The following is a 114,079-nucleotide window of genomic DNA, read 5'->3' as shown; positions in this document are numbered from 1 at the left end:
TTTCCTCAAGTGGGAGTGCAGAAATCCTAGTCCCCCATCAAGAACTTGAACTCTATGGTGTAAAGAGAAGCATGGAAAGGTTTCCTCCAAGCCGGAAACTGATCTAATGGGTTTTCCCAGAGCAATGAGCAATAAGACACATGGTACAAGCTCATCTCCCATATATCCAAATTCCTTTCCCCAATTGCCTGGCCCAGACTTACTTAATTTTGGCATTAACATAACACTTGGGTCACTGTCTCGTTAAGTGTCCTCCTCTCTGCCGATCCACAGAGGATATGAGTGTGTTACAACCCCTGCAAGAGCCTTTTGAGTCTCAAAATCAACCTTCAGCACCTCGTACTTTTAGCTCTGGAGGTTGTGCTTCAACCTCTGGTGTATTGAGGAGGTGGACGCTGTCATGTGAGACCAGGCTTGTCCTGAATTTCAATTGCTGTGCCCGACGATGCTTGGGATCAGCTTTTTTGACCAGAAGAAGTAGGTAACCCACTGCTGAGAGTGTGTTACAGGTCTCCCTGTGTGCCCAATCCACTGAGGGTATGAATCTATCCGCTACATTAGCACTCACAATTTCTCCATTTGGGTTTGTAGTTTTGAATATATCTTGTTCTTCATTCACGCTCCTTCGGTGATTATCTTCTAGTTTGTGAATGTCTCTTGTCTTTCATTCTTGCAATTGTACGTCATAAAAAGTATTCAAATGTCCACCTAATAAAGATGGCTTTTAATCATCTTGAATCATTTTTAAGACTGTCCTTATCTTTTTCCATTGCCAGCTCCATCACCTCCAACAAACGGGCCCCCTCCAAGTGGTAAGCCTTTTCTCAGCTGTCCTTTCAATAATGGTCTTCTTCTTATCTTCTCCCTCCTGAGTTAAAGAGGCGCCCATAATTTCTCAGTGCAGTTACTGGGCTCCTCTCTCCAGCATATACACCCGAATTGCCGTGAAATGGCAGAAACCCGCAGAGGTAAATGTTGTTGCCAAAACTATAATACTTATGTGCAAATAATATACAATTTTAGGAAAAGGAAAATATCCGCTTTGTAACTTTCATAAAACCACAGGAGCCAACTTCATAACTAGAAAAGAACCCCAAATTTCAAGAGCTGGGTGAAAATTAATTTCCCTCTGTTTTTCCAAGGACCATTAGTGAGACTGGTGAACGGACAGAACGGGTGTTCCGGTCGCGTTGAAGTCCGTTACAATGGAAGATGGGGAACAGTCTGTGATGATGCCTGGGACATGTCTGATGCAGAGGTTGTGTGCAGACAGCTTGGGTGTGGCCAGGCCATTGAGGCCCCCACGAATGCCCGGTTTGGTGAAGGCTCTGGAAGTGTTCTCTTGGATGACGTGCAGTGCAGAGGGAACGAATCCTCTCTGTGGCAGTGCTCGCACCAGGGTTGGGGCACACATAACTGTGCTCACCATGAGGATGCCAGTGTCATCTGCTCAGGTACTCGCATTTGTATTATTTTTACCTGAAATGTATTTTAGAGGAATAACATCCAAACCTCCAAGTGGGAAACTCACCATCAGAAATTGGTCCTGAGCCATCTGAGGGCAAGAGTGTGTGTGTGTGTGTGTGTGTGTTTGTGGCTTCACTGAAGTCATGTTGCCAAGTAGGCAGATGGAGCTCAGTTGCCCAGTGATCCATACAAAGACCTGGGAGGATGGTGTGTACTCCGTTAACATCGCATGACTTCAACGGTCTTTGGGATTTCTCCTTTACTTTCCTCAAGTGGGAGTGCAGAAATCCTAGTCCCCCATCAAGAACTTGAACTCTGTGGTGTAAAGAGAAGCATGGAAAGGTTTCCTCCAAGCCGGAAACTGATCTAATGGGTTTTCCCAGAGCAATGAGCAATAAGACACATGGTACAAGCTCATCTCCCATATATCCAAATTCCTTTCCCCAATTGCCTGGCCCAGACTTACTTAATTTTGGCATTAACATAACACTTGGGTCACTGTCTCGTTAAGTGTCCTCCTCTCTGCCGATCCACAGAGGATATGAGTGTGTTACAACCCCTGCAAGAGCCTTTTGAGTCTCAAAATCAACCTTCAGCACCTCGTACTTTTAGCTCTGGAGGTTGTGCTTCAACCTCTGGTGTATTGAGGAGGTGGACGCTGTCATGTGAGACCAGGCTTGTCCTGAATTTCAATTGCTGTGCCCGACGATGCTTGGGATCAGCTTTTTTGACCAGAAGAAGTAGGTAACCCACTGCTGAGAGTGTGTTACAGGTCTCCCTGTGTGCCCAATCCACTGAGGGTATGAATCTATCCGCTACATTAGCACTCACACGTTCTCCATTTGGGTTTGTAGTTTTGAATATATCTTGTTCTTCATTCACGCTCCTTCGGTGATTATCTTCTAGTTTGTGAATGTCTCTTGTCTTTCATTCTTGCAACTGTACGTCATAAAAAGTATTCAAATGTCCACCTAATAAAGATGGCTTTTAATCATCTTGAATCATTTTTAAGACTGTCCTTATCTTTTTCCATTGCCAGCTCCATCACCTCCAACAAACGGGCCCCCTCCAAGTGGTAAGCCTTTTCTCAGCTGTCCTTTCAATAATGGTCTTCTTCTTATCTTCTCCCTCCTGAGTTAAAGAGGCGCCCATAATTTCTCAGTGCAGTTACTGGGCTCCTCTCTCCAGCATACACACCCGAATTGCCGTGAAATGGCAGAAACCCGCAGAGGTAAATGTTGTTGCCAAAACTATAATACTTATGTGCAAATAATATACAATTTTAGGAAAAGGAAAATATCCGCTTTGTAACTTCCATAAAACCACAGGAGCCAACTTCATAACTAGAAAAGAACCCCGAATTTCAAGAGCTGGGTGAAAATTAATTTCCCTCTGTTTTTCCAAGGACCATTAGTGAGACTGGTGAACGGACAGAACGGGTGTTCCGGTCGCGTTGAAGTCCGTTACAATGGAAGATGGGGAACAGTCTGTGATGATGCCTGGGACATGTCTGATGCAGAGGTTGTGTGCAGACAGCTTGGGTGTGGCCAGGCCATTGAGGCCCCCACGAATGCCCGGTTTGGTGAAGGCTCTGGAAGTGTTCTCTTGGATGACGTGCAGTGCAGAGGGAACGAATCCTCTCTGTGGCAGTGCTCGCACCAGGGTTGGGGCACACATAACTGTGCTCACCATGAGGATGCCAGTGTCATCTGCTCAGGTACTCGCATTTGTATTATTTTTACCTGAAATGTATTTTAGAGGAATAACATCCAAACCTCCAAGTGGGAAACTCACCATCAGAAATTGGTCCTGAGCCATCTGAGGGCAAGAGTGTGTGTGTGTGTTTGTGGCTTCACTGAAGTCATGTTGCCAAGTAGGCAGATGGAGCTCAGTTGCCCAGTGATCCATACAAAGACCTGGGAGGATGGCGTGTACTCCGTTAACATTGCATGACTTCAACGGTCTTTGGGATTTCTCCTTTACTTTCCTCAAGTGGGAGTGCAGAAATCCTAGTCCCCCATCAAGAACTTGAACTCTATGGTGTAAAGAGAAGCATGGAAAGGTTTCCTCCAAGCCGGAAACTGATCTAATGGGTTTTCCCAGAGCAATGAGCAATAAGACACATGGTACAAGCTCATCTCCCATATATCCAAATTCCTTTCCCCAATTGCCTGGCCCAGACTTACTTAATTTTGGCATTAACATAACACTTGGGTCACTGTCTCGTTAAGTGTCCTCCTCTCTGCCGATCCACAGAGGATATGAGTGTGTTACAACCCCTGCAAGAGCCTTTTGAGTCTCAAAATCAACCTTCAGCACCTCGTACTTTTAGCTCTGGAGGTTGTGCTTCAACCTCTGGTGTATTGAGGAGGTGGACGCTGTCATGTGAGACCAGGCTTGTCCTGAATTTCAATTGCTGTGCCCGACGATGCTTGGGATCAGCTTTTTTGACCAGAAGAAGTAGGTAACCCACTGCTGAGAGTGTGTTACAGGTCTCCCTGTGTGCCCAATCCACTGAGGGTATGAATCTATCCGCTACATTAGCACTCACACGTTCTCCATTTGGGTTTGTAGTTTTGAATATATCTTGTTCTTCATTCACGCTCCTTCGGTGATTATCTTCTAGTTTGTGAATGTCTCTTGTCTTTCATTCTTGCAATTGTACGTCATAAAAAGTATTCAAATGTCCACCTAATAAAGATGGCTTTTAATCATCTTGAATCATTTTTAAGACTGTCCTTATCTTTTTGCATTGCCAGCTCCATCACCTCCAACAAACGGGCCCCCTCCAAGTGGTAAGCCTTTTCTCAGCTGTCCTTTCAATAATGGTCTTCTTCTTATCTTCTCCCTCCTGAGTTAAAGAGGCGCCCATAATTTCTCAGTGCAGTTACTGGGCTCCTCTCTCCAGCATACACACCCGAATTGCCGTGAAATGGCAGAAACCCGCAGAGGTAAATGTTGTTGCCAAAACTATAATACTTATGTGCAAATAATATACAATTTTAGGAAAAGGAAAATATCCGCTTTGTAACTTTCATAAAACCACAGGAGCCAACTTCATAACTAGAAAAGAACCCCAAATTTCAAGAGCTGGGTGAAAATTAATTTCCCTCTGTTTTTCCAAGGACCATTAGTGAGACTGGTGAACGGACAGAACGGGTGTTCCGGTCGCGTTGAAGTCCGTTACAATGGAAGATGGGGAACAGTCTGTGATGATGCCTGGGACATGTCTGATGCAGAGGTTGTGTGCAGACAGCTTGGGTGTGGCCAGGCCATTGAGGCCCCCACGAATGCCCGGTTTGGTGAAGGCTCTGGAAGTGTTCTCTTGGATGACGTGCAGTGCAGAGGGAACGAATCCTCTCTGTGGCAGTGCTCGCACCAGGGTTGGGGCACACATAACTGTGCTCACCATGAGGATGCCAGTGTCATCTGCTCAGGTACTCGCATTTGTATTATTTTTACCTGAAATGTATTTTAGAGGAATAACATCCAAACCTCCAAGTGGGAAACTCACCATCAGAAATTGGTCCTGAGCCATCTGAGGGCAAGAGTGTGTGTGTGTGTGTGTGTGTGTTTGTGGCTTCACTGAAGTCATGTTGCCAAGTAGGCAGATGGAGCTCAGTTGCCCAGTGATCCATACAAAGACCTGGGAGGATGGCGTGTACTCCGTTAACATCGCATGACTTCAACGGTCTTTGGGATTTCTCCTTTACTTTCCTCAAGTGGGAGTGCAGAAATCCTAGTCCCCCATCAAGAACTTGAACTCTATGGTGTAAAGAGAAGCATGGAAAGGTTTCCTCCAAGCCGGAAACTGATCTAATGGGTTTTCCCAGAGCAATGAGCAATAAGACACATGGTACAAGCTCATCTCCCATATATCCAAATTCCTTTCCCCAATTGCCTGGCCCAGACTTACTTAATTTTGGCATTAACATAACACTTGGGTCACTGTCTCGTTAAGTGTCCTCCTCTCTGCCGATCCACAGAGGATATGAGTGTGTTACAACCCCTGCAAGAGCCTTTTGAGTCTCAAAATCAACCTTCAGCACCTCGTACTTTTAGCTCTGGAGGTTGTGCTTCAACCTCTGGTGTATTGAGGAGGTGGACGCTGTCATGTGAGACCAGGCTTGTCCTGAATTTCAATTGCTGTGCCCGACGATGCTTGGGATCAGCTTTTTTGACCAGAAGAAGTAGGTAACCCACTGCTGAGAGTGTGTTACAGGTCTCCCTGTGTGCCCAATCCACTGAGGGTATGAATCTATCCGCTACATTAGCACTCACACGTTCTCCATTTGGGTTTGTAGTTTTGAATATATCTTGTTCTTCATTCACGCTCCTTCGGTGATTATCTTCTAGTTTGTGAATGTCTCTTGTCTTTCATTCTTGCAATTGTACGTCATAAAAAGTATTCAAATGTCCACCTAATAAAGATGGCTCTTAATCATCTTGAATCATTTTTAAGACTGTCCTTATCTTTTTCCATTGCCAGCTCCATCACCTCCAACAAACGGGCCCCCTCCAAGTGGTAAGCCTTTTCTCAGCTGTCCTTTCAATAATGGTCTTCTTCTTATCTTCTCCCTCCTGAGTTAAAGAGGCGCCCATAATTTCTCAGTGCAGTTACTGGGCTCCTCTCTCCAGCATACACACCCGAATTGCCGTGAAATGGCAGAAACCCGCAGAGGTAAATGTTGTTGCCAAAACTATAATACTTATGTGCAAATAATATACAATTTTAGGAAAAGGAAAATATCCGCTTTGTAACTTTCATAAAACCACAGGAGCCAACTTCATAACTAGAAAAGAACCCCAAATTTCAAGAGCTGGGTGAAAATTAATTTCCCTCTGTTTTTCCAAGGACCATTAGTGAGACTGGTGAACGGACAGAACGGGTGTTCCGGTCGCGTTGAAGTCCGTTACAATGGAAGATGGGGAACAGTCTGTGATGATGCCTGGGACATGTCTGATGCAGAGGTTGTGTGCAGACAGCTTGGGTGTGGCCAGGCCATTGAGGCCCCCACGAATGCCCGGTTTGGTGAAGGCTCTGGAAGTGTTCTCTTGGATGACGTGCAGTGCAGAGGGAACGAATCCTCTCTGTGGCAGTGCTCGCACCAGGGTTGGGGCACACATAACTGTGCTCACCATGAGGATGCCAGTGTCATCTGCTCAGGTACTCGCATTTGTATTATTTTTACCTGAAATGTATTTTAGAGGAATAACATCCAAACCTCCAAGTGGGAAACTCATCCTTATAGGCGATTCCAGGGGCAACTACAGGGAAGGAAGTACATTGCAACGTGACTGCAATGAGCCCTGGGTACCATGTTGCCGCATATTCCATACAGAGGCCTGTGAGCTCCAGTAATCTCTGTTTCCCTAAAATCCTGTGTGCTCTGAAGGGTTTGGAGTTGAACCGTTGGTTCTTCTGCAAGGGGGAATTAAACTGCAAGAAACAAAGAAGAACCTTTTGGTTCTTTTCTTCTTCTAGGCCCCCATCACATTGTTCTCCCCACAGCAGCAAATGATTTAGCTCATTGTAATAGAATACCTGAGATGTAATTTTACTTTATTTTTTCTAGTAGCTCAATGTTTATTGAAATGTCTCTTTTGTAAAATATTTAATTTTGCCTTTTGTTTTCTTTCTTTGTTTACCAGCTTCTTCACCTACCACACAGGAGTCCATTACTACATGTAAGTTTGTATTCCAATTTAAAGAGTTACCTATTATTTCAGAGGGCACGTACTGGATTCCTGTCTCCACTGCTTTAGAAACATACCTGCATTCCAATGGAAAGAGCAGATATCTGCAGAAGTAAAGCCATTTTCTTCTTCTCTGGCTTTCATACTATTTTGACAGTAGAGAATTATTCCACAGTTGGCTCCTTTTTTTGTTCTCCTTAGCCCTTTTCTACAACTTTAGGGTGTTTTGCACTGGTGTGCCACTACATAAATTACTACTGGCGAAAATTCCTAGTTTAGATGAGCTGCACCAATGCAACATGTGCTTTGTACCAAATGGTCTCATCCCAGGTTTGAAACTATTCCAGTGTTGTTTTCCCAGCATTATGTGAACAGGCAGTGGTGGATTTAGAGGTAGTGGGGTCCTGTGCTCAGCTTTATTTTTGGGGCCCCCGCAACACAACCCAGCCAAGAAAAAGAACATTCTCTCTTATCTCCTCTGCCCCTCCGTTTTTCATTCTTTTTTTCTTCCTCCTCCTTCTCTATTATAAGTAATAGACAACAAAAACAATCAAGGTACCTTACTTTATTTTCATTTTCTTCCTAACTTTATTTTCACAGACCACTTGAAAAGTGTTGAGGGTCTCAGCGAACCACTTAATGATCTTTCCAAATATTGTTTGTACCATTATTTACTATTGTAAAGTGCTTTGGAGAAGACCGCTTTATAAAAAAAAACATCATAACCTTTCCTCAGTCCACCTGAATGGAGTTCTCGGACCATAGTTTGAGAACTTCGGGTCTAGATGAAATTTGCATTATCCTAACGTGAAAAATGTGTAAATATAAAAAGTATAGAAGATGCATGAATGGAAAAATAAAAGTTAACTTCCTCTGAAGAAATCTATTCAATTTGAAAAAAAATATTTATTCAGATAGCTTTTTTTCCACACTTTTTCTTTACAAAATCATCAATTAAGTCATCATAAGTAATATTTTGTAAAGAGGCACTTTCAGTTGTCAATATTGCTGAACTTGTCAAATGTTCCCGACTCATCGTATTTCGCAAATAATTTTTAACTCAGTTTAATACAGAAAAAGAACGTTCACCAGAAGCATTTGTGATAGTTATTGTTTTAAATATTTTCAGAATGGATTCTACATTTGGAAAGATTGCCTGCAAACCATCACGTACAAGTCTGCACAAATCAACTGGTGATCTTGAAGCATAGACCTCATCATAAAATGAATGAAATGTTTCAGTTCATCTTCAGGAAGATTTATGTCTATGTCCTCCCGGTAGAATTCACTTAATTTCTTACCGTAGTGGCTTTTAGCATTTTTGTCCATACTTCTGTTAAAAAACACGCAAAATAAGTCAACAGTTTTCTTTAGAGATTCACTTCTACTCTGCAATTGCACTATTATTGTGTCACAAATAACATTGACTGTCTCAACGATTATCTTCTCTTTCCCTTTTAAATGGATTTCATTGTCTCTAAGTTCATCAAAAAATAACTTCCTGGGTTTTTTACGTTTCTCCTCAGATATATCAGAGGAACCTATATTTTCTGTTAACGTTAGTGCCTCTGCTTCCACCGAGCTATAGTCATTTTGAACTTCTATGACAAAACTTGTAACTGAGGCTAACAATTGTGAAGCATTCAATAAATTTGTATCAACCTTTTGCAGCGATTTACTGATGTCATTAATTCTTTGAAGTAAACAGTTCCACAAAAGAGTGAAAACAGCAATATCGTACTTTTCAAACTTTTCTGCAAAGGATTTTGCTTCAGTTTTCGCAGATGGTTTTTCAGAATTTGATGTGGCCCCACACTGGCTGGCCCAGAGAAGCAGGCAGAGACCCGCGTGCACTGAACACCCACCTGAAGGTGTGTGTGTGGGGGGGTGGGCACAGTTCCATCGGCGGCCACCTGAGCGCCCTACTGCCTCCACGCGCTCATCTCTGCTCACCTTCCCCGGCCGGCCCCCCTGCCTGCGGGCGCTGCACCGGCTCCTGCCGCCAGCACCATGCCCCGGCCATGCCCCCCCCGCCATCATTGGGGGGGTTGGGAGAATGCCAGGGTATGGTATGTTTTGCGGTAAATCCACCCCTGTCAACAGGCACATGCATGTCGCTGGGAATTGTCATGTTAAGTAATGGCTGAGGCAGAACCAGTGAGGAAAGGGCAGAGAAACAGAGCACAGACCTTGCATGGAACCCATCAGACACAGGCTAGGGTTGTGTTTTATTAACTCCTGACAAGCAAATTGTGGGTTAGGAAAAGATCTTCCCTGTTCCTTCCCTGCCAGACTGAAATCAGTCATTTGGGTGTGTATATTGGTGATAAGACTGAAATGCTGTACCTGTCTTTTTTATTTATCTGTGACTGTTATGTGCACCTAAGGCCAGATACACTCCTATGGCCACAGTAGCATCTGCATGCACCTTTCTGGGCACATGGAGGGGAGGCTGCCACAGAGAGTAAATCAGCGCATCACACGTCTAGCTTGGTTCAGCCCTCACTTGGGCTGTCACTTCTAATTTTGAGGCTGCATCAGCTGGCTCCAGGTTCCTCGCAGAGAGGGGTTTGCATGACTTTGCCCACACACCAGACAGATTGACCATGACTCGAGAGTGAAAAGAGCATAATTCATGTTGCACAAAATGTAAAATAATGGGATTTCCCAAACTATTGTGATTTAATAATTAATAATAATGTAAATAAAGGCATGATTTGGATGCAGATGCAAAGTTCTGATAAGCTAGTGTAACCCACAGACCTCCTTGGTGTGATTCTCTGTTCTCTCTAGTAGCACCAAGACCACTTGGAGATGATTGAGTTTGCTCTACAACCTTAGCTAAGGGCTGTGTGGCTTTTAGCTCATGCAGTGGAGGTTCATGCTCTAGAGGTCCCAGGTTCAATCCCGCCCACCGATGACTGGGGTCTGTCAGTGTTGCAAGTAGGGGCTCGTCTGGGATTTCAACTGGAAAGACGCCGAAGCTCAGGATGCACTTCCTCAGCTAGGGAAAGTATGTAACCCACACACCACCTGGCTGTGGTTCTCTGTCCCCTCTAGTGGCACTGAGACCACTTAGAGATTTATGAGTCTGTTCTACAGCCTTAGCTAAGGGTCATGTGGCTTTTAGCTCATGCACTTAGCTCTAGAGGTCCCAGGTTCGATCCCACCTGCTGGTAACGAGGGTCTCTTGGTCTTACATTAGCACTCCAACCTAATGTGATGCCTTTCTTCAGATGTGAAAAACTTTTACCCAGTTTGTACAATAGTGTGACAGCTACTAAAGTGGAGCTTTTATTTTCTTTCATGTATCTGGCCAGTTCCTGCATCAACAGGTATTTCTTAGTTGGGTTCAGTATAATTATCAGAATCTTTCAACTCTCATTTGACAGTGAGGGGCTGCTTCTTCAGCCCTTAACCAAGCTGAAAAGGATTTGTCCTTCATTGGTCCTATTAAAGATAATCCCCTCCTCATACAAATATACCTGCTTGAGAGAATCGACTTTAGTCTACTCACCTAAGTGAGTGCTGCTCAACATGAGTAAGGGTTTCAGAGGCAGATAACTGTTAAACTGGCATAACACTGCTTGTGTTTATCAAATCAGTGGCAAATCCCCATTGCTTTCAATATCTGTGTGTGGGTTAGTAGTAATGTTGAAGCTCTGTGTTAGTATAGTTTAGTAGAAAATAATTCAATTAAATAAAAAATCAGCCTTGCAATCTTAATAATATCACAATATCCACCTACAATCAATGAAGTCATGCTTTTAAAGAGGCTCAACCGTGACCAATAATGCAAAATTTAAGAAATAATATTATTTATAAGATTATTGAAATAGAACATTACTGCCCACACAAATTACATGCAACAGTTATATTTTGAGGAGTCTATTCATACCAGCTTGCAAATCACTTCAGGCATCAATTCTCCAGGAAAAAGGAATCACTCGCCTACATTTGCCTGGTATTTCAAATCATCCAGGGCCTTTTTTAAAAGTGTGCAAGTAATTTTGCACCTAATTTGGCATCCTGTTACCAAAATTGTATGTGCATACTGTGTTGTTTTGATTACAGTTGTCCTCCTTGTGGACTTCTGGCTGGATGTGATGTGTAAGTGTGGTCATTTTTCCTGGTACAGAAGGGAGTACACAAATTAGACCGCACATAAAGTAGTTCCATATTTTTATCGAGCTACGGGCTTCAGATGTTTTCAGATGCAACCTTAGTTTGTCCTCCTTTAGTGAGAAGAACAAGGAAGTAAAAGAAGTCTCTAAACCTACATACTCTAGAATACTATAATTCAAATCAATGAAAGAAGAAAGATTCCTTGGGTCCGATGTATCAAAACTAATGGATTTTGAATCCTCACAACAAAACTATTTCTGAAAAACCTAGTGATCAACATTTATTTTCAGAAGTTATTCACTGAAATATTTCATTACATTTCATTTTGAACACGAGACACTCCCTCTCATTCTAGATCTCCCACCCTCATATCCAAGATGGAGTTTAACCAGCTACACATGCAACAGTGAGATAGCAGGGCTCACTCAGCACCTCCTACTATTTTAGGACAAACACATATTAAGTGTGCCGGTCCACAGAGCAAGAGCACCACCCTGTTACAAGGGGTTCTTAGTTATAGGTGGAGAACTGGTAGTGGAATTAATATAACTTAGTGAAGAGTGAAGCCTTGGGGGAAAACAAAAACAGAGTAAACTCTACTCAGAATAGAAACATGAAATCTAAATCTTTTAACCAACACCCCACTCTATTCATTCTTTTCCTCAACTTTCTGACAGCCGCTGCAGATTACACGACACCAGAAACAGATAGCTCCTCTTCATCCACTTTCACGCCAGAGACCACTGGGGCAATATCTACCCCACAACCACTGACTACAGCTAATGAAGGTAAGGGAAATTCGAGTGTGAACATAATCTAAGAAAAATGCTAGAATAAGTTATACTGTTAAATAAATAGGCAGGACCAGATGCCATTCAGTCAAGCTTTCTAAAGTAGCTCAGCTGTGACCAAAAATGCAAAATTTTAGAAATTATTCTCTCCAAGTATAATTTTTACTTTTCTTTAATTGCTTTTTAATTAGTGACTGTTTATAGAATTCTTTATTTTTTTATTGTTCCGCATTAATACATACTGGCTACAGAACCCCAGGACAATCTGGCAAAACATTTAAATAATTTCTGGTATGTACTTTAAAATATCTAGAAATGTCTTTCTGCTAGATTTTTTTTTTTTTTTTTGCAGCCTTCTTTCTTAACTTCTGCAGTCTTTTGGGTTTCTGCCACTTCCCAAATGACTACTGTGTCACCAGTCCTCCAGAAATGGAGCCAAGTGTCTTCTCATTCTATCTCTTTTCTATCACTCCCTACCTAAATTTTGAATGTTCCTCTTTGAACTCACTAAATCAAGTGATATTACCAGAGGACTAAACAAAGGAAGATACACAACTGATCTTCAAAAGATCTATATATATAATGTGAGAAACAACATTCTAACCTCGGTATAAGGTGCATTTTTTTTTTATTATTTTTTGGTAAATTAAACATGAGACAATCATCCACCAAGGAGACAATGCATGAGCAGGACAGAAATATTAAACATAAATGGGAGTTTTCCCAATATCTCTAGCAGTAAGAGACTCAGCCAAATAAAATGCAGATAGTTATTGTTTATGCTTTTACATTTTCTAATGGAGCCACATCACTACCTGTTGTTTAAGTTACAGGGCCCTTTTGAAAAGAGAATAAAATGTTTGCAGTGTTTTGCAGTGTTTTGAAATGATAGGTGGTAAAGAAGATGAGCATAAACTTACAATATTAACTTCTAGGTTTGCCCCTTAAAAATCCAGTCCTGAACTAATGCTGTCAATGACAAAAGTCCCCCAATTGCAAATCAAATAATAATTTGTAATTAACATTGAAATATAACTTTGACCCACATCTCCACAAGCAAAAGGTTTTTTTCCCCACAAAACATGAAATCTAAATCTTTTAAACAACACTCCAATTCTAGGTGCTATTACTAGATGCTAGTTCTATCTATTAATTTCTTTCCTCGTCTTTCTGACAGCTGCTGTGGGTTACACAACACTGGAAACAGTTAACTCCTTTTCATCCACCTCCGCACCAGAGAGCACTGGGGCAATATCTACCCCAGAATCACTGACTACAGCTAATGAAGGTAAGGGACAATCAGAGTGTGAACATAATGTAAGAAAAAGGCTGGAATAAGTTATACAGTTAAATAAATAAGTAGGACCAGATGCCATTCAGTCATGCTTTCTAAACAGGCTCAGCCATGACCAAAAATATAAAATTTAAGAAATGATATTAGTAATAATATTTGCATGAAAAATAAAAGACATAGAATTAGGACATTACTGCCCACAAAAATTACATGCAAGAATTATACTTCAAAGAGTTTATTAATATATCCCTACAAACCAGATTATCGAATTGTTTCAGGCATTTGGTAAGTACATATGGTGCCACATAGAGATCTCAGGCATGACCGCTTTAATATGTAGAAGAAAGGAAATAATTTGGCATTATGACATCACAATTCAGAAAGGGAAGTTTTCCGCTGGATGTGGAAATGGGCATCTTGTCTCTTTTCCTCAACTTTCTGACAGCCGCTGCAGATTACACGACACCAGAAACAGATAGCTCCTCTTCATCCACTTTTGAGCCAGAGACCACTTGTCTCTGAAACTTACAGAACATTGACTATTGTTGCTCTCACTATCACAAATGCTTAGGCAAAGTTGAATATTGACATGGCTAGCCATGCTGTGTATTGCCTACATGGGTTTCTCTGCTGGTGGAGGTATGATTGTCCGTGCTTCCTTCCATGCAGAATTTTTACTTGCTTTAATTAATTTCTTTTAACTCACTTCCACCTTTGCTCCTTAAGAACCCAGTCCTGAACCAACAATGTCAATGACAAAAGCTCCCTAATTTCAATTCTATAGGACTTTATTATTAACTTTACAATACAATTTTGACCCACATCTGCACAAGCGGAAGGCTACTGCGTTAACTCATTTTTCCACAAAACATTAAATTTAAATCTTTTAACCAATACCCCCAGTTCTCAGAGCCATGACTAGTTCTTTCTCTTAATTTCTTTCCTCATCTTTCTAACAGTAGCTGTGGATTACACAACACTGGAAAGAGATCACTCCTTTTCATCCACTTTCATGCCAGAGAACACTGGAGCAATATCTACCCCAGAATCACTGACTACACCTAATGAAGGTAGGGAACAATCAGAGCATGAACATAATGTTAAAAAATACGTTATACAGTTAAATAAAAAGGGAGGACCACATGCCATTCATTCATGCTTCCTAAAGTAGCTCAGCCATAACCAAAAATGCAAAATTTTAGAAATGATTCTTTCCATGTAGATGGATAATTTTTACTTTTCTTTTAATCACTTCTCTAGTGCAGTAAGTGGTAGCACTATTAGGCTTTAATCTTCTATGTGGAACTGCCACTAGAGGAAATGAGGACACACACTTTGTCAGCATGTTTCACAGCTATTTGCTAGACAACAGAAGAATGCTGAGAATGCTCAGGAATAATGGGTTCCATTCCACATTCTAGAGGGGAACTTGCTGTAGTGCTTTCAGACCCTTCTGCCCCTTTCCCTGCCCCAGTCTCTCCCTGTTCCTTCAATATTTATCCCCTCGACTACTGTCCACGTCCCTTTTCCTGCGTCTATCGTGCCTGGCTCCCTGCCCACTCTTATCTTCCCCCTGGCTCCTGCCCTTCTTCCATCACCTATTCATTTTTTTCTGTTCTCTTTTTGTGTTACCAGCTCCTCCATTTACCACAGAGAAGCCCATTACAACTTGAAAGTATTTCCTTAGCTTTGCCTTGCTAAACTTTTACACCTGATCCATTTTAAATGTTAGTTTAAAGAGTAGCCTATAATTTCATAATGAACTTCATAGACTTGGGTAAAAGTTTCAAAAGTATCTAAGTGACTTGGAAGAATAATTCCAATTTTCAGTACCCTCGGCTTCACAGTTGAAGCTCCAGCTTGAGCCCGAATGTCTGCACAGGTATTTTTAGTGCTCTGGCACGAGCCCCACAAGCCTGAGTCTACACTGAGCTCTGAGGGCTTGTCTATGCTTACCGGGGGATCCATGAGTGATGATTGATGCATGGGTGATCGATTTAGCGGGTCTAGTGAAGATACAATACTACACTACAATACTATACAATACTAGACTCCTAATAGAATCAAAATTAGTTCAGTGAAGAGAGAAGGAAGTGCAGTTAGCATGTAAGACCCTCACCAAGGGACCCATACCATCAAGCATTAATACTTATCCCCAACCTGTCTCAATTCACAGTTTTGGAACCCATGACCCTTGCCTAGCGAGTGCTACTTAGGTGATGGAGAGTCCCTCCATCATAACAAAAGGCCAAGTACAGTTCCAAGCACAGTTCCATAATCAGGGTAATAATAATTTATTCTTCCTGCCCCAATAACAGAGACACTGGGGATCCCACAGCAGCCAAAATGACCATTTGTGCAGCTATGGCCTCATTCTAGGCGGGGTGGGTGTGTCTATGCAAATGAGATCGGCCCCTGAAGTTCTTTTCCACAACTTTCCACACCTCACCACCAGATGTCAGGGTGGAGCTCAGCCTGACACTGCTTACACTCACATAGATATATCCAGACTTTGCTTTTCAAATGTCTGACATACCTTAGGATAGCCTTGGTGTTAGCACGAACTGTGTCTCAGCCCTGGTCTACACTATGGGGTTTGGTCGAAGTTAGCCGCATTAGGTTGATTTAAAAATGACTGCGTCCACACAACCAACCCCGTTCTGTCGACCTAAAGGGCTCTTAAAATTGACTTCTGTACTCCTCCCCGACGAGGGGAGCAGCGCTAAAATCGACCTTACTGGGTTGAATTTGGGGTAGTGCAGACACAAATCGATGATACTGGCCTCTGGGATCTATCCCAGAGTGCACCATTGTGACCGCTCTGGACAGCACTTTGAACTCTGATGCACTAGCCAGCTACACAGGAAAAGCCCCGGGAACTTTTGAATTTCATTTCCTCTTTGGTCAGCGTGGCGAATTCAGCAGCACAGGTGAACATGCAGTCCCCACAGAATCATAGAGCGTAGAATGTTTCTACACTCCCCCTATCATCTCAGTCCCTGAGGTTATCGCAGATTAGAAGGCGAAAAAAAAAACACTTACGATGACGTTTTCTGAGCTCATGCAGTCCTCCCGCACTGATAGGGCACAGCTTAATGCATGGAGGCATCCAGTGGCAGAGGCCAGGAAAGAATTAAGTGAGCGCGAAGAGTGGAGGCAGGACGCGATGCTGAGGCTAATGGGGGAGCAAATGAACATGATGAAGAGTCTGTTGGGGGAGCAAACGGACATTATGAAGCATCTGTTGGAGCTGCAGGAAAGCCAATAAGAGCACAGACCCCAGCTGCATCCACTGTATAACCGCCTACCCTCCTCCCCATGCTCCATAGCCTCCTCACCCAGATGTCCAAGAACGCGGGGCAGAGGGAGGCTCCAAGCACCCAGGCACTCCACGCCAGAGGATGGCCCAAGCAACAGAAGGCTGTCATTCAAACAGTCTGATTTGTAGTGTGGCTACAATAAGCAATGTGGCCTTGTCCTTCCCTCCTCCCCCACCCCACCCAGGCTACCTTGTCCGTTATCTCTTTTTTTTTTAATTAATAAAGAAATAATGCATGGTTTCTAAACAATAGTTACTTTATTTTTAAGGGGGGAGGGTGGTTGGTTTACAGGGAATTAAAATCAGCAAAGGGGGCGGGTTTGCATCAAGGAGAAACACACACAACTGTCACACTGAAGCCTGGCCAGTCATGAAACTGGTTTTCAAAGCCTCTCTGATGTGCAGCGTGCCTTGCTGTGCTCTTCTGATCGCCCTGGTGTCTGGTTGGTCAAAATTGGATGACAGGAGATTTGCCTCAACCTCCCACCCTACCATCAACATCTTCCCCCTTACTCTCACAGATATTATGGAGCACACAGCAAGCAGCAACAACAATGGGAATGTTGGTTGCGCTAAGGTCTGACCTAGTCAGCAAACTGCACCAGCGAGCATTTAAATATCCAAAGGCACATTCTACCATTGCATCTGATGAAGTGAGCTGTAGCTCACGAAAGCTTATGCTCAAATAAATTGGTTAGTCTCTAAGGTGCCACAAGTACTCCTTTTCTTTTTGCAAATACAGACTAACACAGCTATTACTCTGAAACCATTCTGCACTTGCTCAGCCTATAGTTGAACTGCTCCTTACTACTGTCCAGGCTTCATGAGCCATGGGAGCAAGGGGTAGGCTGGGGTAGGTGCGACCGCATGGTGCTGCTGGCTGGGAGAGCAGCCCAAGGCAGAAGCCTCTAGCTCTCATGATATTCCAGGTGGGACTGAATCTTCATGAGACAAAACTTAAAGAAGAGAATGACCTGGAGTCTCTGGCTCCCATTCTGTGCGCTAAGAGGAGGATGGCCATGTCTGTCCAGGCGCCCCTGATCGACCTCACTGAGGAGGATTCCAAGGAGTCCTCCCAGAGCAGCAGTACCATGTCTTCCAGCAGCACCCAGGAGGACCAGAACGGATCCCCCGAGCTCGTCGCTGGTGGGCAGGAAAGGAGAGTTGCAGGGGAAGTGGTGGAATACCAGGATGGGAAAGCTCATGTGGGGGAAGATCAAGGGCTTCTCCTGGTGGCCTGCAATCATCACGTCCAAATGTCAGGCAATCTCCGGAATGAGCTGGGTGCAATGGTTTGGGGATGGGAAGTTCTCCGAGGTTTCAGCAGACAAGCTGGTGGGTCTGATGGCTTTTAGGCAGCATTTCAACCACTCCACGTTTAATAAGCTGGTCTCCTATTGATGAGCCATACACCATGCCCTGGAGGTTGCTAAGAGCCGGGCAGGGAAGACATTCCCAGAACCCCCGGCCAAGCGGCTAAAAACTAACTTCTGCAACAACAGCAAGGAGCCAGTGGAAGAGGACCAAAGCAGAGAGCAAATGGTTTCCAAAGTCACAAACAACAACAGGAGCCTTGAAGACAGTTGTTTATTGTGTGGGAGAAAAAACCCAGCCACATTCCACCCGCTGTTTGAGGGGGGCCTTTGTCAGACTTGCAGAGATTGATTCCTGAAGCTTTTCTACATGTACGATGAGGACAGGTACCAGTCCTAGTGCACTGTCTGCTGCGAAGGCAAGGAGCTGCTGCTGTATAGCAATGCCAGCTGCTGCAGGTGCTTCTGTGTCGAACGCTTGGAGGTCCTGGTAGGGCAAGGTACCTCGGCCAAGGCAAAAGAGCAAGAGCCCTGGAGCTGCTACATGTGTCAACCACAGAAGTGCTATGGGGTGTTACAGCACCGACCGGACTGGAATGTATGGCTGCAAGACTTCTTCACCAGCAACAAAGGACAGGAATATGATGCATCTAAAATCGAAAAAAGGCCCACACATTTCCCAGAGTCATTACCCTTGATAACAGAATGTCAATGATTGCATTGGCTACTTGGATCACAGCAGCCCCCACAGTAGACTTGCCCACAACAGCAGCGGTGATGGTGAGCTGAGCAGGCTCCATGCTTCTGTGGTATGGCGTCTGCATGGGTAATCCAGGAAAAAAGGCGTGAAATGATTGTCTGCCATTGCTTTCACAGAAGGAGGGGTGACTGATGACATGTACCCAAAACACACCCGTGACAATGTTTTTGCCCAATCAGGCATTGGGAGCTTAACCCAGAATTCCAATGGGCAGCAGAGACTGTGGGAACTGTGGGATAGCTATCCACAGTGCACCGCTCTGTAAGTCGATGCTAGCCATGGTAGTGAGTATGCACTCTGCCAACTTAATGCACTTAGTGGGTACATGGCACCCCAAAGGGGTGGCACAGGGAAAGTTAGGACCATGGCTCTGCATCCACACACATTGGACAGCAGAGGGGGCTGGCCGTACAGAGGAGAAAATGCTGCACCCACCCATGAGGGAATCAGTCCCATCTGGACACTGAAGGATCCCCTGGAATGCATGAAATTGAAAACAAGGTAATTGTGTTAACATTAAAAATATTGTTTCCTGTGCTTTTTCAAGATACATCACTGAGACTGGTGAATGGACAGGACGGGTGTTCCAGTCGTGTTGAAGTCCATTACAGTGGAAGCTGGGGAACAGTCTGTGATGATGCCTGGGACACAAACGATGCAGAGGTTGTATGCAGACAGCTTGGGTGTGGCCACGCCATGAATGCCCGGTTTGGTGAAGGCTCTGGAAGTGTTCTCCTGGATGATGTGCAGTGCAGAGGGAATGAATCCTCTCTGTGGCAGTGCTCACACCAGGGTTGGGGCACACATAAATGTGCCCACCATGAGGACACCAGTGTCATCTGCTCAGGTACTCGATTTCTATTATTTTTTTAACATGAATTGTATTTTAGGAGCATTAAATTCAAACTTTCCAAGTAGGAAACTCATTGTTATAGGGGATCCCAGGGATAACTACAGGCAAGGAAACTCATGGCAACGTGACTCCAATGTGCCCTGGGTACCATGTTACCAAATAGTCCATACAGAGCCCTGCGAGCTCCACTAATCTCTGCTTCCATAAAATCCTATTTGTTCTGCAGGGTTTGCAGCTGAACCTTTGGTTCTTCTGCAAGGGGAAATTAAATGGCAAGAAATGAAGAGGTACTTTTCCCCTTCCAGATCCTCATCACATTGTTTTCCCCACAGCAGCAAGTGATCTAGCTTACTGCAATAGCACGTCAGATGTAATTTTACTTTACTTTTGCCAGTAACTCAAAGTTTATTCAAACATCTCTTTTGTAAAGTATTGAATTTTGGCTTTTCTTTTCTTTCTTTATTTACCAGCTTCTTCCCCTACAACACAAGTGCCCATTACTACATGTAAGTTTGTATTCCAATTTAAAGAGTGGCCTATTATTGCACAGGCTGTCCTCGATTCCTGTCTCCACTGCTTTACAGAAATTACCTGTATTCCCACAGAAAGAGAAGTTGTCTGCAGAAGTAAAGCCATTTTCCTCTTCTCTGACTTCCTTACTATTTTTACAGTAGACAATTATTTCATAGTTGGCTCCTTTTCCCATCCTTCTGAGCCCTTGTCTATACTGGAGGGGGTAAGTCACTGCCGTAAGCAACTACAAGTGAAAATTCTTAGTTTAGATGAGCTGCACCAGTGCAAGCTGTGCTTTGTACCAAACGGTCTCACTCCCAGGTCCTTCTATTTTCTGAGGGGGCCTGGGAGGCCAAGGCTCTCAAGCAGTTTTTCCATCAGGAGTCCCTTCTTCCAGGGGACAGGGAGCTCTGACTTGCAGTCCTGCTGGCCGGAGCAAGAATCCTCCTTTTTAAGGGTCCACCCATCTTGAGGCCTGACAAGCCTTATAGGTGTGTTGCATTGAGGGTGATTGTGCCCAGAAGACAGCTTTAATTCTTTCCAGATGGGAGGCAGGGATCTACCCCACTACATCCATACAGAAATTTGTGAGCTCCAGTGATGTCTGCTTCCCTAAGACTGGATGCAAACTGCAAGGTTTGGAACTAAGCCTTCAATTTTTCTGCACGGAGGAATGGGCAAATCCTGCTCCTAATGGAAAAATGTGAATTGAACTGTATAAGAGGAAGGTGGTAATTTCCTCCCTCCAGCTCCCCATCCCATTGGTTTCCCCACAACAGCAATGAGCTGTTTCATTGTAATAGCTCAACCCACATATAATTGTACTTTATCTTGTCCAGCAACTGATAACATTTGTGTGTGTGTTGCATAAACTATTTAATGTTGTCTTTCATTTTCTTTCTGTAGTACTAACTCCTCCACCTATCACACAAGAGCCCAGTACCACAAGTAAGTGAGAGAATAGTATTTCTGTTTCCTTGCCTATTTGAAGACAGACTTGTAATTTCACAGTGTGTGTACTTGATTCCTATCTCCAGTGGTTTACGTAAACTTGCCTACACTCCATAGTAAATCCATAGTGCTCTACTCTGGTTTCCTTACTAATCTGACAGTGGGAAATTATTCTGGTGTTGTCTCCTTTTCAAATTCCTCTCAACCCTAATCTATACTGGAGAGATTTCTTTTTAGCTGTTCATTTAGCAGCACTGGTACAAATCCCTACTCCGGATGTGCTGCAAAAGTTCAAGTACCACTGAAGACTCTGGAATGCCTTACTCACATAGATATATCCAGACTTTGCCTTTCAAATGTCTTGCTTATTTTAGGACACCCTTGGTGTTAGCACTAACTGAGTCTCAGTTAAATTTGCAGTTTGTTATGTATTTTCCCTCTATCTCTCTTTCAGGGATGATGTTCTAGATTATGTCTTTCCTTTCTCCAGTAACTCATAAAGTTCATTTCAATGTCTCTTTAATAAACATGCTACTTTCATGTTGTCATCTTCTTTTTGAATTGCCAGCTGTACTCCCTACCACACAGCAGATGAGTACCACTAGTATGTCTTTTGTCATTCTTGCCTTACAGAATGTTTTTTTCAACGTGTGATCCATGTTTACATGCCTATTTGAAGGGTAGCCCTTAAATTCACAGTGGATTTGCTGAATTTTCATTTCCACTTGAATACATATATACCTGTATTCAATAGATATAGCAGATATCTGCAGAAGCAAATAAAATATTTTAATCTGGCTTTCTTTTCTGTTTGTTCAGCAGAAAATTACTCTGGGGTCAGCTCATTTTCTAGTCCCACTACAAATAATGGTGTGAACACACCTGTGTATGTCCCTGTGTATGGTATCCATGGTACCTTCCCTATCAAATTTAATCATTTTATCTTAAATTAAAAAAAATAGGTACAGAAATTCAGTTTATCAGTGAACTGCTATGCCTACTGAGTGCCAGATTCACTGCCACCAACATGGGCCTTTCAGTTTATACCCATTTGAGTGGAGGGAGGAGGGGTGATTGGCACAGAGAGTGGATACCTTCAGAATTAGTGCATCTCCCCGTTGATCTGTTGGTGTCCTGTCCCCCTGAGCAGGCTCCTGGTGGATCAGTGTTGTGGGGAGTTTGCAACATGACACACATACTGCTGATCAGTTTACCATCACCAGGGAATAACTATGGCCCCAAATGTTATTAGGGAACCACAATCATATTGTATAAATATAATGAGACCACCTAAGCCATTGTAATTAATTAATTAATCTAAGACATTATTTGGACTAGCACTGTAGCCCACTGTGCTTCCTTGCTTCAGCTAAGAAAAGTGTATCTAGTTTACAGATTCCTTGACTATTACTAAACTGTGCCTTCATTTTCTCTCATCTTTGTCAGTCTCTGACCATTACATGGCATCAGGAGCAACGGGTATTTATTAATTCATTTTATTGTAGTTATTTGTTTGCTCCAATGTATTTCCTTTTAAATACTACTAGTGTTCTCAAAGCTGGCTCCACTGACTTACTGTTTGAATGTCCCAGCTGACAAAAATGGATATTAAAGGAAAAAGGCTTTTGTCTGACATTCCAAGAAATCTGCTAAGCTTTAACTTGAGTACAGTTTTGGAGAAGGTGATATGTGTTTTGGCCAAACTATATTAATCACAACAACCTGAGAAGAAAATAAACCATTACATATTTGGAGCCATATGTCATCCTAGAGCCAGATGGAATAAAATAAAAACTCCACCCCCAAACTTTTGTCCATTTTCTGTGCCACACGATACATATTAGAAACAAGGGGTTTCTGACCCTGCTGATGTCAATGGAAGATTTGCCACAGACATCCATGGGGCCAGGATTTCACTGTAAATCTTTAAACTTCAATGTATTCCATACTATGGTACTGGTCATGTTTTCTTTTAGTATTGCATAATAAAAGTCTCATATACCCTGTATCTGCCCCCAAGAGAGCCAGAGACCTCGGTGGATGTACTATGCGTGGATCAATGACAAGATAGAAGCCTAAATCAGAAACATAGTGATGGTTTCCTCTAGTTTTGAAAATTAATTTCCCTGCTTTTCCAAACCACGTCGCTGCCACTGGTGAGCAAAGAGGGCAGGTGTTCAGGTTACATTGAAGTCCCTTACAATGAAAGCTGGAGAACAATCTGTGATGATGGCTGGGATACAAAAGACACAGATATTGTGTGCAGGCAGCTTGGGTGTGGACTGGTTATTTCAGCCCCAGTTAGTGCCCATTATGGTGAAGGCTCAGGAAGTATCCTCCTGGATGATGTGCAATGCAAGGGAGATGAATCTTTGGTCGTGCATAGACATAACTGTGGCCATCAAGAAAATGCCAGTGTAATATGTTCCGGTACTTCAGCGGGCTTTGTCTCAGACTCTGGGTTAGGTTTCCCTAAGAGGTATATCACTGCAGTGTTTGCTCATTTTTTGAACTAATATGTATTTCCAAGTTCAGTGCACCATTCAGATTATACAACCCACCAAATGCTTAGATAATGTGCTGGGGTCTCCTTGCCCAGTGGGCCACACGTTTTAAAAAGGCATCTTGGTTGTAACTACAAAATATGAGCACTTGTGTGCAAACAGTTAATGGAACATGGAAACTCTTCTCCAGCTGCAAAATAAGTATTTGAGCATGCAACTACCTGTCCATGCAGATATACACAAAGAGCTTAATCTTCTTCCCATTTAAAATAACAGTAATTCCCCTTTTCAATTTCAAGCAGGGATTTTTTTTCATTAGATTAGTCTTTGAAAACTGATGGTAAATGGCAGCTCTATTCATCAGAACATTTTCTATTAATATTTTCAAAATCCTTTTTAATTTAATTGCTTACTCTGTATGTTAATTGATTATGCTATAATCATAATAATAAATAATGCATGAAGCTTCATGAACTATCCTTAATTTTTGCCTTTTGTTATCTTCTTGCATAGCTCCTCCTGATAATACTGAAGCACCCAAGACACCTGGTAATATTTTCTTATCCTTCTTTTACTACTGTACTGCAAGCTTGGATAAGAGAAACTAGTTGGGAAAGCCTGATTAGGCCATTTTATTTGGTGTCTATTGCACCTGTTAGGCATATTTGGACCATCGTGGCTTTTCCTGATGGTCACTCACTGCCTTGGAGGCTGTTGGAGCCCATGAGCGATGGGTGACTTTCCAGTGTGACCCAGTAATACAGTTTTAAAATTCCAAATATTCTGTGGTCCCAGTACTCACTGTGGTACACAGCCCCAGACAATGCAGACTTTAAATGTTGCAGTGTCAGAGACCAACAGTAAGGTGGCAGATATGCTGAACTCCAACAGAAAAGAATCTTCATTGTTAGGGAACTTCAGAGAAGCGTTGTCATGGAGGATGAACAAGGAGTGGAAAGGGGGTCACAAACCCTCCAGGAACCAATCAAGAAAGGGAGGAAAGTAGGAGAAAAGAGTAAAAAGTTTTGAGATCCATCAGAGAAGGAAATGTGATAGACATCTGAAGACAATGGTGAAGCCAAAGAGGGATGCAGATTGTCCCATTAAACTGAGTCACAACATGTTTAAAGCAATGGCTCAAGCTCTACAGATTTTGGTAATAGCATGTTGCTCTAGTAGAAGAACTGTGTTCTGGCAGCGTGCATGGAGAGAAGGAGCCAGTCTGCACTTGTATATTTTATCATTAAGCTAAGTCTGCATTTATAGAGTGGTCTTCATACGCATTAGTAGGCCAGTTAATTGAACCCCTGTTCACTGCACCTCGCTGGAGCAGGTGTCTGAGCCAAGAATCACAAAATGCAGATCACTGGGTTATTGCTGTGGCCTAACTCTGAGCTCTCCCTGTTAGGCAGCATAAATAACTGTGGAATCAAACTAATTTATGTAACCTCAGTATTAATTCCATAAGGGAGATAGGCTGGGGAAGTGAACTTTCAGTTGTGTCAATCTTAGCAATAAAGAAAGGGCAAATTCATTTTCTCTCCACTCAGCTGTTATTTCCAGGCTAGTTAACATTCTGTGAGGCTAATTGCTTGCCAGTGATGTGAACATAATATATAGTAGCATTTTAATAACTACTGGATTTTTATACATGCTTCAATATTGTTTACTGATATTCAAAATTTCTCATCTAGTGGCACTTACATGTCTGCCAGATTACATGCATGCAGTAATTAGAAGAGCCTATATCAGGTCAAAAGGCTATTTTTCATGGAATGTTCACTTGAATGACCCAGCTTGTAGACCTATGGTTACAAAATCCCATGTTATATTCCATATACCTTATGATGGCTGTGGTACAAAAAGTGAGGTAAGAGTTTACATCTGAAAATACTGTATATCAAAATAACTTGTTAAAATTACTTATTAATGAAAAGTTGTCAGAATAACTCTGTGCTTTTAAGTTTCAGAGTAGCAGCCGAGTTAGTCTGTAGTCGCAAAAAGAAAAGGAGTACTAGTGGCACCTTAGAGACTAACCAATTTATTTGAGCATAAGCTTTCGTGAGCTACAGCTCATTTCATTGGATGCATTCAGTGGAAAATACAGTGAGGAGATTTATATACATACAGAACATGAAAAAATGGGTGTTATCATACACACTGTAAGGAGAGTGCTTTTAAGATTCCTAAAAGATTCTCAATGGGAAGAAAACACTGTAATATTTATATCACCATGTAGTTTTGTGAGATCCAACACTTGGGGGATTGATCTGGGGACCTCTGGAGCTGAAAAAACGAGCAGCTACAACTGGAGCTAAAGAGCCAAAGTTCCTTAGCCAGCTTTGTGATAGACATATCCTCTATAAATTAGGCATAGAAGCACCACTAACACACCTACACAGAAATAAGTTTATTGTAAACATAACTCAAAGGAAACATTCAAGGGTCCAGTCCTGATCCAGATGAAATTTGTGGCTAAACTACTGACTTTAAGGGAAGCACACTCAGACTTCCTTTCCCCACATTTTTGCTTTAGGATTTGTTGGGTTCTGGATGGTTTAAGGATTGGGTAGGGTGCTGGCTGCTTATTTTGGACAATTAAAGAGAGAAGGTGGGTGAGATAATATCTTTTATCGGACCAACTTCTGTTGGTGAGAGAGAAAAGCTTTTGAGCCACACAGAGCTCTTCACTGAACTTGGTCCAATAAAAGCTAGTACTTCACCCACCTTGTCTCTCTAATATTCTGGGACCAACATGACTATAACTACGTTGCATATTTTTGACAATGTCTTTTCCTTTGTTCTGTGGAAGCAGTATGTGTCATGTTCAATAATGCACTTGGGCCTGGAGACTTTGGAAATCCTGTTTTCTTGAGTTAAAAGAGAAAGAAGTGCCTAGCCTTGTGCTGGATTTCTCCCACTGCAATACCTAGCAAAGAAAATCATGAGGTTCACCAAAGATCCCAAAGGTCCAGTACACAGAGTATCATCTTATGTGCAGCACCATACAACTGCTGGAAGAGTACAGTAGGGCATATAAAACTTCTAGGCACAATGGCTGCCACAGTTCATCAAGAAAATTGTGATCCGATTACAACATACATATAGATACCATGGCTGGCCTATCTTTTGTTAGGTTGTCTGTGAGCTCACACCACTGAGGACCCATATAGCTACTTCCCTATCTATCTCCCTATGCTGACACCAGGTTCAAACCTGCAGACATTAATCATGCAAGATTCCCACTGAGATCATTTGGAGTCCTGTACGTGTAAGATCTGTTGCATTAGGCATCCCACCTCCATTTTTATGTCCAATCAACACAATAGTGGCTTCACACAATGTTGAAGAAAATGGAAACTAAATTATGGCCAAAACACACCAACAGATTAAAACCTCCCACCCTTCTTTGACCTAGAAAGGAAACAAGACCAACAGAAGTTACAGATGAGAAATGCATATTAGATCATTCAGTCCATCTCTCGTCCTGGGCACACTTGTCTCCTACAGTATTTTTTCCAGTGTTTTGCCCAGTCTAGTTTAAATATTCCACATAATGGGTCTTCCTTCACAAGCCTCAAGAGGCATACCCTAATACATTTTACCATCAAGACATTTTTTCTTGATATTCAGACTAAATTTTCCCTCTGTTAATTCCATGCAAGACCAATGATCTAGCACAGGCGTTCTCAAACTTCATTGCACCGTGACCCCCTTCTGACAACAAAAATTACTACACGACCCCAACATGGGGGAACCAAAGCCTGAGCTCACCTGAACCCCACCATCTTGTGGGGGAGCCCAAGCCTCACTGCCCTGGGCTGGGGGCGGCCAAAGCCCAAGGGCTTCACTCCCAGGCAGCAGGGCCTGTAACCTGAGCCCTACCACCCAGCAAGTCTAACACCAACCCTGGATACCCAATTAAAATGGGGTCATGACCCACTTTGGGGTCCCGACCCACAGTTTGAGAACTGCTGATCTAGCATAAAAGGCCATCTAAAAATATTCAAGCTGAAACCACTTTTTCACCTGTACTCAAACAATTCACTGCTGGCTCATCTGACTTTTGGATAACTTGTAGTGCATTACAGCTATCTAGGTTGTAATATTTCAACAAGACCTTTGAAGCACTGTACTGTGTATTTTATTTAATGTTTTAACAGGTAAGTAATGGGACTATCAACTATTCCAACACAGTCAGAGCATCCACTTCTGGTAATTTCATCACCAGGGCAAAGAGTCCTCAGTTACATTTCACCTGCAGAATGGACCAGAGCACGATAGCAGACATCATGCACATAGTTAACGAGTCTGACTCTTTAGAAACTGATGAAACTCAGTATGGATGATTCAATGTGAAACTTTCCTTTTATGAATCACCATCTTTTTCAAGCCCCGTGAATGATTTCCCAAACTTTGTTGGCCTAAACCAGGACTTATACATTCAAGCCACTCTCTATAGCCCTGATCCAAATTTGATGTTGTTTATAGACACATGTGTAGCATCTCCTGATTCCTATGACTTTACAACTGTGAAATACGATTTAATCAAGAGAGGGTAAGGAAAATATTGAACTCACAATTTAAAATGATTTTTTTAAATGTAACTGACCTCATAGGGGACAGCAGCAGGGTTTGAACCTCGGCCTCACCGACCTAAAAGCCTCTACCATTTTGAGGTAAAGGAATGTGTATATATTAGCTAGCTGCAGTAGCCTTTTGTATAAACCAGCCATTAAAAGGAACAAAGAATCACACTTTTCATAGTGTGGATTACATATAATCCCATGGATGTATTCTGCATATGGAAGGATTTGGAAAGAGAAACTAGTTTAAAATCTCTATAGAAATATCCCATCTCAATAAAATAAATTGCAGGAATTGTGAAACAAAGGTTTGGGTTTCTCTTCTTTTGTTTTTTATTTTTAGAAAATCCAAATGGGAAATAAAAAACAACATTAGAAAGATAGCAAGGCTCTTTATCCATATTTTTGAAAGATGCTTTCCGAAAGTATTCTTTTAAAATTCCATTGCGTGTTTTCAAAATGTTTTTGCATTTATTTCATTATTTACACTCCATCTCTGTGTATTAGGAATTTCATATTGCAAATGTTTATTAACCTTGTTGTTTCAAATGCATGAAGGAAAGTTCCAGTCAAGTCAACTTATGATGCAACAAAAGTGTTTATTTTTATGTAGCACAAAGTCACATGGCATAATACAATCTCCATATTTTATTATGCTGTGAGAACAGACTAATTTTATGTATTTTTTCCTTTTCTCAGGTGTGTAAAAGATGATACCTACACTACTTACACTTCATCAAACAAAAAAATTGTTCAGTTCCAATTTAAAGCCTTTCAGTTTTTTAATGGATACTCTACAGTTTACCTCCAGTGCAAAGTGGTGGTGTGCAAGGTGTACGATTATTCTTCCCGATGCTATCAGGGCTGTGTAACTAGGAACAAGAGAGAGACAAGTTCTGGCCAGGAAAATGTGACCGTTGTTGGGCCACTAAGCTGAAGTGAAAGAATCCCACTAACTCAGATGGGTGTATTATCAATTTAACATGATGTTATTTCAATCGCTTTTACCGTCAAAAGGATTGATTCATTGCATGATTTCCTGCTGATGAGCTCTAGAAGCATTTTTACCAGTGTAGCAAATTCCTAATAAACATCCTAATATACATCCTAATATAATAAATATAATATAATTATATTATAATATATTATAATATAATTAATATACATCCTAATATACATCTGAATATGTTCCTTATCTGTCTTTACCATTCCCTAATTTCAAATCTGTTACGTTTACTTCCTAGACAAATAAAAGCCTATAATTCTCTTCAATAAATAATTTTGGTTATAAAAATATAGGTGAACCAGATTGATTTTCTGATCTAGACTTAGTGACAACAGAATCTTCTTGTGGCTATTCAAATTCCGCCCCCCTTTTCTTACATCATACTACCACTGAATAGCATGAGTGTTTATAGTTTAAGAACAATTATATAACTATATATTTATCTCAGCTCACACTCATTCACAATGCAGTTGGGGAAAGGGTTGAGGTACAGGACCAGTCTATTATCACTTTGCTCTCAATAGTAATCATTTTGGTCCCTGCTGGACTTATTTTGAAAACCAAAGTGAGCAGAGATACATACCGAATGTGATCAGACGCAGAGGACCACAAGGCATCTATATATGGCACCAACGTGCAATATGATTCAAGCATCTAAATTTAAATAAATAAATAACTTAAGTTGGAGGAAAATAATGCCACAAATGTATTATGATAGGTTTCTGTAGTCAGTTTCCCTTGTTGCTGCTGATTAATCATAGAATCATAGAATATCAGGGTTGGAAGGGACCCCTGAAGGTCATCTAGTCCAACCCCCTACTCGAAGCAGGACCAATTCCCAGTTAAATCATCCCAGCCAGGGCTTTGTCAAGCCTGACCTTAAAAACTTCTAAGGAAGGAGATTCTACCACCTCCCTAGGTAACGCATTCCAGTGTTTCACCACCCTCTTAATGAAAAAGTTTTTCCTAATATCCAATCTAAACCTCCCCCACTGCAACTTGAGACCATTACTCCTCGTTCTGTCATCTGCTACCATTGAGAACAGTCTAGAGCCATCCTCTTTTGAACCCCCTTTCAGGTAGTTGAAAGCAGCTATCAAATCCCCCCTCATTCTTCTCTTCTGCAGGCTAAACAATCCCAGCTCCCTTAGCCTCTCCTCATAAGTCATGTGTTCTAGACCCCTAATCATTTTTGTTGCCCTTCGCTGGACTCTCTCCAATTTATCCACATCCTTCTTGTAGTGTGGGGCCCAAAACTGGACACAGTACTCCAGATGAGGCCTCACCAATGTCGAATAGAGGGGAACGATCACGTCCCTCGATCTGCTCGCTATGCCCCTACTTATACATCCCAAAATGCCATTGGCCTTCTTGGCAACAAGGGCACACTGCTGACTCATATCCAGCTTCTCGTCCACTGTCACCCCTACGTCCTTTTCCGCAGAACTGCTGCCTAGCCATTCGGTCCCTAGTCTGTAGCGGTGCATTGGATTCTTCCATCCTAAGTGCAGGACCCTGCACTTATCCTTATTGAACCTCATCAGATTTCTTTTGGCCCAATCCTCCAATTTGTCTAGGTCCTTCTGTATCCTATCCCTCCCCTCCAGCGTATCTACCACTCCTCCCAGTTTAGTATCATCTGCAAATTTGCTGAGAGTGCAATCCACACCATCCTCCAGATCATTTATGAAGATATTGAACAAAACCGGCCCCAGGACCGACCCTTGGATAATAGAATCATTAGATTAGAAAGACAGCTATTTTTAAATATAAATATAAATTCTCTCTGTTATAACCAGCTGCTTTATCCTTTTTCTGCTCTAGTAACTTCCATGATGTTAGAATCCAGTATTTATAGTCTCACCATTCTGTACTATAGAGGTGATTTTGAAGCTAAGCATACAGAATTGTCTTCTTTCGAAAGACTTAGTGCATCAGACAGGAAAAGCCTGATTATAAAGGAGAAATATTCTGTATAAACACAGTATCTTGATAGTCAATTGTAGAACTGCCTAAATAGTAAAATGGTTATACGAGAAGGGAGACTGACTAAAATTATGATGATTTACATAAGTTTGGAGAGCCTCTTAATGGTCAAGTTTCTAATTTAACTATATTCTAATTAATCAAATTAGTTATTTTCTTTGGAATGAGAATGGTATTTACAACTCTGTATTTGATTTAAATCTGAATAGATTATATTTAGTCACCATGTTTAACATGCAAAAATGATCTCACCTTCAAATTATGTGCAATACCATGTGATGCAATAAAGCTTTTTCTTGCAACTTTTTGTCTTGAGCTTCATACTTGAAAAGATGAAAATAGAAGCATCTGTGTTTATACTTATTAAAGATAGAATAAATGCATTATGATGCTTGAAAATTATGGAGATGGACACATTAAAATTGCTTAAAGAGAGAGAGACATTATATAGCATATCACTTTATGGAGAACATAGTTCTAAGACTGCCTCTAATGTAAGAGATTTGTTCAGATCTGTTACTTATTTTAAAGGAAGTAAATAAAACTTGCTGTCCTGAAACAATGCAATGCTGTTGGCTTGAAAGAATATTTCAATCGTAATATTTAAATAAATTGTGCATGGGGCTGTCTATTAAGAGCACTTAGAAATTCAAATTTAATTGAATACAGCTGCTCACTTAAAGAGGTTTCACAAAAAAAATTATTAAACCTGTGCTTTGCATCTGCCGCCTTCTACATATAGTGAAGTACACTAGAACGCGCATCTATATAGCCCAAATTCACATATAACACGGTTGCAGCCATGGATCCCAAATTTAATTACTTTAATTGAAATTCATTTTAACACGGTACCATGCATGGATCCCAAATCCCGCGTTCTAGCAAGGGTCTGGTGTACTTAGATCTGACCTACATAGCCTAAAATCATTTGGGTCCTTTCTGCCACAAAGTCTTTCTCTGTCCTTGTGATACTCTAGGACAGGGATTGGCAAACTGTGGCACGCAGCCAGTCAGAGAAATCGGCTGACGGACTGGGACGGTTTGTTTATGGTTTGCCGGCATGGGCCCAGGGCTGTGCTGGCCGCCACTTCCTACAGCCCACATTGGCCTGGAACAGCAAACCGCAGCCAGTGGGAGCTGCCATCCACCAAACCTGCTGATGCTACATGTAAACAAACTGTCCTGGCCCACCAGTGGATTTCCCTGATGGGCCATGGGCCAAAGGCTGCTGATCCCTGCTCTAGAAACTGCAGTAGCCTCAGGCACTTGAGCTGGTGATTCCCTGGTTTAAGTAGGAAGAGGGGCTGCTGGCAGGGTCTTCTCAGTGAAGCAACCTCAACTCTGGAACTGATCTCTACAGTACCTGGATGTGATAACCTTAAAGGCATACTGCACGGCTCATCAGTTTTTCTTTGCATGAGGGAGCAGGGTAGGAGGAGGAAAAAGAGGTGGTGGGGAGAAGAGAATGTAGGATAGGCTGGATACAGAACAGTCAATGGGGGCAGCTACTTAATAGCCACTGCCCACGCCGACACTTAATTTTTTTTTTGTATTTATTTTAAAATTTGTACATTTTGGTTTCAAACATTTTAGATATTTGAATAGAATACATTACATTAAGCTATTTGGAAATCAATTCTGTTCTACTTGCTCTCAGATGGATGGGAATGAAGATTAACAAGTTAGACTAAAATTTAATATAAAGTATAAGCAGAAACTTCAGATGTGTAGCTATCTCTGTCCTTTTGAAATATAGCTTCTCATAGTTCATGAGTCGAATTCTATTCTATAAGTAAAAATGCCCATAATTAAAAAAATACATATCTCTATTTCTTCACAGAAAGGAGGGCTGTCTGCTTCTCAAAAAGGAAGATATTGCCTTTATCTCTGTGAAGCCAGATGAGTGTAGAACATCTGTAGTCTCTGCCAATGCAGTAAACATTGGGTGAAGGAGGATTCTAAGCCACCTTTCTACCTTCCTGATCCTGGAGCAACCATAATACTGTAGGGTCATTCCTCTGGTTCCGGATTGCCATAATGCAGCAGATCCTGTCCCATCAGACTCCCTATATAAGAGGGGACCCCCTTACATGCTTCTTTAGGGCAGTTTCTGCTACTACTGAGGTTCTGACCAATACTCTACATTAAATCCATCCAAGCAGTTGTGTGCTTGTTTTGAAATGAGCATCAATAGAGAAGGTCTGTCATTTAGCCCATCGATAATAGTCAATTCACTTTCCGTACTGTGCTTCAGTTCAGCTTAAGATGCATCAGATAATGATTCTGAACTGGTGCGTTAGAAGTAAAAGGTGCCCTCTTGTTATCCTTTAACCGAAGAAAAAAAATAAACTAAAAACTAAACAGAAACTGAATTCTGTTTTTTAAATCTTCTAGTAATGGGTTGCAAATAAAACAAAACAATTAAGCTAATAAATAGAAAAGTTACAACTCACTTTATTTATAGCACGAATGTCATAGTTCAAGTGGAGGTTGACAAAATGTATTCCAAGTGGCTTTTTAGAAATATTTTTTAATTAAATAAGCCACAAAAATACATAAAAAATTCTTATACTTGTGAAAAATGACATTATTACAGATGTTTTATAACACTAACATTTAGTGTACAATACTGGGCAGAATTACAGTAACAAATGTAACAAACAACTTGGGGGGTTTATAATTAGTTTAATAAATATTAAGCTTTGTAAAGACATCAAAATAAATACTTGCCCCTGGAAAGTATTTATATTGGGGTCCTCTCTTTCAAATACTGTCTATCTCTCGCCATTTGAGAGTCCTTCTCCAGAGTCATAGTGTTCTTGTGACATTTTGTTCGTTTTGGAGTTTTGAACCATGTCCATTAACAGAACAACTTTAGTATCTATATGTTCCTGAAGTTTCTGCATACTTTGATCAATATAGTCCATTAGTTTTTTCTCCATCAGTTCCATATTTTTGGATATGACCTTTTCCAAGTAGGAGCAAATAGGCTGCTGTTCCCTTCTGTAAGAATGTAAATATAAATAATTAGTCATTCCTATTTTTAATATGGAGTCAGTGATCATGCTGGCTAACTGGCATAAATAGAGATCCCAGTGCCTCAAGGAAGGACACTGAAGTTTTGAAGTATTATTGGGTTTCTTAGAATACGTACTCAGTAGAGGAGGTACTCTTGATGTTAAAGTCTAAATAATAAATACTTACACCTTTACTACACAGAAGGCCTAATTTTGGCCAAACACACACACACACACACACACAGTGCAACATACATTAGTCAGATGTATATCATAAGTGCAAGATTTGTCCTATTTTACATTAGAATTTGTACCTTTACTTGTACAACTAACCAAACAAAATACTTTCTGAAGTTTGTAAGAGTTAAGGTACTATGCTAATCTGTGTTTAATGTAATCTTACCCCAATATTTAAAATGGTAATTTTTTTGTATTTTTTAAGAAAAGATTAGCACACTAATCTGTACAAATTTTACTTTATGCTTCCATACCTGCATAGTGAGAAACAAAGTTAGGGAATTCTCAGAAGAATAGCAGCACAAAAGCCACACATCATATCCATATGATGGACTTACATTATTTATCATAGTATTTATGGGAGTACGAAATAGTGAAAAAAATGTTTGCAAAAAAAAAAAAAAATTGGCTTCCACTTGCAAAGTGACAAGAGTATTTATCAATTTGGACCAGCCAGTCACAAGTTTCAACTTTTTGCCATTTAGGGGTTGTGGGTTTTTTGGTTTTTTTCCCCGCCTTAAACACAATCTTTTTGTACGTATTTAAATGCAAGAGCTATCTTCCCCCCCTTTTAAATGTCTCAAAAATTAACAAATTTGTACTAAAACTTTCCAAGATATTCACCATACCCAAACCAGGGGATTGGAGGGAGGGGGAAAAAAAACCAGACCAAACAAAAAAACCCCACTACCTTGTTAAATCACTTCCCACATGTAACCAATGCAATGTGGTGTTTGTCAAGCTGCAACAGAGGGAAAGTTAGCTAGAGTTCTGTCATTTTTCAATACTGCTATTCAGAACCTAGTGGGCAGCAGTTTCAATAAACTGATCATCTTCAGTCTGCTGATACTTGGGAAAGATATGAGCTTTAGCGCAGGCAGACACGTGAGCTTTTCACTAGGTGGGAGTACCCGAAAAATGGAGACACCCCACTCATACAAGTTCTTGGAGAAACAGAATGAGAATGCACCTTTTGCCACTTAGCAGCCATAGAAGGTTTTGGAGTAAAGGCTTCACATTTATCACATCTACTAGGCAGAGGCTCATAAATCAGAAATGGAGCCACCAAACACAGTTCAAGTAGAATGCCCAGGTAAGGAATACCAGCGCTTTCCCCTTTCCTGGCAGCTGGAGAGGTCTGAATTCTCACCAGAGTGCTGCCACCTATAAAGCATTCCTTTTCCTTTCCACCATCTTTCATAGCTTTAGACTATTATGCATCTGGTAACATGGGAGAGAAAAAGTTAAAGATAAGTATACTATAGAGACTTTGGCAATACAAGTGGAAAGAGAAAAATATAGGGGAGGAGGTAGAGTACATAATGTAGGTAAAGCAAGAATGTGATAAAGGGGAAGAAAAGAAAGACACCTAGAACACCACAGAAAAAGGTACACCATGATCTGCCACTGGAAAGAAACCAGGAATAGTATGAAGGTAATAATGAAAAATATTCTATTCAATACATTTCAAAATGCTGATTGACATTGTTAGTTAAATAGGAATTCATAGCTGTTATATTCCTTTAAATTGCAATGGTGGGGCTTTGTGGTGAGTGTCATCATGGCAGATTTTTTTTTTTTTTTTTTTTTTTTTTTTTAAAACTACTATTACCAACAAGGCACGGTCCACAGGCTAGGACAGACTTGATACACATATCCAACTTAACTTACCCAATAGTTTGAATGCCTTCCTCTTCATCCATTGTACTCTTCTCAAAATGCTTATTCCCATCGTCTAGCCGAAGATGATTTACTTGACCACATAAGTTTTGAAGAAAAGGAAGCAGCAGCCCAGAACTGGGCATATTTGGGTTTGCACTTGCTTGCTCTTGCATTAACGATGACAACATAACTTTAAAATCATTTCCAGGAAGAGGAGTGCTTTGTTGCATAGTTTTAAGTGTTTCAAGATCAGGAATATTCTCTCTACCAGGTATCCATGTGTTCATGCCAGTATATGTTTTTAAATCTCCAAAAACTGTTTCAGTTGTCAAACAACTTTTAAAAGGAAAGGGTTCATCGGATGATTGGTCTAATCCTTTAAAAGCAGCTGCATTGTGCAATCCATCAACTGTATGCTTGTCTCCAAAGACAGATTCTCTTTTTCCAAAGATACATTGAAGTTTGTCTCCAAGAGGAAAACTGTTCTAATGGAAATAAGAAAGTGTACATATTTAATGTGTTATTTTTTAATATAAATCTACGGAAATAATAGCTGTGCCTCTTCCCCTCCCCCCAAAATGTGTAAGCATTCTGTAGCATTTTAGATAACGATAGAATTGCATTCCATTCTCACCAGTGTAAAGTTTACTCAGAATGAATGTGATATGAAAGCTTTATTAGAATGCAAGTTATGTACTGATAATTCTACAGAATAAAGAAATCATGTGAACGTGACTAACATTTGCAAGATGAAGGTTTAGAGTAGCTACAAATTTCGTTAGATTGAACTTCAATTATTGAAGCAGGAGTTGACTAAATTAGGGCTCCAATACCAAAGGTTACTCCATGTGGGTGAGTGCAGGGGTCCGTACATATGCTTCTCTTCGCAGGATTGAGGCCTATATCCAATAGTTATTACTATAAGTACTTCCACTTTTATTTGGAGGAAACATTTTCTTGTAATGAAGATACAAGGGTTTTTTAAAAACAAAAAAACCCACTATACACACACCACACAATTCTCAATACAAAGTAGTGACAGCTCAGTTGTAACAAACTATTAAACTTATTATAATAGTCTGCCATCTCAAGTTCCAAGATCACTTTTTATCATTTTATTTTAGCAAGAAAGTTGTGACGTTTTCCGTTTGGATGCAAATCTCAGGAGTTATCAATGTTTGGTTAGTTTAAGGCTGGATTTCTGCTACAAGTGGCTGATCCTTAAAAATCCTTGACATTTCAGTTGGCACAGAATGGGGCTGCACAGATACTAAATGTTATTTCCTGCAGGAAACACATTAACACCTCACATACTCAGTGATCTGCATTGACTAGTACCTAATTTTTAGTTGAATGGTGTAAGTTTTGTCCTAAAAAACCTGAAATGGGCAGACTGTTACTATAATACTACAGTTTTAAAAGGAACTGCCCATAGCTGCAGATCTCAACCTAACAGCCCCCCTGTTTTAAATGGAGAGGGGAGGAAGGTTTGGTGGCATAACGTTTTTAGTGGGGAGTCTTCAACTCTAGAATTCAGTCAGTCAGCTTGGCTTGAGTGGCCTTCAGAGCATGTTGCAAGGCTCATCTACGTTCCCAGTCTTGTTACAGTGGTGGTGGCTGAATGAGGTTTGAAATAATAAGAAGTTTGTTTGGAGAGGTCTTTTTGATTGAATGAGTTTGGAATATGCGTGTAATACGGACACAAAACGCAAAGTTCTAGATTCTGCGTTTTTATAAATTTAAATAAATGAAAAAAAAAGTGTGGTAACTTGCCTTCTGCTGAAGTCGAACCATATTCATGAGCTGCTGAGCACCTGGAGATAACTTTGACCCAATGGATTCCACCATAGTTTGAACTCTGTCTAGATCTACGTTTGATCCTAATGAAGAAAGATCTGAGGCAGATTTTGCAGAAACTGATCTTACTTGTACTACAATTTTAGTTAGGAGTACTCTTTGTCTTTCACCAATGGAAAGCAGCTATTGAAAAACAAAGAAAAATAAATAAGATTTTAGAACAAAGTACTACTTTGGAAATTAAAAGGTCATTTAATGGAAAAGTGAGACCTGTTTAATAGACTTCAGACTGCTATTATTCTGAGTAGTACTCACATTGAAATAGAATATGAGTGCAGATCTGTTAGGCTCTTATCTTGCCAACACTTAAGCACGTTTAAACTTCATGCATGTGAATAGTCCCATTCAGTACAATGAGACTAATCACATATGTAAAGTTACAAATGTGCATGTTTGTGTACAATGAGAATTTTAGGCATTGATCCCACAAACATCTAGAATATGTCTATTTTACAAAATTAGGTGTTTCTTTAAGAGCATCCCCCCCCCCCACACACACACACTCATGCACACACTTTAATAATGACATTTTTTACGTGGATTTGACATGAGAACCCTGGTATAAAAATCCACCTACATTTTTAAAGAGAATACTCAAACCACATCTTAGGTTGATGTAAACCTAACTATTATCATCTGAGTATCAGATAATGCAAAAAAAAAAAAAAAAAAAAAAAAATCACATAAGTAATAAAAAAAGAATTTAAAAACATTTTGTGGAACTTCCTACCTTAATTCTACAAGAGGTTGTGGAGTACTCCAATTTAAGATACTTTTTGTATAAGGTAACCTTGTCATTTCTGTTAGAAAAAAAATAAATGAGAACTGAGAAATCTCTATATGGTAAATGCTACATAAATGCATTCTACAGGAGCACAAAAATATCAGCTATTATATTCAGATAAAAGATGACCCACTCGGCTCTTTTCTCATTAACAGAATATTTTGGTTTGAACACTGAAATTCAGTCTGGATTTAATCATATGGCTGGCGCGCACACACACACACACACGTTCCTAGTTTTTTCATGCATGGTATCCATACGATTTTTTTCCTAGTTTTGGCTTGACTGATTTGCTAATTTAAGAACCAGCCAGTCAAACAACATATCTGGCCAAACGTTGATGTACTGTAATTAAAATCTACCTCCTTTTAATTCCCCCCCGCCCACTCCACAGGCAAAAATCTTGCCAAGTATACAAGAAGAATCAATACTGACTTATTTATTTTCATTAAATTCTCTTTATATATGGCTCCAAAGAGAATAAAGTGATCCTAAATGGCTTTTAGGGATTACTACTGAGTTAAATACTTTATCTCACCGAAAACAGTAGCTGACAGCCTTAACCATCTGTTTGGCACAGACAACACAATGGCAATGTAAACCACTAATGTGCCTCAACAATGACATGGAGGGCCCACCTTGAAGGGTGAGAAGTGCAGTTTCTATGCCCATTCATTCCTTGGTCTCTGCTGAGACTGTCAAGGCTGCACAAATTGCGTTGGTGGTTTTTGTGATGTGGATATCTTACCACTAAAAACCTCAATTGAGACGAAACACCCAATGGATAGCAACACATTTTGTTCACTAAGACAGCTGGGCTACATTTAAGCCAACAGTCTAAAAGCAATATAATCCATCCCCAGCTCCCCCAAAACAGCCAGTTTCCTTTTCAAATGGATTTAATAAGCAAATATTAAACAAAGCCTACATAATGAAGACACTTACCTATCATTCTGGATGGTGCAGACATTCTGTCCCCTACCAGTTCCACAATACTCTTCTCCTACATATACTTCCATGTTTCTTGCCTCACTTACAATTCCAACACAGACTATTTGCTCAGATCCATGAGGATCACACTGCAGGTACAGTAAGCAGGGAGTTTCCTTTTCATCATTTAAACGTCTCTCCAAAACCAAAGAGTTCTCCCTAGAAATATAAGAAACATTCTGTTTAAGAAATTTAACTACATTTTATTTATTTAACCTATGCTTTCCAGGTAACACTATAGTTTATAAAACAAACAAGAATTCCCCATTTAAAGTGATTCAGTTTTTAAGAGAATGGTTACATAATCTATACTTTTGTAACAGAAGTATTTACCACATTACTTTCAAAGCAGTATCCTTTAGGAAGAACAAACGCTACAATTACAGGTTGCGTGTGTGTGGTGGGGGGGGGGGGGGGGGAGGGAGGGTATATTTATATCACATGTTTTACAAATTTCAAAACTTGCTGTGGATTCAGTCTGCAATGAAAACTAATGGCTGTGCCACATCTGAAGGAAGTTTTGCTCCCAAATACTGTTTTAAATGTTGGGGGGAGGAGAGAGGGGACAGGGAACTTGTGCTATCAATATGTTTAGCTACACACACAGGGAGATCCCTACCCTGAAATACACTAATCAGTCCCAATGATGTGCTAGTTCTCACAGGGCATGTTCTGATAAGCATGGACACAAATCAGATGTCAAGAATTATAACATTCAAAAACCAGTCAGAGAACACTTCAATCTCTCTGGTCACTTGATTAGAGACCTAAAAGTCGCAATATTACAACAAAAAAAACTTCAAACGAGACTCCAACGAGAGACTGCTGAATTGGAATTAATTTGCAAACTGGACACCATTAAGTTAGGCTTGAATAAAGACTGGGAGTGGATGTGTCATTACACAAAGTAAAACTATTTCCCCATGTTTATTTTTCCCCCCGCTACTGTTCCTCACATATTCTTGTCAACTGCTGGAAATGGCCCATCTTGATTATCACTATGAAAGGTTTCTCTCTCCTCCTGGTAATAGCTCACCTTAACTGATCACTCTCCTTATAGTGTGTATGGTAACACCCATTGTTTCATGTTCTCTGTGTATATAAAGTCAGCCTACTGTATTTTCCAGTGCATGCATCTGATGAAGTGGCTGTAGCCCACAAAAGCGTCTGCTCAAATAAATCTGTTAGTCTCTAAGGTGCCACAAGTACTCCTGTTCTTTTTGAGGATACAGACTAACACTGCTGCTACTCTGAAACTAATCAGGTCTAGTCACTTCTCTTTCCATTAAAAGAGACAGCAGCAGAGCAGTGTACCTATTGCACCGAGGGCAGAGTTGTAATCTCCCCGTGGTGGGGGAGGGGTGGCGGCAGAGGACAAATACACCTGCCCGGACACGGTGAACCTGAGTGAAGACTCACTGTGAGCATAGGCATCTATTCCGGCCTCAGTACAGAGCCTTGCACTAGGGAGAACAGCCCTGTAGCCAGGGCCCCACAGCCAGGGGGCAGGCATCAGAAACTGCCTTCAGGGCCCCAGCCTGAGCCCATCGCACCCTGTCATAAATATAAAGTGAAGGGTAAACACCTTTAAATCCCTCTAGGCTAAACCTTAAATTACAAAAAGACACAAAAACAGGAATATCCATTCCATTCAGCACAACTTATTTTATCAGCCATTTAAACAAAACAGAATCTAATGCATATCTAACTAGATTGCTTACTGACTTTTTACAGGAGTTCTTACCTGCATTCCTGCTCTGGTCCCGGCAAAAGCAAGACACAGACAGAGAGAACCCTTTGTTTCTCCCCCCCAACTCTAGCTTTGAAAGCATCTTGTCTCCTCATTGGTCATTTTGGTCAGGTGCCAGCGACGCTGTCTTAGCTTCTTAACCCGAGGAACGTTGACATGGTGGCAGAGCGGTGGGATTAATTTGAAATCATTTTGAGATTTTTTGAACCAGAAGCACAGATTTTAAAAGGAATTTTTTTTTTCCTTTGGGCTGCTGGAAAGCAGGTTAAGCTGAAAGCAATTAAGAGTTTTTTGTCTCTCCTTGGGGGCCAGAGCAGAGACAAAAGGGAATTGTCTTTTGTGAGCTGGAGTTTTCTCTACTTAAAGGCAGGGTAGTTAACCTCCTGCAGGGAAATTCACAAGTCTTCACAGACCTGAAAAGGTGGGGGTTTTTTTTGTTTGTTTGTTTTGTTTTTTTTTTTAGCTAAGAGCAACTGGAGGCTTTTTCTGTCTATTTGCCTGGAGACAAAGGTGTTAAAAAAAAAAAAATTAAGGATTTTTCTGTAGGCTGACAATCACTATCAGAGAACATAGGTATCCGGTTACAACACAACCTGTTTTTTTTGACAAGCCAAGTTTTTTGTTTGTGTGTTTTATTTCTAACTCTCGGGTGTAAAATGAGTTAAAAACAGAGAGGCAAACATGACAGAAACCAAGGAAAAAGCCCAAGAGGCTGCCCACAGGAGAGCTATGGAGGCAAAGGAAAAAGAGAGGAAGCATGAGATGGAGAAGGCAAAGGCTGAGCGGAATCTACTGGATAACCCTAACGATCCTTCCCCAACAATCCACAAATGGAAGCGACTAGGTCCACAATGATGAATCCAGAGATATTGCTGAATATTTTCTCACCTTTGAGAGACTGTGCACTCTCCATAAAATTCCTGAAGCTCACAAGATGACCATATTGGTCACAAAATTAACTGGAAGAGCTCTGGACATATTCAATAAGATGCCTATTGATGAGGCTTCTGACTATACTAAGTTCAAGGATTTGGTTTTAAAGAAATTTTCAAATTACATCTGAAACGTACAGAGTAAAATTTCGAACCCTTAAGAGAGAGCCTGGACTAAGTAATGTGGCTTATCTAAACCAGATGAAGGGTCTGTTAGATAAATGGGTCCAAGGGGTGTCACTAGCTTTGACAGAATGTGTGATTTGATAGCTCAGGAGCAATTCCTGAATATGTCCAAGGAAGAAATAAACAGTGTTTATGCGATAAGGAAGTGGACTCAGCAGAAAGTCTTGCTTCTTATGCTGATCGATACGAGCAGTCCCAGACTGCCAGAGAGGTGGGGCAAGCTGGAACAAAACAGGTGAAGGGAGGAGAGAGGAACAACCCTGGTCGCAGTTGGAGTGGATACCAGAAGGAACACCCTCAGACCACACCTTACTACCAGGGGCAGCCCAAGACCCCAACAATACTCCAGAGACTTTATCGTCCTGCCACACCTTTCTCCAGCAACCCACCTCGCCCCAGTGACCCTTCAGCTGGACGATGTTTTAAATGTAACAAGCTGGGGCATGTAAAGGCCAACTGCCCCAAGAACCCCAACCGAGTACAGTTCATTGCACTGGAATCTCTCCAGAGGTCCTCAGGCCCAGATACCTCCCAGATACCCTCGAAGTGGAGGGAAACTGTGAGTGTGGGTGGGAACAAGGTCACCGCTTGGAGGGTCACGGGAGCACAAGTGTCGGCTATCCATGCTTTCTTAGTGGACTCCAATTTAATTGACCCAGAGATCCAAGTGACACTTCAACTCTTCAAGTCCAACTCTTTCAATTTGCCTGCAGACAAGTTGCCTGTCCAGTATAAGGCCTGGTCAGGAACATGGACTTTTACAGTATATGATGATTATCCCATCCCCATACTGTTGGGGGAAGACTTGGCCAATCATGTGAAGCTAGCCAAAGGGGTGGGAATGGTCACCCGCAGCCAGGCTAAGCAAGCCGTCACGCCTAGCTCTGTTCTGGAAAACTTCTACCAGGACCTGGTCAGAGGTGATGGACCCAGACCCCATGCCAACGTCTGCAACAGCAGTAGTGGATCCAGTCCCAGAGACCCAGACAGAGCCAGCCCCAGAACCGGAACCAGCGGAACAACCAGCACCAGACCCACTGCCAGCACTGAATCCAGTACTTGCAACCCCAACACCAGAGGGCCCCACCGAACCTGAACCGGCAGCAGCCGATAATCCTGCACAAGAGGCTCAGCCGGAGCCCGAACCCCAACATAGTGCACCAGCGAAGAGCGGTTCACAGTCAATGGAAACAGCCCCATCCCCTACATCGCTCCCAGAGGGACCAAGCCTAGGTCCACAATCCAATGAGGAACTGATGTCTCCAGCATCAAGGAAACAGTTCCAGACTGAACAGGAAGCAGATGAACGCCTCCAGAGAGCTTGGACAGTGACACGGAGCAACCCACTGCCTCTCTGCTCTTCTTTAATTTTTTGGATCGATTAGATTTGTCAGTTTACAGCCCAGGGAGGAGATGACGCTGAGTGGCCTAAAGGTGTCTACTACGAAGGGAAAAGTGCTGGTGGCGTGGAAGAGGTAAACCTCTCCATGACCCTTAGGCGTATGCAGCGACAACAGATCAAGGAGTTGTGCACTAGCTACGTGCCGACGTTCCCAGCCACCCCTGGACTGACTGAACGGGTATACCACTCCACTGACACAGGTAATGCTCACCCAATTAAAGTCCAACCTTACCAGGTGTCTCCTCAAGCTAAAACTGCTATAGAACGGGAGATCCAGGATATGTTACAGATGGGTGTAATCCGCCCCTCTGGCAGTGCGTGGCCATCTCCAGTGGTTCTAGTTCCCAAACCAGATGGGGAGATACATTTTTGCGTGGACTACTGTAAGCTAAATGCTGTAACTCGCCCAGACAACTATCCAATGCCACGCACAGATGAACTATTAGAGAAACAGGGACAGGCCTAGTTCATCTCTACCTTGGACTTAACCAAAGGGTACTGGCAGGTACCGCTAGATGAATCCGCCAAGGAAAAGTCAGCCTTCACCACATATGTCGGACTGTATGAATTTAAATGTACTCCCTTTCGGGCTGTGGAATGCACCCGCCACCTTCCAAAGACTTATAGATGGTCTCCTAGAGGAATTAGGAGACTATACAGTCACCTACCTTGACGATGTGGCCATATTTTCAGATTCCTGGGCAGAACACCTGGAACATCCACAAAAAGTCTTTGAGCGCATAAGGGAGGCAGGACTAACTCTTAAGGCTAAGAAGTGTCAAACAGACCTAAACAGAGTGACTTACCTTGGACACCAGGCGGGTCAAAGAACTATCAACCCCCTACAGGCCAAAGTGGATGCTATCCAAAAGTGGTCTGTCCCAAAGTCAAAAATACAGGTGCAATCCTTCTTAGGCTTGGTCAGATATTACAGGTGATTTGTACCGCAATACAGCCAAATCGCCGCCTCACTGACAGACCTAACCAAAAAGAAACAGCTAAATGCCGTTCAGTGGACCGAAGAGTACCAGAAGGCCTTTAACCAGCTTAAGGCGAAACTCATGTCTGACCCTGTGCTAAGGGCCCCAGACTTTGACAAACCGTTCCTAGTAACTACAGATGCGTCAGAGCACGGTGTGGGAACAGTTTTAATGCAGAAAGGACCAGATCAAGAATTCCACCCTGTAGTGTTTCTCAGCAAGAAGCTGTCTGAAAGGGAAAGCAACTGGTCAGTCAGTGAAAAAGAATGTTATGCCATTGTCTATGTTCTGGAAAAGCTACGCCCATACGTTTGGGGACAGCGTTTCCACCTACAAACCGACCATGCTACGCTACAGTGGCTTCATACCGCCATGGGAAATAACAAAAAACATATTCGGTGGAGTTCAGCTCTCCAAGATTTTAATTTCGACATCCAACACATCTCAGGAGCTTCTAACGAAGTGGCTGATGCACTCTCCCGTGAAAATTTCCCAGAATCAACTGGTTAAAATTGTCCTTGAGATGTGAAAAATATTGTTAGTCTTTATATACTTGGTAGTATATTTAAAGGTGCATGTGTCTTATTCACTCTGTTTTCTCCTAGAGCTCCAGAAAGAAATCACAGCCAGCGTTTCACCCTATCTGTGATTTGGGGGGCGTGTCATAAATATAAAGGGAAGGGTAAACACCTTTAAATCCCTCCTGGTCAGAAGAAAAACCCTTTCACCTGTAAAGGGTTAAGAAGCTAAGACAACGTCGCTGGCACCTGACCAAAATAACCAATGAGGAGACAAGATGCTTTCAAAGCTGGAGGGAGGTGGAAGAAACAAAGGGTTCTCTCTGTCTATGTGTTGCTTTTGCCAGGACCAGAGCAGGAATGCAGGTCAGAACTCCTGTAAAGAGTTAGTAAGCAATCTAGTCAGATATGTGTTAGATTCTGTTTTGTTTAAATGGCTGATAAAATAAGTTGTGCTGAATGGAATAGATATTCCTGTTTTTGTGTCTTTTTGTAATTTAAGGTTTAGCCTAAAGGGATTTTCTATGTTTTAAATCTGATTACCCTGTAAGGTATTTACCATCCTTATTTTACAAAGGTGATTCTTTTACTTTTTCTTCTATTAAAATTCTTCTTTTAAGAACCTGATTGCTTTTTCATTGTTCTTAAAATCAAAGGGTTTGGGTTTGTGTTCACCTGTGCAAAGTGGTGAGGATATTTATCAAGCCTTCTCCAGGAAAGGGGGTGCAGGGCTTCGGGGGGAAAGACGTTTCCAAGTGGGCTCTTTCCCGGTTATATTTGTTAGACGCTTCATGGTTGCAGCAATAAGGTCCAGGGGCAAAAGGTAAAATAGTTCGTACCTTGGGGAAGTTTTAACCTAAGCTGGTAAAAGTAAGCTTAGGAGGTTTTCATGCAGGTCCCCACATCTGTACCCTAGAGTTCAGCCTGGGGAAGGAACCCTGACACACCCCAAGGCGAGGGTATGGGGGGGGGGGAGAGTCCTCAGGACTCCATGCGAGAGAAGAGGTTCAGATCCACACCCCGCCCGGGATCCGGATCAAGCCTCCACTTCCCCGCAGGCGTGTAGGTGCCCGTGTTCCCGGGCGTTCCCTACCCGTGCTCAGGCGGCGCCAGCGCCTCGCCGTCACTGGCTCCCTCGGGAAGGAGACGCAGGGTGTCCGCCAGGCCCCCGGGAGACGAGGGGGAAGCGCAGTCCCAGGAGCAGCCGGCAGCGATGCGGGGGTGCCGGAGGGGGCCACTGGCGCTGCGGCGGCCAGCCTCGGTTGCCGCAACGCCCGCCAGGCTGCCGCTCGCCATCGCAACCGTCCTCCTCGAGGCCAACAGTCCCCTTCCGCGCCGGCCAGAAATAACCAGAACATGCTCCCCACCGGACACCGTTCCCGCTGGAACGTCCGCCTTTCAACGGTCACGGGGCATTCCGGCCCAGCTGCTGATTGGCTCGCAACCTTCCCGTTCTGCCCCATCCCCAGAGCGTCTCACGCGTCTCAGCCGCTGGGTGGCGCGCGTGCGCAGAGTGGCAGTGGCGCTCGCTTCCGCTTCCGTGCTTAGCTTCTGAGCAAGCGCGCGCTAGGGCCAGGGCGGCGGTGGTTGCGTGTGACGCGGCCTGAGGGAAGGTAGCTGCCGGCCCAGATAGCGCGTGGCTTGCAGCTGCGTCCTGCCCTGGGCCCGTTACCAGTCAGAAGAGCTGTTGGGTGGAAACTGTACAGCCCGAGCCCCATTCCGTGAAAGGCCCCTTGGTACGAGCAGCGCCGGCCTCAGCCCCACGTTCCCCTTCAAGGGGGCTGCGCTCCTTCCCGGGGAATGGGCCCGGCCCAGGGGGGACGTGACCATGCCTGGTGCTCCTGGCCTTGCACCCTGAAGGCCTCCTGCACACACCGTGAATACCTTGTGCCGTTCTGGTCGCCTTAGCTCAGAAAAAGATATATTAGCATTGGAAAAGGTACAGAGAGGGGCAACCAATAATTAGGGCTATGGAACAGCTTTCAGAGGAGGAGAGATTAAAAAAATTGGGAAAGAGATTGCAAAGGGGGGGGGGGGTGATCGAGGTCTATAAATCATGCCTGGTGTGGAAAAAGTGAGGAAGCATTACTTCACCTCTTCATATAACACAAGAACTAGGGGATACCCAATAAAATTAATAGGCAGCAGGTTTTTAAAAACAGAAGGAAGTATTCCACACAATGAACAGTCAAGCTGTGGAACTCTTTGCCAGAGGATGTTGTGACAGCCAAGATGATAGGGTTAAAGAAAGAACTAGATATGGTCATTGAGGATAGGTCCATCAATGACTATTAGCCAGGATGGGCAGGAATGGTGTCTCTAGCCTATTTGACAGAACCTGGGAATGGCTGACAGGACTGATGATTACCTGTTCTGTTCATTCCCATTGAAGCACCTGCCATTTGCTGCTATTGGAAGATAGGATAGTGGGCAAGATGGACCTTTGACCTGACCCAGTTTGGCCAGTCTTATATACTTTTCTCCTAGTCCCTGCAAGGTTTTCTCTGTGGTTTCACCACTGGTGGCTGGATTGTGGGGGCCCTGTCTGTAACATGCTGTGAGAGGTGGTGGGGGGAGGGAATGAGGGCCTAGGGCATATGAATCATCCTGAGAAATCAGACTAGATGTAGATAAATGAGAGTGAGATATCTGTGCTTGTGGTGAACTCTGTGACAGATTGGTTAGGTTGCAATCATGCCTGGTGCAGCCCTTCCCCCCCCCCCACACACAAACTCACTCTCCTGCTGGTAATAGCCCATCCAAAGTGACCACTCTCTTCACAATGTGTATGATAATCAAGGTGGGCCATTTCCTGCACAAATCCAGGTTCTCTCACTCCATCACTCCCATACACACACAAACTCACTCTCCTGCTGGTAATAGCTTATCTAAAGTGATAATCAAGGTGGGCTATTTCCTGCACAAATCCAGGTTCTCTCACCCCCTCATCCCCCTCCAAAAACCACACACACAAACTCACTCTCCTGCTGGTAATAGCTTATCCAAAGTCGACCACTCTCCCTACAATATGCATGATAATCAAGGTGGGCCATTTCCAGCACAAATCCAGGTTTTCTCACCCCCACATTCCCATACACACACAAACTCACTCTCCTGCTGGTAATAGGTTTTTGGAGGGGGGTGAGAGAACCTGGATTTGTGCAGGAAATGGCCCACCTTGATTATCATACATATTGTGAAGAGAGTGGTCCCTTTGGATGGGCTATTACCAGCAGGAGAGTGAGTTTGTGGGGGGGGGGGGGGCGGAGGGTGAGAAAGCCTGGATTTGTGCTGGAAATGGCCCAACTTGATGATCACTTTAGATAAGCTATTACCAGCAGGACAGTGGGGTGGGAGGAGGTATTGTTTCATGGTCTCTGTGTGTATATAATGTCTTCTGCAGTTTCCACGGTATGCATCCGATGAAGTGAGCTGTAGCTCACGAAAGCTCATGCTCAAATAAATTGGTTAGTCTCTAAGATGCCACAAGTACTCCTTTTCTTTTTGCGAAGACAGACTAACATGGCTGTTACTCTGAAACCTCCCTTTTCCTGCCCTCCTCCTAGAAAAATCAGTGGTTATTTTTTCATAACAGCCATGTGAGGTAGATAAGTAAAGAAGTGGAAAAGCTATTGGCTTGATCCTGCACTGTTGAAGTTGGAAGGGAATTTTGATGTTGATTTAACTTTGGAGCAGCATCAGAGCCTAAATACATAATGTGATAATAGTACACTTTTTCTGCTAAAAGAAAGAGTTGATTGCTGACTGGCTTTCATCATGCACACAGTCTTCAAATTTATTTTAGAATTTGTTACTGAACAGATTATTTCAGTGGATATTTATTGTGATTGATTATGATCTGTTTCACCTAACTCAAAATTCTTGTGTCTGAAGCGAACTTTTGTGTGAGAGTGAAGGACAAAAAGGAAAGTATAAAAAAACCCAGAAGATTATCAAATCTTGATAGTAAAAACAAGGATTTCAGTCTTCAGTTTAAACACTAAGACATGAAAGGCACTGCATTTGGTGAAATTTTGATATTGCTGTTAGAGGGTGTAAGAACCAGGGGTCACCTAGTGAAATTAATAGGCAGCAGGTTTAAAACAAAAGGAAGTACTACTTTACACAACACACTGTCAACCTGTGGAACTCATTGCTACAGGATACAGGCCAAAACTATAAATAGGTTAAAAAAGAAATAAGTTCATGGAGGATAGGTCCATTAATGGCTATTAGCCAAGATGGCCAGGGACACAACCCCATGCTCTAGGTGTCCTAAGCCTCTAGCTGCCAGAAGCTGGGAGTCAACAATGGGCTAGATCACTCAATAATTGCCCTGTTCTGTTCATTCCCTCTGAAGCATCTGGCAATTGTCACTGTTGGAAGAGAGGATACTGGCCTAGATGCACCATTAGTCCGACCCAGTATGGCCTTTCTTATGTTCTTACGTTTTTATTATCTTTATCCTGAGGATCCTTCCTCATGTAGGGTCTGATCCAGCTTCAGCTGAAGTCAGTATTAAAACCTCCCTCTACTGCAGTAGTGTAGCATCAAATCTTTGCTTTCTGAGGCTCTGATCCTGCAAAGACTGATGCACATGCTTAACTTTATCCACTGTGGCTCATGCTTTGAGATCAGTGGGACTGTTCTGTGTAATGTTAACTACATGTGTAAGTCTTTACTGGATTGGGACCTAACTTTTTTCTTCCCATCAAACAAAGCTTACAGAAATTATACACTTTTCAGAGTGGAATCAGTGCTGTCTTTACCTTTGTTGTCAGGAATTTTATTACACAGCAAGTTAAAGAGCTCTCAATCTCCCATCCCTCCAGCTGACCAGGAAAACAAAAGTCCAGATCTAGACATCCAACTTGAGTCTTCCGCCTGATCATGGAGAAGACTAATAATCAGTCATTGACCAACTCTATCACTATGTATGTATTTAAACCAGTATATAATATTTGAAAAAATGCCCAATAGCAGCTCTTTTTTCACTACCAACGTTATTGTAAAAACTGTTTCAGTGAGATGAAAAAGACCACTGAACATGTGATAACAACAAGGACTTTTTTTGTACCTATTACACAGGCTTAACTGTGCTGTTGGGTTAAGGCATACAGTCATAGAACCCAAATCTGCAAACATTGCGTGTATGGTAGTCCAGAATGAATTTGTTGAACGCTGATGAGACACCACAGAAATTAGAGATGGAAAATATCTATAAAGTTATGCATTTGTTTCCGGTGATTTCTGGATTATATGGTTAATGTGTGATTTCTGTGTGTTCATAGGGACAATATTTTCAAACATTTTTGTGAAATAAAAATTCCTAAAGTGCAAAACAGAGAACAATTACAAATTGAACCTGAGTAATTCTGGTGCATTTTAAGATGCATTTTTGTTGAGCTGGTTCATATGAATTCAGTAACCTAGCTTATATGATGCTTTGTTTTCCTGTCTAGCATTTGAGAGTATATTGTTGCTGGTCTCAGAATTCTGGTCTTTGATCTCAAAGGGTTTTAGAATAAATCAGTTTTGTCTTGTAATGGGGTCAGTCAGTTGGCTTCTCCAGTCAGCATTTACAATCATGTTATATTGGGTTTGTTGTAAGTTGTCTAACCAGTTTTTGAAAAGCACAATGTGAGAAATTTTATTTCCTTCTTCCTTGGGAGTGTTTGCTAACATGCCTGAAATACTCTTTCAGTGCTATCTATTGTTTGCCTTGACAACAAAAGATTCTAGTTTTTCCAGTTCTTTCATTTAGGGAAACTGCTGGTAAGAGCACCATCCTCAGTAAAACAGTGTTTCTGAACAGCTTAGTAGATGAAGTGTTTGCGCAGAGAAAAATAACCATGTTAAAATGCAGCTTACTTTTGTTTGGTTTTGGACTAATATTTATTGGAAAGCCAATTCATACAGCAGGTGAGCTTCAGTTTTAATATTCAGTGAGAAAGTTGCTGCAAATTATGCTCGTGCAAATAAGTCATGATCCAGAACTCTTTATTCAAGCAAAATTCTTGTACGAGTCCCAGAGAAATGTATTGACTGCAGGATGAGGTCTGTAGATACATCTTTTTTTCTGTGTGACAAGTGTGTAAGTATGGTATGTTCTTTTTCTGCTTCATTGGCCAGCTTGTATGACAAGCAGTCTTGCTTATTTTACCACCTGAACAGACTGGAATTCTGAGTGTAATGATCCTAGTCAGTTTAATAATGCACATTTATACCAATAGACAGGTTTATGTTCCTTGATTTCACTTAGTAGTAGTATGGTAGTGTATTATGGTAGTGCTTAGAAGCCAGGCCCCATTGTGTTAGGCTCTGTATAAAGTATTGGTTGTGACAGTTAGAATAACTGGCCCTCATCTGTGATGAACAATGGATAAAACATTTCAGGTCTTCTGTGATGTGAGGGAATTCTCCCTTAAAATAATTGTGTATTTTTGTTGGACTTCTCATTTTTTAATTTCTTATTAATTTTCATTTAGGATTCAACAAAATAATAGTGTGTGTGGATCATTACTTGTACAGCTGTATTTTTGTGACTCGATTACAGTAATTTTTTTGTACTTCCCTCCCCTTCTAGTATCAAGATATAAATTAATAGAACTTGTTTTAAAAATTAATTTGGTGATGTATTATATCTCTGATCATACAGCATTATGAAGATAATAGGATAAATGAGATATGCTTCCATTCCAATGCCATACTTTCACATAAAACAGACTGTGAAAAAATTCAATTCTATTGACAATGGTGATGCTCGTGAGTTAGGTGAGGGCAGGATTGTTTTCAACATGTAGAAAATTAGCTTTGTTACTGGACATTTCAGTATTCAGTATTTTTACAGGTGTGGTATTAGCATAAAGTTATGACCCTGGATCTCTGGAGTTCTAAACCCTATTCTGACCCTGACTCAATGTCCTCTGTGGGTTCTGGAAAGATACTTAGTTCATCTGTGCCTCAGTTCTCTCATCTGTTAAAAGTGGATAAAAATACATACATATCTCACATGGGGAAAAAAGGGGATTGTGCAGATTAGTTAATATTTATCAGTATTTTGAAGATGAAAAGCAACATACACAGTAAGTGCTAAGTACTAATATTTTAGAAGGCTATTTTTATAAGTGAGTTACAAAATCTAACTACTGAAACTATAAATCCTACCGGTGTTACAAACCCAAAACATGTTTCTTTGTGGAAGGAAACCATATTATTTTAATTGGAGAGTCCTCCTTAATAATGTTGTACTGCACTCAACCCTTAGAAAGTCTTTGAGATTTTAGTAGGGAAGAAACCATCTACAGAAATTGTGCTGAAGAACCTTCCTCCTACTCTGTGAAGAGAACATTGTGGATTTTTTTGTGCCACTTTGGATTGCTTCCATGGAATTTTTTGTGCCATGAGTGATTTTGTCTTATATTTGAGATGAAATCCTTTTGGGTTGTTATCTGAGAGCACAGTTCAAGTGCGGAAAAACAGTTTGCTTTTATTAAAATTAATTTATAATTTACTCTCCATTAGCCCCACTGAAGTCAACAGGAGACTTTCTGTTGACTTCAGCAGGGATTAAACCAAACGCAGTGAGTAGACAACAAATGGGAAGGAAAGGTCATCAGGTAAAGTTCACCATTTGAACCTGGTGTTTACATCAATGTAAAGCTGCATTGCTGAGATCAGATTCTAATCAGACTTTTGATCTCCAGCTTCCTGGTTAACAGCTGTACCACTGAAGTACTCTAATTCTGAAGGTTTCAGAGTAGCAGCCGTGTTAGTCTGTATTCGCAAAAAGAAAAGGAGTACTTGTGGCACCTTAGAGACTAACCAATTTATTTGAGCATAAGCTTTCGTGAGCTACAGCTCACTTCCTCAAATGCATATCGTGGAAACTGCAGCAGGCTTTATATATACACAGAGAATATGTGTATATATAATTCTGTATATGTGTATATATAATTCTGAAATAAGCCAGAAGGTGTGTTGGAATAGGGTGTAGTGATGACTAACAGAAACAAACAAAATGGGACATGAAAGCTGTCATTGCTGGATTAGCTGGGTTGGGGGTGGGGGACAACATGAGGAAACAAAGTTATAAAAGTAGTGAGAGGGAGAGTTATGCACGACCTTGAAGACAAAGACAAGAAGTCAAAATTTAATTCAGTGCAGAAAGAGAAACCTGTGGAGAGATTTCAAAGGGAAAGTGGGGTTGATGTGGTTAGATTAGTTGGGTAGAAAGATAATTTAAGCTGCAGTCATTTTAGATTGATGTTTTTTAAGTCCAAAATAAAAACACTGAGATGATACAGTTTTTTTCATTTTATTTCTAAAATTGTCACCACATATTTATTATATTAAAGAGATTATGATATAGGCTTTTCTGAGCATATGGCATGTTGAAGTCTGCAGTTAATGAGTGTTTGAAAAAATAAAAAGGTGCACATGCAAAGTTCTTATCTTCTCCAGTTACTGTATTCTTCTTGCTCTCTGGATGGTCTGACACCTCTTAAATTTAACTGTCTGTGAAAATAGATAAATCCCCAATCCTGCAAAGATTTGCTTATGTGCTTAGCTTTATGCATGTGAGTAGTCTCTTTAAATTCAAGGCAATTTACATGCATAATAAAATACCTGAAGTTTTCCAGATTGTGGCCTAAATTGAAAGCTACCTGTTGCTCCTTATTTTGCTTTTTTTCCCAATGGATGTTTAATAGCTAGGAAGCCACTGAAATAAAGGACAACCTTATTAATTTACACTTTGCTAATTCATACCCATAATTTGCAAACCAAATTTTCTTAGTGAAGGTTTAGTAGCAAAGAGCTGTAGTCTCATATCATCATAATGTTTATGAAATATACTATAGAATAAATAATAAAATAATAATTCTTCTTAGCGTTTATATAATGCTCTTCATCTGTATATTTCCACATGGTTCTATGAAATATACTAAAATATTAAAACTGAACTACACATGTCAAATAAACAGTGTATATTTTGTGATATGTTAACCTTTTACTTTGTTTTGTGTACTAATTCTCCAAATTTGTTAATTCACAATGGTTCTTCAAGTTGGAGTTGAGTGAGTTTCTATTCTACTTCCATGTTACAATTAGACTCCGGATACTAAAATGGTGGGGGTCAGAGGGAACCATTATTTAAAAATAATTGTTTACTACTTTCCCACATTTTTCTCCTATCTTTCCACTATCAAATTATTTTCAGTAGTAATGTTTTACACCTGTGTGGTGCCATTCTTGCCAGATTTTACCAAACAACTTTAGAAATTATATGTACTCAGTAACACTGCATTGCTACTACTTCTTGGGTGGAGTGTGGCAGCCATGTGTGGTAGCATGATTTGTACCCCAGAGGCATAAGGAGAGTACTATAAAATATGGATTTTATCTATGGATTTAATTTTATGTGTGCCTATGTCCAGGCATAATTTTCTGCCTCGATCTAAGAAATAAAATAATCTCTGGTAGAGTTAACACAGATTGTTTGTTTATATGTAAGCAGGAGTTCATGATAGATGCGCTAAAATGATTCTCAAGTTAAAAACCACTAGCTCGTTAGCCACTGATACCAGATAGTGAAAAAAGGAAGTCACTTTAATGCTGTGTATATTTTAAATACTCTTTGAAATAGTAAAGTTTAAAAAAAGGCTTTAAGTGAGTGATAACCAAATGTACTTTTAGATGAAATAAGAAAAATGATTAATAAAATGGTCAGTCTGTTAAGAAAAAGCATATCACCAGCATTCATATTCAGATGGTGCAACCTGATATATGATTGAGATGTTGAAACCTCAAATGTAAGTGTTAAAGCATACTCAACCAAGAAGTGTCATTAAGGATTGGCTGCATGACCAGAGTTGCTAGCCAATTGAGTAACCACAGGGACCTGTTAATAGCTAAAAAAGCAATACACAAATTCAGCTTAGAAACCGGAAAAAGTCAACAGAGTTGCAAAAAGTAAAGATACATCTGGCATTCATGTCCTGCTATTGGAATTCTCAAACAGGGGGTCATGTGGTTATTACATGCGAGTTGTGAGCTGTCAGACTCCACCCCCAAATCCTGCTTTGCCTCCAGCATTTATAATATTGTTAAATATATAAAAAAGTGTTTTTAATTTCTAAGTGTGGTTACACTCGGGGGCTTGCTTTGAGGAAGGGATCACCAATACAAAAGTTTGAGAACCACTGACTGAGCTATTTCATAAACTGTCTTGTGTTTTGATACTGTACCAAATGAAAAGAAAAAGGCGAGTCATTTATTATAGGTGGCACAAGTAGTGATTTCTATAGTTGTTTGTTTCTATTGTAAGACCCTGTTTTCACTTGCATATAACTTTGCCAAACTTAAACCGTTTGGACTGACATTTTCCATGCCATTTCCGCGAAGGAGGCCAGGGTGAAATGGATTGTGTTTCCAAGGTTAAAAAATTCTTCCATTTCTCTGAGAAGCTCTAGAGCCTCCATGCATTGGAGCAGGGACTTGACATTTGGCAGAGGGTTTTGTTCGTATCAGGGATGTGCCCTTGCCATTCTTGTGAAACTCTTCCCAAATTTGGCCAAATTATAAGTCTCTGAAAAATCTGATTTCACATGCTAGAGTTGGGCAGATAAATTCTGTGAAGATTCAGTCTGCTCTGAGCATGTTCCATCCCTTCACAGCTCCTGTATGTTGATTGGACTACCCATGCACCATACCCTGAAATTGTCCCTCCTGGCTACAGTGGCTGCTGTGGCACCATGCCCAGGAACTGAGCAGGGGCACTGTCTTGTGTGCTCTCAATGTCGCCTTATTGCCATGCCCAGGCAGCAAGGTGAAGGAAGAGCCTTGTGTGTGATGCAGATAGGTAAGGAACAGGGTGGGGGAAGAGATGTATATTAGTGGGAATGTGGCAGGACTTTGGGTAGGGAGGGAGAATAGAAGCAGGAGCAAAGGGGAGCCAAAAACCAGGAAGGGATATAGAAAGAGGGGAAGTATGGGGGAGGAAGGGAAGGAACTATGGATAGAGACGGGCAGGAGTCAGACCCGAGGGATGGACAGAAGCTAAGGGGATATCAGCAAGGGAGAGGACAGGGCAGGAGCTGGGGAGTTGGGGATAGGAGAAAAAAGGGGCAGGGAGCAGTGGTGAGCTGAGGAGATGGGGCAGAGGGATCTGTAACTACCCAACACACTTCCCTGTAGAACTTCAAATTGAATCCATTATTGCTGAGTCTCAGCATTTCTTTGCTGTCTAGCAAATCACTGTGAAACAGACTGGCAAAGTGTGTGTCTCCAGCCACCCTAGTGGTTGGTCCACATAGACGATAACTGCCTTCTACTTCTACCGATTACTCTGTTAGCTTAAGTTGTAGATAACTTTGCTGTGGATCTAAAGACACCAACCCGGCAGATGTCCCTGTTGGGGTGAGTGCAGTTCTACATGATGAAATTTCTATTTTTATTTAGTTTTTAAGTTTCATGCAAACATAGGAAGTTACAGAAGAGAAAACAAAAAAATCACACCACCCTACATTAAAGGAACATTATTAAGGTTGCAAAATCAAGCACTCAAAAGTTAGAAAATGCCAAAATTAATGTCACCTGTACAACCTTAATTTGTTCCCTTTTTTGTAGGCGTTATGATCCAGTTTTTAATTACATGATCACATATTATTTTTTCCACAAGATTCCAGGCTTATTCAGTGAATGGGTGGTTATCTAGGTTTTTTTTTAATCCTGGTCATTTAATGTGTGGCACCATATATTATTTACTACACACCATCCAAACCCTGTACTGAGCACAGAATTATGAATTTCCTCATGGGCTTTTCTGTGGTGTTATCATTGTAATATTTTAAATCTTTTCAAACATTAATTAATTTATTTTTGTATCACCCCTACGAAATGAGGTGGTATTTTACACATGGGGGAACTGTTGCAGAGAGATTAAAGCCAAAATTGTCTAAAGTGTCAACAAATTTGACTAATTTGAGGACTTAATTTTTCAGAGTATTTAGCATGTTATAGCACTTTATTATGTTCAGAGCAGAGTTCTTATGGTATGTCTGCACTGCCATTAAAAAACCATGGGTGGCCTGTGTCAGCTGACTCAGGCTTGCAGGGGTCTGGTTAAGGGGCTTTTTAATTACAATGTAGACGTTCGGGCTTGGGCTGGAGCTTGGGCTCTGGGACCTGAGCCTGAATGTCTAAACCACAGTTAAACAGCCCCTTAGCCCGAGCCCCACAAGCCCAAGTCTGCTGACATGGGCCAGCTGGGTGTTTTTAATTGTAGTGTAGACATACCCTTATTGACTCCAGATGCAGTTGTGGGCACTCAGTACTTCTGCAAATCAGACCCTAAGAGCCTCAAGGTGGATACCCAGAAAATGAGGAACACATTGGCCACCTGTGAAAATTTTGATTTACGTGACTTGCCCAGCATAACATAGGAATTCTGGCCAAGACAGGGATAGAATCCAGTTTACTATGGCATTCAACTGCCTTAACTATGAGACCATCCTTTCTCTTCCTGCACTTAGTTGCCGCTGATTAAACTGGTTTTCAGTGATGAGCATTGTGAACATACAGAATTTGTGAATTATTTACTCTTTCTATTTCTTTAGAGATTTTAAATTTTATTTTTAGGTGCATCCTCTCATCAGACATCTAGACTTTCAACATTCGAAATAATTACCCCGCGAAGTTTAACAGGCAGGGAGAGACGCCACACATATTTACATGAGGTTTGTTTCTCTATCCAAACTTTTTTTATGAATTATTTGTTACTGTTAATATTGCACTACAATATATATAAAAGAATACACCCTACTATGTAGAATAGTCAGTAATCTCTTCTATACCTTTCAGCGGGTTGCACGTTTGTGAGTGAATTATTTAGCTCTCAGAATTGGCTTCAAAACAGGCAAGAGATGGTCTTCTCAGTCCACATCACACAAACCTCTAGTTCAGTTCATACTGATTGCTACATTTGTTGGCAATCTTAGCAGAGACAAAAATCTGAATGAACATGGGAAAACTGTCAGGTGTTTCCTCTGGGTCCAGTTAGAAAGTGTAGGGAAATTTGAACTGACATTGTCCATACTGTGCTTGTTCTTTGGCTAAACAGAGGACTTCGGTCATCCTAGTACCTTTCACCATAAATAAGGGCCCAGTCATACTTGCATTGCACAAATTGTTCAATTTAATTCCGTGGGGCTAATTGAGTGAGTAAGGAGTGATAAATTCCCTAGGAGAGAAAAAATATTAATGGATGTTTCAGATAATTTTTGCCTCCAAGTTAGACTATGGTTGCCAGGGAAATACTGTATAATGGGTCAGATTTAGTTATCTTTCAGTGAACTGACCTGTGGAATTTGAATATTGTTCATTGGGCTATGATGATTTGCATAAGGAGTGCCACAAGGCATTATATTATGATTGGGCCTCAAATTCTTTGTTTTTACTCTACACAATGGATCATTTTCTCCCTTCTTTTGTAATAAAAGTTTTAAATGAAACATATAAGGTAGGAAGACAAATTACAACATCGATACACATGGACTGTATTGACACTACAAGCAATAACCCAGTGTTAAACAATAATGAATTATTTTTAAAGATTTTTTTTTAATTTAAGAAGGATAGTTAGTCATCTGAGAAGAATACAGATGCTGATTTTACAAAAGAAGAGATACTTTTCCACATATGCCTCCCCTTGGTGCTTTCCTACACTTTTTGCAGTATAACTATTAAAATACAGCTCTTTTGGATGGGGATTTTCAAAAGTGCTGGGTGATAGCCTAAATTTGCTCCCATTGAAGTCAGCAGTAACACTCCAGTTGTCTTCTGTGACAGTAGAGTTGGGCCAATGCTGAGTGCTTTTGAAAAGCCCACCATTAATGACTAAGAATTGGAATTTCTATTTGGTAATCACAAAAATAATCACTCTGTATTCAGCTCATTATGATAAGCTATTCCATTCTTTTAAGCACTGCTCATTCTCCATTTATTATCCCATAAAAATCATTTTCAAAAATCTTATTGTCAGTTTTATGCCAAAAGCTTTAGTAGTAATGCTTAGTGTCCCATGTTTTAAATTTGAAATAAGATGAAAGTCACTCTCTTTCTAAGTGTGTGGGAGGAGATGTTATAATGAAAGATGCAACAGTGCATCCCCATCACCAGCCTGGCATCATAATTTCATTACGGAGGCCCTGATTCATGGGTCCAGACAAGCTCTGCTCAGCATAAAGTGTAGGCTTTAAGCTATCTTTGCACTCCTTGGATTCTGGGATCAGTAAGGAGTTAGTTTCGGTTTTGATACAGATTAGAGCAGCCTCTGGCAGCTCTAAATATGCTTGGTTGCCCAAGAATAGCTGGAGTGCAGCTCCATACTTGCTCTAATGTACATCCCACGGGAGGTGGCAGACACCAGTTATGCTGGCTCTTCACTGTTCAGAAAACAGAATTTGGCTGGTTTTTGGCCCAGCTTTAATTTTTCCATTATTTCACCCTGATGAATTAGTAAGGGGCATCTGTTCTTGAGAGTATAGAACCCTAGACTGCTAGTCTGGATTTACCACTGCTCATGGTTATTTTCTGCTCTCCTATTAACATATGTTTATATTGTCACATTTCCATAAAAGTCTCTATTAGCAGATTTCAGCATGGTAGCCATGTTAGTCTGTTTCAGCAAAAACAATGAGGAGTCCTTGTGGCACCTTAGAGGCTAACAAATTTATTTGGGCATAAGCTTTCGTGGGCTAAAACCCACTTCATCAGACGCATGGAGTGGAAAAAAACAGTAGGCAGGTATATATACACTGTACATGAAAAGATGGGAGTTGTGTTACCAAGTGTGTGGGGGGGTCAGTGCTAATGAGACAATTCAATTAAAGTGGAAGTGGGCTATTGTTAACAGTAGAATACCGAGGGAGGAAAAATCACTTTTGTAGTGGTAATGAGGCCAATGTAATCAGGGTGGCCTATTTCAAACAATTGACAAGAAGGTGTGAGTAACAGTAGGGGGAAATTAGTTTTTATAGTGACCCATCCACTCCCAATCTTCGTTCAGACCTAATTAATGGTGTTCAATTTGCAAAATAATTCCAGTTCTTCAGTTTCTCATTGGAGTCTGTTTCTGAAGTTTTTTTGTTGAAGAATTGGCACTTTTAAGTCTGTAATTGAGTGTCTAGGGAGATTGAAGTGTTCTCCGACTGGTTTTTGAATGTTATAATTCTTGACGTCTGATTTGTGTCCATTTATTCTTTTGCGTAGAGGCTGTCCAGTTTGGCCAGTGTACATGGCAGAGGGGCATTGCTGGCTCATGATGGCATATATCACACTGGTAGATGTACAGGTGAACAAGCCACTGATGGTGTGGCTGATGTGGTTAGGTCCTATGATGGTGTCCCTTAATAGATATGCGGACAGAGTTGGCAACGGGGGTTTGTTACAGGGCTAGGTTTCCCCATACTAATTTCCCCCTACTGTTACTCACACCTTCTTGTCAATTGTTTGAAATGGGCACCCTGTTTACATTGGCCTTATTACCACTACAAAAGTGATTTTTCTTCCCTTGGTATTCTACTGTTGAAAATAACCCACTTCCACTTTAACTGAATTGTCTCGTTAGCACTGATCCACCACTTAGTAAGGCAACTCCCATCTTTTCATATACTGTGTATATATACCTGCCTACTGTTTTTTTCCACTCCATACATCTGATGAAGTGGGTTTTAGCCCACGAAAGCTTATGCCTAAATAAATTGTTAGTCTCTAAGATGCTACAAGTACTCCTCGTTTCTATTAGCAGAGTATTTTAATCCTTCTACTGGTTGTTTGTTTTCTCTTGTGTCTTCTCCATGACGTTCTCCTAGCTGCATGGAATGTAAAATGTCAATAAAAAGATAAAGAGCGTAATATCTTTTATTGAACCAACTTAGAGTGTCCTTTTACATTTCCCATACCCGAAGAACAGCTCTTTGTAAGCTCATCTCTCTCACCAACAGAAGATGATCCAGTAAAAGATATTACTTCGTCCACCTTTTCTCTGTAATATCTTGGAACCGACATGACTACAACGCCTCTCCATATAATAAAAAATATTGCAGGGAATGCCGCCATCACTGTGGAATATACAAAGCATGAGGTTTTAAGAATATCTCTCTTTGTAAATTTGTTATATACCTAAAATGTTGAACAGAAGTAGTAGTAGTGCCTTTTTTGGTTAGAGAAAATATGAATTTATGATCAGGTAGGGAACTGCGTAACCAAGGGATATTTTTTGTTTTGTTTTCAGGACCATTCAGATGATCGCTCTTATTCGATTCAAACTGCAAATGGAACATACATCCTAAAACTAAAGAAAAATACGTAGGTTATACAGTATTCTAAGACGCATTTCAATTTTGGATTTTACTTAATAGAGACCACTATTTTTGTATTGAAGATTGTTTGGAATAAGCAGTCTAAAATGGTAGTATGTTATGAAAGTGAGGTGGTAATAAATAGTGTATAAAGGAGCTGGCTTGAAAACAGATAAAATAAAATGTGAAAATGTTATTGTAGTACATTTTTTTAAAAATTCTGATGAAATTTTCACTTAGCTCCACTGTATATAAGAAACAATGTGCCAAAAAGCATACTATTTATAGAGATTTATTACAGAAGAAAAAGTTCTCACTGAAAAATAAATCAGTGCAAAATTAGATTTCTGCTACCTATTTTTGTTAATTATTGTAGAGGAATTTGTCTAATTTTGTTGTTATCAATCCCCAAAAGTTTATAGGCCAGCCACTTTTCCAATAACTGAAAGAATGAATCAAGTTAAAAAAACAATACAGTTACGGATTTTTTTGGTAACAAAAATTTTAAAAGTAAATTATTCTCAAAATGATGCAGCTGATTTTTTAAAAAAAACATCCTATTTTACACTCTATGTCCTTCTACCGTATTTAATAGTAAAGTTATCATCGAAGTGTTACCCTCAAAATGTATTGCTGAATACGATACTTGATGTATATTTTGTCATAGACACTTAAAACAGCAGCAGTTTATTTTTGTTTTCAGAAATCTTGTTAGTGAAGATTTTGTACTATATACATACAGCAAAAATGGGAAATTGGAGGCTACCCATTCAAATATGAAGGTACTGTGCTTATTAAAGTTCAATTTTTGTGTCAGACTGTGTCTTTAGCACAGGGGAGCTAAGCTTTGTGACACCAAAGGCTGTCCACAAGGTTGCATATACATTTAAATACATTTTTAAACAAAAATACTTATACACAACCATTAATTCTGGTTGTGTTTATATCTTCCCTGATATAGGAGTGACAATTGCTTGAGTTCACAACAATGAATAAGGCACTCAAAGATCAACTAGAAAATAATAGAAGGTTGTGTTGGATCAAGTTTTAGGCCTTCTTGAGCACTCCTGCTTTAACGTGTGGTATTTTTATGTCATTGTTACCAATGGGCATAAAATATAAGGCTGCCGTGCTATAATCTTAACTCTAAGTATGTTTAACCTGTTGCTATTTATGATGACATGGTGTCTGCAATAACTCCTGTTTTCAGAAATATGTGAATGTATAAGAAGGATGCTCTGGAAGCTTACATAAATACTGAAATTAGGTTAGTTGATTATATAGCCATTGTGTAACACACATTTTTGGATCAAGATGCAGAGTTGCCCAGTTTTGAGGCCCTGATTCAGGAAAATGCTTAAGCACATGCCCATGTTTATTCCTGTTCGGGAAGGCATCTAAATATGTACTCAACTTTAATCATGAGACTTCAGTAGAACTTAAGTATGTGCTTAAACGTGCTTCCTGAACAATTCAGGCTTTAAAAGTAGGATTTACCTGCCAAAGAACAGGATGGACAAAATAGATCCATGTGGTTTGTCAGACATTGAGAATGGGTTAAATTGGGCATTTTCCCTCCCTTGTCAAGGAGGGGAAATTTTTTTTACCAATTATTTTACAAATTTTTTCACCAATGAAGGGCCAAAATCTGCTGTGCTTACTCACAGTGAGTAGTGTTTTACTCCAAGAGTAATCCAATGGAAGAAAATTGAGACAACTTGTAGAGTTCTGAGTAAAGCTGGCAAAATCTGGCCCTAATAAATAAACTATTGTGCAAATGAGTAGTCTGGGTCTTTCACTTGAATGAAAAAAATACTGTTATGTAATTAATTATGTGGTTTCATTGTGTTTCAGACACACTGTTACTATGGTGGAGTTGTTGAAGGAGTTGCTGATTCTATGCTTGCTCTTAGTACATGTGATGGTCTTAGGTATTACTTTTTGCTTTTCACTTTTCAATGTATCATTGACTGATATACCAAGAAAATGTATTGTTGTTCAGAATCTCCATTTTTTATTACATAAGAACGAATGAATCCGGGAGTGGCCACAGTTCAACCTATACAATTTTGTAATGCTGCTTTTCAGGGACAAGGGTATGGATTTTCAAAATGCTGAGCATTAATATAATTTCCTTCCCGTTGAATTCAGTGGTGAATGGTAGTAGAGTTCGGTTAACACTGAGTGCTTTTGAAAATTCCACCTAGATGTCCCAATATGCAATACTACATCTTGTGTTAAGCAGCCTGGTGGATGTAGATGGAGCACAGCATGTGATGTTGGAACATGTAACCCCCCATAGGGCTGCATCTCCCTATTGACTGCAACCTGCTCCAGCATGCAAACCAAAGATATACAAATTCCTAGTGCAGCCCTCACCAGGGCAAAGTTTGAGTAACCTGAAGTTAATCTGTTACTAAAGATAAAATTTTCACAAAACAAAAGCATTGTTTACTTAGATTGTAAATTTTTAGGGGAGTGGGGACTGTTTTTCATTATATAGGGCATGGGGCCAAGCACAGAGATGCCCTGTTTGGAGTCCTGTGCGCTACCACAGTGTAAACAATAAATTAAATAATTGCTCTGCATCACTGTCTAATGTTTCCGTATAGCATAAGAGCGTAGCACACTATAATCATTCTACAAATAATAGCAGTGATGTTGATAAGTTTGCATTTAGAAGCAGGCTTCTAAAACCCACACAGTAACTCTGTTACATTAAATTACAATAATGTTTTTGTTAGACAGACGGGTCAGCTTGGGGACTAAAAGGTGGTGAATTGACAAAATGAGACACCACTTGCCGTATGTGTGCAGATATTCAAAGTATGGTCATGAGTGTTCCCTGGGTTCCACAACTTCCTTGAGCTTAGCTCCCTGTTGGTGTGGCTTGAATATGCCTATAGGCTCTTGGGCTTGGCTTCTTTTGTGGTGGGAAATAAGTGATGGAACTCACACAACATCACAGCAGAGCTAGAGTAGTTCAGCTCTGTAGGGGTGGGGAGGGAAGAGGTTGGGCATGATGCATTGTGCACTGAGATTGTGCTGCACAAAACCCTTACTCTGTGCATGACCGCAGCATGGCAACTTTCAGGAATTAGGGCAAAGGTGGGTAGAAGAGGAATGAAGGACTTTCTAGCAGAGATCCAGAATAGTTTCTGTAGAGCAACTCCATAGCCATCCTGCAGCTTTATTAATCGAATAATTCTCAGCCATTCCTGACACTTAATTTTAGGGGCAACTTCCCCTTTGCCTGTTATGAAAGTTGTTTATATTAAAAAAATAAGGTAACAGTGTAAATTTCTTAGTAGTGAAATATTCAGCTGTAGTTTATTCATCTAAGTTGTACCTTTACAAGTGCCGGGAAATTCTACTTGATAATTTCTCATACCTTTATTATTGTAGGGGAATCCTTCACATTGGTGACAAACGATATGGTATGGAGCCAGTTGACACATCAGCTACATTTGAGCACCTATTTTATCCATTAGAATATGTTCAACAAGATCCTTTTCTGTGTGGTGTGCTGAATGATAACCTTCACCAAGAGAAGAGTGTGAAGAATTATCTCAGATATACAAATGTTTCACACAGTTCTTTCAGCAGGGAAAAGCTTTTTAGGGTAAATATATTTGTGTTTTTCTCTTGAGAAATGTTTAGATCCTTGGATCCAATACAACTCTTTTGGGGCTGCTTCAGAGACCAGAAGGGGCTATAAAACTATCTTAAGTGACTTCCTGGGGTTTACCCTGGTGTAGGAGCATTCCAGGTTGTGTATCTAGCTAGCTCTTTGTTTACCCCATTTCAGGGCCCTGAGCATGGCTGGAACACTGCTGAGCTTCAGAAATCCTCACATTGCGGAATGGCAACATGGAGACTGTTGCAGTCAAGTGCAACTTAAAGCAGCCCAGAAGCTGTTCTAAGCTGTATGAGAGGGCAAAGCAACAGGATTGGAGGGGTAGTGGATATAAAGATGCCATAAGGCCCCCACCTCTGAGAGCCTGTCTGCCACTGAAGTATTGAGCTGTAGATCTTTAAGCTGTCAATTAAGCTCAAAAAGTGAACAAACTTGAGGCCAAACCAAGATAGCATGCCTTGTAAATATATGCAATAACATGGTAACAAATAGTAATACAAATCTTGACTTATTGGTAATTAAAATATTAACTTATTGCATTTTCTAACTTGCAGAAAAAACGAGCTGTGCTGCCACAGAGACACTACGTGGAACTATTTATGGTTGTGGATAACAACAGGGTAATGTGTTTCTCTAGTATTAAACACATTTCATCAAATTATTTATTTTTTCTCTGACATCCTAATATTGAATTTTACAGTATTTGCAGAAGAATTCTGATCCTGTAGCTGTGCAAAAGGAAACAATTGAGCTGACTAATTATGTTGATGTGGTAGGTCATTTCAGTCATATGGATATTCAGTAGTCTCTTCTTTATCTTATTTCACACAAATAGCAATGTACAACTAGTGTATTCTGTGTTTGTATTCTAACTGAAAAATATAATTAATATACAGACATATAATTAATATCTAGACAAGACTGTTAGAAGTACACCACAGAACTCTCAGCCCAGGGGAGAGAGGATAAGGTGGTTTTGAGCCACCTTTGCACACACTCAACCTTAGGCTGCTCCAGGGGCATAACTTGGACAGCCCTCCCAGTGCCGCCCGATGGGCTGCAGGGATACCTGGAATCTCTGGCAACTCTGACAGATCTCTCCCCACCTCTCACAAACCTCCTGTGCCAGGATGTATGCCGGCAGCCTTAGGGAAATTTTTCCTCAGCTGGATATAAGGCTTTTATAGCCACATTATGCTGCTCTGGACCTTTCCCCTGGCATAAAGGGGACAAAACAGAGATGAGGATCACACCCATAATGCAGCAAATTTTCAAAATCTACCTCTAAAATTGTACTCTGCATTTTTGCATGAGTTTTTAATGTGCAGTTTTACACATCCAAGCTTTGTACGCACAAAAGCATAAGCCCAAGAATGTGTTTGCAAAAGTATACATATAATTTCAGACATCGAGTTGAGGTACCTTTGAAAATTTAGCAAAATAACATAGCGTTTCTGAATACGTATGAATCATTGTGACTAGACTCATGCAATAACTGATGAAAAACAAGGCTAAAAACATGGATAAGAGCACAGAAGACTGTTGCTAGTGGGTTTTTTTAAACTTTACCTCAAAATATTTCACTATTTCTGAAAGATTGAACATTCCTGTTTGTGTTCGTAAGAAAAAAAATCAAATATTTCATCAGCATTAGGGGGCTAATCCTCCCCTCCAACATGGTACATGGAGTGCTACATGAGGTACATACTGCTTCTCTGTTCTACACAGGAATAATCAATGTAGGCAAGAAGTTTTAATATCTAACTAAAGGCTTGATCCAGCTCCCACTGAAGTCAATGGGCATCTTTCCATTGCATATAGTCCATCCTCTACTGGCCAAAGTTTACCCTCAAAATCCCCAGTTGCTCTCAGAAGATCTAGCCTCTTTGCTGCCTTTGGAGTTTCCCATTCCACAGCCGTAAGCAATTTCCATAAGTCCCTGACAATCCACTAGAGAGATGAAATCGTTCCTAGGCTCTCCTCAAGATAACCAGCCAAGATAATGAATGAAACAGTTCCCTTCCCCCAAGTGTTGGCCCTCTGATTCCTTACTCATAGGGCTCTTGCATCTGAAGGATATGGCTAGGAATCCTAATAGACATAGGAGACCTTCAGTCTTGTAATCTTTATTCAGTAACATCCCACCCCCCATAAATGATAGTGTAGGTTTCGACTGAATAAAGAACAGGAGCATCTGGCCCAGTTTGTACTGTGAACTAATTATTTAAATGAACTAAACTTTCCTACACTTCCATTGTTCCAGTCAACATAATATTGAACTGGTAATAATGATGTGATTTTTTTCAGAATTCAGTTGAATTTGGTTCACATATATGTAAAGTAATCACCATTGTGTATTTTCAGATGTATGATGCATTGAACATCCAGATTGTTTTGATTGGGCTAGAAATCTGGTCAGATAAAAATCACATAAATGTAATGGATGGTTCAGCTGGAGATGTACTAAATAGATTTGTTTCTTGGAGAGAAAAAAATCTTCTTAAGCGTTCAAGAAATGATGTTAGCCACCTCATAATGTAAGTTTTGGTTCATTAGAAAAACTTGCCTCATACTATAAATCAGAATTGTAATATTGTTTATGTTTGCAAATGAGAATAAATAATAGAAACTGGACTACTGCTAATTTAAAGCTTTGTCTTTAATTGTAGCCCACCAAGAAATTATTTGTGTAATTAAATCTTTATTCTTAATCTGATTCTTCACTCAAAAACAATAACACAGCATATGTATATTTTTCAAGAGTTATGTCATATAGTTGGTGTAGGCACACTGATCAGAGAGCCATATCCTGATCCTTTGGGAAAGTGGGAAATTTCCCACTGACATCAGTGAGACCAAGATTTGACTCATCATAATATTTGGGTCAGACCCATCAATATTTTTTCACTAGAAAGCAATGAACTTTCAGCCCCATTCTCAAAACAGTGCACATGTTCTGTCGTTATGTTGCAGAGGAAGAAGTGCCTATAGTGGGGCAGTTGGAATGGCTTTTGTAAGTACAGTCTGTTCTCAAGTCCATGGAGGGTCCATCAGCACTGTAAGTACAGTACTTCATCTCAATGATTAATGTACAGATCTAGTCAATAAAAAAATCTACACACCTCCCTGACCTATTCCGCCAAGTCATCAAAGGCTAAGAGGTTTGGTTTGGTGTGGGTTGTTCTATTAGTTTTTGAGGATGATGATAAAATTCCTTTTGCCACATCCCTCTCCTTCATGCACCAGTCCACCTCATTCAGGTAAGTCTCAAGCTATAGTTTGGCCATATTTTTAAATTTATTTAGCTCAAAGTTGGCTAGAAAAGCACATCCCCATACCTGTAAGTCCATAAAGTCCATAGATTCTTAGGTGCACGAGAATTCCACTCAGTGCACTTTGGGGAGAGTGGGGGAAAATTCGCTTTAAGCTGCCTGTGCCTTCCCTTAATCCTATGGGAGGGCTAATATCACCTTACTTAGGATATGGAGGTTTGTCCTTATAATATTAGATACCACAGCAGCAGACACAGTATAAGGGCCAAATTCTGCCTACCGTACTTATATTTAATAGTACTTTAGTCTGTGAGGAACCCCATTGAAATCAGTGGAACTACTGTTGGAGTAAAAGCATGAGGAAGAATGGCAAAATCTGATCCTAAACCGATATATAGATAAAGAATTACACTGATTTGCTATTAGTGCTCTCTCCTTATGATAGCATCACACATTTAGAGAGACATAGCTTAAATAAATCAGTCGGTAGGATCATTGCCTTGTTTTCTCATGATTTCTTTATTTTCATGTTTTATTTTCATATTCATTTCAACAATTGCTTCTCTTTACTAGCTTAAAGGTAACAATGTGCAACGTCATGCCACAGTAGTTGCACATGAGCTGGGGCATAATCTTGGTATGAAACATGATGATGGAAGGTGCTCCACATCCTACATTATGTACAGTACGGATAAGTAAGAGCTCCAAATATTATTACCTTATTTTTAATATTACATATTTGTATTAAATTTATTCAGCTGTGTAAAATTCCTATTAAACTCAGAGAACCTTAGTAAATGGACTTTGTATGGAGAACTTAAGTCTAGAGGGTTAAAAAGTTAATGGGACTTAGTTGATTGAGGTTAGTGTGCTGTTTCCACCCAGCTCCTAACATAGTATTCACACACTGGATCTGGTCCAAACTTCCCTTTCCTAAGGCTTACATTTACAGTTATTTAAATAAAATGTACATCTCTACCTACATTGTATTATCAAGTTGGCAGTTCTGAGGGTTAGGTTTGGGGCTAATAGGACTCACCTGACCTGACATCAGAGTGACTCAGCAAAAATAAATGCATGTTTATGAGGGTTCAATCTGTGACATCATAGTATCTCTGCAGAAAACCTCTATGTAGGATCAAGGAACCCATCACTGTTATAGTAGACATTATTTATATATAGTTCCACAGTTAAACTTTGAATGCAGAGTTTCAGCCTGGAATAAATGTTGTGGCCCAACAATAAACCCTCAGAAACCCCCACCAGAATTAGAAATTAAAGATGGAAATAATAGACTTTATGTGGAAAAGAACTTCCTCTAAACTAAACATCATTTATATTTAGGACTGTCATGCGATTAAAAAATTAATTGCAATTAATTGCGCAGTTACAAAAATTAATCATGATTAAATCATGCAATTAATCGCACTGTTAAACAATAATAGAATAGCATTTATTTAAATATTTTTGGATGTTTTCTACATTTTGAGATATATTGATTTCAATTACAACACAGAATACAAAGTATACAGTGCTCACTTTATATTTATTTTTTATTACGAATATTTGCACTGTAAAAAAACAAAATAAATAGTATTTTTCAATTCACCTAATACAAGTACTGTAGTACAATCTCTTAATCATGAAAGTTGAACTTACAAATGTAGAATTATGTACAAAAAAACCCTGCATTCAAAAATAAAACAATGTAAAACTTTAGAGCATACAAGTCCTATCAGTCCTACTTCTTGTTCAACCAATCGCTCAGACAAACAAGTTTGTTTACATTCGCAGAAGATAATGCTGCCTGTTTCTTGTTTATAATGTCACCTGAAAATGAGAACAGGCGTTTGCATGGCACTGTTGTAGCCCGCATCGCAAGATATTTACATGCCAGATGCACTAAACATTCATATGTCCCTTGATGCTTCAACCATGATTCTAGAGCACGGGCATCCATGCTGATGATGGGTTCTGCTCGATAACTATCTAAAGCACTGCAAACTAACACATGTTCATATTCATCATCTGCCACCAGCAGAAGGTTGATTTTCTTTTATGGTGGTTTGGGTTCTGTAGTTTCCATATCAGAGTTTTGCTCTTTTAAGACTTCTGAAAGCATGCTCCACACCTCATCCCTCTCAGATTTTGGAACGCACTTCAGATTCTTGAATCTTGGGTCGAGTGCTGTAGCTATCTTTAGATATCTCACATTGGTACCTTCTTTGCATTTTGTCAAATTTGCAGTGAAAGTGTTCTTAAAATGAACGATGTGCTGGGTCATCATCCAAGACTGCTATAATATGGAATATATGGCAGAATGCAGGTAAAACAGAGCATGAGACATAAAATTCTCCTCCCAAGGAGTTCAGTCACAAATGTAATTAACACATTTTTTTTAAACGAGTGTCATCAGCATGGAAGCATGTCCTCTGGAATGATGGCCAAAGCATGAAGAGGCATATGAATCTTTGGCACATCTGGCATGTAAATATCTTGCGACACCACCTGCAACAGTGCCATGTGAATGCCTGTTCTCTCTTTCAAGTGACATTGTAATTAAGAAGTGGGCAGCATTATGTCCCTTAAATGTAAACAAACTTGTTTCTCTTAGCCATTGGCTGAACAAGAAATAGGATTGAGTGGACTTGTAGGCGCCGAAGTTTTACATTCTTTCGTTTTTGAGTGCAGTTATGTAACAAAAAAAAATCTACATTTGTAATTTGCACTTTCATGGTCAAAGGATTGCAGTACAGTACTTGTATGAGGTAAATTGAAAAATACTTTCTTTTCTTTACCATTTTTACAGTGAAAATATTTGTAATCAAAAATAATATAAAGTGAGCAATGTACACTTCGTATTCTATGTTGTAATTGAAATGGATATATTTGAAAATGTAGAAAACCTCCAAAAATATTTAATAAATTTCAACTGGTATTCTATTGTTTAACCGTGCGATTAATCACAATTAATTATTTTGAGTTACTTTCGTGAGTTAACTATGATTAATCGACAGCCCTATTTATAGTCTAATTTCAGTTATCCATCCTCAAAAATATCGGGTTTAAACAAATAAGACTTCAAACTATAGTATGGCTAGTAGATGTCACTATACTTTGTAAATTCAAGACTTTGGTTAAATTTTTTAGGTAAGTAATAATTTTTACTGTAGCGCAGTTGCCTTCTCTCATAAGGGGTGTTGTGCAAAATCCACAAAAATTATTCAAGAGCTGGAAAAAATGTCTTAAAGTGAGAGACTTAAAGAACTCATTTGTTTAGCTTATCAAAAAGAAGATCACAATCCTTAATCTAGCAAAGAGAGGCATAATGGGAACCAGTAGTTGAAAGTTAAAGCTTAAACATTCAGGTTAGAAATAAGGCAAAGAAAATTAACAGTGAGGATGATTAACCACTGAAACAAACTACAAAGGGAAGTGGTGGATTCTCCATCCTTGATGGCTTCAAATTAAGACTGTATGCCTTTCTGGAAGACATGCTGTAGTCCAGGGGTGAACAAACTACAGCCTGCGGGCCACATCTGGCCCATCAGCCAATTTGATCCGGCCCTTGAGCTTCCGCTGGGGAGTAGGGTCTGGGGTTTACCCCACTGCCACGCTCCAGCTGAGGAGTGGGGTCCGGGGCCGCTCTGCGCAGCTCCCAGAAGCAGTGTCATGTCCTCCCTCTGGCTCCTACATTTAGGGGTAGCCAGGGGGCTCCGCGCGCTGCCCCCGCCCCGCTCCTACTCCCTTTGGCCAGGAACTCTGGCCAATGAGAGCTGCAGGGGCGGCGCCTGCGGATGGGGTGTCACACACAGCCGCCTGGCCACACCTCTGCATAGGAGCCATAGGAGGGACATGCCATTGCCTCCGGGAGCTGCCTGGGGTAAGTGCCGCCCAGAGCCTGCACCCCTGAGCCCCTACCATGCCCCAACCCCCTGCCCCAGCACTGATTCCCCTCCTGCCCTCTGAACCCCTCAATCCCAGCCCGGAGCACCTTCTTGCACCCCAAATCCCTCATCCCCAGCCCCAGACCAGAGCCTGCATCCCCAGCTGGAGCCCCCAACCCCCCTGCACCCCAAAGCCCCCTCCCACACCCTGAACTCATTTCTGGCCCCACCTCAATGCCCGCACCCCCAGCCAGAGCCCTCACTCCCTCCTGCACCCCAATCCCAATTTCATGAGCGTTCATGGCCCACCATACCATTTCCAGACCTCGGGCCTAAAGGTTTGCCCACCTCTGCGGTAGTCAAACACTTTGGGTTAAATACAGGGGTAACTGGGTGAAATTCAATGGCCTGTGTTATACAGGAGGTCAGATTACATGATCTAATAGTCCCTTCTGGTCTTAAAATCCATGAATATATGAAAGACTAAAATTCTGGCAGTATCTTTTAACTCCTAGAAATATCTTTCCTTAATTGCAATATGTAGATCTAAAAAATGAGTGATCCCAATGATCTACTACTACACAAGCAATGTATAGAACCTTGTTATTAAATGGCTTGAAATAAATAGATCTTTACTCAAAAAATGTGTATGCCAAACAAATGCAATATTATGCTTTCTAGTGCATCCAAGAATTTCAGCACTTGTAGTGCCAATGATTTTGAGAAACTCATTTTGAATGGTGGAGGAAACTGTCTTAAAAATGCTCCAAAACCAAGTGATATTTTCACAGAACCTTTCTGTGGCAATAACATGGTGGATAAGAATGAAGAATGCGATTGTGGCAAACCCCAGGTACAGTACTTCAGTTCATTTGGGCACCCAGGCTTCAATCTCAACCTGTTTTGTACAAAGACATTCCTTGGGGGAAGGGGTAGAGTGGGGGCAGGGCCCAAGGCGGAGCAGGGGTCAAGCACCCCCAGGGAAATGAGGAGGCCGGCGCTTGTGATTGGTACTACTTAGAATATATGCTAGCAAATACCAGTGGTGAGGAAAAACCCATGTTCAGTTGAAGGTTTTTTCTGGCACCAAAAAAAACCCCCTAAAAACAATTAATTTCTATATTGTACTCTTAACTTGGAAAATAAAATATATTGAGTGCTACAAACTGTTAATAGAAACCTATGGAGTTCTGCTTCTCTAGGACCCTGTTCTATTTAGAAAAGCAGTTGTTGCTTTACCTGTTGTTGCTCTTATCCCTATGCAAATAGCCAATCAAAAAGAAAATTTCTCTCTAGTTTCTGATAGATAGCCAAACTGCATGTTGCCTTCCAATAGGACAGAGAACTTTAAACTTCAAACACTGAAAGAGACTCAGTACATTTGGCTTCTGGTCAGAACTTAGTCCGACTGTGTACTTCAGAAACCCCTGACTATAGAGAAAAGTAAAAACACTGTGTGCCTAATTCATGCCTTTGCTATAGGAGTGTACTAATCCTTGCTGTGATGCTGTAACCTGCAAATTTAAGTCTGGATCACAGTGTGCTGAAGGGTTGTGCTGTGAAAATTGCAAGGTAGGCTGGAGGAACCCTTTTTTGTTAATTTATGTTCTTAACTTAAACAATTGGTACTAATTAGTAGTGAATATTTTTTTTTTATTTTTAGAAATGGGTCTATCACAGTGTCTTTAGACACCTGTACATACATTATCAAAACCGTATTCAGAAATATAGATAAAAGTAGGGACAGTGGGTGAACAAAGAATCTTGGTCTGAGGATTCATGGCTTTATGTGTGATCTTCAGCTTACAAATGAAGTGTTGTCTCTGGCCTGACTTCTGCTATTAGGCAGAAGTAATTAGATGTCATGTAGCAGTGCTCTCGTTACTGCAGGATCAAGTGTCCATGCATCCCCTGTCTAGTCATCACTTCTTATCTGGTGTTTATAAATGCCACACTCTGAACCAGTGCTGTGCAGGATCAAGCTCATCAACTGTATCAACATGCCACAAAAAACTCACAGGAGTGGCATACGTGCTCTGTATACTGATATGAAGAACTATGTTCATCTTCCTCAAATTTACAAGCATATTTTCTTTCCGAACCTACCACATAATCATTGTATACCTGTGTGTTAGAATTTCTCCTATTGCAAAATAAATCAGAGTAACTTTCTGTTCCATTTATAGTTTAAAGTGGCAGGAGTGGAATGTAGACCAAAAATGAATTTCTGTGATCTACCTGAATACTGCAATGGGACATACCCATACTGCCCAGATGATGTATATATCATGAATGGCTACCCATGTAACAACATGAAAGAATACTGCTATAGTGGGGTTTGCCAGAATCTTGATTCACAGTGTGAATCTATCTACGGACAAGGTATTTTTAAACTGTTTGTCTGTGTAACAGAATTCATATTAATAGGAAAAATTCACTCAGATGCTCTGTCTTGGACTTAGGATTTAAAGAGCCATTGTGGATTATTTGTTTTTATTGAATATATTAGTTGTTAAAAATTTGATATTGTTCTTTTAGGGGCAAGAAAAGCACCCGATATTTGTTTTGAAGTAGCCAACTTGAAGGGAGATAGATTTGGAAACTGTGGAATGTCAAGTGGAACGTACAATAAATGTCCCATTGAGTAAGTGACTAGCAGGTATAAATTGAATCTAATCTTTCCTCCTGTCATTTATTCATATAAACAGTACCATAATGTAGAGTATATATTTATACAGATAATGCTTACGTGCTCCAGTACTTTGGCCTACCTGAGTTATCAAATTTACCTGCATTCATCTTCATTTTTTATTAGTCTGTTTTAAATTGATGAAAATAATTTCTTAAAACCAATTTAAACAATATGTATAAAACTCAACTTTACTTAAATGTTCTTTTGAAGGAACTGAACCAGATTCTCGCCTCTGAACCAGCCCTTCTGTGCTGCTTAGGCCGTGGAAAGGAGCTATAATCTGTCAGTACTTGGCCAGCTGACAGGTCCCTTGATGGATAGGAACTCTCAATGGCAGAAAGCTGACCCACCTAGTTCCTGCATCAACCACGCTCCCAGCACAGCACAGTGGGAGGGAGGGGATGTATCAGGCTGTGCTTCACTAATTCTCAGATGGCATATAGTCCCTAGATCAGCCTATGGTTCCCTAACTTAGATGGAAGATGGGGCAGATCAGGCCACAGAATCAGGTAGCCATAAACAGCCGATCTTGGCACAGGAGAGAGTCTGGCCCATCATCACATGTATTTTTAAAATAGATGACCTACAGCAGATCTTTCCTTGTAAAAAATAAAAAACCACATAGGAGGGCCAAAGTAATGCACTACACTGCATTATATAATTTTATAACCTGGGGTGTGACCCTGCTCTGAAGACAAACATATTAATCTCCCGAAGGGCTTTTCTGTGGTTCTCATCACTATAGAACTGAGCATATGGAATTGTAATTTGTTTTTCAAGGCTTATAACTTGGCCAAATTTGGGCAGATTTTCACAGGGAAGGCAAAAGGCACAACCCTGTCAGAAAGGCCACTCCCCTGCCAAATTTCAAGTTCCTGCTACAAAGCATGGAGCTGCTAAAACTGTTCAAATAAAAGCTTGCAGAAATTTTTTAACGCGGACAAAACAATATATTTTCCCCTAGCCTCATTCTTGGCAATAGCTTAATCCTTTTGTAAGAATTTTTCCAAAAATGTCAACCTGAGGCAACACCCAGCATGCAAAATTTCAGCCCAAATGGTTAAAGTCTGGCAAAGTTATAAGCACCTGAAAACAGGTTCTTATGATGAGAAGTGTCGGACAACCTTAATAGGCCGTGCTACCGGCCTTGCGTATAGCAGGGGCATGTGTGTTTATATACCCATAGTCAAACACATATATTATGGTGATATCCATCTGATAAATTGCAGAGCCATATGCTAAAATACATTTATCAGGCACCATTAATCCTCTTTATCAACAGGACTCTCTCCACTAATGCATCTCCATAGGGATTACTTCTCGTATCCCAGGCTTTTGAGCAGCTTCTGTCAGATGCCATTTCTTTTTAAATAACCTGCAAGAGAAATGTTTCCTCTTTTCCCTCAAATGTGGAAATACCTTGTATACACACACGCACACAAAATTACATTGTGCCAAAGGCTCAGAATAGGCAGTCTTCAATATATATAAAATATGATACACACACACACACACACACACACATACACAAAAAAAGAGAAGGGAAAACTTCCTTAGAATATGAGATTTCCAGCAAGAGAAAATTATTGGCTCATAGTGTAAATTGTGTGAATTTATTAATAAATAATATTTTTGTATTGAGTCTGTTTTCTCCCTGTTACCTTCTATTTGTATTTTATTCATTTATTACAGACATAGTCTATGTGGCAAACTTCAGTGTACATCTGTCAGTCTTGAAAATCTTCCTGCTTCTAGTGTTGTCAGCAATCAAGATGGTGTTTCATGTGTGACTTCTGACTTTGACCTAGGGTCAGATATCCCTGATCCTGCTCAAGTTCAAAAGGGAACTGCTTGTGGAAAAGGAAAGGTAAGGTAGATCACAGCAGTTATTGCAGAATGCATGACACTTACTGAAAAGTTCTCTTTTTAATACATCTTACTATAAGACCCTTAGCTTTCAAAAGCATTAAGCCACATTTTAATTTTCCTCATAACCACATTGGCTCATGACTCTCAAAATACTTGTCTCATAAAGAGTGTCTGTGTGTACTATAACCTTTGGTGTTCAGCAGGGAGAATCCCCTCAGACTTACAGGAATTGCCTTTTATTTGTCCCATGAAATTCCATTCAGATTTAACTGACATATGAATTGTTAAAAATTGCTGTTTTCCTTCTCTCCCTTGCACTCCGCAGGAAAATTTTGGCAGCATGACAAAATCAATAAAGAGGCAGGGCTCAGGCCACCACCGAAGCAGCAGCACCAGCAGCATACATTGCATTGGGAACACAGGGTTACAGTTGGAGCAGCTTTTTCCACTTCCTATTAGAGAGCCAGCTCACTTCCCCATCACCCCTAGACACAGCAACCCATGTCCTCCCCAGTCAAACAGCTGTCTGCTATGGCCAGCATATGCTGTTGGAACAAGTTGTAGCACTCTGCTGCAATGCTGAACATTCAAGATTCACTGTGCTGATGGGAGTTTGTTACCGTTGAACAATGTAGAATTTATTTGATCTTGTTCTAAAAAAAATGAAAATTACATACAAAATTATATACAAAATCTGCATTAAAAGAACATTGGTAAGATTGCCAAGTCAAACACTCAAAAGTTAGGAGACTCCAGATCTATGGTTCTCCACACGACGTTAATTCAGTCCCCTTGTGCATATATGCATTATGATACAAGCTTTAATGATGTGATCATATACTATTTTTTCACAGCACTGTGGCCTGAGTCAGTGCACTGGAGGGACACAAGGAGCAGAAATAGGGCTATGTGAGCAACTGTAAATCTGGCATTTCCTAATTTTTGAGTGCTTAACTTTGCAGTTGAAGTAATGTTCTTCGTAGATTTTTTGTGTTTTATATGTATGTGTGTGCATGTGTGTGTCTATATATTGGTATAATAAATCATACTTAATGTTCATTTATATATACATACACACAGAGAAGTAGTATTTATTAGCTCTGTACCATAAAGCCTGCTGTTTGGTTTAACAAAGCTTTAAAATAAATAGTGATTCATATTCTGATTTCATTTCCATCAAAGTATGTCCTAGTGCATGAAAATGTGTGATAAATTAAACCAGAGTTCTAAAGAATCAAGTGTTTTTAGACAGCCTTGTTTCTCACCACTTACATATTGCAGTATTACTGTTTTTATGTATATTATTTTATGTGTATAAAAATATTAGAGTAGTTGAAGTGCTCTTTTAAAATAGATATTTAATATTTTTCAGGCCTGTGTAGACTTTAAATGTGTTAATGCAAGTGAGCTTGGTTACAACTGCGATGTAATGCAGAAGTGTAATAATCGTGCTGTAAGTATATTGTTTTTGTTACATTAGGCTTCTAGAGATTATTGATAGGTGCAATAGATCTAAATAAATAAAATAAATAATGAAACATATGCTTAGTTTTTTCTAATCTGTACTAAAAGTCAAATTCATTATTTGTATCTATAGTTCCTGTTACCAATGCACTGTAAAACATTCATCACTAATGTGGATAGTACATTTAATATGAAATAGGCAAAGTAGATCCAATTACATTACTAGATGAGCTGTCCAATTTTGAAAGCAATGTAATTCTCTGCAGAGAAAATATAATGAATTATGTAATATTCCTGTGTGAAAAATCAGAACAGGATCCAGATATAGTAAAACCCAGAAGCTCTCCTTTGAAACAATGTTCTATGCAAGACAAATGAGAAAAGGGGCTAATTGCTGTAGAGGCTTTGCTGTCACAGGAGCCAGCAATATCATTCACAATGTATGGGAATGCCAATGGAGGAGAAAAAATGGTTGTGCCAAGATCCCTCCTTCAGCTATCCACCACCCTCTGTTTTCACACACAGTTCTTCATGTACAACTCTAAATATGATTTGTTCATTTGGCAGTTCTGATTTGTTCTAAATGAATGTACACGTTTAGGCTGCAATTCTACAAAGGGATCCATTAGCACAGCCCTTTGCAACCACATGGAGTCTCATTAACTTCAATTGGATTATCTGTGAGAGTCATTGTACTCTCAGGGGAGTAACCCTGAGGAGGTTCAGCTTCTTATACTACAACCAACCCTCACTCTGGGGTTGACCATAAATGTTGTAATGTTCCAAACTTTTCTAGGTACATGCTAGTACTACTTACATACCACTAGCTCAGAAAGGTCTGAAGGCTGTAGCCTGAGGTGGCTTCCAAATAAAACACTTCATATGGCTGATAAAAAAGGAGTCTTTAGAAAAGAGTACAGCTACCATAGACACAAGATGTTATTCAATTTTATAAGTCTTTCATCTAAATAATCTATGGTGTTATGAGTGACAATTGTAAAGAAATTCATTTTGACTTGGAACCTAATGCCCCTTCAAGCATGGAATTTGGGCCCTGTTCCAAAACCAGTTGAAGTCAATGAGAGTCCTTTTATTGACTGCAGTGCACTTTGGGTCAGGCTCTTGGTTAACAATCCTGAATGGAACCCTTCTTTTTTCCCATCTCTCAAATGGAATATGGAGAATTAAATAATACAAATGCAAAAATGACATTTCAGTGCTACGAAACATTTATTTAATTGTGGTATCTTGTGTGGTCACAGGTGTGTAACAACAATGGGAATTGTCACTGCAATCCTGGATGGGCTCCTCCTTTCTGTGATAAATCAGGTTATGGTGGCAGTATTGACAGTGGTCCAACTCATATAGGTAGGATACTGAAGCTCTTTCAGTTTGACTGTAATGTCTGATAAAATAAACTACTACTTACTTTCGTCTCCTTTTTATTTATATTATGGTAGCACATAGGAGCCCCACCCATGGACCAGGACCCCAGAGGATGGACAAAATCCTCTGCTGGCTTAACACCACTGACTTAAAGGGAGTTATCTGCAGTGTACTTATAGCTGTGCCAGTGCCAGGATATTAGAGAGATAAGGTGGGATTTAGTCCTGCTCACAATCTGGCCCCAACATTTATATTGTGTAAGGTTGTACTACAAAACAAATCTGATATTTTTTTCTTAAAAAATATTCTAATTGTTTAGAAATCATTATTTTTATAAAAACACAAAAATAAATATATTATTACAAAAACAGATACAAGTCTGTTTACATCACAAAAGTTCAAGTTGATTACAGCTGTGGGCTAAACCCTGTGCTCCTTAGTCACTTAAAGAATTGGTAGGATCATGCATGTGAATAAAGTGTTCAGGATTTGATCCACCCATCTAAGTAAATTTAGGAAATCCTGATAAGCAGAATGGGCCAAATCCTGCTTGCTTTTTATATATACCATAGAGCATGTTACACACTTTTTTATTTTTTGTATAAAAATCTAATTGATCCATAACTTTATAAAAAACCTTTTATCTGTTACTGAATTCTTATTTTGAAAAGAAAAACAACCTACTTTTGATTTGTCAGTGTGCTGAAGAAAATATGTCAAATCACAGAAATACTGAAAATTGGGATGTGCAGGCAAATAATTTTTTTTAAAGGTGAAATTGTGTTTTTCCGTTTCAGGGATCTTGAAAAAATAAACATTGTGGGAAAAGATAGAAAAGTTAGCACATTACTTTCATCTCTTAAAAAAAAAAAAAAAAAAAGCAAGCAGATCCTGGGGCCAGATCCTGCTTGTCTGATTTATACTATTAGTTACATTGACTTAATTGGAGCTACTTGTATGTGTATGCTGGTCAGAATTTTATCTCTGATTACTTAAAGGTTTTAGCATTCTCAACAAGAAGGTTCATATAGCAGCAAAATGTTTGCATAATGAAGTTAAACAAAATGATTAGCTCATGCTGTTTGCATTGCTTTTTTCTAGATACATCACTTAGAGATGGCTTGCTTGTATTTTTCCTGCTTGTGCTTCCAGTGTTGATTGCAGTCGTAATAGCATTTATCAAGAGAGATGCAATAAAGAGAAGGTTTTGCCGGAAAAGTAGAAGACGATACAGGTGTCAAAAATTTATTTTCATCACAACCAATGTCATTCTTGTCACAATAGAGTATTTCATCACTTGATATATCATGTTCTAATGCTACTCAGAGCAGGTCTTAATGTCACCAAGTATTATAAAGCCAGACCCCTGTGATGACTTTGTCTGTACTAGGGCTCCCACCACTTCTACCACCAGTAGAATTGTCCTGGTTTTATCAACAGTAAGAAATAGTTGTCAAAATACCCAGTCTAACCACAGCCTAAAGGGAGAATCTGCCTAAGTATTTATTGATTTTCTCTAGATTTGATGCTCATGATTGGATGATGCAAGATTCACAGGGTAATGAAACGTCATCTCTGTAAATTAAATTAGAAAGAGAGATCTGTAGCTTCTATGTTTTGTCATGTAAGGATGGTATCATGTCTTTCTTTAAGTGCAGCTAGTCACAAATGTACCTCACTATAGCTGTCTGTGTTATAAAATCTTCCAGCTGGGGAAACTCTATCCCCCATTGCTTCTTACTTCTTTAGAATATTAATAAACTAATTCTGGGTTTTGACAGATAAAAAGTACAGATACAGTCCATTTCTTTTCTGGAATAGGTTGGAAAAATTACTACATTTTGAAAAAAGTAAGTATAGGACTGGTGGTAGGATGCACTAAATTAGTTGCAGTGAAGAAGTAAAGGGAGATCATATCAACATTTGAAGGTCTAATTTGAGGGTCTGTTAAAGTTTGAAAAAGGGGGAGTGGATTCAGTGGTATTGTAAATAAGGTGACATTTCATCCTCTGGTCTTTAGGGGAACTTAAAAGTTAATACTGTATTCCATTGTGTTATTGATTAGATCATAGGCATTGCTTCAGATTTGCCATATTTACATCCTCTGAAACTGCTGTTTGGCTGGAGGCAGTTTTCTGTAAGGCTGGGTTACAGTGCAGTGGTTCAGAAAGCCAATGTTAGTTTCGGAAGATGATCTGTACAATGGAAAAAGCTAGAAATTTAGGCTCTGATCCTGTAATTGATAGTGTGTGAGTGGACTGTGCATGTGCAAGGCACCATTTAAATCAGTGTGCAGGCAGACGCATTATCAGGTGCAGTATTGGAACTTCCTTTTTTTTTAATTAATCCTTTTCTGTGAGAAACAAATTATGCAGAAAACCCTAAAACTGTGAAATACATATATATATGAAATCCACACTTGTAAATTCTGTATCTCCAAATAAAGATTAAAAAGAAAAGAAACACTGGGCCAGAAGTTGCCCTAAATTATGTTCATGTAGTTCTACACTTTTGGCCTCCCGGTGCGTTTGTGTTTTTCTCAGGCAGCAAAGTTTGTGGCTATTTAGGAACCTTTTTGTTTTCATTAAACTGTTCAGTTCCTCTCCTCTACTCACTTCTCAAGTATTGTTTTCTAATATATATTGTATTCATTTATTGTCATATTTGTATTAAGTAGCACCTGGAGGCACCCGTGGTACTAAGCTTTATATAAACATACAGTAGGAGATAGTCCCTGCCCTGAAGATCTTACAGACAAAATAGACAATTCAGATAAAGGGTGGTAAGGGAAATAGAGACACAGAGAAGTAAATGACTTGTCCAAGGTCATACAGTGACAGAACCAGACAAAGAACCCTGATCTCCAAACCCCGGATCAGTGCCCTAGCTACTGGGCCATACTGTTCCTTAAATGTAATTAATCTAGATTTATATTAATTTTTCTGATTATGTGAATTTTATTCTAGGGATAACAATACACAGCAACCAAAGCAAAATAATGAACCTAACCAGAATAACGCTATAAATAATCAGGTAAGACAATGTATGATCGTACTCTCTCCTGTTGAATAAATTTCACTGATGACTAAGTTACAGTACTTTAGAAATCATGGTGCATTTTTGGACTTCTGTGTGGTCTGACTTTGTGATATAATAGATTAGAGCCATACGAATATCACAGGGCATTTGAAGGGATTTACACCATTTTACTCAGGATTTAGGCCTATTTTATTATTGTTTAGGTTAGGATGAGAGATTCTACCACCCACTGGCCTCATGATCCTCCATTCAGCAAAGGGAAGCTGGGCAACACTCAGTAGTGCTCTTAGTACTGACCAGAGGTGCTTCCTTCTCACAGGAACTGAACATCAGTCTGCAGAGCTCTTTGCTAGCCCAAATAATGCTGGACCTAAACTGTGATCCACATAGAGCAATTGCCAAGCCAGCCCATAGGTCCATTTCTGGCAAAAATAAATAAGAAATGCTAAGCAAATATGAAGAATTTGCAGAGAAAATGAAAAAAAAGCACTGAAACTTTCATGGATTTTAAAATTAGGGAATAAAGCAAAATACTAGAAGTGTGACCTTGCTAAAGAAACCTCTTTAAAAATAAACTAAATTAATAGGAAAGTATGTTTGGAACACACAGTTTTGTTTTCTCTTTCCCATCTCCCTGGCACACTATCCATTAAAAAAAAAAAAAAAAAAAAAAAAAGCTGGTGTCATTTTGAAATGTTTGTGTTGTTTTATAGTCATGATGTTGAGAACTTGCCCCGAATGCCTTTAAGTTTTGTGTCTGCTGTCTTCAGTGTTTTCCCCAAATCCCTCTCTATTCTTTTCTTTATTCCTGTTTTTTGTCTTTTCTCTCATTCTAATTTCTCTTTCCTTTTTCTGTGTTCAGTTCTCTTGTTATTTAATAGTAAATTGTTTATAGAGCTTTGCAAATATTAACTTTTTACTTCTCATAACACTCCAGTGCAGTATTTAAGTGAGTGTAATCCCATTTTACAAATAGAGAAACTGAGCCATGGAGAAGGTTAAGTAAGTTGCCCAGCATCACTCAGGAAATCTGGGGTAGATGTCAGAATAGAACCCAGATTTCCTGGCTCCCAATCCTGTGGTCACGCCACAGGCCCCTACTCCTCATACTTCTCACACAAAGGCTTTTAATCTCTTCAATTCCATGCTTTTCATTTCCCAGACATCCTTCTGCTGCCCCTTCTGATAATTTTTTCAAAGTGCCTTGGGGATGAGCAGATAATCTGACCCCGACATACATACGTATTTTCCCTGTAGATCAGCATGAAAATGGCAGACTGCCACTTTCTAATGGCAATTGCTACACACTCAGTCATAAAGTAATAGTTTGTAGAGGAGAAAGAAAGTTCTGGAGCTGAAGCACAGTAGATCTGGCTCCTATTCCCAGCAGTGCCACAATCTTTGTGTGAGACCCTGGGCCTCAGTTTTCTCATCTGTATAATAGCGATGATAATGCTTTCCTACCTCACAGGAAATTTGAGAGGTTTGATAAATTATTTGCAAAGTGCTTTGAGATCCTTAGATACTTCTATAGAAATTCAAAGTATTATTAAATGCTAAACTCTTAAAACTGAAAAGGATTTGTCATAATTTTTGAAGTATTTTGTCAAAAAATGGTATTAAGTATTCTGCTATTTTTGACAAATGTATATAGTGTTCTCAGTTAAAGATTTACAATAGTATATTTATAATTTTATTTATTAATAATTAATAATTAGCCACATGTGTTTTTTCAAAGATATGTCTAGTGTTAATGGGTTTTTTGTAACTTCTTTTTATTTCATACTTGTTGCTCTCTTTTCCAGCCTGCAACAACCAATTCTGGAATTTTTACAATATCGCATTTTCCTGCTCCAAGGTTTGTAATTTTAAATTTTTTTACTGTATTTTTTAAAAATGTGTTCATTGCATTATCATCACAAACAAAGGGCGTAAAGCGGCTAGTAAATCCGGCACACTCCTAGCTCTCTTCTCTAGTGGCTTTTGTACAGTGTTTTGTACATTGTAAAATAGGCAATATTTAGTGTTTATATATTTGCAGAGAAGTTTTCAAAAATCTTTTCTTGTCGTCATTCTGAAGTCACACAATGCTATCAAGATGGCCCTATACTAGAGAGACATTTTTCTTCATTAAGAAGCAAATCCAGCCTGCTATCAAGGATGCATAGATAACAGCACCAGTGTTTCTGTTATGCAAGGTGGGGAGCTGATGACATGGGCCCATGTAGGGAATGTGCATCTCCTGGACTGTGCCATGTGTAGCTCCCTGTGAACTTCCTGTAATAGAACACTAAACTGTATTATACTATTCCACTGCTAAGTGGCATTGTTTGTAAAATATCTTATTTAAATAAACCTCGGACCATTGTCAGAGCATTAAAGGATCTTGTGATGAACGTATCTGGTATGTATTAGCAAGCTCTGTAGTCAGTCCATATCTAGTACAGGAACATGACACTTTCTGCATAGCAAAATAGAGACTGGAATGTTCAAAAGATAACCTGACCCAAGGATCCTCACAGGGGAAAGAGAACACGCTGCAGAGGTTACTCAAGCCATTGGAGTGGCTGCTGAACTTTTCTGTGGCCTGGAGGGAAAGTGGGAAGGATTCCTGCCCACTGTGCATCTGGTATGTGCCCAGCCCAGCTACCTGGGCCATCCTACTCGTATTTCCATTAGCCTAATTCTCTGAGTGGTCTTAAATGACTGACTCATCACATCAATGCATTCTTTCGCAGTCTGGGTAGCTACAAAACACTTCTGTTACTGACTCTTATTCCTTAATACCTTACTGTGTTATAGCCGTCCTCGAGGATACGTCATCAAAGAACTGTCATCCAGAGTTTTCTGTAATTGTGGGAATTGTTTGCTCAACACTAAATGCATGTGGATGTACAAATTCCCTTGCAAGTTGTAATTTATTTAAATGCCTTACAAACCAAACTAGAGGCTGCAGACTGATTATTGTGGTAGGTGTCTGATATTAGCCTTATGAAAGATGAAATCATATGCAGCCACCTCAGCATTCAAAAGAAGTGCAAAAATAAACAGAGTTCTTGAGAAAAAAAATGAGCAACTGTTTTTAAAAAGCATTTGAGGTAATATTGTAGGGGGCGGGAATGCTGAAGCAGTACTGTTTAAAAACCTCTCAAAACAGTTCCTCTTCCATCTTTACATATCAGTATATTAATATCTTCATTGGTGCTAAATGCTTTTTACTGGTTTCTACAGTAGAGAATTATGAAATATTGTTGTATCTTCAGCCTTATATCAGTCACAAATGCTGCCATTGACAACCTCTTCGGAATGAGAATGTACATGGCTGCATCATTGTGGAGAAAAATGTACCATCAAATTTTCTGAAATTTCCAGTAGAAAGTTGGTCCTGAAATAACACACAATTCCAGAAAAGAAAACGTTAATAACTACAATGTGGGGCCTGCTTCCACTGAAGTTAATAAAAGAATTGGTTCCATATCTAAGCTCAAGATACTCCAGCTTTTTGGATTATTATCACTTATAGCAGACAAAGTGTACTTAGTACTTCAGAAACCAAGATGCAATCAAAGACCTTAGGTCTGAAGTATTTCTCTGTGCCTATGTTACAACTCTTATCTTTTGTTTGTCTTTTCTATTTAGATGGTAAGCTTTTCAGGGAAGAGACTGTCTCTTATTATGTGTATGTGCAGTGTCTAGCACAATGGGGCTGCGATCTCACAAAGCCTGTTAAGTGCTACCATAATATTAATAGTAAATAATTACTAACATTAAAAATATTTTAAAATGGGAGATTCAACACCTTTGTAACAGGCACTTGAGAAATAACATGGATAGGTAGATTTCCTGATACTAATGATCTTTCTCAGCTCCTGAAATATGGTATCAAACATGCACTAAAAGTATTTTTCACTCTTTAGGCAGCCAATACAAAATCAGTTTCCTGCAGCTCCTTCAAGATCTCATCAGCGACCACCTGTCCCGCCCAGACCTGTTGTCTGAAAGCCATTTTTAGGAGTCCTCACAAATTCAGACAAATGCCTTGAGTAAACTGAAAGAAAATGTGGCAAAGGTAAATTAATGACGTATTTTAGAATTGTTATTTTTTTCTTTGTTATATGAAAGTCTCAATCTTGCAGTCCTAGGAGTCAGAACTACCTTTGAAACATAATAGACTGTTTCATCAGAAAAGGCATGATGCTGAGGGGAGATGAACACCTACCATTCAACTTCAGTGGAAGTTACAGGTGCCCAGCTCCACCCAGGCCTTTTTTATCAGAAGGCATAAGAGCCCAACTCTTACCTATAATATGTACAAATAATCATCTCTTCCACAACCTAGACTTTGAGGCACAGCACAAAACTAGCAGCCAGGGAGAAGGGGAGTTTAAGATGGATTTAACTCACCTTCCTAATCCTAAGCCTCTCTGAGGCTCTTGTGTAACTCAGGCAGCTCTGGAGGCCTAAGTTACAACTTCATTGGGCTGTCTGGTGGGAAGCGGCACTGCCTAGCATCTCTGCAGGACCACTGTGCTGGAGCCCTACCTCACCACTCTTTTATGCTAGGGTCTGTGAAGAGATCCTTGGGAGGCAGCATTACGGCTGTCTTCTGAGTGCCTCAGAACCAAGGCTTTTAGGGCTCTTTTATGCCACTTCAGTCCTTTTACACAATGTCCTGGGGCTGGAGCAGTGGTGATACTTATTAGCAATATTACATTTAAACTCAACTATTACAAATAAACAAAAGAATTCTGGTGAAGAGAATATGGGTATAAATAATGAATGTAGCCTCAGCAATAATTTTTACTTTATTACACATATCCTTGTGTACTACCTTATTTACTATACATTTCAGGAAAAAGACTAGCTGCTTAACTACATATTAAATGTTTACTGGTAATTACAATCTGAGATTTCTAGGAATACATCAGCTCTGAAATGAACACATTATAGTCTTGTAGTTCTAAATGTGACACTATCAGCAAGGAGTTTTAATTTAAAAGAAAATAACTAAAATTGCACAGAGTTTGGCAAAATGGACAACTAATGGAATGAGGGCATGGCGAATCATTACATATATCCAGGGTGAAAACACAGTGGAAAAAGAGAAAATGTTAAAGGTGATTCAAAGTGATAGGAATGATAAAATAAAATTAACCAAAGGACACTTCAGGCTAAATATCAGGAAGATTTCCCAGTTGTGGGCCATATCCCTCCCTCCTGAGTCTGTGTGAGACACCTAAGGTGAAGGAAAGCTCCGTAAGAACTGAGTTTGTTCTGTTCTTCTCAGAGGAATTTCCAATAAGGCTGATGGGGAAACAATGTACATTTCTCTGATCCCTTTCCCCTCCCAACATGGATCTCACTGCTACCTGAGCTGCTTTCTGTGCTCACTCACGCCTCCCTAGGGAAGGGAGCACTATAGCAAAGACATTCTTTCACATAGAATGGTGAGATCTATGACTGTTGGGCCAGCTTCATGTGTGAATCTTGGGGGCATAAACTAACATCCTAAAATCTATTAACTTATGGATTTGTCTCCCAAAGGAACAGTGGAAACCCCTTTATTGTCATTTTACAATTGAACCAGACAATGAAACAGAAAATATACTGTAGAAAAACAAAACTCAGCACTGACAAGGAGATGGATTAGATGACCTAAGTCTCTTCCATTTGTAATTTCTCAGTCTGTGGAAGGCAACCATTATTTTTAGTTATATTAAATGTGTGCCCATTGTTAACCTATTGCTTATTGTTTTAATAATAATAGTATGACATGCTGGCAGTATCTTAGTACAACTTGTTAATGTTAGCATATTTAATAGTACCTTTATTTTTTGAATATAAGAAATATAAAAGTTGTCAATTTTGTACTCTAGTAGTGTATATACATCAGGAATCAGTAAATCATTTGCACTGGTACTTCTGATACGGAAAAAAATGTTTACTGAAAACTAGCATTGTAATTTATTTCAAACTAAGTCTGGATAAAAACTGATGGTTTATACCTATATTGGTTGTAATAGCATTCACACATCTAATTTATTATGGAAATACTATCCAGTGTTTCAAGGAGCATTTTGTTATTCCCACCTTGTTAAGTGAATTGACTCAAGCAATAGAGTCAGAGTGTATCTCTTAGAATTTCAGTAACCTCCATATTAAACAAAAATAAAAATGTATCCTATTATCCATGTACATTAATAAAATAGTGTATGAAGTAAAATAGAAGTATACTTTTAAAATCACAGAAGGAAATGTTTGTTCTTGGTTTTGTTTTAAAAGTATTAAAGTTCTGTGAAAGTGTGTTTTTTCTGTCAAAATACCTAGGGATGCACATTTTGCATGGATAAAATCACTATATATGGGCTCCAACCAAAATCCTTCACCCAAAGACTACAAATGTATTGTTCAAGATACTCTGTGGTACTGACAGAAGAATTTTTCTCTATAGCATCTTATTTTAAGTGCTTGAGTATTGTAAATCAATACTTGTGAAACATGTAACATTAAAAAGTAAAAATATTTACATATCTATAATTTTCTGAGTATATGTAGGTACGTTTTTTTTTACAATGGGCAAATATATTCTAATTGCAACAACTTCTGGAAAATGAATTAATGGTAAGATAATTTATTTAAGAGCATTTGTTTGAAAATATGTCTCCAAGATATATAATAATATTTCACAGAATTTTTTTTTTTTTTTTTTACTGAAGTGGTTAAGAAAAAGGTGCAGTAGGGGGACCACTACTGCCATCTACCTGTGGTAATTCACAAATGAAATAAATGACTTTGGTATTAATCCACTTAATTTAGGAGATTTTCTATGTCCTAATAAGGAGAGGATGGAAACTACTCAAAATAGTTAAATCCCAAGCAGACTGCAAAGAGCTACAAAAGGATCTCTCAAAACTGGGTGACTGGGCAACAAAATGGCAGATGAAATTCAGTGCTGATAAATGCAAAGTAATGCACATTGGAAAACATAAAATTATGGTGTCTAAATTAGCTGTTACCACTCAAGAAAGATCTTGGAGTCATTTTGGATAGTTCTCTGAAACCATCTACTCAATGTGCTGCAGCAGTCAAAAAGGCAAACAGAATGTTGGGAATCGTTAAGAAAGGGATAGGCAATAAGATATAGAAGCAATATATTTTCTATAAATCCATGCTATGCCCACATCTTGAATACTGCGTGCAGATGTGGTAGCCCCATTTTGAAAAAGATATATTGGAATTGGAAAAGGTTCAGAAAAGGGCAACAAAAATTATTAGTAAAAAGAAAAGGAAAACTTGTGGCACCTTAGAGACTAACAAATTTATCTGAGCATAAGCTTTCGTGAGCTACAGCTCACTTCATCGGATGTAGCTCACGAAAGCTTATGCTCAAATAAATTTGCTAGTCTCTAAGGTGCCACAAGTCCTCCTTTTCTTTTTGTGGATACAGACTAACACGGCTGCTACTCTGAAACCTGTCAAAAATGATTAGGGGTATGGAATGGCTTCCATGTGAGGAAAGCTGAATAATACTGGGACTTTTCAGCTTGGAAAAGAGGCAACTAAGGGGGGATATGATTGAGGTCTATAAAATCATGACTGGTGCTGAGAAAGTAAATAAGGAAGTGTTGTTTACTCCTCCTCATAACACAAGAACTAAAGATCACCAAATGAAATTAATAGGCAGCAGGTTTAAAACAAACAAAAGGAAGTATTTTTTCACACAACACACAGTCAACCTGTGGAACTCTTTGTCAGAGGATCTTGTGAAGGCCAAGACTATAACAGGGCTAAAAAAAGAACTAGATAAATTCATGGAGGATAGGTCCATCAATGGCTATTACCCAGGATGGCCAGGGATGGCGCTCCTACCCTCTCTTTGTCAGAAGCTTGGAATCAGCAACAGAGGATGGATCACTTTATGATTACCTGTTCTGTTCATTCCCTCTGGGGCACCTGGCACTGGCCACTGTCGGAAGCCAGGATACTGGGCTAGATGGACCTTTGGGATGACCCAATGTGGCCATACTTTTGTTAACTTCAGTCAAGTTCTAATGTAAACTAGAATACGCCTAAAAACATTTAACTCATTTTTTTGGAGACTGACTAGATCTCAGGTTTTAAAAACATGTGGACAATAATTTCACCACTTATACTATCCGTGAAAATACTGTACTTGGTATTTTGTAGACATAGTAACATTATATGCATCTATTCATTGTAGAGGCCACATAGTGAGTCAATCTGACTAAGCAGAGGAGGGCAGTTAGGTCTGGTCACTTCTGATTTTGGCTCTGCAGACATTTTGGGATCTTAACCAAGGGCCCAGATCCTGCAAGCTAACCCGACTAACGCAGTCCCCTATCCCCACAGTTTCACCCACACGAGTGGAGCTCCATGTCTGTGCAGGGCTCCATCAACACAGCTAAGTTTGCGGGCTCGGGATCCATGTCAGGTAAGGCAAAACCTGCTCTCAGTCTGATAAGTAGCCTCATTCACTTCAGGAAGACTACAAAGGTCAATCCGTAATGTGGATCTCTCTGTACTTGGTTTCCACCCCCTTTGGCTCACCATAGCGGTTTCACCAGGGTGTTCTGAGAAGCAGTGTGAGACGTAAAGTGCTGGGGAAGCACTGAAAGGTTTGCCAGGAAGCTCCCATTGCACGGCAAGGGCTATTTTCGCCTCCAGCTGCACAAACCAAGGAGACCGATCGATGGAAAGGAGACCTTCATACAGCTGAAAAATCCAACAGCGGCCGGGTCTGGGAGATGGGGCAGCCCGCGAGGCCAGGCTGGGCCACCTGCCGGCAGGGCAGCCGCTTCCCCACTGGGCCCCTGCAGCCCCGAGACTCCCCCCAAGCGCCCCCCAGGCGGGGGCGTTTCACCCCCGTTCTTCCCCACGGCCTTGAACGGGGAGCAGAGGGACGAGAACCCCGCACAGGCGCAGCGGCCTCCCGAATGTCTGCGCGGGCATGACGATGGGCCCAACGCCGGCCCATGGGATGGGAAACTGGCGACACTGCGCGTGCGCATCTAGGCAACACACTTGCAAGCGCGCATGCGTGTTTTTGAAAGGGCGGCATGCCAGGCGCTGACAACGGCACGCGCAAGGGGCCGCGCGCCACTCCGAGTCTTCGCCTCCCGACACGGAGCCGCTCGCTGTCAGTTGCCCCGCCCCGATGGAGGCTGCCGGGACCCGGCGGCTGGGCGTGTGCATCTTGTGCGGGCTGCCGGCAGCGGGCAAGTCCACTCTGGCGCGGGCGCTGAAACACAGCCTGCAACGCCGCGGGGATCCAGGCTGCGACTGCGCCCTCCTGACCTACGATGACCTCATTCCGCAGGAGGCCTTCAGCCAACCAGAGACAGAAGTGGGGCTCGTAGAACAACACCCATTGGTCAGTACAGATTTTGCCCTTCCTATTGGTTAGCGTAGATTGACCTCCCCTTTATTGGCCAGCGCTGCTCTGCGCAGCCCTGGAACCTTTTCAGTGCTAACTGCGCTGGCCGCGGGCAGTTGCCTGCCACGCCCCTCCTCGGGCTTGAGCGAGTGGCGGCACGTGCGCTGGCCTTGCTCCACTCAGGGCGGGCTGTGTCCCAGGCACTGCCCCTCCCCACTGCTGAGGGCGGAGCTGACCCGCCCCTCCCCAGTGTGAGGGCAGAGCTGACCCCGCCTCGTGGCCGGGCACTGCCCCCCCCCCAGTGCTGAGGGCGGAGCTGACCCGCCCCCCCAGTGCTGAGGGCGGAGCTGACCCGCCCCCCCAGTGCTGAGGGCGGAGCTGACCCGCCCCCCCAGTGCCTCGTGGCCGGGCACTGCCCCTCCCCAGTGCTGAGGGCAGAGCTGACCCCACCGTGGCCGGGCACTGCCCCCCCCAGTGCTGAGGGCGGAGCTGACCCCGCCTCGTGACCGGGTACTGCCCCCCCAGTGCTGAGGGCGGAGCTGACCCCGCCTCGTGACCGGGCACTGCCCCCCCCAGTGTTGAGGGCGGAGCTGACCCCCCCCCAGTGCTGAGGGCAGAGCTGACCCCGCCTCGTGACCGGGCACTGCCCCCCCCCCCCCCAGTGCTGAGGGCGGAGCTGACCCGCCCCCCCAGTGCTGAGGGCAGAGCTGACCCCGCCTCGTGGCCGGGCACTGCCCGCCCCCCAGTGCTGAGGGCGGAGCTGCCCCCCCCCAGTGCTGAGGGCGGAGCTGACCCCGCCTCGTGACCGGGCACTACCCTTCCCCAGTGCTGAGGGCGGAGCTGACCCGCCCCTCCCCAGTGCTGAGGGCGGAGCTGACCCCGCCTCGTGGCCGGGCACTGCCCCTCCCCAGTGCTGAGGGCGGAGCTGACCCCCCCCTCCCCAGTGCTGAGGGCGGAGCTGACCCCACCGTGGCCGGGCACTACCCTTCCCCAGTGCTGAGGGCGGAGCTGACCCGCCCCTCCCCAGTGCTGAGGGCGGAGCTGACCCCGCCTCGTGGCCGGGCACTGCCCCTCCCCAGTGCTGAGGGCGGAGCTGACCCGCCCCTCCCCAGTGCTGAGGGCGGAGCTGACCCCGCCTCGTGGCCGGGCACTGCCCCCCCCCAGTGCTGAGGGCGGAGCTGACCCTCCCCTCCCCAGTGCTGAGGGCGGAGCTGACCCCACCGTGGCCGGGCACTACCCTTCCCCAGTGCTGAGGGCGGAGCTGACCCGCCCCTCCCCAGTGCTGAGGGCGGAGCTGACCCCGCCTCGTGACCGGGCACTGCCCCCCCCCAGTGCTGAGGGCGGAGCTGACCCCCCCCCTCCCCAGTGCTGAGGGCGGAGCTGACCCCACCGTGGCCGGGCACTACCCTTCCCCAGTGCTGAGGGCGGAGCTGACCCGCCCCTCCCCAGTGCTGAGGGCAGGGTTGCCTCCCTATATGGTCCCTCCTCGTCTTCCCCCAAATGCAGACTGTATCCCAGGGACTGCTCCTTCTGTACTGTCTAAGGCAGTGTTATTTTCAACCCACAAGTGCCACTTTGTGGGCACTCCCCCTCTTCTTCCTCAGAAGGCCACTTGTTCTTCCTGATACCTCTGAGCTCAACGTGGGTGACACACGCACGAGGCCATTGTGTCTGTTCCCATCCCACAGCTGAGCCTGGGAATTTCTGCCTCAACTAGGGGGGGTTTCTTCTGGGGAAAGCTAGTGGGGAAGGTGACCCAACGGCAGAGCTTTAAAAGTGGTCCTACCCTCCCCCAGCAAAGGCCAAATCCTGAGAGAGGCCGAGCATATGCAATTTATGTTGAGATCAAAGGACATTGTGAGCACGTGGCACAGGCCCTGCAGCCCAATACCATCTCTTTGTTCAGCTCTTCACTTCTGACCATTTCTCGCATTTCCACTCTGTTTTGCCTCTCTTTCTGCCTTTCCCTGCAGAGTACACCCAGACCCCAACTGCTATGGGAGGGGACGATAATCAATTACTTTAGACACAGAGGGACCACAATTGTCCCTGCCTAGCAGCTCTCATTTTAGCTAAGTGTTTATTTCCTAAACACAAGAGCAAAGAAATTCAGTGGTAATGTCAAAATTCTACCCAAACCTCACTCTGGAGTCTAAATATTGAGGTATGAGCCAGTGTTAAATCTGCTGCCATATGTTAATAATGAGTGAATTAAAGACAGCAACAAGAGGCCTCCTTCCTTTGAAGTACATGAAAATGTTGCCATGTAGGTATGGTCCCAAGTTCTCTGGCTGAAGAGCTTGTATCCAAACTGAAATAGATATAACACCTGACAACTGCACACCGTTCAAGCACAAAGACATAAAAATGTGTGAGGCGATCAACCTTTGGGCATTGATTCAGCAATGCAATTAAGCACATGCTTAAATCATTATTAAGCAAACACATGTTAGCATATGCCTGATGTTAAACATGTGTTTAACATGTTGAACATGCCTGATATTAAACATGTGCTAAATAAGGGCTTTTGCCACAAAGGTGGCCATCGGGGAGGAAAAGTGATAGACTTATATGGAATTGGAAGGCTATGGTGTGGGTAGTAGGCAGCATGAAAGAAAGTGGAAGGCTGAAGAAGAAAGGAGTCACAAGAACCGTCATAAGGGAGAACTGGAAGGAACATGAGAAGCGTAGGGGGCGGGAGTTAGTATTTGTTAAATTAAACGTTAATATTAAATGTGAAATACTTTGTTTTTTTCATAGCTGTCTTGCTGGAAATTGTACCGACATGAACTGTTAAAGTACCTTGAACACTTCTTACATGCTCTTATTAATGGAGATCATTTATGTGCTCCAACAAACAGAACTGAAGCAACATGGAAAAGTTTTGTTTCCTGTTTCAAAGAACAAGGATTAATATCTTCAGAAATACATGATGCCAAATCTTGTCATTACGTAATAAATACGACCACTTCCAGACCATTGTATTTTGTTTTGGATGACAACTTTTATTATCAAAGCATGAGATATGAAGTGTACCAGCTAGCTCGCAAATGTAATTTTTTTTGTCCTTTACATGCATTAATTCCAGGTTTTATAGCAAAATAATTATTCTGCAGATTCAGTGAACTTTAACTGCTTAGTCCATTTTGGAAGTTATTTAATGGTAAAATAAATTTTAAATTGCTAAAATATTTAAAAATAAAGCACAAGCTCGGACTAGTTTCTCTGCCTTATAGGCAACTTCTAGTTTAGGTAAAATTTTTCTATTTCTCACACACATAGTTTTCAGAAAGCATTACTTTAGCAGTTTAAAATTACTATTTTCTTCAAAGCAAATATTTTGTGAAATTCTTTTAGATTCACTGGGCTTCTGCCAGTTATTTTTAGACTGTCCACTTGAGTCCTGTTTACAGAGGAATTGTCTGAGAAGTCAGCCATTACCTGATGAGACCATATGTCTAATGGCAAGAAAAATAGAAGTACCAAATCCTGAGAAAAACACGTGGGAACAAAATAGCCTAATTCTGAAAAGTGTCGAATGCACTTCAGAAGATAAGTATGTTGTGATATTAAAGTTCTCCTTTATATACTTTGCTTTCATAGAGAGGCAAATAGCAATTTTCATGCACTACGTATGTGCAGTATGTTGTACACACTCTGTAGAGCTATTTCTGGAAGCCAGGGAATTAATATAAATGCACATAGAAAATATTTTAAAACTTGAGCCAATAGTGGTTCTACAGCAGGCTTAAAAGGATGCTTGTGCCTATTTTTAACAAGGTTCTACACATGCATGCAAAAAATGCTTCTGCACAGTCTTCTTAAGCTTTGTTTTTGTTTATATTTTTGGGAAAACAGCTTTCTAATGAAGATGCTAAAACGCCTTTATTAAGAGCACAGCTAGATTTTAATATTTTTAAAACAATTGTAATTCTCTGCAGATTTCTACAGTGGGGATAGTGTTACAAACAAAAGTGAAAGGAATAAGATGGTGTCCTTTTCCTTACAAAATTATTCATGTTAATTGATTCTTATTAATTTTCCCAAATCACAATCCTTTAAGATATTTTTTCTCCACAAAGCTCTGGACAGACACTGATGGCGCCATAGTTGAGGTCATGTTGAGATTTTCAGTTGAAACAGGGTTTCAATCTCTTTTTTGGGGATGAAAAGCAATGATCATCATAACCAAAATTACATAACTTCTTATTGTGGTTAGGGCCCTACCAACTTCACAGTCCATTTTGGTCAATTTCATGGTCATGGGATTTTAAAAATTGTAAATTTCATGATTTCAGCTATTTAAATCTGAAATTTCAGGGTGTTGTACTTGTAGGGATCCTGACCCAAAAGGGAGTTTTGATTAGGTTGCAATGTTAAGTAGGGGGGATTGCAGTACTGCTACCCTTACTTCTGCACTGCTGCTGCTGGAGGTGCTGCCTTCAGAGAAGGGCAGCTGAAGAGCAGCCCAGCTCTGAAGGCAGAGCCACTGCCAGCACAGAAGTAAGGGTGGCATGGTATGGTATTGCCACCCATGTGGGCGTCGGGTATCGTACGCAGGGGGAGGCTGTGCCTCCCACAACAGCCCACGCTCTGCCCCCAGATCCCCTCCCCACACTCTGCCCTGACCCTGGCTGGCTGGGGCTGGCCGGCCTATTTCCCACAGGGACTCGGGGCAGCTGGCGCTGGGGCCACGCTACCTACCTGGCCCAGGGCTGGGGGTGCTTTGGCTGAGCTGCCAGGCCACTCAGGGCTGGGGGTGGCCAGCTGGGGCTGGGAGCGGCCACCTGGGGCACCAGGGCTGAGGGCACTGTGGCTGCACCACCTGGGGCTCTGGGCTCCTGTGGGGGAGGGGGCAGACAGGGAGGAGGAAAAGAGGGGGCTCAGGCACAAGGCGAGGGGCCGAGGGCTAGCCTCCCCCAATGGCCGGGTCATCTGCTGCCCATGGCCTCCCTTACTTCTGTGCTGCTGCTGGCGGGGCGCTGCCTTTGGAGCTGGGCACCTGGCCAACAGCTGCTGCTCTCCAGCTCCCCAGCTCTGAAGGCAGCGCAGACAGAAGGGTGGCAGTTCCACAACTCTCCTAAAATGACCTGTGGCCTCCCTGCAGCAACTCCCTGTTGAGTCAGGACCCCCAATTTGAGAAACGCTGGTCTCCCCTGTGAAATCTGTAGAGTGTAGGATAAAAGCACACAAAAGACCAGATTTCACGGTGGGAGACCAGATTTCATGGTCCATGACACGTTTTTCATGGCTGTGAATTTGGTAGGGCCCTAATTATGGTACAGATTTGTGACTGACCTTGCCAACACTTATGCATGTGAATAAATGTATCCATGTGAGAAGTTTCACTGAAGTCAAATAAAGTTAAACACTTGAAACTTTAGATAGATATAGATTTAAACAATATCTCTTGGATAGGATCATTTACATAGATATAAAGAACAAAGATATTATCTCAACTAATCATAAATTATTTATTCCAGAAAATTTTATAAAATAAAATGTCAAAAACTGACGTACAACTTTAAGTATCAAAACCTGATTTATACAATTTAATATGTCAAAACCTCTTTACCCTGGCAAATTATACAATTCATTGTGTGCATTTTGAAAAAGTTTGTAAGTCAGTATTTTGGGCTAGAGTTAAGACTGTTGTTAGGAATAAGTATGGTGAGTTTTCAAATGTCAGTACTGCCATTAACTGAATTTTGGAACTGTAATAGTAATAACATATTTATGTAATTTACTTTAAGTGATAGTTGTGATAGTTTCCATAATTTGTAATGTGTATTTTTTGTTGTTGTGATGTTCTTCTTGCCCCCTTGTCTTGTCTAAGATTTACATTATTTACTTTGCAACCTTAACTGAGAATCAGCTGTTTGGGTTTTTTGTGCCATTATATGTTGATTTTACAAAATGAGAGAAAAGGTGTCAATAACATTGTTTTTTAGTTTGCAGGTGATTAATTTGTTGGTTACTGCTTTGGAAAATCCAGTGAAACAAATTGAGGAAAATACTGAGCAAAAGGTAGTACTAATTGTCTTTAAACAAATACCCTCCTGCAGATTATATTGAAAGACTTAATTGCACATTTTTAGTTATGCTGTTCACCTTGGTGTCTAAAAATGAGAAATTCCCTCCACAGTTCTTGCTTGCAAAAGCACAGAGGAAAAAGACTGTGTACAGAATGAGTTTTCGCTATGAAAAATAGTGACTGTGCCACAAATTCTTAATTAAGTCATCTGGACTGCATTTTAACAAGCTTTGAATATGTTCTACAGTAGTTAAGATAATGCCTCCCACAACTGACTGACTGCATTGGGAGGGAAATCGTATGCTGTCCCCCTTAAAGGGGTGGTACAGATAGTTGTACCGGGGAAAAGCAGAGACACGCCATGAGGTAATGCCATGGTGCATTTTCCATGCTACTCCCAACACAAAACTGTGGCTAAATGCTGTAATCTGCCCCTGAATCATGAATACTTACTTACATACAGTAGGAGAGGGACACACAGAAGCGGGTGAAATTCTAAAGAAACTGAACATTTTTGGATGCATTTCTACTCTTAAATATAACTTTCTCTTGATCTTGGATAGGAAACAGACAGAGCCATTTGTGCAGCTAGTATTCTCCACCAAGCTGATCAGGCTTTCAGACGAATTGTCTCTCAAACAATGAAGGATGTGAAAGGTATGCATGGCATATTCTAACTGTCATTCTCCACGGGTATATAGCTCAACTGGTAACTAACATAAGGCTGAAACTGTGAAATACCCGTACACTGAAATAGTATAAGATTAGACCCTAGGGTCCTGCAAGTAAAACTCGTGTGAAACTTTATTCTCATGAGAAGTCCCACTAAAGTTAGTGTTCACAGGACCCAGGCCTAGTTCTTTGAAACTTAGCAGGCATGTGAAGATAAAACTATAGTTTTATTTTTCTTTTAGATAAAAATATTCTTCCAAGTGAGATGAAGATTCTGGCAGAAGAACTTAATAAGCTTAAAGCAGAGTTTTTGGAAGATTTACGACAAGGGAATCATCAAAAAAATCAATTTTGTCTGCCAAGCGGTGAATTTGTTACAAATGTCATTACTTCATTCCAACAAGTGACTGACAATGTAGCGATGAGGGGTTTTTTTAAATGAGCACACTGTGTTTTCAGTGTAAGGAATGCCAGAAACGTGATAGTGTTTGCCGTCTGCTGAATAAGTTATCTGAGGAAGCCACTGCTGCCATGTGTGAAGGTTGATGTTAATTTATAAATTCATTTCTGTCACAATGTTATGAAACCAAAAAAACATTAACAACTCAGGTGTTTCATTTTTAAGACCAGGCCAACAATAGGAAGAAATGAGTTTTGAAGATGAAAGAGATTTTGGAGCTGTAGTCCCCTGAATTCTAATCTGTGTCTCTTAAAACATCTTTAGTGCAAATCTTTGAACTCCTTCCGTGGCTCCTCCATCCTTAATGTTCTTCGTCCTTGCTTCTGTATTTCCTAGATTTTCCATGTATCCATCTCTCTGTTCCTTTCTCATCTCATATTATCCCAGTTTTTCTTTTTTTCAATGTCACTTACCCTTTTTCCATAGAACAAATAATAGAAGCTCAAATCTTCCTCCCAATCCTTTGTTCTTCCAAAGTATTTATAGCTAGGCAACAATGATGTACATAAGTAGAAAAGATCTGGTCTCAAATGTTGTTTGCGCTCAGTAATTAACATCGTCCTATATTATCAAAGTCATCGTTCCTATTGGGACCGTCATCATCCTGCATAATAATAGCGTGAATCATAGCATCTGTAAAAAATTATAGGAAATTATAAATTGTCTTATTTAATAGTCAGTACACACAGTATTACATTAACTGTATGATGCTAGGTAATATTAATAAAGAGATTGTATTAGGATATCTTTGTTGTACACTTTGACTTTTGTCTTCCACGGCTGTTGTTTGTTATAGTAATGTGGATAACTGATTGCACCTGCTGGGCCTTTCTTTCTAAGTAACACACGGTCAATGTGTATCACATTTGCATGCTCTCTACTCTGCAATATTTGGCAACAGAGATCAAATCAAACCTGCAGCAATGCATCTTCTAGACTTGACACTTGCACTGTGTGGAGAGAAAAATGGTATTCTCTCGCTCCCTGAAAAACAGACAGTGTCTGGCTACTTTAGGTAATTAATAGTAGAGGTAATAAAGTGTTTAATATTAAGCCAGGCAAGATTCAGGCCCTGTAACTAAAAGTTTTCCTGCTGCTTATGCTAGTATAGCTTTCTCTAGCACTATGCTGCTTATCCCCTTGAATCAGAACAGTAATAGAAAAAAAACTTATGCCGCAGTTAGTGCACGCAGCTGGCAGCAGGGAGACTTTTGGTTCTAATCCTTATGCTCTGCTGATTTGGAGCAAGGACTTGAACCTGCCTTTCCCACATCCCAGGTGAATGCCCGAACTACCAGGCTACAGACTCAGTGTCTTTTCCTGGCTCCCCAAATTATTATTTATACGAAGTCGAAGAGCTTCAACAGGGGAGATTGACCCACCCCAGAATATGATCTTGTGGTTAGAGGAACTCTCCTGGGAGGTGCAACATGGATTCAAGTCTCTGCTCCAAGTGTAGCAGAGCAGGGAGTTGACTCTAGGTTTCTTACATCCCATGTTAGTGCATTAATCAACGGGCAGTGCGTTGTTCAGAGGTATGCTGGGGAAGACAAGCGTGCTCATCCTCAGCTGTTTTTTTGTCCAACTTGGTAGACGTGCTCTGGGGAGATGGGTGGGGCAATGCCTAGTTTTGAGAATCCTGCTGGGGTTAGGCATGAGCAAGGGCTCTGAGCAGTTTGTTAGCTCTGGGACATTATCAGGACAGACTGTGTTCTACACGCCTATCCTGTGACAGGGTGAATCTCTGGTGCGAGGTCAGTAAAACTAGACTTCAGCAAAAGCACCAGGAATGACCCCCCCCCCCCCATACTGGCAAATAGCTAAAAAGCTTGCAGCTTTACAGATTTTCCAGACAGGTGATCAGTGCAGGGAACATATTAAGAGGCTGAAGAGAAAGTACCAAAAGACCAGCGATAAGAACGGCACCTTGGGCAACTCGCCAGTGGCCCAATGGCATGCTCGTTTTATGACGACTTGGACTGGATTCTGGGCACTGCGCCCAGCACGGAGCCAATTGTGCTTCATGACCGCTTGGTCAGCTGGCATGGTGCCCTGTTGACATGGGGACTGATGGGAACCAGCAGCAGGATCCCAGTGAAGAGCATTAAGTGACTTCTATTGAAACCAGTCAGATCAGGCTGTGGATCACAATCATTAGCAAATTCTTGGTCCCTATTCAGAAGAGCTGTTTGATTTCTCCGCCCCGTGGAACAGCCTGCTGCCGAACCTTCAGCAAACCCCGTGTAGGCAGAAGCTGTCCCAAAGCCCAGTATGTGTCTGACTCAAATTTAGAGTTTATTATTAAAGTAATGTGAGGGATTTCTGCTCTGAGTAGCAGTGCAAAAATTCTGAGCCCCAGCTACCAGCATGTGACCTCTAATGGCAGATTGTATCACAGTGCCTTGGTGTTCCTCCTTCCCATGTCCCCCACAACACTGAGTTCAAAATGGTGATTTGGAATTTCAGACATTCATAAACAGCTGTAAAGATTATTTTAACTGTAAAGTCACAGAAGTTTGCTTGGGTCATTCTTGTTTTCCTTTCAATAATAAGAAATTTGCCACTCTGTAATCACTCCCCCTGGGTCTATGGAGCTGCTTGTAAACAATGAGCAGTGTGTGTGTGTGTGTGTGTGTGTGTGTGTTTGGGAAACAGTATTCTATCTCCAAATCTAGTCCATTTCAGTTAGAGGTACTCCATGCAGTCTGCATGTCACAAAATTATGTCTCCCACATACGAGTGGGGTGTCAGTTTTTCCCCGCAACTATGCTGACTATGGGGTGGAGGAAAGCCATAGACGTTAGTGTGTTTGCATGCAGCAAGGTAAGCCAATGCAGCATCATGTTAATTCCCTCAGATTCTGACCCAATCCTGCTAGCTGACAGCTGCAAACTTTTCCTGAAGCAGGAACTCCAGATAGTCACCTTGCAGGGAAGGGCATATTTTCCAAGCCCCTCTGTGTATCTGACTAGTCCATTCCACTCACAAATGTGCTGTTTGGTTACTATACATTTGAATACTTCAGATGTATACACTGCAGACTTCCCTCCAGCAGCCTGGAATAAAATCTTCCTCCGCCAATAGGGCACCACAAGAACAGTGATGTCTTCCAAAATGTGAAAGGCCTGAAATGACAGAAAAAGCCTTTTGCAGCAAGGGCACTAAACACCCCCGTTCCCCACCTCCCTCCGAATGGCAATTACTTATGAGATTATTATGAAACAGAAAAAGGGTTATAATTTTAAACTTACCATTGTCTATGCACTTCTGTAACTGCGATTAACAAGGTTGTGTCCAGAGGCCTGAAGCATTTCCTTCACACTATGTATTGGTTCACTTTAGAAATGTTACTTTTTTGTCCTTGAGATTCCACAATAATTAATTCTGTGCTCCTCCACTGAGCTAGTTTAGACAATAACCCCCACTGCTCCTCCTATTTCAACCTCCTCAACCTGTACTGCCTGCTGTTCTTCAGGAACGTAATCCCTGGCCCAACGTACCTTCAAGAACTGTTCCAAAATGAAGCGTTTCCATGGTGAAGTTATGGTCAATGTTCTTGAGAGGGCAGACCGGAAGGTCCTTTACCAAAAGAAGAGGGACAAAAGAATGGAACGACGGCCTCCTGACAGGTAGAGGACAAGGTGTCAGCGAGGGAGCAGGCACTTGCAAAGCAGTTCCTGGAACAGGAATGATGGCTAAGGGAAGAGGACAGTGCTCAATAGAGAGAACTGTTTCAGCAACTCCTGTCCATAATGGTTGCAGGAGTACCATCTCCTGCCACCTCCCCAACACCATATCATGATCACTTGCCATGTACCCTCAGTCCAGCAGTAGTTTTGACAGCTCCATGTCAGGGTTGCCCATGCATTCAGGACTCATAAGCAGCTGGGCAGGGCAACGAAAGCCCGTTCAGCCTTCCTTCTTCAACTCCTCTCTGGTAAAACCTCCTCTGCCCCCAAGTGAGGGGGAAACATGGAAAGAAGGGAAAAGAGAATGTGGAGCCAGGGGATATGTAGTGGTCAGGGGATTGTGTCTGGTATTCACTGTTTTGTAATGGCAGCTGGCCTGGGCACCAGGGTGTGAGTGTTGTACTATTTTACGACGTTTACAAATAAGGCACGCTGTGTTTTCCAGAAAAAAACACATTCATCTATGCTGAATGTAGATTCCGGAGCAGCAAAAAACTCAGGCATCATGAACTTTTCCTGTACAGCCCACATAGACATACAAATTGTGGTCCACAAGCGCCTGCATAACAGTGAAGTAGTACCCTTGGTGGTTTATGTACTCGTGCTCTTGAGGAGGGCAAACTACATGAGTCCCATCCATGGGCCCGGCACAGTTAGGAAACCCGATTCTCTCAAAGCCAGCATTTACCTCCGGAATATCTCTAATGTCTGCCACCTTGGGGTTAACCACATGCCTGATTGCCACCACCAGTTTACGCACAGTCAACTGTCTAACCCCAAAGTGGTTGGCTACAGTCCTGTAGCAGCCTGGGGGGAAACCAGCTTCCAGACAGTTTGAGCAACCCTCTTCTGGACCTGCAAGGGTGTTGCTTTATGCTAGAGGGTGGGGCAAGCTGCTCACAAAGCTCCAGAAATGTGGCTTGCTTTATGCAAAAGTTCTGGACCCACTGCTGGACATCCCAGGTCTGCATGACGCTGTGGTCCCACCAGTCTGCTTGTGGCCCTGAGCCAGAAGTGACAGTCTATGTATGGGGCATCAGTGGCTTTACCAATTCTATTGAGCAGCATCTGCCATTGTGAGTCTGCAGTAGCAGGGTACTCCTCCTCTTCTGCTTCCTCCTCCTCCTGCAGCTCCATTAGGAAATCCAGCAGGTACTTTTGGTGGGACAGAAATCGCTGCCAAAATGTCCACCAGCGCCTCGTGGATGCTTTGCCAGTTTCCTGTCACAGGAGTGGAAGCACAAGCAAGAGTAGTTCATCAAAAGATGCTTCTTCCCAGTATCTGGGAGCGCACAAACCAAAATGACTGCTCGGCAGGCTGCTTTGGTGGGCTGTTCAAACGTCCTGTCAAATGCAAGGTGGGCAGTAAAGTATTCCACAGTGCACCATGGTCCTAGGGCTAGAATGGCCACATTTTGGCGGGTGGCATGGTGCTAAGGATTCTGGGATATGGTTAGTCTGACTTGAGTCTGTGTGCTGCTGTGTGGACGACAGAACCCCAGGTTCAAGCACAGGTCAGAAAAGTCTTCATGTAGGGTTAAAAAACAATGTAGATGCTCTCAGTGACTTGTAATGAATGCTTGAAGGTTCATTGAGTTAGAAAGCCTTAAAAAAAGTGATTGGGGCAGTTTCACTATAGGAAGCAATAGCTAAAAGATTATTTTGGTGTTAAATTTCCCTAAACATCTTTATAAATGAATGAAATATCTTTTGGTGGAGGATGAGTGTTGATAAACTTTGGAAGTAGTGAGCTTTAAGGAAAGGTCTGGTTTGTTGCACAGTAGCCGGGTGGCTGGTCTATGCAGAAGGCGCAGCATGGAAGAAGGCACAAAGAGAGAGCTAGAGGTACAGAAGAGGGAGCTAGAGGAAAGGCTAACCAGTGGGCAGGTGTGACTTGCTCATCAACAGCTAGTCTATTGAAAAAGTGTAAACATCAGGGAAGAAAAACAATGTTTAGGAGAAGGGGGATGAAATTAAAGAAAGAAAAACTTAGGTAGAACAACAGAGAACATTCACTAATGGTGAAATTGATTGATCATGGAAATGCTGGAAATACCATCTCTTGAGACATTCAGAACTGAACTAGACATTAGAAAACATTGTTATTTGTAGAATATTCTACAATCTTTCAGTAGCCGTGACTAGATGTCCCTAATAGTGTATAATTCTATTTTCTTATTCAGGAAGATACTTCATTAGCTTTCTTCTTAGAAACATTCAATGAAGGCAACAATTGATTTGTGTTTGAGCGTGGGAAGCACTAGCTTTGATATTGGATAAAAATTTCAAATGCACCTAAATTATTTAGAAGCCTAAATCCCAATGAAAGTCAATGGGTCTTAGGATCCTAGGAGATGTAGGTGCTTTTGAATATTTAACTCTCACCCTGCTCAAGATAGTTTGCCACTAATTTTACACACACTCTGCCATATTATTACTTACTTTCTGAATCACCTTCCATTGGTACATGATAAACATATCCCACGGGACACCCGTGTACCCCTAATGATCTGAGTAGTTAGCCAGTATTTGGGGTCTTGTGGGTTGTTTCTGTTAGGAGGAGAAATTGACAATGGGGTCAGCTGTTTGTTTGATGCAATCCCATTTATTTACAAATATACATAAAATCCTGTTTCCCTGAACACAGTAGGAATCAAACAACCAGAGACATTTTTTTGCTTACAGTGCCAAGCCACTTTCCAGCCAGCACTCTACTCAGAAGCTCTCAGCTTTTTCTCAAGGTCATGCTACAAGTGCTTTTCTGGATCCTTTAATAGTGGTTAGCATGTACAGTATGCAATGTTGATTCTTACTGGCATGTGCTGAGGAAAACACCTGTATCCTTTTCAGCCCACAATAAAAGCACGGTGCCAGTATTTAAGTATGAGTTCCATATAATTACAAAGTGACCTAACACTGATCCTGTTTAATATCTATACCAATGACTCTCCTTGACCATCTTAATGGAAATTTGCCTAGCACAGGATTTACTTACCATAGAACAAATCCTAACAAGGACTTTAAAACCATATTTCTTACACTAGCAGCTAAAACCAAACCCCACCAAGACAGTTGTCAGCATTTAATTTAAACAATCAAAAAGCTAGGCTGGAACTGTATGTGGACTTCTGTAAGACACAATCCCACCCTGAAATATCTTGGGGTAACATTAGACTGAAGCCTCACATACCACTGGCATGTGAAAAATATCCACAACAAAATAAAGATGTGTGTAAACCTCATCCAGAACCTGGCAGGAATGACCTGGACAGCAGATGCAAAAACTTTATGTACCTCTTCACTGGCCCTTGTTTACTCTACCACAAAATACTGCTCACCTGCCTGGACACACCTCTCCCACACATCACTCACTGATTCTCAACTTAACACTTCTATGTGGCTAGTTATGGGCACAGTAAAATCAATATGTGACTGTGGCTTCCCATACTGGTGCACATCCAGCCACCCTAAATTCATTGCAGCATGAGAATTTTTCAAGAGTCCCATCATATTCAAAGGAAGAAGGATCGCCCAAGACATGAAGACCTAAATTGCCAGTCAACCCTATTAAACCTTTTTGGCTTGCAGTGCAAGAGCTTGAAGACTTGGGGTTTTCAGTGGTGAACAAGGTGGAGGGGAGGCAACATCCTGAACAAACAACTCCTCAAGGACTCAACCAAAGAACCTAGTGGCTTTTCCCTCCCATGGAAACTATGGTCCACTTTGAACCACAGCTGCACATCACAGGGTAGATGCACATACCCCCTCCATAAAGGGTACTGAGTGTCAGGGGGGTTTCAGTTTGCATCTGAAGTGGGTTTTTTACCCAGGAAAGATTATGCCCACATATATCTGTTAGTCTTTAAGGTGCCACCAGACTCCTTGTTGTTAAAGGGTACTGAGACACAATCCAATTTGTGACTGCGGAAACAGATTTGAAACTATGGAACATCTTGTCAACCATACAGTGTTCCAGGTAATCATGTCCTGGTCATATCTCTGCCATCCATTCTGCAAGTCCTGAAGCAATCAATTGGATTGCCATCATAGACTTGAACATATAACATTGCTGGTGTTAAGTGATAGGAAAGAAGTGGCTTTTTCCCCAGTAAAAGTACATTGCCAATTCTAACGAGAGTATATAAATTGGTTGAATATTAAGAGCTTAAAAGCTTTGAAAGGATTCATTTCCGGGCAACCATTTTCCTATATAAAAATCACTCAAACAGAACTAGGGCAGGGTTCTAGGCAGGTATTGTCTAAGATAGGCACCATTGTAAATGCCATAATTAAGGCTTTATACAGACTTCCATTATAATGCCCTGCTTTCATCTGCCTGCAATGTTCTCATTTAGTTTGCTTTAGAGTTGAAACATTCTATGCTTTGTTTGAGTGCAAAAGCTCCTCAGAAAGGATGAAGTAAATTCATTCAGCAGCTTTTTAGTTACCTAAGTGAGTAATTATATACTAATTATGCTTTTTAAAAAAAATTGAGGTTTTTGCACATGCATTAGTCCAATGCCCAAAATGCTAAATCATTAACTATGGCTAGGTTTTAGGAATAATCTAGATAATAGGAATAATCAAGTAAATCTCTTAAATATGAAGATATGAGTAAGGCTACAATTTTGTCACAGACATCAAGGTGGTCACAAAAATTGTGAATTTTAATAGACAGTAAAATACCCACAGACCCAGTAGCATTATGACCTAATGCCATACCACCATTCAGGTTTGCTACGTCCACCCCTCCGGAGATGGAGATGGAGGAGCAGGAGACAAATTTGTGCAGTATTGCAGCCCCGTGTGCTATGTTGCAATGCAAATCCAATTTGGTCCTCAGCCCCCTCCATTTCCATCACCGGAGGAGCATATAGGCCAACCTGAGTGGTGCTGTGACCCCATGTGCTGGGTCATAATGCCCAGAGTAGGGAGCCAGGTCCAACCCCAGGGGACAGGAGCCAGTACTGCAGGGTGAGCTCATTCTCTAACACTGTACATCCCTATGATTATCAGTGGTTCACAGTCATGCTGAAAGGGCATAACGAGTGGGGTCCCATAGGGATCAGTTCTTGGTCCGGTTCTGTTCAAATCTTCATCAAAGATGTAGATAATGGCACAGAGTACACTTATAAAGTTTGCGGACAATACCAAGCTGGAAGGGGCTGCAAGTGTTTTGGAGGATAGAATTAAAATTCAAAATGATCTGGACAAACTGGAGAAATGGTCTGATGTAAATAGAATGAAATTCAATAAGGACAAATGCAAAGTACCCCACTTAGGAAGGAACAATCAGTTGCACACATACAAAATTGGAAATCATTGCCTAGGAAGGAGTACTGAAGAAAAGGATCTGAGGGTCATAGTGGGACCACAAGCTAAATATGAGTCAACAGTCTAACACTGTTGCAAAAAAAGCTAACATCATTCTGGGATGTATTAGCAGGAGTGTTATAAGCAAGACATGAGAAGTAATTCTTCTACTCTGTGCTGATTAGGCCTCAACTGAAGTATTGTGTTCAGTTCTGGGCGCCACATTTCAGGAAAGATGTGGACAAATTGGAGAAAGTCCAGAGAAGAGCAACAAAAATGATTAAAGGTGTAGAAAACATGACCTATGAGGGAAGATTGAAAAAAATTGGGTTTGTTTAGTCTGGAGAAGAGAAGACAGAGGGGATATGATAAGTTTTCAAGTACATAAAAGGTTGTTACAAGGAGGAGGGAGAAAAATTGTTCTTAACCTCTGAGGATAGGACAAGAAGCAATGGGCTTAAATTGCAGCAAAGGAGGTTTAGGTTGGACATTAAGAAAAACTTCCTAACTGTAGGGTGGTTAAGCACAGGAATATATTGCCTAGGGACATTGTGCCATCTCCATCACTGGAGATTTTTAAGAGCAGGATGGACAAACACCTGTCAGGGATGGTTTAGATAATACTTAGTCCTGCCTTGAGTGCAGGGGACTGGACTAGATGACCTCTCAAGGTCCCTTCCAGTCCTATGATTCTATGCCCCACCCCCCACTCCTCCGCTTTCCCTGACAAAGATTCCACAACAGGGAAAATGGCTATTAAAAATGTCCATGACAAAATTGTAGCCCTACTTATGAGCCATTAAAAAAGGGATTTGGACAGATAATCGCTGGTCTACACTGAGAACTCACATCGGCGTAGCTATGTCTCCCAGAGGTATGAAAAATTCACATCTCCACAAGACATAGCTATGCCAGCCTAACCCCAGGTGAAGTCAGTGCTAGGTCAATGGAAGAATTCTTCCGCCAAACTAGCTACCATCTCTTGGGGAGGTAGATTACCTATGCTTATGGGGAAACCCTTCCTGTCAGCATAGGTAATGTCTACACTGAAGCACTACAGCGATATAGCTGCAGCAACAGTTTAAGTGAAGACACCGTAAATTTCCTATTAAAGTTACGCAACTCTACAGAGCCACAGTTACTGCCAAATAAATGTGTAACTAGCGAGTGACTGCATTTAAAATAGATTTGGGCAAACGATTGCCCACATCTATCAAAAACTAAGTTCTCTAAAATAAAAAGCAAAATGCAAAACAAATTAAACTATGACATACAATTTTAATGAAGCCATGTAATGCAAATGTTAAGGCAATGTGTAGTAACATTTTTGCTTACTAGTCAGACTGTTAAACATTAACCTGAATATGTTGTGTGAGAGAGTTGATTGTTTGCAGTGTTGGTTTAGCTGTATTGGGCCCAGGATATGATAGAGAGAAGGTGGGTGAGTTAGTATCTTTTATTGGGCCAACTTCTGTTGGTAGAAGAGACAAGCATTTGCGCTTTTCAGAGCTCTTCTTCAGGTCTGGAAAAGGTAACTAGTGTGTCAAGATGGGACAGATGAAGCACAGAAACCACTTAAAATGAAGGGGTAATTAACATCTCTGCATCATAGGACAAAGGAGGGTTAATAGGTTACAAGTTGTTGGAATGAGTCATAAAACTAGCAAGTCTGTTGAGACCTCTCTCTGAGGAGAAGGTCTACATTTAAAAACCTGGACCACTGAGTGCTTTACTAAAAGCTTCTCCTGACGGTGTGGTTAATCCACCTTGGCCAGTGGGGGCCCATATAGTGTTGTCTACACCGGGGGTTAGATCGGTATAACTGCATCTCTCAGGGATATGGATTTTTCACACCCCGGAGTGATGTAGTTATATCAATGTAAATTTATAGCGTAGACTTGGCCTGAGTTAAGATTCTCAGTGGCATTAACTTTTGCATTTCCTGACATGTTTATATTGACATTAACATTGCATTTATTATGCTTTTAATAAGCTTTATAATTAAAAATTTAAGTGAACTGGTCAGGACTCAAATATTTGGACCCTTAAATTGGATAGCATCATCTCACTGTACGCAAGTCATCCAAACATTGGCCTATCCTATCAAACTAATTTTTCCCCACCCAGTTGCCATATACTTACGCTCCAATACATCTGTTAGTCTATAAGGTGCCACAGGATTCTTTGCCGCTTTTACAGATCCAGACTAACATGGCTACCCCTCTGATACTGGAGCAGGTGATCTTTTGATTTAAAGAATAACAAACAAGTTCAGTGTATGTGAACTCCTTGAAAAGTCATTTACCATGCAGGTCAGAAAGGCAATGCACTTTTACAGTGGATGGGTGGTTAGGAAATCAAATTGTGCCCCACCTTGAAGCTTCCTCTTTTTGTTCTTTACTCCCAGACCACCTCAGGACTTCTGACTTAGAGATTGAACACTACTCCCTCTGGAACTTAATATTATGGGAGTCAGAAAGAAAGGTTCCCTCCTTTCCTGTTGTCCATCCTGGTCTAATTCACTCTTGTCATGCTATAATAGTTTTTGTTCAAGAAATGAATCCATCTCTAATGTTAATGAGTTACACAAATGGAAAGAACTACCTTGACCCTGATGATAGATTACATTTTCCTGTTTTATGCAGTTTTTTTTAATGCTCTAAGCAACAAGGACTCCTCCACTTCCTTTGCTGGGGCTGCGCCATGTGTGTTCACCCAGTACTGTTCCTTATTATGCCAAAGTATGTCTTTGCCCTCTTCAGATACTTGTATATAGGTATGTTTCTCCCCTCGTTCCATTTAGTAATATAGCTAAGCTATACCTCTGTTCTTTTATATTTTTTGTCAGTCCGTCACTTCTTCCATCCCTTTAATCATTTGTGTTTTACTTCGATTTACACTAGTTTGCAAACATTTTTCTGGTGTTGAGGTGCCTTGAATTAGTTCTGCTGAATACTGCAGCTGGAAACAGAGATTGGCTATGATAGTCCTGCTCTGCCTTACACTCTCTTGCAACTCCAGTTGCAAGAATCACTCAGCTTCATTAATCATTTCCACTCCTAAAACAATGTTTAGTTAGGTGTATTAATGTATGTTCTTAGGGCAGATTTTGGTATTACATTAATGAATTTAGTAGTTATTTGATAATAGCTATAGTGAACACAAAGCTTCCAGTTTGAATGGGATCCAAAGCCCACTGGAGTCTTTCTATTAAGTTCAATGAGCTTTGTAGGGCCTAATCCTGCACACTCAGGCAACTAGCTCTGGCTGCAGTTGATGGAATTGCTTGCATGAGTAAAGACTGCTCATATGAGTAGCAGTTAATACCTACATAGTTTTCAAAAAGGATTAATAAATTGAACATCATTAGAAAGTGTTTTATTCATATCTTTCAAAACAAAGTTCCACAACATGAACTACACTAGATATAGTCAAGTTATTTCAGAATTAACCTTTGTTTTCTAAAACCAGCATCACTACACAATAAAACTTGTTTTACAACTAACTCAAGTCTCATCTTTTGCATACAAAATATGCTCTTTACATTGAAATACACATTATTAACAAAGCAGGAACTAGAAGCACATACGCTAAGATTGCTCAGTGAAAAATGCCTCAGCAGGGACTTGTTTTTTCTGCAACAGAACATCTGTTGGCTATGTATTTTCACAGAAACTTAAACTGATGGGAAACTTGCCAGTGACATTCCCTTTGTCAAGGAAAAAAAATCCATAACAAAAGCATGTCCAACGTAGCTCAAATTCTGCTATGAAACGATGTCAGAACATGTCTTTTCCAGAATGGAGGGCTGTATGTTAAAATACAAATAAAATTTTATGCAAAAGTCATCTGAAGCAAAACACTGCATTGCAAAAATCAAATTATTCCGTTAGTTGCTTCACAGTTTATTTTAAATATTAACTGAGATCATTAATCTCCTGCCAACATCTTCAATCCAATATTTGACTGATCATTGAACAGAAAATCCTCAGAATCAGATGTCTGTATTAAGAGTATGATAAATAGTGCATGTTAAAAATTGTCCAACAGATCTATAAAATATTCCATAACAATAAAAACAAAGTAACACAAAGCTAATGTTTTCCAAATATAGAACTTAAACTGTGGAAAAATTTCAACTCATATCCTGAACTGTCCTTGTTCATACAAGTTAAAAGCTAAACAGCTCCTTATAAAATGTTATAAGGATTTGTTTTTAAAGTTAGTGCAGATTAGCACATTTAGAACTCACTATGAAACAATTTTACTAATCTAGGACCTGATCCCACAAATCCTTACCGACAAGTATTTCCTATTGACTTTGTAAGAATAAGGCCTACTTGTGAGAATAAAGGTTTGCAGAGTCACAACCATAAACAGCTTTGCAATACTAATTGTGCTCTTTATTTTAAATTCTAGTAAATATTAGAATATATACAATTTTAGTACAAAATTATGAAAAACTACAATTTTAATAATAAAACTGAAAATGCACCTTCCAAACATACTTAGTAGTCAGAAGGAAATAAGTATAATCAAATCACTGTTTGGCACAACAGAAAACACAGTAATATGCTTTTTATTTTTAAGCAACCTAAGGTCCCAATCCTGAAATTGAGTCTGCCTGGAGCACCAGTGAAGTTAATGAAGTCCACCCCACAGACCCTGTTGTAGGAGCAGGGCTTGAATGCCAAATCCTGCCGAGTATTTCCATTGCAGTCAATGGGGCTACTTGCATGAGACCAGCAGTATCTGACTATAACTGTTATACATTTTTAAGAGTTAAAGCTTGAATTCTCTTTTTTTAGTTGCCTTGGGTACTTTGCTGAAGAGTAGACAATTTACCATTATCCAATAGCATCAAAATATGCTATGCAGGGTCCACAAGTTTTCAAAATTTCATACTACTTTTTGTTAGCCCACACTATTTATTGTCATGTGGGCCATCTTCCAATGAAGGCCCCCTTTGGAATTGGGCTAGGCAGGCTTCCTCTTATTTCTCGCTACTTCTGTGGGTGTCCTGGCTCTTCATTGTGGCCAATGGACCAGGTTGGGAACCATTTTGTTAGAGTTCCAAGGCATGTTTTCTAGATATGTGTTGATTCAAGTACTGAATGGTTACAGGGACTACCAATGCAAACTCTAGGCCTAAGCATCAGAACAAGAATAATGAAGGGAAAGATAAAAGCCTTTAAAAATTCTGTAGGATTTGGAGTGATAGTTTTGCCACTGTCTTCAAAGGGAGTGGGCTCAATTGTTTGTATATTTTCAATCAGCAAGCGGTTGTGATGTGCAACTTCTACTACCCAATATTCAGACTAACGTATGACAAGTGCTACTACAATTCCAACTGAGAATATCTGGTTAAAAACTAAACAGATTTAATGGCTTCCCCAAAGTTCCAAAAGCCTCAAGAAAAACAAGTCGTTG

The 114,079-nt window shown here is 40.9% G+C and overlaps 3 protein-coding genes and 1 pseudogene across 16 annotated transcripts; 3 read left to right on the top strand and 1 right to left on the bottom strand.

Moving 5' to 3' along the window:
• Window positions 1-12,194: 12,194 nt before the first annotated feature.
• C7H10orf88 (chromosome 7 C10orf88 homolog) lies at window positions 12,195-46,915 on the bottom strand. Of its 9 annotated transcripts, none has more exons than XR_012160059.1 (8): window positions 46,574-46,912; window positions 39,668-39,871; window positions 38,669-38,738; window positions 37,855-38,061; window positions 36,091-36,566; window positions 31,418-31,488; window positions 29,763-29,833; window positions 16,533-16,549 (listed from the first exon to the last, which is right to left on the bottom strand). XR_012160059.1 is itself a non-coding variant. In XM_073354151.1 (7 exons), exons 1-7 carry the CDS (start codon window positions 46,774-46,776, stop codon window positions 13,830-13,832), a joined length of 1,395 nt encoding a protein of 464 aa, XP_073210252.1. In that variant the 5' UTR covers window positions 46,777-46,915; the 3' UTR covers window positions 12,195-13,829. The 9 variants fall into 9 exon arrangements, 6 of the variants coding, with proteins under 6 accessions (XP_073210252.1, XP_073210254.1, XP_073210255.1 ...); XR_012160058.1 differs by lacking the exon at window positions 16,533-16,549 and adding an exon at window positions 29,036-29,045; XM_073354151.1 differs by lacking the exons at window positions 29,763-29,833; window positions 31,418-31,488 and adding an exon at window positions 12,195-13,898 and having other exon boundaries at window positions 16,417-16,582; window positions 46,574-46,915.
• LOC140915151 (DNA (cytosine-5)-methyltransferase 3B pseudogene) lies at window positions 17,551-18,721 on the top strand (annotated as a pseudogene).
• On the top strand, window positions 45,523-89,271 carry LOC140914974 (disintegrin and metalloproteinase domain-containing protein 9-like). 6 transcript variants are annotated; one of them, XM_073354144.1, is made up of 23 exons: window positions 45,523-45,846; window positions 58,120-58,217; window positions 61,775-61,848; window positions 62,545-62,623; window positions 63,696-63,772; window positions 65,247-65,463; window positions 66,033-66,098; window positions 66,179-66,250; window positions 67,843-68,015; window positions 68,452-68,536; window positions 69,324-69,445; window positions 73,319-73,490; window positions 74,120-74,209; window positions 74,824-75,019; window positions 75,176-75,281; window positions 77,022-77,196; window positions 78,571-78,651; window positions 79,925-80,030; window positions 81,150-81,282; window positions 83,015-83,081; window positions 84,893-84,945; window positions 87,005-87,156; window positions 88,632-89,271. In XM_073354144.1, the coding sequence occupies exons 1-22, from the start codon at window positions 45,759-45,761 to the stop codon at window positions 87,084-87,086; spliced, it is 2,412 nt and encodes an 803-aa protein (XP_073210245.1). In that variant the 5' UTR covers window positions 45,523-45,758; the 3' UTR covers window positions 87,087-87,156; window positions 88,632-89,271. The 6 variants fall into 6 exon arrangements, with proteins under 6 accessions (XP_073210245.1, XP_073210247.1, XP_073210248.1 ...); XM_073354145.1 differs by lacking the exon at window positions 45,523-45,846 and adding an exon at window positions 51,275-51,402; XM_073354146.1 differs by lacking the exon at window positions 66,179-66,250.
• A 2,892-nt stretch (window positions 89,272-92,163) lies between these two features.
• Window positions 92,164-100,383, top strand: PSTK (phosphoseryl-tRNA kinase). Its single transcript, XM_073354143.1, has 6 exons — window positions 92,164-92,478; window positions 95,242-95,533; window positions 95,839-96,037; window positions 98,433-98,508; window positions 99,079-99,172; window positions 99,430-100,383. Exons 1-6 carry the CDS (start codon window positions 92,263-92,265, stop codon window positions 99,627-99,629), a joined length of 1,077 nt encoding a protein of 358 aa, XP_073210244.1. The 5' UTR covers window positions 92,164-92,262; the 3' UTR covers window positions 99,630-100,383.
• The last annotated feature ends 13,696 nt before the right edge of the window (window positions 100,384-114,079 follow it).

Source organism: Lepidochelys kempii, chromosome 7 (assembly GCF_965140265.1).
Source record: "Lepidochelys kempii isolate rLepKem1 chromosome 7, rLepKem1.hap2, whole genome shotgun sequence".
Lineage (NCBI taxonomy): Eukaryota > Metazoa > Chordata > Testudines > Cheloniidae > Lepidochelys > Lepidochelys kempii.
The sequence above is the reverse complement of the archived record's forward strand: the minus strand, read 5'-3'. Positions and strand labels throughout refer to the sequence as shown.

What these genes read in the sequence shown, in the direction of transcription:
- LOC140914974 (XM_073354144.1), top strand. Translation starts at nt 45,759, where the DNA reads ATGCTTTCAAAGCTGGAGGGAGGTGGAAGAAACAAAGGGTTCTCTCTG. An exon ending in GCAGGGAAAAGCTTTTTAGG is followed by an intron (nt 65,464 to 66,032) that starts GTAAATATATTT and finishes TCTAACTTGCAG; the next exon opens with AAAAAACGAGCTGTGCTGCC. An exon ending in TGGTTGTGGATAACAACAGG is followed by an intron (nt 66,099 to 66,178) that starts GTAATGTGTTTC and finishes TGAATTTTACAG; the next exon opens with TATTTGCAGAAGAATTCTGA.
- C7H10orf88 (XM_073354151.1), bottom strand. Translation starts at nt 46,776, where the DNA reads ATGGCGAGCGGCAGCCTGGCGGGCGTTGCGGCAACCGAGGCTGGCCGC. An exon ending in CAACCTCTTGTAGAATTAAG is followed by an intron (nt 38,062 to 38,668) that starts GTAGGAAGTTCC and finishes GTTTTTCAATAG; the next exon opens with CTGCTTTCCATTGGTGAAAG. An exon ending in TGGTTCGACTTCAGCAGAAG is followed by an intron (nt 36,567 to 37,854) that starts GCAAGTTACCAC and finishes TATTTCCATTAG; the next exon opens with AACAGTTTTCCTCTTGGAGA.
- PSTK (XM_073354143.1), top strand. Translation starts at nt 92,263, where the DNA reads ATGGAGGCTGCCGGGACCCGGCGGCTGGGCGTGTGCATCTTGTGCGGG. An exon ending in GAATGCACTTCAGAAGATAA is followed by an intron (nt 96,038 to 98,432) that starts GTATGTTGTGAT and finishes ATTGTTTTTTAG; the next exon opens with TTTGCAGGTGATTAATTTGT. An exon ending in AACAATGAAGGATGTGAAAG is followed by an intron (nt 99,173 to 99,429) that starts GTATGCATGGCA and finishes TTTTTCTTTTAG; the next exon opens with ATAAAAATATTCTTCCAAGT.